The sequence below is a fragment of the Macaca nemestrina genome, chromosome X, assembly GCF_043159975.1.
Source record: "Macaca nemestrina isolate mMacNem1 chromosome X, mMacNem.hap1, whole genome shotgun sequence".
Lineage (NCBI taxonomy): Eukaryota > Metazoa > Chordata > Mammalia > Primates > Cercopithecidae > Macaca > Macaca nemestrina.
The window spans coordinates 2108650-2223117 of record NC_092145.1 but is presented as its reverse complement, the minus strand read 5'-3'; the positions used below and the strand labels follow the sequence as shown (position 1 = coordinate 2223117).

The following is a 114468-nucleotide window of genomic DNA, read 5'->3' as shown; positions in this document are numbered from 1 at the left end:
GAGAACAGCTGTACGGCCATACCTTTATGCATGGATGGCCATAGCCTCCCAAAGGTGGGGCAGCCTGAGTGCTCGTCAACAGACAAATGGACAAACAGCCTGTCCATAAGGCGCAGTGCCATTCCTCCATAACATGACAGATAGACCTCGAAGAGTTCATGCTGGGTGAAAGAAGCCAGACACAAACGTCCAGAATAGGCTCATCGGGACAGAAAGCAGACAAGTGGGTGTCAAGGGCTGGGGCAGGGGAAGGAAAATGGGGTGGGGGTCCTTTTAAAAAAAAATATATATATATATATATAGTATGTATTTTTTATTTTTTAATGAGACAGGATCTCACCCTGTCACCCAGGCTGGAGTGTAGTGGTGCAGTCATAACTCACTGCAGCCTTGATCTCCCCGGCTCAAGCAATTCTCCTGCCCCAGCCTCCTGAGTAGCTGGAACTACAGGCGTGTGCCACCATACCCTGCTAATTTTGTGATTTCTTTTGTAGGCAGGATCTCACTATGTTGCCCAGGCTGGTCTCAAACTGCTGAGCTCAAGCGATCGTCCTGCCTCAGCCTCCCACAGTGCTGGATTATAGGCATGAGCCACCCCACCCAGCCTCAGATTTCTTTTTATTGTGAAGAAAATGTTCTGGCACTATAGAGCATACTAAATGCCACTGAATTGTGCACTTTAAAGGGATTGATTGTGTATTTTGTGAATATCCCCTCAAAAGCAGATAGATGGTAGATGATTGATGGATAAATTGATACATAGATATATACATGTATAGACATGATTGATATAGATGATTGATAGATGATGGATGATTGATGGGTGATAAGTGATAGATAAAAGATAATACATGATAGATACATGGATAGATAGATGAATAGAGAGAGAGAGATGATTTAAAATTTTTTTAGAGATGAGATCTCACTATGTTGCCCAGTCTGGACTCGATGTGCTAGCATCAAGCAGTCCTCCTGCCTCAGCCTCCTGAGTTGCTGGGACTACAGCCACATGCTACTGTGCCTGGTGATAGATAAATGATTGAAAGATAGACATGATAGAGGCATAAATGATAGACAGATGGAGAGACATGATAACAGGTAGATAGGAAGATACATGGGATAGATCAATGATTGATTATATAGATAAATGATATAGATTGATAGATTATTCATTATAGACTGATAGGTGGATAGTTGATTGATAGATGATCGATTGATTGGTTGATTGATTGATGGAGAGAGAGAAGAAAGCATAGCCATTGCAGCCACCCAGACAAGACATGCTGAGGCCTGAAGTTCCAGAAGTTTCGAGCAGTTGGAAGAACTTGACAGGCATGGGGGCAGCTTCTTCAGGGAGTGGAGGGGGCAGCAAGGTGCCACTGGGTTCTGGTTTGGAAGGTTAGGTGAGTGACAGCACCCTTGGTGGACAGAGGCAGCTCCAAAGGAGGGGCAGACCTGGGGAGCAGGTGCAGCCTGAGGGGATGGTGCACAGGCAGTTGGTTCAGAGCTTGGTGCTCCTCAGTGGGACGTGGGTCAGCAGGGAGGCCAGTGGTCGTTGAAGTTTGGATGGAGACAGCCTGGCTGAGGGGAGGGGCATGCTTGGCATCTCATTTAGGGGACAGGAGGTAGACTGTTTACCTGCATTTTGAGATTAGGATTTATTCCTGATCCCAGGAAGTGGCCGATTCAGAGGGCTGGAAGTTGTTCCTCTATTTCTTCTGACGATTGTGTAAGTCGCCCATGCTTGATCATAAACCCCTTTTGTTTATTTTGACACATAGCTGGAATGGCTCTAATTGCTACAGATAGAAGGAGACACATCTGGCAAAGACCATGCAAAAGGAAGCTAGTGGAGAGAAGCTCATATCGTACAAACTAGGCTCCAGGGCAAAAGCATTATTAGGATTAAAAGAGGTTGCAGCATACTGATGAGTATTCATTCCAAAGCATTCACTGGCGGGGGAGGGGTGGGGGAAAATAATAAATACATAAATAAGTAAATTATTTTAAAAGAAGTATTAGCGGCTAGGCGTGGTTGCTCACACCTGTAATCCCAGCATTTTGGGAGGCCAAGGCGGGCAGATCACCTGAGGTCAGGAGATCGAGACCAGCCTGACCAACATGGTGACACCCCATCTCTACTGCAGTACAAAATTAGCCAGGCGTGGTGGCTCATACCTGTTGTCCCAGCTACTTGGGAGGCTGAGGCAGAACTGCTTGAACCTGGGAGGAGAAGGTTGCCATGAGCCAAGATCACGCCATTGCACTCCAGCCTGCGTGACAGGAAAAAAAATAAGCATTAGCCATTCTGATCTTGTGTGCCTGCATAATGATAGAGCCTCAAATGACTACAAAACAAGAAAAGGAAAAATTAATTTTAAAAAAGCACATTCTCCATGCAGGAAATTATACCACCTCTCACTGGAACTGCTGGTCTAAGCAGACTCAATTAGTAAGAATGTAGAAAAATTGGGCCAGGCATAGCGTCTCATGCTTGTAATCCCAACACTTTGGGAGGCGAAGGCAGGCAGATTACTTGAGGTCAGGAGTTCGAGACCAGCTTGGCCAACATGCTGAAACTAAAATAAAAAATATAAAAATGAGCCAGATGTGGTGGCTCGTGCCTGTAATCCCAGCTACTCAGGTGGCTAAGGCAGGAGAATCACTTGAACTTGAGGTTTCAGTGAGCTGAGATCGTGCCCCTGCACTCCAGCCTGGGCAACAGAGTGAGACTCTGTCAAAAAAAAAAAAAAAAGAATATGGAAAAGTTGAACAAGCTTAATTTAGTGGACACCCAAAAACTACAGACCACACATTGTTTTTAAGTTCACCTTGGACATTTACTAACACTCACCATATCCTAGGCTGCAAAACAAGACTCAGCAAATAGCAAAAGAACTCACATCACACCAGCCATGTTCTTGATGCAATAGAATAAAGGCATAAATTGGCAACCAAACTAAAACTAAGGGCTCCCCTATGTTTGGAAATTTAAAGATACATTACTGGCCAGACATGGTGCCTCAGACCTATAATCCCAGAATTTCGGGAGGCCAAGGCGGGAGGATCGCTTGAGCCCAGGAGTTCAAGACCAGCCTAGGCAACATAGTGAGAACCCCCCATCTCTATAAAAATAAATTAAATTATTTTTTAAATTAAAAAAATTAAAACTAATGCACTGGTCTGAGAAGAATTATAATGAAAATCTAAAAGCATTTAGAACTGAACAATGAAAACTATGTACAAAAGCTTAAGCCATGTAACCCAAGCAGTACTATGAGGAAATTTTAAAAAAAATAAAAGAAAGAAAAGAAAAAACGTGTGACCAGGCGCGGTGGCTCACGCCTCTAATCCCAGCACCTTGGGAGGCCAAGGTGAGTGGATCACCTGAGGTCAGGAATTCGAGACCATCCTGGTCAACATGATGAAACCCCGTCTCTACTAAAAATACAAAAATTAGCTGGGCGTAGTGGCGGGCACCTGTAATCCCAGCTACCTGGGAGGCTGAGGCAGGAGAATCACTTGAAACTGGAAGGCAGAGGTTGCACTGAGCCAAGATCCTACTGCTGCACTCCAGCCTGGGCGACAAGAGCAAAACTCCATCTCAAAAAAAAAAAAAAGTAAAAAATAGAAATAATATTATGAACTACAGAGTGATCTCCCTCCAGGCACCACTGGGAGCTGAAACACCAGGGGCACCTGGGGGCGAAAGACATGAGTGGGAACAACTTCAGCCCTTCCTTCTTCTCCAAACGCCACTAAAAGGAATGCAAAGGGATTGCAGATGTAAAAGGGAAGAGTTCACAGCAGAGAGTGAGAGGAGTGCCTGCCAGGAACATCACAGAAGCTGGAAAACAAGTTGGGGAGTGATAACTGATTCAAGGGATCAGAGTGAACTTGGAAAAAAGTGATGGGAAGCACCAAGGGCACGTGCCCACAGAGGAAAGGCCACGTGAGGCCACCACCCAGAAGAGAGGCCTTGGAAGAAACCCACCCTGCTGGCACCATGATCCTGGGCTTCCAGCCTGCAGGACTGTCAGACCATTACAGTGTTGGACCGACACTGTAAAGAAAGAAGTAGTGATAGCAGGCATGGTTGTCTCGCTCCAGTTCTAAAAGGGGGAAGGATGCCAGGTGCGATGATCTCCACAAGGCCCTTCCATGTTTCTCTGTGGCACCTGCAGTGCCTGGATGTCAGCACTGGGAGAAACCACCTCCAGATTCATCTGTAAAATCCAAGCATCAGTGAGCTCAACTCTCCCGCTTTCTCAGCTCTCTGTTTCCATTGGATTTGGTTGAACTGGGCCAGGGCCAGCATCAGAGGCAAACCCAAAGCTGCTCTCTGCGGACTGACTTCTCCCTTCTCTTACGTGTTTGCCATGTCCGCTAGCCTGTGAGCTTCAGGAGACAAAGGAGCATGTTTCTCCTTCCTGACACCCCCAAAACTTGCACAGCACATGCTATAAAACGCATGAGGGCTCTTTGCATTACAATTTTGAAAAAGAATCATGAACTATGATTTAGCATCTCTTCCCATCAAACCCCAGGCCCATACAGCAATTGCCTCTACCTGTGACGCACACCTCCTACCTGTCCTCCCCCGAACCTGGCATCCCTGTCCTGCAGACCAGACACAAAACTCACTGCCATCCCTCTTCAACCTGGCTTCCTTTCTGACTTCCCTTCAGGTGCCCCAGGCAGAACCGTGGGGATCATCTGACCCTCTGTCTCTGTCATCCTTCCCTATTCCACTAGCCTGTGTCCTATTGACTCAGTCCCCAAAGTCCCTCTCGCTCCCTACCGGATCCTCAGTGTCTGGTAGCACAGTGCCTGGCGTAGAGCTACATAGCAACCACTAGGTGAATACAAGAATGATGTGATTGAGGGTGTCTGCAGTCTCATATGCTGCCCATGCTCGGTGACGCAGTGAATCATCATCTGTTTGGAACAGTCTAAGTCTCCAGCCAGAAAGGAGGGAGAAAGCACCATGTGACCCTGCATGTCTCTTGCCAGTGCTCTGATTTGACGTTATAGAAGAGTAGTCTTTATACCGGGGCACATGCTCCCCTGAGGATTATGAAGCCTGTCCAGGAGGGGCTCGGCATGGATGGTCTCAAGGAGCCAATGTCCCACCTCAGCTTGCACAGGGGCTCTAACCTGACGGTGCCCAGTGCCTTTCCCAGGAACCTGACCCCAGTTGACAAGAGCAGGGTGTTGCACCATGATATGCCGTGGGGTCAAAGGCTACCAGGCACCAGGAAAAGAAGTCATTTGAAATACTGCCTCCTGGCCCGGCACGGTGGCTCAAGCCTGTAATCCCAGCACTTTGGGAGGCTGAGACGGGGGGATCACGAGGTCAGGAGATCGAGACCATCCTGGCTAACACGATGAAACCCCGTCTCTACTAAAAAATACAAAAAACAGCCGGGCAAGGTGGCGGGCGCCTGTAGTCCCAGCTACTCGGGAGGCTGAGGCAGGAGAATGGCGGGAACCCGGGAGGCGGAGCTTGCAGTGAGCTGAGATCCGGCCACAGCACTCCAGCCTGGGCGACAGAGCGAGACTCCGTCTCAATTAAAAAAAAAAAAAAAAAAAAAAAAAAGAAATACTGCCTCCTTTCACCAACCTGACATCTCCACCTCTGCATTTCAGGAAGAGAAACCCTGTCTCTACTAAAAATACAAAAATTAGCCAGGTGTGGTGGCGTGCACCTGTAATCCCAGCTACTCGGAAAGCTGAGGCAGGAGAATCGCTTGAACCCGGGAGGCAGAGGTTGCAGTGAGCTGAGATTGTGCCATTGCACTCCAGCCTGGGTGATAGAGTGAGACTCCATATCAAAAAAAAAAAAAGGTGGCCGGGCACGGTGGCTCACGCCTGTAATCCCAGCACTTTGGGAGGCCGAGGCGGGTGGATCACGAGGTCAGGAGATCAAGACCATCCTGGCTAACACGGTGAAACCCCGTCTCTACTAAAAATAAAAAAAATTAGCCGGGCATGGTGGTGGGCACCTGTAGTCCCAGCTACTTGGGAGGCTGAGGCAGGAGAATGGCGTGAACCCGGGAGGCGGAGCTTGCAGTGAGCCGAGATCGCGCCACTGCACTCTAGCCTGGGCAACTGAGTGAGACTCTGCCTCAAAAAAAAAAAAAAAAAAAAAAAAAAGATATTTTACTGTGGCTTTAATTTGCATCTCCACAGAAAAAAGTAGTGGGAGGCAGCCAGTGGCAGAGGTGGTTTGCACAAGAATCAGAGGCACCAAATAACTCAGAAACAATGTGTGTGTGTGTATGTGTTGGGGAGTGCAGAACAAGAAGATTGATTGAAAGTCTCTATAAGAAGCTACTGTCCTTGCACTGGCTATGCAGATTAAAAAAGAAAAAAGAAAACAAAGAAGCTGTTGGGTGCCCACATCTCTGCCCCACTTTGTACAGAAGACTGGAGTCTCACTCTATCTTTTCGAGCAGCTGGGATTACAGGTGCATGCCACCACACCTGGCTAATTTTTGTATTTTTAGTAGAGACAGGGTTTCATCATGTTGGTCAGGTCTCAAACTCCTGACCTCAGGTGATCCAAAGTGCTGGGATTACAGGCATGAGCCACCACGTCTGGCCCACAGTGAAGTATCTTTTTGCATCCACTGATTGGCAGAAATGTAAAGTCTGACAATACCAAGTGTTGGCAGTACTACAGAGCAGCAGGAACTCACACTTCCCTGGGGCAGGCAAACTGGGACAACCGCTTTGGAAAACAATGAGCATTATTTAGTATAGTTGAAGATGTGTGCATTTAGAACCTAACAATTTCACTCCTACACACCAGATTGCATGTACAAAATCGCTCACAGCAGCATTGTTTATAATGCTTAAAATAATGTTTAAATGTTTTTTAATAGGCAAAAGCCAGAAGCAACCCAAGTGTCCATTAGCAGAAGAACAGATGAAAGATCTATGTTAGAGTCATACAATGAAACAGTCCCAGTGTCCCAATAGAAATGTCCCGGAGTCAGACCATAGAGGTCTAAAAAAATAAAAAATTAAAAAATGAATAAACTACAGTTGTGTGCATCAACTTGGATGTCTATCACAAATGTCATGTGGAGTAAAAACAGCAGGTTATAGAAAAATATATCCAGTACGATTCCATTTATAAGGAAGTTAAAAAAATAATAATGCTGCAGGACTTGAACAACACTCTAGACCAGGGGTCCCCAACCTCAGGCCACTGACCAGTACTGGTCTGTGGCCCATTAGGAACTGGGCTGCAGAGCAGGAGGTGACTGGTGGGCAAGTGAGCATTCCCACCTAAGCTCCATCTCCTGGCAGATCAGCAGCGGCATGAGATTCTCATAGTAGCATGAGCCGTATCATGAACTGAGAATGTGAGGGATCAAAGTTGTGCCTGATGATCTGAGGTGGAACAGTTTCATCCTGAAACCATACCCCCCAACCCTTCATCCATGGAAAAATTGTCTTCCATGAAACTGGTCCTTGGTGCCAAAAAGATTGGGGACCACTGCTCTAGAGCAAATGGACCTAGCAGACATACACAGAACATTCCATCCAGAAGCAGCAGAATTCACTTTCTTCTCAGCTGCGCATGGGGCAGTCTCCAGGATAGACCATATGTTAGGCCACAAAACAAGTCTTAACAAATTCAAGAAGATCAAATCACATTAAGCATCTTTCCCAACCACAAAAGAGAAATCACTAACAGAAAGCAAACTGGAAAACTCACAGATATGTGGAAATACACAACACCCTCCTGAACAACCGATGGGTCAAAGAAGAAATCAAAAGGGAAACCAAAAAAAAAATCTCTTGAGACAAATGAACGTGGAAACACAACATACAAAATGCAGTGTGCAGCAAAGCAATTCGAAGAGGGAAGTTTAGAGTCTTAAATGCCTCCATTAAGAAATAAGAAAGAAGCTGGGCATAGTGGCTCACACCTATAATCCCAGCACTTTGGAAGGCCAAGGTTGGTGGGTCACTTGAGGCCAGAAGTTCAAGACCAGCCTGAGCAACATGGTGAAAACCCGTCTCTACTAAAAATACAAAAATTAGTGGGCATGGTGGCACATGCCTGTAGTCCCAGCTACTTGGGAGGCTGAGGCACAAGAGTCACTGGAAAAAAAAAAAGAAAAGAAAAGAAAATAGAAGTAAGAAAGATTTCAAACAACCTAACTTTACACATCAAGGAACTAGAAAAGGAAGAACAAAATAAGCCCAAAGTCAGCAGAAAGAAGGAAATAACAAAGATCAAAGCAGAAATACATGAAATAGAGACTAGAAAAATAACAGAGGCCGGGCACGGTGGCTCAAGCCTGTAATCCCAGCACTTTGGGAGGCCGAGACGGGGGGATCACAAGGTCAGGAGATCGAGACCATCCTGGCTAACACAGTGAAACCCCGTCTCTACTAAAAAAAAATACAAAAAACTAGCCGGGCGAGGTGGCGGGCGCCTGTAGTCCCAGCTACTCCGGAGGCTGAGGCAGGAGAATGGCGTAAACCCGGGAGGCGGAGCTTGCAGTGAGCTGAGATCCGGCCACTGCACTCCAGCCTGGGCGACAGAGCGAGACTCCGTCTCAAAAAAAAAAAAAATAAAAATAACAGAAAAGATCAATGAAACTAAGAGTTGGGATTTTTTTTTAAAGATAAAATCAATAAACCTCTAGCTAGACCAAGTAAGAAGAGATAAGACTCGAATAAATCAATCAGAAATGAGACATTATAACTGATACCACAGAAATGCAAAGGATCATAAGAAACTATTATGAATAGGCTGGGCGCAGTGGTTCACGCCTGTAATCCCAGCACTTTGGGAGGCCAAGGCAGGTGGATCATGACGTCAGGAGATCAAGACCAGCCTGGCTAACACGGTGAAACCCTGTCTCCACTAAAAATACAAAAAATTAGGTGGGCATGGTGGCACATGCCTGTAATCCCAGCTACTCGGGAGGCTGAGGCAGGAGAATGGCGTGAACCCAGGAGGCGGAACTTGCAGTGAGCCGAGATTATGCCACTGCACTCCAGCCTGGGCAACAGAGTGAGACTCCATCTCCAAAAAAAAAAAAAAAAAAGGAGAGAGAGAGAAAAGAAACTACTATGAATAATTATACTCCAACAAATTGGGTATCCTAGAAGAAATGGATACACTCCTAGACACATCCAACCTACCAAGACTGACTTAAGAAGAGATAGAAAATCTGAACAGACCAATAATGAGTAAGGAGATTGGACAAGTAATAAAGAGTCTCTCATCAAAGAAAAGCCCAGGACCTGATGGCTTCATTGATAAATTCTACCAAACATCTAAAGAACTAATACCAATCCTTCTCAAACTTCCAAAACACTAGAGGAGGGAACACTTCCAAACTCATTTTATGAGGTCAGAAAATTCCCTGATATCAAAGCCAGACAAGAACACTAAAAGAAAAAAAGCTACATGCCAATATCCCTGATTAACACAGGTGCAAAAATCTTCAACAAAATACTAGCAAACCGAATTCAATAGCACATTAAAAGGATCATTCACCGTGAGCAAGTAGAATTTATCCCTGGGATGCAAGGGTGGTTCAATATATGCAAACCAATAAATGTAATGCACCACATTAACAGAATGGAGAATAAAATCATTTCTTGATTGATGCAGAAAAAGCATTTGACAAAATCCAACGTTCTTTCGTGATTTAAAAAAAAAAAAAAAAATTAGCTCTTGGCCTGGTGCAGTGGCTTACACTTGTAATCTCAGCACTTTGGGATGCCGAGGCAGGAGGATCTCTTGAGCCCAGTTCAGACCAGCCTGGGCAACATAGCAAGACACGTCTACAAAAAAAAAAAAATTAAAAATTAACCAGGCATGGTGATATGTGCCTGTAGTCCCAGCTACTCTGGAGGCTTGAGCCCTGGAGTTCGAGGCTGCTGTGAGCCAGGATTATATCAGTGCACTCCAGTTTGGGTGACAGAGCAAGACCCTGTCTCAAAAAACAAACAAACACAAATTAGCCAGGTACAATGGTGCATGCCTGTAGTTCTAGCACTCTGGGAGGCCAAGGCAGGAGGATCACTTGGGCCCAGGAGTTCAAGACCAGCCTGGGCAACATAGAGAGGCCCTGTCTCTACAAAAAGAAAAAACAAAATTAAAAAGAAACTCTCAACAAATTAGGTATAGAAGGAATATACCTCAACATCATAAAGGCCATATATGACAAAGCCACAGCTAACATCATACTCAATGGTGAAAAGCTAAAAACTTTTCCTTTAAGATCAGGAGTAAGACAAGGATGCCCACTCTCACCACTTCTACTCAGCATAGTCCTGGAAGGCCTAGCCAGAGGAATGAGGCAAGAAAAAAAAAAAATTCAAATTAGGCCAGGCTCAGAGGCTCACACTTGTAATCCCAGCACTTTGGGAGGCCGAGGTGGGCAGATCACCTGAGGTCAGGAGTTCGAGACCAGCCTGGCTAACATAGTGAAACCCTATCTCTACTAAAAATACAATAATTAGCCGGGTGTGGTGGCGCATGCCTGTAATCCCAGCTACTCAAGAGGTTGAGGCAGGAGAATCACTTGAACTTGAGAGGCAGAGGTTGCAGTGAGCCGAGATCACGCTACTGCACTCCAGCCCGGACGACAGAGTGACGCTTCATCTAAAAAAAGAAAAAGAGAGAGAGAGAGAGAGATTAAGTTGTCTCTGTTTGCAGATCACATAATCCTGTATGTAGAAAACCCTAAAGACTCCACCAAAAACTATTATAATTCAGTCAAGGGGCAGGATACAAAATCAGCATACAAAAATTAATAGCATTTCTTTCTTTCTTTTCTTTTTCTCTTTTTTTTTTTTTTTTTTTTTTTTGAGACAGAATCTTGCTCTGTCACTCCACCTGGAGTACAGTGGCTAGATCACAGTTCACTGCAGGCTTGACCTCCTGGGCTCCTCCCACCTCAGCTTCCTGAGTAGCTGGGACTACAAATGTGCACCATCACGCCTGGCTAATTACTATTCTCTTTTTTATTATTATTATTACTATTATTGAGACAGGGTCTGGTTTGGTTGCCCAGGCTGGTCTTGAATTTCTGGGCTCAAGTGATCCTCCTGCCTTGGCCTCCCAAAGTGCTGGGATTACAGATGTGAGCCATCATGCCCTACCTAGTAGCATTTCTATATGCTAACAATGCACTTTCTAAAAAAGAAATCATCAAAGAAGATTTATTTTGTTATCCAAAAAGGAAATCAACACAACAATCTCATTTACAATAGCTATAAAAAATAAAATACTTAGGAATAAGCTTAACCAAGGAGGTGAAAGACCTATACACTGAAAACTGTAAACCACTGATGAAAGAAACTGAAGAAAACACAAATAAATGGAAAGATATCCTGTGTTCATGGATTGGGATAATTAACATTGTTAAAATGTCTATACTACCCAAAGTGATCTACACATTCAATGTAATCCCTATCAACATTCCCATGAGATTTTTCACAGAAATAGAAAAAGCAATTCTAAAATGTATATGAAACCACAAGTGACCCCAAACAGCCAAAGCAATCTTGAACAAAAAGAACAAAACTGGAAGACTCATGCTATCTGATCTCAAAATATACTACAAAGCTATAATAACCAAAACAGCATGGTGCTGGCATGAAAACAGACACATATACCAATGTAACAGAATAGAGAACCCAGAAATAAATCTATGCATTTACAATTGATTGATCTTTGACAAAGGTGCCAATAACACATGATAGACAAAAGACAGTCTTGTCAACAAATGGTGTTGGGAAAACTGGATATTCACTTGCAGAATAATGAAATTGGACCCTTATCTCACACAATGCACAAAGATCAACTCAAAATGGACTAAAGATTCAAATGGGAGACCCGAAACTAGAAAACTACTAGAAGAAACTTAGGGGAAAAATTTCTTGGCACTGGTCTGGGCAATACGTTTTTCAATGACACCAAAAGCACAGGCAACAAAACAAAAACAGACAAATGAGTTTGCATCAAACTAAAAAGCTTCTGCACAGCAGAGGAAGCAATCAACAGAGTGAAGAGACAACCTACGGAATGGAAAAACATAGTTGTAAACCATCCATCTGATACAAGGTTAATACACAGAACACATAAGGAACTCAAACAACTCAATAGCAAGCAAATGTATTTTCTAACCAAGTTAAAATAACCCAATTACACCTACTATGTACTCCTAAAAATTAAAAATTGAAAATTGAAAAAATAAACACCAGAAATAAATAACCCAAATAAAAATGGGCAAAGGACCTGAACAGGCATTTCTCAAAAGAAGACATACAAATGGCGAATAGGTCTATTTAAAAAAATGCTCAACATCAGCTAGGTGCAGTGGCTCACGCCTGTAATCCTAGCCCTTTGGGAGGCCAAGGTGGGTAGATCACCTGAGGTCAAGAGTTCGGGACCAGCCTGGCCAATATGGTGAAACCCTGTCTCTACTAAAAATACAAAAATTAGCCAGGTGTGGTGGCATGTGCCTGTAATCCCAGATATTCCAGAGGCTGAGGCAGGAGAATTGCTTGAATCCGGGGGGCAGAGGTTGAGGTGAGCCGAGATCGCACCACTGCACTCCAGCCTGGGTGAAAGAGCAAAACTCCATCTCAAAAAAAAAAAAAAAAAAAAAGAAAGAAAGAAAAAAAATGCTCAACATCACCAATCATCAGGGAAATGCAACTCAAAACCACAATGAGACACCACCTCGCTCAAATTAGAATGACCATTTTAAAAAACACAAAAGAAGACAAACTTTGGCGAGGGTGTGGAGAAAAGGGAACATTTCCACACTGTTGGTGGGATTGGAAACTAGTACAGCCAGTATGGAAAATGGTATGCATGGTAGTTCCTCAAAATATTTAAAATGAGAATGACCATACAATCCAGCAATCCCATTTCTGGGTATGTATCCAAAGGAAATAAAATCGGTATGTTGAAGCAATATCTACACTTGCGTGTCCATTGCAGCACTACTCACAATCGCCAAGATATGGAATCAAATGAAGTGCCCACCAACAGATGAATGGATAAAGAAAATGTGGTACAGATACACAATGGATCACTATTCAGCCCTTAAAAAGAAGGCAATCCTGGCTGGGCGTGGTGGCTCACGCCTGTAATCCCAGCAGTTTGGGAGGCCGAGGTGGGCAGATCACCTGAGGTCAGGAATTCAAGACCATCCTGGCTAACACGGTGAAACCCCATCTCTACTAAAAATACAAAACATTAGTCGGGCGTGGTAGCAGGCACCAGGGCGTGAACTCGGGAGGCGGAGCTTACAGTGAGCCACTGCACTCCAGCCTGAGCAACAGAGCAAGACTCTGTCTCAAAAATAAATAAATAAATAATAAAAAGAAGGCAATCCTGTCATTTGCAACATGGAGGAACCCGGAGGACATTACATTAAGTGAAATAAGCCAGGCATAGAAAGACAAATACTGTATGACCTCGCTCATGCAGAATGTAAAAATGTCAGCCTCATGGAAACAGAGCGGAACAGTGGCCACCAGGACTGGGGTAGGGGAAATGGGGAAATGCTGGCCAAAGGGTACCAAGTTTCAGTTATGCAGGATGGAGACGTTCCAGAGATCTGATGTACAGCATGGTGATTCTAGTTAACACTTTTAAAAAAATAAAACAAAAAAAAAATTGCTGCAAAAGTAAATACTTTATTGTTTAAAGCTAATTCATATTTGGGACAAGTATAAAGAAAACCAAGGAAAGGCTAGGACTAACTGTGAAGGGAAAAAGAAGGGTCCATGATGGCTGTCAGTGGGGACAGATGTGCAATAGTTGATCATCATTCTTTATGATTCATCTAAGCAGCATATTCTCTTTCGTGTGTATTAGGTTGAACAAGATGAAGCTGCAATTTTTGTAGGTTAAAAATAAATGAACATTAAGCAACGTCATCTGGTTTTGACCCAAGAAGTTTCTTTTTTCTTTTGAGACGGAGTCTCACTCTGTCGCCCAGGCTGGAGTGCAGTGGCATGATCTCAGCTCACTGCAAACTCTGCCTCCCGGGTTCACGCCATTCTCCTGCCTCAGCCTCCCAAGTAGCTGGGACTACAGGCGCCCACCACCACGCCCGGTTAATTTTTTGTATTTTTAGTAGAGACGGGGTTTCACCATGTTAGCCAGGATGGTCTCGATCTCCTGACCTTGTGATCCGCCCTCCTCGGTCTCCCAAAGTGCTGGGATTACAGGCGTGAGCCACCGCGCCCGGCCAACCCAAGAAGTTTCTTAATAATAAATTAACGAAAAAATAAAACCAAAACACTTTATGCTAATCAACTTGAAAACTTCAACAAAATGGGCATGTTCCAGCCAGGCGCGGTGGCTCACGCTTGTAATCCCAGCACTTTGGAAGGCCGAGGTGGGTGAATCACCTGAGGTCAGGAGTTCGAGACCAGCCTGGCCAACACAGTGAAACTCTGTCTCTACTAAAAGTACAAAAATTAGCTGGGCGTGGTAGCGGGTGCCTGTAATCCCAGCTACTCGAGAGGCTGAGGCAGGAGAATTGCTTGAACCCAGAAGGCAGAGGTTGCAGTGAGCCAAGATCATGCCACTGCACTCCAGCCTGGGCAACAGAGCTAGACTCTGTTTAAAAAAAAAAAAAGGCATGTTCCTAGAAAACTATTGTTTATCAAAACTTGACTCAAAATAGAATGATTCATCCTAAATTCAGGTAGAATCTCAAGGGACTCCAAATAACCAAAACAATTCTGAAAAAGAAGAACAAAGTTCAAGGACTCACACTTCCTGATTTCCAAAATATATTACAAAATAAAACATATTTCAGTGTGGTCCTGGCAAAAAGGGACAGAATATAATCCAGAGCCCAGAAAGAAACTCTCAAGTATATGGTCAGATGATTTTTGGCAAGGGTATCAAGGCTACAAATTGGGAAAAGGGCAGTCTTTTTAACAAATGGTATAGGGGAAACTTGATATCCACATACAAAAGAATAAAGCTGGAGGCTGGGCATGGTGGCTCACACCTGTGATCCCAGCGCTTTGGGAAGCCAAGGGAGGAGGACTGATTGAGGCTGGGAATTGGAGACCAGCCTGGGCAAAGTAACAAGATCCCATCTCTACCAAAAACATTAAAAATTTGAGACTGAGGCACAAAAATTGCTTGAACCCAGGAGGCAGAGGTTGCAGTGAGCTGAGATCACACCACTGTACTCCAGCTTGGGTGACAAAGTGAGATTTGTCTTTAAAAAAAAAAAATTAAAAATTAGCTGGGCATGGTGGTGAATACCTGTAGTCCCAGCTACCCAGGAGGCTGAGGCAGGAGAATTCCTTGAGACCAGGAGTTTGAGGTTACAATGATCATGCCACTGCACCCCAGCCTGGGCAATAGCGCAAGACCCTGTCTCACCCTGTCTCAAAAAAAAAAAAAAAAAGGCAAATTTTGTGTTATGTATTTTTTCCCCACAATAAAAAAATTACTCAAGAAGAAACAGAAAACCTAAATGGTCCCATAACTATTACAGAAGTTGGATCCATTGTTTAAAATCTATAGAGGGACAGGCAGGAAGCTACAAAAACAAGGAAGGCCAGGCCAGATGCTACAGGTGTGGCTCACACCTGTAATCCCAGCACTTTGTGGGGCCAAGGCAGGCACATCACCTGAGGTCAAGAGTTCAAGACCAGCCTGGCCAACATGGCGAAACACCGTCTCTACTAAAAATACAAAAATTAGCTGGACGTGGTGGTGCACGCTTGCAGTCCCAGCTACTCAGGAGGTTGAGGCAGGAGAATCGCTTGCACCCGGGAGGCAGAGGTTGCAGTGAGCCAAGACTGCACCACTGCACTTCAGCCTGGGCAACAGAGTGAGTCTCTGTCTCAAAACAACAACAACAACAACAACAAAACAAAACAAAAAACAGAAAACAAAAACCAAAAATCAAAAACCAAAAAAACAAGGAAGGCCTAGCTGGTTTTACAGATGATCTCCAGCAAACATGGAAGTAACGGATCATCTCCATCTTAGACTAAACTGTTCCAGTGAACAGCTGAAAAAGGAAATACTGCCTCAACTCACCTTACGATGTCTTGATACCAAAACCAGACGAGGATAATACGAGGCTAAAAACAAAACAAAACAAAACAAAAAACCCCCCAATCCAGAATTGTATATGAAAATAATACATCATGCAAAGTTGAGTTTAGATCAGAAAATACAAGAGTGGTTTAACATTTTAAAATGAATTAATGTAATTTGCCACATTAACAGATTAGAGGAGGAAAACCCTCTGATCATATTAATGCACTCAGAAAATGCATTTTATAAAAATTCAACATATGGCACACTAGGAATGGAAGGGAGCTTTCTAAATCTGATAAACATATCTACCAAACGCTCCCGGCAAACATACTTAGTAATGGAACATTGAGAATGCCTCCTATGCTTTCATTTAAAGGAAGTAAAAGCAAGATAAAGCAAGTCCAGGGAAGTAAAGCAGGAAAAAGAAATCAGCCGGGCACAGTGGCTCATGCCTGTAATCCTAACACTTTGGGAGGCCAAAGCAGGTGGATCAGGAGTTCCAGATCAGCCTGGCCAACATGGTGAAACCCTGTGTCTGGTGAAGATACGAAAATCAGGCCGGGCGTGGTGGCTCATGCCTGTAATCCCAGCACTTTGGGAGGCCAAGGTGGGCGGATCACGAGATCAGGAGATCGAGACCATCCCGGCTAACACGGTGAAACCCCGTCTCTACTAAAAATGCAAAAAATTAGCCGGGCGTGGCGGCGGGCGCCTGTAGTCCCAGCTACTTGGGAGGCTGAGGCAGGAGAATGGCGTGAACCCGGGAGGCGGAGCTTGCAGTGAGCTGAGATCGTGCCACTGCACTCCAGCCTGGGCAACTGAGGGAGACTCCGTCTCAAAAAACAAACAAACAAACAAACAAACAAAAAAAAAACACACACAAAAAAACACAAAACAAACAACAAAAAAAAAGATACAAAAATTAGCCAGGTGTGGTGGTGGGCGCCTGTAGTCCCAGCTTCTTGGGAGGCTGAGGCAGGACAATTGCTTGAACCAGGGAGGCGGAGGTTGCAGTGAGCCAAGATTGTGCCACTGCACTCCAGCCTGGGGGACAGAGCCACACTCCACCTCAAAAAAAGAAATCAAAGCTAAAAGGACTGGAATAGAAGAAACAAAACAATCATTACTTGCAGATGATAGGATTGTGTACGCAGAAAATAAAAAAGAATCCACAAAGAGAACCCAAAGATAGTTATTAGACTTAATATGAGAGTTTACAAGGTTATTTGATACAAAAATCAGTACATAGAAATTCATTGTTTTTCTATATACCAGCAACACACAGTCTGAATAGGAATTCGAAAGAAGGTAGCCAGGCGCGGTGGCTCACAGGCTCATGGGCCAGTACTTTGGGAGGCTGAGGCGGGAGGACCACTTGAGTCCAGGAGTTTGAGACCAGCCTGGGCAACATAGCGAAACCCTGTCTCTACAAAAAATTACAAAATTAGCCGGGCACTGCAGCGCCTGCCTTTAGTCCCGGGTGTTTGGGAGGCTAAGGTGGGAGGATCGCTTGAACCCAGGAGGCTTCAGTGAGCTGTGATTGTGCCACTGCACTCCAACCTGCACAACAGAGTCAGACCCCGTCTCAAAAAAAAAAAAAAAAATCAGATTGGTAAATGCTATGATATTAAAATTAAGACTTTCTGTTTATCACATGACATACAGCAAACTGAGAAGACAAGTAACAGGTAGGCCGAAGACATACACCCCAAGGATTGGTATGGAAAATACACAACGCCTGCAAAATGTAAGGCCAAGACATGCAAGGGCATTTCACAGAAGAAATGAAAAGCGCTGCAATATGGCTGGTGGCCAGGGAATGCCGACTCAAAGCCCAGCAGGGCACCATTTCACACCCACGGTATGCGCAGAAACTATCAAATCTGCTCACTGGTGTACATGAAGACGTGGAGCAGCAGTGGCAGTGGGAGTGTCCGCTGGGATGCTAGCATGGAGAGCTATGTCTTCAGCCCAGCAAACGCGAAGCCCACGTCCCACTGACCCAACGAGTCCCCTTCCAGCATTGAGAAGCCTGGCACACGGAAAGGAGACGATGCTCCTTCCCATCCCTCGGTGAGGGGACCCAGCCATTGCAGGATACATCCAGCACAACTCCCCTGACATAAGATGTTCCAGTTCCCCAAACCAGCCTCGATCCTTTCTGGTTACACCAGCTTCAGACCAGGGGCTGCCATAGCCACGCCTCTTATCTGCTCAGAAAGCTTAGAAGGTGCATTTGCCATCTACACACATATTTATGAAAATGGTGCTGCCTGTGGATGGATTTATTTTCTCTTTCTTTCTCTTTCTTTCCCTTTCCCTTTCTTTCTTTCTCTTTCTTTTTCTTTCTTTCCCTTTCTTTCTTTTCCTTTCTTTCCCTCTCTCTCTCTCTTTCTCTCTTTCTTTCTTTCTTGACAGAGTCTTGCACTGTCACCCAGGCTGGAGTGCAATGGCACCATCACAGCTCACTGCAGCCTGCACCTCCCAGGCTCAGGCAATCCTCCCAACTCAGCCTCCCAAGTAGCTGGGACTACAGGCTCACACCACCATGCCTGGCTAATTTTTAAATTTGTATGTAGAGGTGGGGGTCTCACTATGTTGCCCATGCTGGTCTAGAACTTCTGGGCCCAAGCGATCCTCCTGCCTTGGGCTCCCAAAGTGCTGGGATTACAGGCAGGAGCCACGGTGCCCAGCCTGATTTATTTTCTCCTGTGGAAAGGAAGGAAAATCCCATCCCTCATGCCAGATTGCAGGCATCGCTGCTGTGCAGGGCCAGCAAGGACATGTGTGTGTGTCGGGGTAGGCATGGGCGGAAGGACAGGGAGAGGGAGAGAGGGCAGGTGGCTCCCCCGAGCCTGCCCTCCTGGAGGTTGTAGATCCCTCCGTGGCCCTGTCAAGGCCGCCCGGCCTTCCTGTTGGGGAGAGACCCCTCGCCAGCTGCTCACTCGATTTTTGGTGGTCCCTTCCCACGGGCCTGCCTGGTTTGCCTCCACGTCCTCAGCGGCCACAGGTGAGAGGCTGTGGATCTTGGGCCCAGTGGTCCAGAGTGTGGCCCATGCCAGAATGCCTGGTTCAAATCCCATCTCCGTGGAGTGCACTCTGAAGAAATGACGTCAGGCCATGGCAAGCCACCCGCCTCTGCGCCCCATTTCTCTCCATGCAGGTTGGAAAGAATGACACAGCTGCTCAGGGAAGCACCCATACGCCGAGCCTGCTGGGCCTTTGAGCTCCAGGGCGAACACCTGGCCCCATACCCCAGCTGCCCCCAGGGCTCCAGTCACCTGAGCCAAGCTTCTCACCCCGCAGCCTCCCCAGCCCTACTGCCATTTCCTCCTCCCTCATGGGCCCCTCAATCTTACCATCCTCCCACTTCTGCCAGCACCTCCATGGACGGCCCTGACACAGGGGGAACAGTGCCCCAGCAGAAAAGCCCCAGGGTCGCCTGGATTCTCCTGCCTTCACCTCCTGCCCTGGGTCCAACACACAGTCTTCAGAATGCTGCCTCCTCAGAGTGCCTCTGGAATGCACCCGCCTCTCCCCATGCCCACAACCACCACTGGACCAGGCCTCCCCACATTCTCTGCCCCAGCACCACCAACTTGCAGTTGCGCATGGCGAGGCAAGTCCAAGTTCTCAAGCCTGACTACAGAGACCCTGCCTGATTTGCTGGCCTCTGCCACACCCTGGAAGCCAGCCGTCGACCAACCTTGTGTTCCAGCTGGTGGGAAACACTGGTTTTTTCTCAACTCCACGTGGGCATGTCACGTGCAGGCCTGGCCTGGGGTAGGCCTCAGCTCCATCTCCTGCCAATGCCGGCCAATCTTCATGGTTCAAGGTCATGTAGCCTGATGGTGAAGTGAAGGGGCCCTGTTGTTGACTCAGTCTTGCCACATACTGTGTGACTTTATTCAAGTTTCCTAACCTCCTGTGCCTCAGTTTCCCAGCCTGTGTTTCTGAATGGTGCCAGTGCCAAGCCCAAGCCTGGCATCCAGTAGGTGCTTCGTGCCAGGTTATGGAATGCCCGCCCGATAGGAGGGCGCTGCCTTCTCTCACCTGCTCCAGCCAAGTGCCCACAGTCAGTCCTCCATCATGCCAGCTGCGGCCAGCAGAGGGCAGCAGCGCCCTGCCCTGCGCCACTGGGCAAAGGGGCGGGCAGAGAGAGGTTGGGCTGCCTGGCCAGGCTTGTTGGGATGAGTCGGGCTGGGCACGATTGCATTGCGGGGAGGGAGGCTGGGGCTCCGTGAGACGTGCTCCTGGCACTGCCAGCTACTACTTGGCCCTTGCTGGTGGCCCGCCAGGTAGGCAAGAGCTGGGGCAGGCTTGGGCTTGGGGTGCCGGGGCTACCAGGCTTCAGGCCAAGGCAACAGGGTGTGCTTAGGCCAGGGGGAAGCAAGGGTCTCAGGGCCAACTGGCTGGGGTCAGGCAAGAGCTCTCGGGCGCTGGCCCAGCCTGACGACGGCATTAGGTGCCTGAGAGCACAATGTCCCCCAAGGGGTAGCCCTGGGGTTAGGAGGTGGGGAACCGTGTTTCTTCCCCGAAATGGGAAAGCCAGCACCAACCCTGGGCAGAGTACAGGGTAGAGAGGCTGCCCGCCTGGCTCCCCACCCCCACAGCCACCCAACTGGCCCAGCCAGGTGGCAGCAGCCCGCTGCCACCTTGCCCTGGAGCCTACTGCTGCCGTGCTGTGAGGGAGGAAGAGACCCCATCCCCAGTGCACCTGCTCCTGTGCCACTGGCCAGGGTGGCCTGTGAGGGTGACAGGGGGGCTAGCTGCTAGGTGCCCCTCCCTTCCCCACCCCCTGCACGGATGGCGTCTAGGCCAGCAGGATGGTGCTTCAGGGGGTGGGGTGGACAGCCCTGGCCTGTGGACCCTCTGCCTCAGCCCATCTCAACCAGCCTCCTCCCGTGGTCCTGCTTGCTGCCACCATGCTGTACCTGGCACCACTTCACCAGTCCCCAGGGGCAGGGCTGGGCCGGGGGTGTGGGGGAAGATCTTTTGGACAAAGGCAGGCATTGAGGGCCAGGACTGGCACTTCACCCAGGCCCCAAGGCTATCAGCCTTGGCTCTGAAGCCCGCCCCGTGCCCTTCACAGGGACCCAGGGGAGTCAGGGAGGGGCATGCTTAGTGACACAGGGGTTGCAGGGCCAGAGGGGGAGGGCTGGCTGGAGGAAACCCCGGCCCTTTGTCCCCAGATCCCGGGGGTGGCTCCCTGAGGGTGGGAAGTGGCAAGGAGCCCCCTGTCCAGAACAGCCCAGTGGGGGTGGCAGCACCAGCGAGTGGGGCCCCGGCCTGGCCTCTGGACAGAGGGAACATTGTTGTGGTGGAGGCAGGGCTGCCTTGGCCTGGCCACTATTGACAAAGCTGCCAGCTGTGAGGGAGCCCCGTCGCCAGGCCCTGGGCGCCACCCCCACCACCGCCCCTCCTTCCCCAGGCCAGCTCGAATGGGGCTGAGCCTCAACTATCTCCCTCCCACTCAGGACAATGCCCCCCACAGCCATCTCATGCCCATCACCACTGCCCTGGGGCAGCTGAACTGAGCGGATGTGCCACGCCACCCACGAGACCCCTCTGCTGCACCACTTCATGGTAAGTGCCCAGGCCCGGTGTCCCCAAAAATGTTCCTGGGAGGGGCAGGGTAGGGCAGGATGGCTCTGGCCAGGGCCCAGGACATACAGGCTGCAGTCTCCCTCAAGGCAGACACTGCCACAGATAGCCCGGGGTCTGCAGGAAATGTCCGTGCTCTTCCTGCCTGTGTTCCTGAGATAAGGGGCCTCTGGGCCTTCCTCCAGGCGCTGCTCTGCCCTGAGTCCCAGCGGCCCCACTCTTGGTTGGCATGTGACCACACACCCAGGGCAACATCTCTCTGTGGGGGACAGCAGGGGCCACAGCAGGGTCTGCTCTCACCTCTCACCCTCAGCGGCTCAGCCCCGGGTTCCCACCAGGCACACCCAGGAGCCATCTCCAGTCTGGCACCCCTCCCTGCCCCTTCCCTGACCCCTCCCCCGGCCAGATCTCCTGGTCTGCTCTTCTCCCGGGACACTGCCACACTGAGGCCCCCTGTGCCAGGCCCTGAGAGACCCAAACTGCTGGGGACCATGGGGCAGGAGCAGGCCTCCCTGCACCTCTGCAGCCTGTGTTGTCTCTTGGCACCCCTGGCTTCTCCCAGCACCCCTACTGGCTTGCCCCAGTGCTTCCTCACCCCGGAGCTGGGCGCCAGCATGGAGCAGGCCAGCATGGAACTGACCCCTGCTCCTCGCTGACTTGCTCCTTGCTCAGCCCGCGGCTGCCTGGCTCTTTCCCCCAGCTGGGGAGGGTTCCTCCTTGCAGCCGGCCCTGGCTGTCCAGGGCAGGTTTTCTCTCCCTGTCCAGTCCCTTGGTGGCCTCACTCCTCTCACTCCACTCCCATCTCTCTTGTCTGGGTGGTGGGCGCAGGGGCGCGTTGTGACACAGCTTCCGCCAGCCTTCCAGCTCCCATGGCCTCCCTCCCTCCCCTGCCCGCTCTGTGACTCAGAGTCCCTCTGTTAGCGCTCTTGCGGCTTTCCAGGACCTGCCCCCCTTCAAAAATCTACATGCATATAAAGTAGGAGATAAAAGAATTCTCTCCTTGTGTGCTTGTGCGTGCGTGCATGCACCCCTCCCTGCCTCTAGCTCCAGCTCTTGGACTCTTTGTCCCTCCTTCTGTCCTCCTCTCTCTGTGCCCCCTCTGTCTCTTTGTCTCTGCTCACTCTCCCTCGCCCTCCATCTCTCTGCCTCCCCTGCTCCCTGGCCCTGAGCACCCTGGCCTCTCTCCACCCCGCCTTCCACCTTCCTCTGGTCTTCTATCTGCCTTGCACTCCCACTGCCCTGACCTGTGCCCTCTCACAGGCCCCCGTGATGGCTCGCTGGCCTCCCTTCGGCCTCTGCCTCCTCCTGCTGCTGCTGTCCCCACCGCCACTGCCCTTGACAGGGGCCCATCGCTTCTCCGCACCTAACACCACTCTCAACCACTTGGCACTGGCGCCTGGCCGAGGCACACTCTATGTCGGCGCCGTGAACCGCCTCTTCCAGCTCAGCCCTGAGCTGCAGCTCGAGGCCATGGCTGTCACTGGACCTGTCATCGACAGCCCCGACTGTGTGCCCTTCCGTGACCCGGCTGAGTGCCCACAGGCTCAGCTCACTGACAATGCCAACCAGCTGCTGCTGGTGAGCAGCCGTGCCCAGGAACTGGTGGCCTGTGGGCAGGTGCGGCAGGGTGTGTGTGAGACACGGCGCCTCGGGGATGTGGCCGAGGTGCTGTACCAGGCCGAGGACCCTGGTGACGGGCAGTTTGTGGCTGCCAATACCCCGGGAGTGGCCACAGTGGGGCTGGTGGTGCCCTTGCCCGGCCAGGACCTCCTGCTTGTGGCCAGAGGCCTGGCGGGCAAGCTGTCGGCAGGGGTGCCACCCCTGGCCATCCGCCAGCTGGCAGGGCCTCAGCCCTTCTCCAGCGAGGGCCTGGGCCGCCTGGTGGTAGGCGACTTCTCCGACTACAACAACAGCTACGTGGGGGCCTTTGCCGACACCCGCTCCGCCTACTTTGTGTTCCGCCGCCGTGGGGCCCGGGCCCAGGCTGAGTACCGCTCCTACGTGGCCCGCGTCTGCCTGGGGGACACCAACCTGTACTCCTATGTGGAGGTCCCCCTCGACTGCCAGGGCCAGGGCCTCATCCAGGCCGCCTTCCTTGCCCCGGGCACCTTGCTAGGGGCGTTTGCCGCGGGCCCAGGGGGCACCCAGGCAGCACTCTGCGCCTTCCCCATGGCGGAGCTGGGGGCCAGCATGGAGCAGGCCCGGCGACTTTGCTACACGGCAGGCGGCCGGGGCCCCAGCGGCGCAGAAGAAGCCACCGTGGAGTACGGCGTCACGTCGCGCTGTGTCACCCTGCCCCTTGTGAGTGGCATGCCCTTCCACCCCCACTCCCTCTGTGGATGGCTAGCATCTTTCAGCACTGGGCAGGGGTGCCTGCCCATGGGAAGTGCCAGCCAACCTCTCAGCCAGGGGTCGGCTGAGTCTCCAGGTCTCCTGCCTGCTCTCCACCCGTTTCTTTCCACCTTTCTTCCTCTGGATGCTATGAGCTTGCCAGGTGCCCTGGCCCTTCAGCCCTGATTGCTGGGCCTTGGGATCCTCCCAAGCCAGGGTGCCTGGCTCTCCTCCCGCTGGCACCCTGGGCATGCCCCCTGACTGCCTCTTTGCCCTCTTCCGGGGGCTGATTCTCTGCTCCCTGTCATGTAGGACTCCCCCGAGTCGTACCCCTGCGGCGACGAACACACCCCCAGCCCCATTGCCGGCCGCCAGCCCCTGGAGGCCCAGCCTCTGCTGAAGCTCGGGCAGCCGGTCAGCGCCGTGGCAGCCCTCCAGGCAGACGGGCACATGATAGCCTTCCTAGGGGACACCCAGGGCCAGCTGCACAAGGTGAGGGCCTGGCCTTGCTGTCTGGCTGGGTGTGCCCCTGGCCACAGAGGCTCAGGGAAGCCCCCAGAAACCTCCACCTCTTAGCCCACATCCCACAGTTGGGTTGGGGGGGCTTTGCCACACAGTGACGGCTGGTGGTGGCTCACAGTGAAGGTAGCTGGGGTGGCTGGGTGAGGTGGGCAGGGTGTGGTGCCTCCTGGTGACCTTCCTGTCTCCCCATAGGTGCCCTCCCACCTGGCAGAACTGTCCCTGGTACGCAGGGCCTCACCCAGGGTGCCGCTGCTGCCCTGGTATCATGGTTCCCTGGAGAGTGTCCCAGACCTGAGGGTGCTGAGTGGGGGAAGCGATGTGTCCTCCCTCGATGGCCCAGCAGGAAGGGGAGCTGGCTCTAAAAAGGAGCCCCCACTGGGAGGAGGGCGTGTCCCTTGAACAGGCAACCTTTGGCCATCTGGCCCAGCCTTGTCCTTGTCCCCCCACTCAGGTCTTTCTCCACGGCTCCCAGGGCCAGGTTTACCACTCCCAGCAAGTGGGGCCTCCAGGCTCAGCCATCAGCCCAGACCTGCTGCTGGACAGCAGTGACAGTCACCTCTATGTCCTGACTGCTCACCAGGTGAGGGCCGTCCTGGGGCTGAAGGGGCCAGCACACGCAGCCCGAGTCTTGTGTCCATTGCCTCTCTGCTCTGCTGCCCCTCCAGGTGGACCGGATACCTGTGGCGGCCTGTCCCCAGTTCCCTGACTGTGCCAGCTGCCTCCAGGCCCAGGACCCGCTGTGTGGCTGGTGTGTCCTCCAGGGCAGGTGAGCACGGGGCCTGTGCCTAGGCTTGGGCCAATGGGTGGTGTGTGCCAGGAGGCTGCCCCTGGAAGCAGCCCTAGGTGCCTGTTGGAGAGACTTGGGACCACCACGGAGATCACCCATCCTGCCCCATTTCACTGAGCCGTGAATCTGGTTGGCACCCCCCTTTTCCAACACCACCCAGCCTGTGGGCTCCTCATCCCAGCAGCCCCAGCCAGGGTCCAGGACCCCCACATAGCTGCCCTCCAGCCTGTGCTACACCCGGCATTCCCAGGAATCCTTTAAGGCAGCCCTGAGTCACTTTGCGTCCCTCAGCCCAGTCACAGCTCCTTTTTGGCTGGAGCCCATGCCTCGGCCATGAGGCCTGGCCTGCTTGGCCCCTTTCTCTCTGGGCACAATCCCCTTCACACCTCCTGCTCATTGCACCCCACCGCACTCCAGCTGGGCCGGCCTCCCCAGCCCCGTTGTCGGTCATGCTTGGAGTCTAGGACCCCCACGGTGACCTGATAGGCCCCTGCCTGGCAGGTGTACCCGGAAGGGCCAGTGCAGGCGGGCAGGCCAGCCGAACCAGTGGCTGTGGAGCTATGAGGAGGACAGCCACTGCCTGCACATCCAGAGCCTGCTGCCGAGCCACCACCCCCGCCAGGAGCAGGGCCAGGTAAGCTGCCCACCACCACTGGGCCCTCTGGGCAGCCTGACCACTGCCTGGAGCATGAACCTGCCTCCCTTCGTCTCTCTCCCATGGCCTCTGCTGCCGCCCCCAGCAGTGGCCACCCCCTCTGCTCTGGCTCCATCTCCCTGTTTCTCCCTGCTGCGTCCCAGGTCACTTTGTCTGTCCCCCGGCTGCCCATCCTGGATGCAGATGAATACTTCCATTGTGCGTTCGGGGACTATGACAGCTTGGCTCATGTGGAAGGGCCCTACGTAGCCTGTGTCACCCCTCCCCAAGACCAGGTGCCACTTAACCCTCCAGGCACAGGTGAGTGGCTCATGGGGTAGGGGGCTGGGGTGGAAGCTGGAGGGGGAATGAACCACCTGACCTGTCCTGCCCCCACTGTCCCCTCCCAGAACATGTCACTGTGCCCCTGGCCCTGATGTTCGAAGATGTGGCTGTGGCTGCCACCAACTTCTCCTTTTATGACTGCAGTGCCATCCAGGCCTTGGAGGCAGCTGCCCCGTGAGTCCCTGGGCCTGCCTCTTGGGGTAGAGGTGGCGACCGCAGAGGGCACTCAGCTGAGCAGCTGCCCTTCCCCTCCAGGTGTCGTGCTTGCGTGGGCAGCATCTGGCGGTGTCACTGGTGCCCCCAGAGTAGCCACTGTGTATATGGAGAGCACTGCCCAGAGGGCGAGAGGACCGTCTACAGCACCCAGGAGGTGGGTGGGCCCGACCTTCGGGCAGAGACAGGGCTGTCCCTTCTCCACCTTTCCCAGGCCCGCCCGGCAGTAGGCCCTTTGAGTTCTAAAGGGCTGAAGGCTCTCGTTTTCCCAGGTGGACGTCCAGGTGCGTGGCCCAGGGGCTTGCCCGCAGGTTGAAGGCCTGGCAGGTCCCCACCTGGTGCCTGTGGGCTGGGAGAGCCATTTGGCCCTACGCGTGCGGAATCTTCAGCATTTCCGAGTGAGCCGTCAGGAGGGAAGTGGGCAGGGCAGTGGGGTCTGCCAACAGCATGTCCACATTCCTGACAGCATCCTTCCCCAGGGCTTGCCTGCCTCCTTCCACTGCTGGCTGGAGCTGCCTGGAGAACTTCGGGGGCTGCCGGCCACCCTGGAGGAGACAGCAGGGGACTCGGGCCTCATCCACTGCCAGGCCCACCAGGTGAGAGGCTGCCCTCCAAACCCTCTTGTCCCCAAGCTTCCATAGACTCTCAGGAGTCTGCCATCTTTGTGGAGAGCCTGTTTGGGGCCCACTGCCTCTGTCCCTGGGCCCCAGTGTTGGGGGAGAGGCAGGGAACAATCACATTAATTCTAGGGGGTGGCCCAGAGGAGACAAGAGTCAGAGGTGCCCTGAGTGGGCATCCAGCCTGACCCCACACTCTGCCCACAGTTCTACCCCTCCATGTCCCAGCGGGAGCTCCCAGTGCCCATCTACGTCACCCAGGGCGAGGCCCAGAGGCTGGACAACGCCCATGCTCTTTATGGTGAGCCTGAGGGCAGCCAGGCAGGCGGGGCAGTGTGGGTGGCAGATAGGAGGCACTCAGCACACTGCCTGACCTTCCCTAGTGATCCTGTACGACTGTGCCATGGGCCACCCGGACTGCAGCCACTGCCAAGCGGCCAACAGGAGCCTGGGCTGCCTGTGGTGTGCTGATGGCCAGCCTGCCTGTCGCTATGGGCCCTTGTGCCCGCCGGGGGCTGTGGAGCTGCTGTGTCCTGCACCCAGCATTGATGCGGTGAGCCCCCGCCTCTAGGGTTGAGTGCAGGTCTCCTGCTGGGGCCCCTACAGCCCAGTGGCCCACTTCTCCTGCCCTGCACTGTCCTATCCTCCGTGGTCAGACCAGCCCTACCCCAGGCCCCCAAACCCCAGCAGCTCGGTCTGGCTGGGTTGGTTGGCCGGCTGGGCACCCGGCACTGTAGAGTGGGGTGTGGGTGCGGGGGATCCCATCTGCCATAATTTGCCTGCTGCAGGTAGAGCCCCTGACTGGTCCCCCTGAGGGAGGCTTGGCCCTCACCATCCTGGGCTCCAACCTGGGCCGGGCCTTCGCTGATGTGCAATACGCCGTGAGCGTGGCCAGCCGGCCCTGCAGCCCTGAGCCCTCTCTCTACCGCACCTCAGCCCGGTGAGGCACTTGGAGGGTGAGGATGGGTGGGGAGGCCCTCAGAGATGGCCACCCAGAGATAAGGCAGGCCTGTGGCCAAGAAACCTGGGGCACTGGGTCACGGGAGGGGTGGAGAAGGTGTGCTCAGTAGCAGCTGGTGGGCTGTCCCCTGTGTCCCTGGGCCCTGAGCAGCTCCCAGGCCTCGGCTTTCCAGGATTGTGTGTGTGACATCTCCTGCCCCCAATGGCACCACTGGACCCGTCCAGGTGGCCATTAAGAGCCAGCCACCAGGCATCTCAAGCCAGCACTTCACCTACCAGGTCAGTGGCCTCCCAGGTGTGCAGGGGAGGGTGGGAGGGAGGGCCAGGAAAGGCAGGCGCCTAATGAGGATGTCAAGCTGGGTCTGCGGGGAGCAGGAAGCGCCGCTGCATGTCTAGGAGGGAAGCCACAGCATGTGAGTGGAGGCGGGCAACCAGGCCAGTCTGGGGCACGAAGCTCTCGGGAAGTGTTGCCCTGGGCATTTGGTGGCACCATTTCCCAGGCGGGAAGGCTGGGACAGGAGCAGTGGGGGCAGGGGCAGGTTCTGCTTGACCCATGCAGTGCCCCAAGGAGGCAACTGGATTTCAGAGTTCAGAGCTCCAGGTCTGGGGCTGCAAGCTGTGGTGTGGAGGAGGCTGTCCCAAGGGGGAGAGACTGGCCGTGAGGATAAAAGAGCCCCACTCCTACTCCCCATGTGGCAGGGGTGGGTGGGAGGAAGCTGCCCAGCGTGCAGTGGCCTCTGGAAGGAGGGTGTGGTCCACTTTGGCCCCAGGAGGTGAAGCCCAGAGATGACATGCGCTTCAGAACCGGAGGACCTTGGGCATGGCCCAAGGGGGTGAAAGGGCCAAGCTGGGCTGCCTTGCCTACCCAGCCCACGCTGTTCCCCAGGACCCTGTCCTGCTGAGCCTGAGTCCTCGCTGGGGTCCCCAGGCAGGGGGCACCCAGCTCACCATCCGAGGTCAGCACCTCCAGACAGGTGGCAACACCAGTGCCTTCGTGGGTGGCCAACCCTGTCCCATGTGAGTGCCAGCCTGCTGCCTGCCGTCGAGTGGTGGGCACTCCCATAGGCCTCAGTGTCCTTTCTACATGGCGGGGGTGGGGGGTGGTTCATTCAGAGAAGTGCTTGCTGTGGCCACTCCCAGTGGTCCCTGCCCTTGTCAAGACAGGCTAAGTAGGGCTTCTCCTATGGGGGCTGGGCCAGGGCTGGGCCAGGGCTAGGGTAGAGGGGCGGTAGTTAGAGCCAAGATGAGATATCCCGCTACCCATCCTGCAGCCTGGAGCCAGTGTGTCCGGAGGCCATTGTGTGCCGCACCAGGCCCCAGGCTGTCCCAGGAGAAGCAGCGGTCCTTGTGGTCTTTGGCCATGCCCAGCGCACACTGCTCACCAGCCCCTTCCGCTACACCGCCAACCCCCGGCTTGTAGCAGCGGAACCCAGTGCCAGCTTCCGGGGGTGAGGGTCAGCCCACAGGCCAGCCTGTGCACCAGGCAGGAGGGAAGGTGGGATGGGGGCTGGGCTGTGCTGCCCACCACCCGCCCACACCCGACTGCCATCCTGGCACAGGGGTGGGCGGCTGATCCGTGTCAGGGGCACCGGCCTGGATGTGGCGCAGCGGCCCCTACTGTCTGTGTGGCTGGAGGCTGACACAGAGGCACAGGCTTCCAGGGCCCAGCCCCGGGACCCAGAGCCAAGGAGGAGCTGTGGAGCCCCTGCTGCGGATCCCCAGGCTTGTATCCAGCTTGGTGGGGGACTGCTGCAGGTGAGCCCCTCACCAGCAGGCAACAGGGCTGTCCCTGACCATGCCCATGCCCGGTGGGGAGGGGGAGGGCAAGCTGCCATGCCCCTGGCAGTGCATAGCGGAGCCCAGCTCACTCCACCTGCGGCCGGCCCCACAGTGCTCCACCGTCTGCTCTGTCAACTCGTCCAGCCTCCTCCTGTGCTGGAGCCCTGCTGTGCCAGACAGGGCCCGCCTGCAGCGGGTCTTCTTCACCCTAGACAACGTGCAAGTGGACTTTGCCAGCGCCAGTGGGGGCCAGGGCTTCCTGTACCAGCCCAACCCCCGCCTGGCACCCCTCAGCCACGAGGGGCCTGCCCGCCCCTACCGCCTCAAGCCAGGCCACATCCTGGATGTGGAGGTGAGGGCCATCTCCAACCCTGCCCGCCAGGCTGCTCAGGCCGCCTCTGTGGGGACCAGTGGCTTAGGCTCCCATGTGTGTCCCAGGGTGAGGGCCTCAACCTGGGCATCAGCAAGGAAGAGGTGCGCGTGCACATCGGCCGCAGCGAGTGCCTGGTGAAGACGCTCACGCGCACCCACCTGTACTGCGAGCCGCCTGCGCACGCCCCGCAGCCTGCCAATGGCTCTGGCCTGCCACAGTTCGTGGTGAGTCCGCACCCTGGGTGGGCAGGTGGGCCAGGTGCCGCCGGCATGCACTCAGGAGTCTTGCCCACCCAGGTGCAGATGGGCAATGTGCGGCTGGCCCTGGGCCCTGTGCAGTACGAGGCTGAGCCCCCGCTGTCTGCCTTTCCCATGGAGGCCCAGGCAGGCCTGGGCATGGGTGCTGCCGTGCTGATTGCCGCCGTGCTCCTCCTCACCCTCATGTACAGGTGAGACCCACCCACCCCCAGCACACTTCCCTCCTCGCCATTGGCAAGGGTACCCCAGCAGGCGGCCAGCCTGGCCCTGGCCCTGGCTGATGCTGGCCCTGGGCTGCAGGCACAAGAGCAAGCAGGCCCTGCGGGACTACCAGAAGGTGCTACTGCAGCTGGAGAGCCTGGAGACCGGCGTGGGGGACCAGTGCCGAAAGGAGTTCACAGGTGGGTGCGGAGGCAGGGGGGACAGGGTGCCCACAGGGCCTGAACTCACACCTCAGCTGCTCCTGGCCTGCAGACCTCATGACGGAGATGACCGACCTCAGCAGCGACCTGGAGGCCAGCGGGATCCCCTTCCTGGACTACCGCACCTACGCCGAGCGCGCCTTCTTCCCTGGCCATGGCGGTTGCCCACTGCAGCCCAAGCCTGAGGGGCCAGGGGAGGACGGCCGCTGCACCACTGTGCACCAGGGCCTCACGCAGCTCTCCAACCTGCTCAACAGCAAGCTCTTCCTCCTCACGGTGAGGGCCTCGTGGCAGGAGTTCCCGGTGGGCAAGGAGGTGGGGCTGGGGAACTGCTGGCCTGAGACAAATGTGGGGGAAGAGTGAGGCTTCCCGGGATGAGCCTCCAACCCTTGCCCAGCTCATCCACACCCTGGAGGAGCAGCCCAGCTTTTCCCAGAGGGATCGCTGCCATGTGGCTTCGCTGCTGTCGCTAGCACTACACGGCAAGCTGGAGTACCTGACTGACATCATGAGGACCCTGCTGGGTGACCTGGCAGCCCATTACGTGCACAGGAACCCCAAGCTCATGCTACGCAGGTTGGCCTTGACCTGGACCCAGTGGCGGGGGTGAGGGCTCGCCACAGACCTGCCCTCATCGCACCCTGGGCGGGCTCTGTCCAGGGGTGCGGGGGGCCAGGAAGCCCCAGAAGGTTGCGGGAAAGAAAGTGAGATGTCCTCAGCAGGGACACAGGCACAAACGCCTGACCCTGTGGCCGGCTCTCCACAGGACAGAGACCATGGTGGAAAAACTGCTCACCAACTGGCTGTCCATCTGCCTGTACGCCTTCCTGAGGGTGAGGGGCACTGTCCCGGCTGCCCCCAGCCCCGAGTGGCAGACTCCTCCCCTCCCGCCATGTGGGGGCTGCTGCCTGCGCCCTACCTGACCAAGGCCCAGCAAGGGGGGGCTTTGGAAAGGGAAGGACTTTGAACCCTCTCCTGGGCTGGAGGCGAGGCAGAGGCGAGAAGGGCTGCCATCCATCCCCTCACTTGGCTGATGCTGGCTCATCTTGGCAGTGCAGGAGGTGGCCGGTGAGCCACTGTACATGCTCTTCCGGGCCATCCAGTACCAAGTGGACAAAGGCCCCGTGGACGCCGTGACAGGCAAGGCCAAACGGACCCTGAATGATAGCCGCCTGCTGCGGGAGGACGTGGAGTTCCAGCCCCTGACACTGATGGTGCTGGTGGGGCCTGGGGCTGGCGGGGCCGCATGCAGCAGTGAGGTGCAGCGCGTGCCGGCCCGGGTGCTCGACACAGACACCATCACCCAGGTCAAGGAGAAGGTGTTGGACCAAGTCTACAAGGGCACCCCCTTCTCCCAGAGGCCCTCAGTGCATGCCCTAGACCTTGGTGAGAGAGCCAGCCCTGCCCACCTACCCCAGGGACCCTTCCCTACCCCTCCGGCACCTGGAGACCCTCATCTGTGCCTTACTATGAGCGTGGGGCATGGAGAGCAGGCTGTAGACTATCTGCATCCCTGACCCCCTCCAGAGTGGCGCTCGGGCCTGGCTGGTCACCTCACCCTGTCGGATGAAGACTTGACCTCCGTGACCCAAAACCACTGGAAGAGACTCAACACTTTGCAGCACTACAAGGTGTGAGCAGTGGCAGGGCAAGGCAGGGCAGGGCGGGGCTGGGGCGGGGAGGTCGAGGCAGGGCAGGGCGGGGCTGGGGGCAGGGCAGGATGAGGCAGGGCAGGGTGGGAGCAGTGTAGGCGCCTCACCAGGGGTCAGCACAGCCTCTGCTCCCCATCTCTGCCAGGTCCCAGATGGAGCAACAGTGGGGCTCGTCCCTCAGCTGCACAGCGGCAGCAGCATCTCCCAGAGCCTGGCCCAGAGGTGCCCCTTGGGAGAGAGTGAGTCCCTCCGGGTCGGCCCCGACCTGGGGCCACTGGAGTCCAGGCTGGACAGGCAGAACTCCTGGCCACGCATCTGCCTCAGCTTCATCCCCCACCCCACTGAGATCTTCTGCCCATCTCTCCTTCCTTTCTTCCAGTCCCCACCCTGCCCCACCTTGTCAGGGAAGTGGACTGGGCATCCCAGGCCAGCGGCAGAGGGCATAATCCTGAAGCCAGGCTCCTGTGCCCTCAGACATCCCCACGCTGGAGGATGGCGAGGAGGGTGGGGTGTGCCTCTGGCACCTGGTGAAAGCCACCGAGGAGCCAGAAGGGGCCAAGGTGCGGTGCGGCAGCCTGCGGGAGCGGGAGCCAGCGAGGGCCAAGGCCATTCCGGAAATCTACCTCACCCGTCTGCTGTCCATGAAGGTTGGTGCGGCCCGGGCGGCTGGGCCTGAGAGGAGGCTCAGCCACGGGCCCCCGACCGAGCCAGGAAGTGGGAGGGGCAGAGGCAGCCTGGGCCGTGGATGGCCCCCACACCCTGCCCTCCACATGGCCCTTATCCCCTGCCTCGCAGGGCACGCTGCAGAAGTTTGTGGACGACACCTTCCAGGCCATTCTCAGTGTGAACCGGCCCATCCCCATCGCTGTCAAGTACCTGTTTGACCTTCTGGATGAACTCGCAGAGAAGCACGGCATCGAGGACCCAGGGACCCTGCACATCTGGAAGACTAACAGGTGCCTTTCCTGCTGCCCCACCCCTGCTGTGCACATGGTCCACTGAGTCCCAGAGGGACCAGGACATTCCCAGGGTGGATGCACCCACCTGCGGTCTCTGGAACTTACAGGAAGATCTAGGGCCCAGGTCACCTGGGCCACCAGGCCAGCTTCCAGTGGCCCCTGGCCCCAAGTGTGTTGCCAGTAGGCTGGAGCGCATGGGGTGGAGATCACGATGGCGGGCCAGGGCCTCAAGCCCACGCCCGCCCTGCACCCCCAGTCTGCTGCTGCGGTTCTGGGTGAATGCCTTGAAGAACCCACAGCTCATCTTTGATGTGCGGGTGTCGGACAACGTGGACGCCATCCTTGCTGTCATCGCCCAGACCTTTATTGACTCCTGTACCACCTCGGAGCATAAAGTGGGCCGGGTAAGAGCAGTGCCAGCAGCAGCTGGCAGGGGCTTGAGGAGGAAAGTATTATGGGGGAAGCCTGGAGGGCTCTGCGCAGAGCTCTGGGTGGGCGGTGGCAGCGTAATGGTGGCACCTTCACCTCCTAGCTCATGCCTAGCGCCTTCCCTCCCTCTGGAGCAGGATTCCCCAGTGAACAAACTGCTCTACGCCCGGGAGATCCCACGCTACAAGCAAATGGTGGAAAGGTGGGTATCAGAGGCATCGGGGCTGCGGAGAAGGGGGGCTGCCCCACCCCTAACTAAGTCTGTTCCTCCAGATACTATGCAGACATTCGCCAGAGCTCTCCGGCGAGCTACCAGGAGATGAACTCTGCCCTGGCTGAGCTCTCCGGGGTGAGGCATGGCCCAGGGGGTGCGCCTGTCCACATGTGGGTGGAAAGACTAGCAGAGGGGGGACTGGGCTTGAGGACCAGGCTGGGACCTCACTGCCCCCCTCCACATGGTGCCCCCAGAGCTACACTTCTGCTCCCCACTGTCTGGAGGCTCTGCAAGAACTCTACAACCACATCCACAGGTACTACGATCAGGTGAGGCCCAGGGCACTCCAGAGGAGAGGCGCAGCGGAGCGGGAGGCCCATGGACCCTCCCGGCGGAGCAACGGTGCCAGCCCATGCTGGCGGGGCCCAGGCTGGGGAAGGGACTCGGCTTTCATTCAGATTTCCCAGGAAGACCCCAGGCAGCCCCCACTGGATCCCCAGGCTCCTGCAGAGATGGAAGCAGGGTGGGTGGCCCTGGGCCAGCAGGCAGAGGGGCAGGCTCAGACAGGCACCTTCCTCTGCCTGGGCAGATTATCAGTGCCCTGGAGGAGGACCCTGTGGGCCAGAAGCTGCAGCTGGCCTGCCGCCTGCAGCAGGTTGCCGCCCTGGTGGAGAACAAAGTGACTGACCTGTGAGCTCTGGCTCAGACAGCAGCAAGCCGGATCCACCACCACCGCAGTGCCTTATGACCCCGGAACCGAGCCAGCCACTGAGGGGAGCTGGCAGAGCCTGGGGGCGCAGGGTGCACAGCCAGGCGCTGTGCCCAGCAGTGGGCTCCCTGCCTGCCACCTCCCCTGCCAGCCCACCCACCTTCCCCCTACCTGGGATTATTTCTAATTTATAAGGACCCCCCCTTCTTCCCCCTCTCCCCACTATATTTATTTGCCTGCTGGAAAATCACATCTGGAAATAAAATAGAAATATGTCTTTATTTTGAGATGGAGTCTTGCTCTCTCAGGCTGGAGTGCAGTGGCGCGATCTTGGCTTACTGCAACCTCTGTTTCCCGGGTTCAAGCAATTCTCCTGCCTCAGGCCCCCGAGTAGCTGGGATTACAGGCGTGTGCCACCACACCTGACTAATTTTGGTATTTTTAGTAGAGACGGGATTTCCCCATGTTGGTCAGGCTGGTCTCAAAACTCCTGACCTCAGGTGACCTGCCCGCCTCAGCCTCCCAAAATGCTGGGATCACAGGCATTAGCCACCACACCTGGACAGAAATGTCTTTTTACAAAGGGCGCAATCCCCAGCCCCTGCTTTTCCCTGCAGGAGCTGACTCAATGCTCTCCTGACTGAGAGCCCCTCAGCCCCATGGCTATGACCTGCTACCCACAGACAAAGAGAGGCCATCAGGTACCCGGGCTTCACTTTCCCTCCCACTCCCTGACCTCGCTGGCCCCTCCACCAATGCGTGGCCCACCCCTACCACTTCACGGACACTGGTACAGGAACACTGCACCAATATCTTACGACAAGCACCCTCTCTGCCAAGCCCCCTCCCCTTCACTGGGACTCCTCTGTCGGGCCCCAGCTGGCCTCTCAGCTCCACTCTCACCCCTCCATTCCCTTGTCCTTCAAGTGGCCAGAGTAACCTTTTGCTGAGCAGAAACTCAGTGACCACTCCCCAACCCCATATCACCCAAGCTCCACATTGAGCCAACAGACCCCAGGCCTCCAGTCCTTGCCCCCAAACCATGCAGCAGTCATGGCCAGCACGTGACAGGCTGGAACGCGTCTTGGCTGCAGGCCTTGCCCCACTGTGCCCTGGGTTACCGTGGATGCTTCTGGGGACCCAATTTCTCCTGGTCTCTCAGTCACCACCACACTCATGGAGAAGTGGCTATGGGCTTGCTTGTCCCCAGCAGCGAGCAGCTTCCTGCTGCCTCCCCCATGTCTGGCTATGGAGCAGCCCATAGCAGGCACCTTGCAAATGGTGGAGAGGAAGAGCAGGTGCTGGGAGCCAGAGTGCCAGGCAGGGTCGCAGGAGCAGGTTCTGGGCTCGCAAGCTCCCAGGCCTTCCCTCAGCAGGCCTGGTGCCTCTGGTAGGGGAAATGAGGGGTCCCCAGCGACGCCACATTCAGAGGGCACTGGGATCCCACTTGTCCTAGGGGCTGATGAAACATAGAAGCAGGAAGTGGCTGGGAGCAGCCAGGGATGGGGGTTCCCACGGGAGAGGAGCACCTCAAGGAGGATGCCCACGGGGGCACAGGTGGTCAGGGCTTGGCCTAAGGACCAGGTTGCCAAGCAGAGCACATCCCCACAGTCGGCACTGGAGAACGGGAACCCAACCTAGGGTACGGGTTGCTTCACCCCCTCGTGGACCTCCCCATCAGCTGGGGTGCGGAGGCTAAGCCTGGGGGCCCAGTTGTCCCTGGTCCCCAAGCAGTAGCCCCCTCTGCCTCCAGGGTGGGCCTGGAGCAGGAGGGGGGCTCTGCCTGGGGGCCGGGCTCTCTGGGGCCGCCGTCGCGCCGCCCCCTCCTCGCGCCGCATACCTTGCCCACAGCCGAGCAGCTGGGAGGCTATTTATAAAGGCGGGTGAGATCAGCGGCCGGCCGAGGCTATAAATTCACAGGCCGCAGCCAGGCCCCACAGGAGCAGCCGCCCGGGGCACCGGAGCTGCGGGCTGCGCAGCCGGGATGAGCGCGAGCACGGGCGGTGTTGGGGACAGCGGCAGCGGCGGCGGCGGCGGCGGCGGTGGCAGCAGCAGCGGCGGCAGCAGCAGCAGGTAGGGCTCGGCTCAGGCACCCAGGGCCCCTGGCGTCTCTCACGCTCACCGCCCACCCACCCCACCCACAGCTCACAGGCCTCCTGCGGGCCCGAGTCCTCAGGCTCCGAACTAGCCCTGGCCATGCCGGCGCCTCAGATGCTGCAGGGGCTTCTGGGCTCTGACGATGAGGAACAGGAAGACCCCAAGGATTACTGCAAGGGTGAGGCTTGGCCTTGGGCACATGCGGCCTGACGGCCACTACAAGGGACCCAGGGCAGCCCTGGGCCCACATGGGCCAGATGGCCAATGGGGTCGAGGTGTTTGGGGGCCCAGGGGAGAGAGAACCCCCACCACCCCAATCTATCATCTCCCCTTGGCAGGCGGCTACTACCCTGTGAAGATTGGCGACCTGTTCAATGGGCGGTACCACGTGGTGCGCAAACTGGGCTGGGGCCACTTCTCCACTGTCTGGCTCTGCTGGGACATCCAGTGAGTGCCTCCTTCGCCTTCTGGGCCCAGCACTGGCTGGGATCCTGTCCCTGGGTTTGGTTGGGGCCACCCTGATCCCTGCCGTGGGTCCTGCCAGGGCCACAGCCTACAAGGGTCTTGGTATTACAGGCGCAAGCGCTTTGTGGCCCTGAAAGTGGTGAAGAGTGCAGGGCATTACACGGAGACAGCTGTGGATGAGATCAAGCTCCTGAAATGTGTGAGGCACCTCCCTACCCACTCCCAGCTCCCCTGGAGCTGCCTGGGGCCTGGCAATGTGGGTGCAGGGCCTGCTGGGGCTCTGTGGGGCAGGGCGGGGCTCCCCGAGGGGCAGCCTGCAGCTGGCTGTGCCAGAGGGGGAGGATCTGGAGGAACGGGTGAGGGACAGGGGGGGTTGGCGACCTTTCTTCCAGCAGGGCCCAGCTGGAGCAGAAGAGGGATACACTGAAGGGAGCTGTGGGCTTCAGGGCAGGGTGGAACCGTCTGTGGCCCCTTGGCTTTTACTCCAGGTCCGAGACAGCGACCCCAGTGACCCCAAAAGAGAGACCATTGTCCAGCTCATTGATGACTTCAGGATCTCAGGAGTCAATGGAGTCCGTATCCTTTGCAGGAAGAGCAAAGCAGTATGGCAGCCAAGGGCCGGCAAACGGGGGCCCTCACTGCTAGAGCCTGTCTGCAGATCCACACGATGGGCTTGCATCCCTCCCAGTAAAGCAAGCCTCTGGCATGACCCCACCCCCAGGTAATTGTGTTTACGTGGAGGCAGTAATAAGTTAGCGTTGATGGTCCATGGACGTTGCTGTCACCCCCAAACGGCAGGTGCTGCCTCTGTGGTGCTGCCTTCCCTTTGAGGGACTGCCAAGAGGCCCTATGGCATAACTGGCGTGGGAGTGGGCTGGCCCGAGAGGCCTCTGTGCCTGCTTCTCCAGCGCCACCTCTAGGATAACCACAAAATGCACCATCTCAACTGGTATACCTGTTGAGAGCGACAGGGACACTATCGATGACACCAGCATATTGGTGACCAGGACTGCCCCGGGGAGGCCCTGCCTCCCCACCTCCGCATGGCCCAAGCCTGGCTGCTCCCCCAGCTGAGGGTGGGTGGGGCCTGAGCCGCAGCTGGTGTCTACTGTCCGCCCTTCACTCCCGGCCTAGATGTGTGTATGGTGCTGGAGGTGCTGGGCCACCAGCTCCTCAAATGGATCATCAAGTCCAACTACCAGGGCCTGCCCGTGCCCTGCGTGAAGAGCATCGTGAGGCAGGTGAGTGCCACCCACTAGGCTGCCCAGCCTGGCCTGAGGGGGAGTTCGTGGAGGTCAGGTGCAACCCTCCGCAGGTGCTGCATGGCCTGGACTACCTCCATACCAAGTGCAAGATCATCCACACGGACATTAAGCCCGAGAACATCCTGCTATGTGTGGGGGATGCCTACATCAGGCGCCTGGCTGCCGAGGCCACGGAGTGGCAACAGGCAGGGGCGCTGCCCCCTTCCCGCTCCATAGGTACCAAGGGTCCACATGGGGCTGGGTCAGGACCTCTGGGCCTGAACCCTTGCCTGAGTCTCTCTTCCTCCCTGTCTCCTGCTCCCCACCTACACTCCCAGTCAGTACTGCCCCCCAGGAGGTCTTGGTAAGTTGGGGGGCCCCTCTCTCCCATGCCTCCTCTCCCATCCGAGACAACTGGAGGCCATCTCTGGAGCCACACTGGCTTCACTCCCCCCTTCATGCACTCCCACGGTGGTCATCCCGAAAGGCCGGGTGGCTGGGCAGAGGGTGACTCCCGGGATGGCTCAAATGCCCCAAACTGCTCTTGGTGAAAGGATGCTGTCTTCCCCGAGTGGCCACTTCCGGCTGCCTTAGCTTGGGCTGAGAGGGAACAGAGAGCACCCTGAGGCGGGCCAGTCAGGTCCTCCCACTCCTAATGGAGCTGTGGGGAGTGGGGCCACAGGTGGGGAGGCAGGGACAGTGGTGAGGAGCTGGTGCCAAGGGGCGCTGGCACCACATTCTGGTGTCCATGGGAGCCCTGGGGCCCGGAGAGGCCTCTTCCCTGGTGGCCATGCAGGGAAACCTCCACTTCATGCTGACTGGGGCGGGCGACAGGAACCCTGGGGTGACCCTGGCTCTGACAGCAGACCGGTAAGCTGTCCAAAAACAAGAGGAAGAAGATGAGGCGCAAACGGAAACAGCAGAAGCGGCTGCTGGAGGAGCGGCTGCGGGACCTGCAGAGACTGGAGGCCATGGAGGCCACGACCCAGGCTGAGGGTGAGGGGCCACAGGGGGTGCTGGGTCGTGGAGCGCAGCAAAGGCTGCAGGGCATCTGCTCAGCAGCTGCCTCCACCCTGTCTCCCTAGACTCTGGCTTGAGACTAGACGGGGGCAGCGGCTCCACCTCCTCTTCAGGTTGCCACCCCGAGGGCGCCAGAGCAGGTCCCTCCCCAGACTCTTCCTCCCCCGCCCCGGGGGATGGTCGTAGCCTCAGCCCCGGCTCACAGACCTCAGGTTTCTCTGGCTCCCTCTTCTCTCCTGCCTCCTGCTCCATCCTCTCCGGCTCATCCAATCAGCGAGAGACCGGGGGCCTCTTGTCACCTAGCAGTAAGTTGGGTGGCGGGCGGCGGGCAGGCAGGGCTGGCAGGAATCGAACCACTTCAGTCTCCCCGCTCTGCCTTCTCCAGCACCATTCGGTGCCTCGAACCTCCTGGTGAACCCCCTGGAGCCCCAAAATGCAGATAAGATCAAGATCAAGATCGCAGACCTGGGCAACGCCTGCTGGGTGGTACGCGCAAGCCTGGGAGAGCAGAGTGGGGGGCCCTGGTCCAAGGGTGGAGGCACAGGGCCACTCTTGGGGAACCCTGCCCCAGCCTGCAGTGCACATGAACCATTGGCTGGGTGGGCATCGGTCCTGCCCAGTCAACAGCACCGGGGCTGTGGCCAAGGGCAGGGGCCATTAGGAAAGGGTCGGCCTCAGCCTCAGATCACTGGGCCTGTCCCTCTTGGAAGATCTGGGGACCCGGAGGCTCAGAGCAAGCCCCACTGAGCTCCTCGGGTAGGTGGATCGGGGTGGGGTAGGAGTCCGTGGGGGCGGGCCAGCCTTGGCCCTGGCCCCTGTCCCCAGGGCTCCCCTTGCCTCCAGCACAAGCACTTCACAGAGGACATCCAGACTCGGCAGTACCGGGCCGTCGAGGTGCTGATTGGCGCCGAATATGGCCCCCCAGCAGACATCTGGAGCACAGCCTGCATGGTACGCCCACCCGGGCTGCCCTGTGCCCAGGGCCACCAGCCCACTGGCCAGCAGCCTCACTTCCTCCCCCTTCCAGGCCTTCGAGCTGGCCACTGGTGACTACCTGTTCGAGCCACATTCTGGAGAAGACTACAGTCGTGATGAGGGTAAGGGATGAGGGCCCTGGGCTCAGCCGCTCAGCCTCCCGGCCTCCCGGCCTGCCCGCCCCCAACCTCCTCTTTCTGCCCACAGACCACATAGCTCACATCGTGGAGCTTCTGGGGGACATCCCCCCAGCCTTCGCCCTCTCAGGCCGCTATTCCCGGGAGTTCTTCAACCGGAGAGGTGAGGGCCCGGGCAGGCTCAGGCCATGTGGCTGCAGGGAGGGTGGGACAGGGACCTTGGACTCTGCAACAGAGGGAACACTGGGGTCCCAGTAGCCAGGGCCAAAGCAGAAGGCAGGCCTGGAGACAGGGACAGAGCCTGACGCCCACTGGCCTGCCCACAGGAGAGCTGCGGCACATTCACAATCTCAAGCACTGGGGCCTGTACGAGGTGCTCATGGAAAAGTACGAGTGGCCCCTAGAGCAGGCCACGCAGTTCAGTGCCTTCCTGCTGCCCATGATGGAGTACATCCCCGAAAAGCGGGCCAGTGCCGCTGACTGCCTCCAGCACCCCTGGCTCAACCCCTAGGCCCGGCCACGGCTCCACCTCCAGCTCTCCAAGCCTTGAGGGAAAAGCGGCACAGCTCTCACCACCCTTCTGGGCGCCGGCTCCCCACGACCGCACGGCAGAAGAGACGTGGAGCCAGGCCCGGCTCTCAGAGCGTGTTCTGCCTGAGACCCCCAGGTGGGCCCTTGGAGAAAGTGTGTGTGTCCCTTTCTTAATAAAGCGTGGACTGAACATCGGTGCCTGGAGTGAGGGAGGCCCACGTCAAGTCTAGGCAGAAGCTGCTTTATTCTGGGCTCTGCCTACCAGGCTGGCTGGGGTGCTGGGGTGGGAAGGGGAATCCAAGGAGGTCCCAGGGCCAGCCTAGGCCTCCACGGCCCGGCCGTTGATGACGCGGATGTGGCGGATAATGTCCTGGATGGCTTCAGATGTTGTGCCCTGGCCCCCGATGTCTGGAGTGTGCATCTGTAGGACACAGGCAGGCTCGGCACACGCCAGGCCCCGCCACTCCCCGCTGTACAGGTGGCCTGGGGCTACCCACTGTCTCCCGTGGCGTGCAGGGCTGGGACTGCCACAGGAGGGAAGTGGCACCAGCTAAGGGCCAGAAGGTGGTGCCGGATCCATTATCACCCTCCCCTGGGGACCGCGGTCAGTGCATGAGGTGGGCTACAGGAGGCTGCAGGGGGAGACTGCGTGGGGCAGCAGGGTAGGGTGCAAGGGGAACCTCACATTCTCATTGTCCATGGACGCCAGGACAGCCTTACGGATGGAAGTGGCATAGGAGTGCAGCCTAGAGGACGGGAGAGCCAGGCTTCAGTCCCTGGGGCCCGGAGGGCTGGCTAGGGGCTCGCGGGGCACCGGGAGCCACTCACTTGAGGTGGTCCAGCATCATGCAGCTGGCCAGCAAGGTGGCCGTGGGGTTGGCGATGTTCTTATTGGCGATACTCTTGCCGGTGTTCCTCGTAGCCTGGGGAGGCAAGATGAAGGAGAGTGGGTGGAGGGCAGAAGGATGGTGACTCTGCTCCTGTGACGTGTCCAGAAGAGACCACTCCACAGGGACAAAAGCCCATCAGCGGGTGCCAGGGGCTGGGGGAGGGTGTGGGAACAGACAGCTTATGGGGACAGGCTTTCCTCGTGGGGTGGTGAAAACGTTCTGGAATGACATGGTGGTGATGGCAGTACAACCCTGGATATCCAAAAAACTACTAAATCATGCACTTTGAACGGGCGAACCCGATGGGATGAGTGTGCCTCAGTAAGTCTGTGAACTGGAAAAAGGCGGCAGGCTACGGCCCTGCCCCTAGTACTCACCGTTTCAAACACTGCATACACATGGCCATAGTTGGCCCCAGCCACAAGGCCTGGGCCCCCAACCAGTCCTGCGCAGACGTTGTTGACAATGTTGCCATAGAGATTGGGCATTACCATGACATCAAACTGCTGGGGTCGGGACACCAGCTGTGGGACAAAGAGGGGGCTGGCTGAGGGGCAGATTCGGGAGCATGGGTGACAGAAGCCCAGGGCACCCAGGGCAGGGGGGATAGCACTGGGCAGGCTAATACCTGCATGGTGGTGTTGTCCACAATCATGTTCTCGAAGGTGATCTGGGGGTAGCGGGCTGCCACCTCCCTGCAGCACTGGAGGAAAAGCCCATCGCCCAGTTTCCTGGTGAGGGGTTAGGAACAGGACACCAGCTTGGCCATCGCAAGTCAGCCGGAGGGATGGGGCATGCAGAGGCCCCAGGAGGCTGGGGTCTGAATTCTAACCTGTCCCTCACCAGCAAAATGGACAGAATCCCACCCCACCTCCCCTAAGTGTGGGCTCTGGCAATGCCTCGAGGGCAACAGGGCACTCGCCTGGGGTGGCCCCTCGGTGCGTAGCTGGGCTTTTGGACCACAAATCCCTGAGAACAGGCCCAAGCAGGCCACTGCAGCTGCTTCTGGACTACTCTCAGAGGGGTCAGGGGACAGGGGGCATACATGATGTTGGCCTTGTGTACAGCCGTCACTTTCTTGCGCCCGCTCTCCTGCGCCAGCTTGAAGGCATACTCGGCAATGCGCAGGGACTTGGCCTTGGTGATGATCTTCAGGCTCTCCACCACTCCCGCCACGCTCTGAGGAGGGGATGGGGAGAAGAGATCCATGTGCTACTGAAGAGCGGCACTGGCCAAACAAGCTGGTGTGACGGGGCCACAGTGGGAAGCACCCCATCTGCGTATTTCTGACTTCTCCCTCGGGCACAGCCCCTGCCCTCTGAGGGTACGCCTGTCCCTGGTTCCTTAAGCTCTCCCCTTAATCTTGACCCCAAGGGAGCTCATCCCGGGCCGCCCATGCACACCTCATGCTCCAGGCTGCTATACTCGCCCTCTGTGTTCTCCCGGACAATGAGGATGTCTATGTCCTTGTGCCGGGTCACCACACCTGGCAGGCTCTTACAGTGAATGACATTGGCATAGAGGTCCAGGCTGGTGCTGGGAGGGGACAGAGAAAGAGGCTGCTAGGCCTGACAGGTTGCTGACTGGAGCCAGACTCCGCTGGCTCACCCCACATTAGCCCCACCGAGCCCCCAGCCCGCACACCCGGATCTCACCGAAGGATGTTGTTTCGAGATTTGTGTGACGGTGGCAGGTTATGGTTGGTTTCAATGTTGCCTGCAAAACACAACACAGGTTTAGCGGCACTGCCCATCCCCACCCCACCTCAGCAGGGCAGCTGAAGTCTGCCAGGGTCAGGAGAAGACTTGGGGAGCAAAAATGCTTCATGGAACACTAGAATGCAACTTCCAGCCTAAGCCCCACAAGGCTACGTGCTCAGGGATCTCGAAGGGTGCCTGGTGGAGCAGGTGCTCCATGAATAACCACTGAGTGGTGGAATGAACAAGTCAATAAATGAATAAAGGCTGGCAACTGGCCAGGCGGCCATGCCATTCCCTGCCCAGGCTCTGGAGCCACAGAAAGTGACGACTCTTTATTAAACAGGGTGGCCGGCCAGGCTGGAGCTAGCAAGGTGGCCTTGGCGGTGTTACTGCCAGGACCCCGCATCAAGGCACCACACTCAGGGGCAGGCAGGGGCTGCCTGGAGAAGGCCACAGATTGGCCGGGCCCTGCCCTACGACCCAGGGCACCTGGAGTAAGGGAAGCAGAGGCTGGTGGCCACTGGAGACAGCAGTCAGAGGGTGCCAAACAGAGGCCACCTGCTGGTGAGCGCCACCCCGCCCAGATCGCTCCACTCTGAGTGCAGGGGTCCCCTGTGGCTGGCACAAAGGCCCCTCCACTTGACTGCCAGAGCCTGGGGCTCCTCCTGGGTTCATTTTTGCTCACACGCTCCTCACACAGTGCAGGTAATGGGCTGAGTGTGCAAAATGAGCGATGGAAGCAGTTTAGGAACCTCAAGCGAAGCCCCGAGAATCCCTGCCTGGGCTGTGCCATCCACCCCCAGGCTGGCTGCACCCGAAGCGCCAGGCAGAGGGTCAGAACTACATCTCTGTGATACCTGGTTTGTGAAGAAAGATGCTGAGGGTCAAAGCTGACCCCAGCAGAGATGACTGTCTCAAGAGGGAAGGAGGAGTGGGAGGGAGCCTGTCACTGGACAGGCGCACACACAGCTGCTCCCACTAGAATCCCAGCATCATAGCGCAAACAGGCCCGAGGAGGCGTCCACCCAGTCTCCAAGCACAAGGGTCCTCTCTAGTCAGACAAGCCCTGAAATCAGAGCCATGGGACCTCACAAGAGTCAGCTCAGAGGGAGGTAAAAGAAATCATGCGGGCCGGGCATGGTGGCTCACGCCTGTAACCCCAGCACTTTGGGAGGCTGAGGCGGGCGGATCACGAGGTCAGGAGTTCGAGACCAGCCTGGCCAATGTGGTGAAACCCTGTCTCTACTGAAAATACAAAAATCAGCTGGGCGTGGTGGCACACGCCTGTAATCTCAGCTACTCGGGAGGCTGAGGCAGAAGAATTGCTTGAAACTGGAAGGCACAGGCTGCACTGAGCCGAGATCGCACCACTGCACTACATCCTGGGCGACAGAGCGAGACTCCATCTCAGAAAGAAAGCAAGAAAGAAAACAAGTAAGCGGCCGGGCGCAGTGGCTCATGCCTGTAATCCTAGCACTTTGGGAGGCTGAGGCAGGTGGATCACAAGGTCAGGAGATCGAGACCATCCTGGCTAACACGGCGAACCCCTGTCTCTACTGAAAACACACAAAAAATTAGCCGGGTGTGGTGGCGGGCGCCTGTAGTCCCAGCCACTCGGGAGGCTGAGGCAGGAGAATGGTGCCAACCCAGGAGGTGGAGCTTACAGTGAGCCGAGATCGCGCCACTGCACTCCAGCCTGGGAGACAGAGCAAGACTCCGTCTCAAAAAAAAAAAAAAAAAAAAAAAAAGAAAAGAAAACGAAGGAAGGGAGGGAGGGAGGGAGGGAGGAAGGAAGGAAGGAATCACACCTAGGGCCCCATCCTGGCCCCTGGCCCTGGAGCTCACCCTTCAGGGCCACACGGTTCCGGCGGATGGCCATGATGGCATTGCGAATGTCCTCTTCATCAGCGTTGGAACTCACGTGCACCTCTTCAAAGTCCACTGGTACACATGCGTGCCTGAGGCAGAGCAGGGTCAGGGAGGCTGGCCCAGGCCCTCCCCGCACCTCCTCCAGGAAGCCTGCCCAGGCTACCACTCTCCTGTTGCTACCTGCCCTGACCTGGCTCTAACTGAGAAGGGACTGGGCCCACTTTCACCAACTGATGGGGACATGCTTGAACTCCACACTGCACACTGTGGCAGGACTGGTGCCACCTTCCCTAAGCCCAGGCCAGCCTGGCGGCATCACAGGCCATGCAACGCAAGGCCTGGGCTTACAGGTAGTCCTGCCATGGCCTCACCGAGTGCTTCTGGGCGCAATGCCCCTCTTGGCACAAAGTCCTCAGGGCCCCCTGCCTGAGGACAAGGCGGGGACCCAGGAGCTCCATACCTGAAGACGGACTTGACATGCAGCATGAGCTCCGGCCCAATGCCATCCCCTGGGATCATGGTCACTGTGTGCCGCCCGCCATACTTAGCCGACGGAGGCTGTGGGAGGCAGAGGGTGAAGGTGGGCCTTCCGGGATCCCACATGCCTCCAGCTCGGCCCCCATGGGCTCCAGCCAGTTCCCTTCTTCCTACTGGCGCTGACCCCACAGGCCACCCCGTCACAAGGTGCCAACTTGGGGCAGCCCCGTCCCAGACAGGGCTGCTCATCCAGGGCTCCTGGGTCAGCAGCAGCCCACCCCCACCTGGAATTTAGTCAACCCCAAAGCAACTAAGAGCCCCCTAAACCTAACAGGCAAAGAAGAATACTCACAATTGTTTGTTGCTAGAAAGGAGGAGAAAGGAAGAAGACATAATCAGCCAAGGTTCCAAGAGCAAAGCTGTGACCAGGAAAGTGGGGCCTTTTCCCGGGGGGATGCTGGCCAGTACAACTCCCAGAAGAGGGGTGGGTAACCCGCGGAGACCGCATCTCAGAGGAAAGGACGCAGGCCGTGCGCACACGCGTACAACTGCGGCCACATGGAGACAGACACATGCATGGGCACGGGCAGGTACTTACTGAAGAGATGCTCCTTGAGGGGACCTCGTGGGCGCCTAGAACCTGGCAGAGAGACCAAACGCCAGAGGTTGGTTTGATGTCCAGCCCAGAAAGCCAAGTTAGAAGGAAAAACGGACCGTCCCCACTGTGCCCTGGCAGGTCCCCTGTCTGTGCGGCATGGCCCACTGCCAGGGGCACAACAGACAATTAGCTCCGAAGCCTCTGTCCCCAGGGCCGACCCACTGGAGCACCCGGAAAGCAGAAGGCACTCCAGCCTCCTGCCTCCTTCGGCTCTTCAGCAAATTTCTTTTTTTTTCTTTTTTTTTTTTTTTTTTTGAAACGGAGTCTCGCTGTGTCGCCCAGGCTGGAGTGCAGTGGTGCAATCTCGGCTCACTGCAAGCTCCGCCTCCCGGCTTCATGCCATTCTCCTGCCTCAGCCTCCCGAGTAGCTGGGACTACAGGCGCCCGCCACCGCACCCGGCTAATTTTTTCTATTTTTAGTAGAGACAGGGTTTCACCATGGTCTCGATCACCTGACCTTGTGATCCGCCCGCCTCGGCCTCCCAAAGTGCTGGGATTACAGGCGTGAGCCACCGCGCCTGGCAGGAAAATTTCTTAAAAGGCGTGTCCCTGCCCTCCCTCCTCTTTTTTGCTTCTGATTATTTTCTTGGCCAGTTATTCCTGCTCAGCGATGTTTGTAACATGCGAAAAAGGCAAACTAACCCTGGTACAGCAGAGAAATCATTACAAAAAAGCACAGATCCATGACAACAGTCATGTTATCACTTCGCTGAGCACTTTTCCTTATTACAAAAGCAGCATGTGGTTGCTACAGAAAACGCAGAATAGGGAGATAAGAAGGTAGTACCCAGCCTCCAGCCTCCCTGAGACAAGTACTGTTGGCCCCCTGGGAAATGGCCCTTCGGCGTTAGAAATTGAAAACAAATGTGTAGGGACATCCAGCCATTTCCGGAAGGTTGATAACAGAAACCCAACTCTAGGAAGGCCTTCGGAAAAGACGGCTGGATGCCAAATGTCCCCAACGCCCTGCCTGGAAATGCCGAACAGCTTCAGAGCCAAAGCTGCCTAAGCCAAATGTGCCAGGTGCCAAGTGACCTGCTGTCCTGGAAGAAGCCCCACCTGGGAACACACCTGAGATGGTGGCAGAGCCAAGGTCTTCCCTGCCACTTGGGGATGTCCTGCCACTTGACCACCAGACAGGAGCAAACTGTTCCAGCCAATGGCAGAAGCATCACAGCCATTGGCCAAAGAGCCATGCCTTCCTGCTAGAAGTCCAGAAGGCTCGGGTGGAGTCTGACCTCTCCCTGTCTGTGTGTATCTGGCCGGCATTCGCAAGGGGCCCACTTGCCCAAGCGCTGGCAGTGCAGATGTACCACTCATCAGTCCAAGCCAGGGGCTAGGAGAGTGTGACCACAAGGACCAGAGCCCTGAGTGGAGCTCAGCTGATCTGTGTGGCACCTGGATCTGCAACCACAGGCACAGTCGGGACTTTTCTGTCTTCTCTCTAGCGCTTGTCAGCATCTGATATCATCTTATTTGGGGGCTCTTGTAAGCACGCAGAAGGTGGCTTCGATGGATCTTCCTCCAGGGAGCTCTCCCTGATGCCCTAAGGCTACTGAGCTGGGATCCTAAGGCCCTACTTACCCCCCTCCCTAGGTTGTCACTGCATTGCTCCCTCCTCAACCCCTGAGCCCGAGAGGAGGGGCCAAGTCAGTCTGGTCCAATACTGTCACCCTAGGACCCAGCACAGTACCTGGCCCAGAGCTAGGACATAAGGAACATTTCCTGAGTGAACAAGCACATCAGAAAATGAGGAAAGAACTGGAGACTAGGGAGGCCTCGGTCCAAATCCACCATCCACTCCTCTCGAGATGGCTTCACGGCCTCATTTGAAATTCACAGAATGGAGGTACCTACTTTCCGTGACTGCGGGAAAGATTAGGCGAGAGGAGGTGTGTGAGTTGCTCACAGTAGCTAGTGCTACATAGCACACCTGCCCCTTTACCCCACTGGCACCTCAGGTCAGAGTTCAAGGCTGGTGTCCCTGGGGGGTCACAGGTGGACCCCTGCAGCTCCCAGCAGTAGTTCCTCCTGGGCTTCAGCTGTGGCAGCGAGCCAATCTCCTGAGGGCATGGACCTCCCTCACAGATGGCAACATCACCACCAGGGCTGAACCTCTCCGCCACCCGGTCCCTGTGCCAGGTGTTCCTTTGGACTTTGGCAAAAGACCCAGAGAGCACTCCAGATGGACTTCCCTGACCGTGCTGTACAGATGCAGGCACCTTCCTTCAGGAGGTCGCAAAGGCTCTGCCTTGTGCCCCAACTTCCCTGTGAAGCCACCAATCAAAGGAGCCAGGTGTGAGGCAGGATGCAATATGCACACGCCTCCCGCTCTCCCATCACCCTTTCATAGTTCCACAGAAAGAAAGAACATCCACACCCCACATCTTATGCCTGCTGAGGCTTCTCTCTTTGACACATTTCTGTCGGACCATGTGCCAATGGTGGCTGTATGTTCTCCCATGGCGTCCAAATCAGTGGGATCCAAGACCTGGGATTCCTCTGTAAGGGTTCCCATACCCAGGACAATCAGTCTCAGGGCAAGGCACTGCCCAGCTACCCACCGTTCACTGTCCCCTACTCCCACCCCAACGCACACATAAGCACACACACAGGGGAGGTCAAGGAGGAGGCACATGTCTTCACCGAGAGCCTACAGGAGCCCAGTTGCTAGAGCCATCAGAGCCTCTGGAAAGCCACTATATGCTGCCGTCCTTTCAGCAGCAAGGTAGGAGAAGTCGGCATTGTCAAGAGAATTTCATTAGGCACAAGCATCTCCCCCAGAGGCCAGAAAGAGAAAACAGCAAGTAGAGGTGTCCCTGGTGAGTGGCAACAAAATCACGGAGTTCTGGAAGGTCAGAGTTGACAGGATCCTTTGAAAACATGAAGTCTCCCCTCTGGGTTCCAAAGGGGAAACTGTAACCCAGAGAGAGGAGAAACTGGCCTAAGGCCACGCACTGGGTCAGTGGGGGAGCATGGCCTAGAGGCCAAACCTCTTACCCATCAGGGCCAGGTGCTGGCTCACAGCTGCTCAGATGGTTTCCAGCCCACCTAGGACCCAAATTAACCTCTTCTTAAATAAGCGTAAGGAAAAAGGACTCAGACCTGAATACGCAAGACCGCAGACCAAGAAGAGCAGAAGCAAAACCCCCGCAGCCTGAGAAACCCTAGCTCCTTCCCATTCCAGGCGCCTCGGGGGGAAGGCATCTGGGGCTCTAAGACTGTGGGAGGATGGGGTATGACTGGCAAAGTCCGGTTCTTTGCCACCGGGACAAGTGGCAAAGCGGTCAACGAGACGGGAACCCATGGAGAAATTTGAGTCCCGGAACCGGATTCCCGAAGCGGTTTGAGAAAGGCGGGCCGGGATACGTGAGTGACTGCGTCAAAGGGCTCTTTCAAGGACAGTAAGGAGGTGACAGCCGCCGTGGCCCACTCTCCCGGCCCGTCCGGAACCCCCCCCCGCCACCCGATGCAGACGCCCTGGGGGAGCCGGCCCAGGGCCAACTTCGGCCAATCCCCTCAGTGACAGCGGAGGCGGCCAATCAACCCCGGCGCGCAGCCCTCTCCTAGCCAATCGGACTCCAGACTGCTTCGGGAGCGGCTACCCCACCGCTCCCCTGCGAGCGCTGCCGCGGCCCCGTGGCCCTTTCCCTGCTCACCTCCCAGGGACGGCAGAGAAGGGCTGGCCTGAGCACTGCCTTCGCAGCGCCGCCGGCGACCGTCGCTACCTTCAGCGCCATGACGGAAAGTGAGAGCCTCCGCACGTCCCGTCACGCAGACACCGCTCTCGCGAGAGTTCGACGGGGTGCGAAGTTTCGGGGACCGGCGCGGGCCCGGTACTGCGCACGCGCGCGGTCTCACCGATTCCCACGCCCCCTTCCGGCGCCTAGAGCGCCGCTGCCGCCATGTTGATGGGGGATCGCGACCAGCTGGGCCCCTGTCTCGGGGAGGGGCCACGTCAGTGCTGCCAGAGACGTCACAATGCCGGCCCGGCCCTTCGGTGCACGATTGGCTGCCGCTGTCACTTACGCGTCGCTCTTCCTCGTTTGCCCCTCGTGTTCATGGGAGCTCGTTTTCTTTTCCTCTAGGCAGAGAAGAGGCGATGGCGGCGATGGCATATCTCGGCGCCCTGGCGCTGCTCCTGCTGTCCAGCCTCTCCCGCTGCTCAGGTAGCGGCCCAGTCGGGGCTTCTTTCTGGCGAGCCTCTGACCCACCCCACGTGGTGTTGAGGGGAGGAGGGATGCGGGGGTCTGGCCTTTCGGGGTCCGTCGCTGAGAGCCGGGCCTTCCTCCGAGAGGCAGGCGGCCTTGGGACGCGGGGACCAAAGCACCTCGGGCACGTTTACCGGCAGCCAGGCTTTTCCTTGTCTGCCCATACGAAGAGGAGTCCCGGAGCCTCCACCGTGCGCCCGGCCCCCAGCTCCAGCACGGAACGTGACACATGTCCCCGCTCCCGCTCCCTGCGGGGTCGGACCAGAACGAAGCTCTGTAGTGCTGAGCGATCGCGGTCAAAAACGGGGCTGGAGGAGCCACATAAGCTAGGAAGGGACCTCAGTGAGGAGAGGGAGCAAGAACGGGGCGAGTTAGATGGGGAGCCAGAGGTGCGCAGGACCTTGAGTGCCAGGCCGAAGACTGGCCTTTCCGGAGGGCCCTGCCTTACCCTTACCAGAGTTTTCGGCAGAGCCTACCAGGGGTCCCGTCGATTTGCGTTCATGAGGGTCTGAGGCTCCAGAGTGTGTTTAGGAGGTGGCTGCAGCAGCCAGTCCCGGGCCCGGGGGCCAGGACTGGACAGGGGTGGCTTTCTGCACATTCCCTTTTCTGCCGTCCTTCAGGCCAGTAGCCTTGCTGCCTGCAACGTTTTGCCAGCTTAACTGGCCTCCCTGCCCGCACCCTCTTGTCTGCCCCTCAGGAATTCCCTGAGTTATAGCCAGGGACTTATCCAGAGGACAAGCCTGGCCATAAAACCCTTTCGGGGGCTCCCCTGCGCCACAGGAAGCAGGCCCAACTTAGGCAGGACACAGAAAGGCTGGTAGGATCTGGCCCCTGAGAGCGGCCTCCATGCTGTTCCTACGGATCTGCCTCCTCTGGTCCGGACCCAGAGCCTTCTCTGACGTCCTCTGCTGAAGCCGTCATTCTGCCGGAGCATCACATTTGGACAGCTGGTGACTGAGAACGTTCCCATTTTGGGGAGCCTTTGTTTCACACCCTCTGATGTAGGCGGCAGCCTGTCTTTCCTGTGGGCCTCTGTGGTTATGGAGAAGGCTAAGGCAGAGTCCTTTCTCTCACAGCTAACAAGTTGTGCTTCTGCAACCAGAGCCTCTCCTGATTACTTCCTCAGGAAACGCTGGGGCCAGTCTTGGCCTCTTCTGTCAACTGGCCGGGGGCAGAGACCCTTTCTCATCTTAAAAGCCCCAGTGCATTGCCTGCCTGCAGCCCCTACCCCTGATGTCTCTGCTGAGGATGCCTTCAGTAACTCGTCCAGGCCGTTTGTGGTTCTGAATTGAGGCTGGCCTGGCCCCCTGGCCTCCGTGTCATAGGTCCAAGCGTTGGCATGTATTGTCCAGTGACTCCAGCGCCCACCTGTCCCCAGCACACGCGTTCGCTCTTCCTGCACACCTCCAGAAAGCCGGCCTTGCCCCTCTCCAGTCTGCTTTCACAGCCATCCCACCTACCTTGCCACTGCATTTGTGACCGAGCACTTGGATCTGTCTGGATCCCACCTGGAAGGGACAGGAGGATCCCGTGCGTCCTCAGCTGATCCGTGCTGTGAGGCAGGGCCCGGCCATCCTGCCCTCAGACTGGGATACTCGAGCTGGCCTTACCCAAGCATCTCTCCCTCTTCCCTGCAGCTGAGGCCTGCCTGGAGCCCCAGATCACCCCTTCCTACTACACCACTTCTGACGCTGTCATTTCCACCGAGACTGTCTTTATTGTGGAGATCTCCCTGACATGCAAGAACAGGGTCCAGGTGAGACAGTGGGGTTTCAGACAGGAGGGCGGGTGGGGGTGCTCCTCACTGCCAGTTGATGGGGGACCCGTGTCAACAGAGATTCCAACTCTTGGGGTGCTGGAGAGATCAGGGCACAGCGATGCCAGATCCTAGCCAGTGTTGACAGGTCACCTTCCTCACCTGCTTTGTGTGCTGTGCCTACACGAGGTAACACTGGGCTCACAACCTGTGTCCCGAATGAGTATCTGAACCGGGAGAAAGGGCAGCCCACCCTCGTTGCCATTGGCCAGTTTGTCTGTGTGGGTGTTTTGTCTTTGTTTTTGTTTTTTGTTTGTTTTGAGACAGGGTCTCACTCTGTTGCCCCGGCTGGAGTGCATTGGCACGATCTTGGCTCATTGCAGCCTCCGCCTCCCGGGTTCAAGAGATTCTCCCCTCAGTCTCCCGAGTAGCTGGGATGACAGGCGCTTACCACCATGCCCAGCTAAGTTTTGTATTTTTTGGTAGAGACAGGATTTCGGGTGTTTTAACTTCAAGATTGAGGAGCCTTGGCCTTGGCCCCTGACCTACGTTCCCAAAAGTCCAAAGAAGGAAATGGGGCCTTTTTTTTGGGTATGGCTCTCTTAGGGTAAAGCACCCCTTGGGCAGCCCACTGGGCATCCCGGACCCCAGCACCTCCCTTGTAGACTCAGGAAAATCACTCGGCCCTTTTGATCATCCCTCCCCTGCTCACAGTCAACAGGGTTCCTATGCATCCAGTTAGGTCCGACCATGGGGATCTAGCCCTGTGCCTCCGTAGGGAAGACCGATGCAGAGGGCCAGTCACAGGATTGGTGAGTGTTACCTGGAACCTCCTGCCAGGGACACTGCAGCCCCCAACTGGGCCTAGCCTACCCATCTGCAGGCCGTGTGAGCAGCACACAGGGTTCCTCTGCCCACACCCAGAGAAGGCAGAAGGTGACCCTGCCTTTGTCTCCTCACCCAGAACATGGCTCTCTATGCTGACGTCGGTGGAAAACAATTCCCTGTCACCCGAGGCCAGGACGTGGGGCGTTATCAGGTGAGGGGCCAAGGGTTCCCTTGCTAGGGGGCTTCCTGCTCCCGGGTATGACCTGAAGCCCCAGGGGTGGCCAGTCAACCAGGGCCAGGGGCTGTGGGCTCTGGCTGCTGGAGTGCTGCGGTGTGGGCACTGGTGGGCAGGGTGGCCCTTCCATGTCCACTCTGCCCACACCCTGCTCAACACACCCAACCCAGGTGTCCTGGAGCCTGGACCACAAGAGCGCCCACGCAGGCACCTATGAAGTCAGATTTTTCGACGAGGAGTCCTACAGCCTCCTCAGGAAGGTGAGGGCTCCCGCAGCCCACTGGGCTCCCCTGTCCCTGGAGAGCAGGATGGGCCGGGTTGGGAGGCGCTGGCAGTGAGTCCTGAGCTGGGTGGCCTTTCTGTAATCCTGTCCCCTTCTACTGAGAAGGGTCTCTCGTCCATTTCTCTCCTTTCCTTTTCTGGGGCTCTGGCCAGCATTCCTATCTCTTTCCCCTCCTCTTCCCACCCCCGCACGCTGGGCACCCCTGACCCTGACACCTCCCTTGCAGGCTCAGAGGAATAACGAGGACATTTCCATCATCCCGCCGCTGTTCACAGTCAGCGTGGACCATCGGGTGAGCGGCCTGGTCCGTCCTCCTTTTTGGGGTGGTTGGGCTGAGTGAAGGTTCTCATCCTCTCCACAGCCCCAGCTCCGCTGCTGGGCCGTGATTGGCCAGCGTGTCTTGGTTCCCCTGGTGGAGGGTGACCAGCGCTGGCTGGTCTGCTTGCCTATACCCACCTGAGCTGGCTTGTGATCTCCTTTCTTTCAGGGCACTTGGAACGGGCCCTGGGTGTCCACTGAGGTGCTGGCTGCGGCGATTGGTCTTGTGATCTACTACCTGGCCTTCAGCGCAAAGAGCCACATCCAGGCCTGAGGGTGGCACCCCAGCCCTGCCCTTGCTTCCTTCAATAAACATCACAGGACCTGAGGCTGTTGGCTTGCGTTATTGTGCCTTCCCCTGACCGGGAGAGCTGGGGGCCCAGCGTCCCCTTGTCTGCCTGGCCAGCAGAGGCACCAGGCGGGAAAGGGGCAGGCTTTGGTCCAGAACTCCCTTTCCTCCTCCCAGTGAAGCCCTCTGTCTGGTCCCCACAGAACCCTGTGTCCACCTTCCCATGTCTCTCTCCTGGTTCTGGTGAGGGCAGTGGGCTTGGCCACCTCATCCCCAGGTGGCCCCACAGGCTCCATGGGGAGACAGCCAGCCTGGTCTCCATCACGGCTCCTGTGTTGGAAGCCCCGGGCCCAATCTGCACGCAGAGGGGTTTCCCTGCACTGCTCTCAGGCACAGCAAGTTCCCCCACCCTGCCCATGCGGTGTGCAACTGTCTGGGCTCAGCCCCTCCACACTCCACACCCTGACCACACCACCTTGCTTCCAGTGTGCTGTGCCTTCATGGGATATTGGGAAAATACACACCCATGGCCAGGTGTGGTGGCACATACCTTGTAATCCCCACACTTTGTGAGGCCGAGGTGGGAGGATCACCTGATGTCAGGAGTCTGAGACCAACCTGGGCAACATGGCGAGACCCTGTCTCTACAGAAAAATTAGCTGCGTGTGGTGGCATGTGCCTGTAGTGCCAGCTACTCGACCTGGAGAGGTCAAGGATGCAGTGAGCCATGATCACACCACTGTGCTCCAGCCCAGATGACAGAATGAGACCTTGTCTCAACAAAACAACAAAAAACCCCACCTGTGAGGGGCACATCAACTTCCTCCTAGAGACCCCTCTCCCAAGAGCACCCGTGCCCTCAGGATACCAGGCAGGCGTCCCGGCCTGACGCCACACCTGCAGTTCACCCTGCACCTCTCCCATCAGCCTGTTTTTCAGCTTGGCACATGCTGGCTCCTGACTAGCTAAAGGCATTCCTTAGTGGCACTGAGGGCCCGTGAGGCAGTGAGGGTCTTGGGGACCAAAGGGACTGGGTGCAAATCCCAGGTGAGCCCTTCCCAGCTATGGGACCCAAGTCAGTTTGCTCAGCTGCGAGGCAGTGACAGTGCCTACTCCAAGGTGTCAGGGAGTCCACTGGTATCAGCCACCAAACTCCTGATGTCTGGGTCACCCATTGGCTGTTACTGGAGAGAAATGGAAATCTCCAGAGAGGCTGTTTTTGTTGTTTGTTTGGTTGGTTTTTTGAGACAGAGTTTCGCTCTTGTTGCCCAGGCTGGAGTGCAGTGGCGCAATCTCAGCTCACTGCAACCTCCACCTCCCGGGTTCAAGTGATTCTCCTGCCCCAGCCTCCCGAGTAGCTGGGAGTACAGGCGCTGCCACCAAGCCCAGCTAATGTTTTGTATTGTTGGTAGAGATGGGGTTTCACCATGTTGGCCAGGCTGGTCTTGAACTCCTGGCCTCAGGTGATCCATCCATCTCGGCCTCCCAAAGTTCTGGGGTTACAGTCATGAGCCACCGTGCCCAGCCAAGGCTGCTCTGGAAAAGGAGGGAAGGCCCAAAACCTGCCTGGGAGGTAGGGGCTCCTCAGAACTTCAGCTCAGTTGCCAGAGAGAGCGGCACTGTGAGGGGCCGGGGGTGTCAGGAGCAGGTGTAGGCTGCCTGTGACCTGGGTCTGTCTGCTAAGCAGAGTCTCGGGTAGGGGGGTCATCTGTACAAGCAGGGAACCCTCTTCCCACCCCCAGGCCTTGGGAAGGGGGTTGGGTGGGGCCAGCTGCCAAGAATGGGCAGGCTCCTAGAAAGAGCTGGGCGCTCACCCCAGGACAATGCAGCAGGAGCGTTGGGGCTGAGGGGCCACACCAACTTTGCCAGCAGATGCAGTTTCCAGATTCCAGAGGAGACCCAGCAGCCTGTGCAGGGCAGGTGGCTGGGGCAGGCCGGGTGCGGCAGGCACCGGTGTGGCTGTTGGGCACCCAGTTGCTCTTTTTAGTTTTGGCTCTGCCACAAAGCCTGATGGCAGTGGGACCCGGACGTGAAGTTGCTATTCCAGGGCATCGGTAGCCAAGTGCTGCCAGCCTTTCTGGCGCCACCTCTCCCTGAACCAGCCAAGGGACTCCAGCCTCCAGGCCCATCTGGGCCCACATCCCATGAACACTGGAGGGCACCCCACCAGAGGAAGAAGGAAGATGCCTTTAGGACCATCCAAGTGAGGCCCCCAGCAGCTAGAGGGAGGCCAAGGGAACAGTTTGACCTCCATCTCCAATCAACTCCGGCCAATGCTCTGTGGCAGGGGCTGGGCCCTTGGAGCCTTATTCCCCCGAGGGGCAGGGTTAGGGAGTTGGTCAAGGGTTGGATGTGCCAAGCCCTCATGGGGGTGAGGCCCTGAGGGGTGGGGGAAGCCATTATCTCTAGCCCCTGCCCTCTGCTCCCCTTCCTGCCACCTAGCCAGCAAGCCTCTTCCCCTCTTCCCTGCTGGTGGGGTGTGATATGCCAGGCCTCCCCTCCCGGCGCTGCTATGCAGCAGAGAGGCAGCTGGCACCCTTGTGATCCAGCCTTCCCTGCAGCGGGACTCCAGGCTTCTGGGAACAGGCACTGGGACTTTTCCTTCACAACCTTCTTAGCATCTAATCTGTCACTGACTTGCTGCCCAGATCTCAGTACTTAGAAAAGTTTAAACGAAAAAAAATTTTTTTTGAGACAGGGGTCTCACTCTGTCGCCCAGGCTGGAGTGCAGTGGCACGATCTCGGCTCACTGCAGCCTGCACCTCTCGGGTTCAAGCGATTCTCCTGCCTCGGCCTCCTGAGTAGCTGGGATTACAGGCACCTGCCACCATGCCCAGCTAATTTTTGTATTTTTAGTAGAGACAGGGTTTCTCCATGTTGGCCAGGCTGGTCTTGAACGCCTGACCTCATGTAATCCACCCACCTTGGCCTCCCAAAGTGCTGGGATTACAGGCGTGAGCCACCGCAACTGGCCTATATTGTCTTCTTTCTGGAGAATCTGAATGCCTCCTTGACCACTTCCGCTCCTTCACAGCAGCACTGCCCACTCCAGGGGGTACCACTCTCATGGCAGGCTGTGCCCATGTTGTCTGCGGAGTTGTCTTTGAGGCCCTGACCCTGCCCAGCATTGAGCTCCTGGCACTTGACAGAGCCCGAAGGTTTGCTGAGAGCTCCCAGGATGCAAGGGCCCTGGCAACAACGTGGATATTCATCTGTCTGGCCGAGACATCCACTGAGTGCCTTCTGCAAACTGAGCACCTTGCTAGGCACTGTGGAATCACCAAATGGGAGGGCAGCTTCCGCCTTCCAGAGTGGATGGCACCAGGCCCTGCTGGGCAGCATAGGACTGGAACCCACTTCTCTGTGGCATGTGCCAGCAGTGGGCCCCACCTACGGTTTGGTCCATGGAGATGACCATAGCCCTTGCCTGGAGGCTAGTCTGAAGTCAGGCTTCTGCCAGCCTTCTGCATCTGGTCACCACCCTGTGACTGTGACACCTCTGAAATGACTCAGGTGACTCTGGTATATCTCCTCCTGGGGTGCCACACAATTGCCCATGGGAGGTCACAGTCACTGCTCCTGACATCCGAGACAAACCGAGGGCTGCAGCATGGCTTTCAGTTGACTCTAACCCTGCCCCCTCTTCCTTCTCCCACCCCAAACTGACAACTCTTTCCCCAGCCCGATAAGAATGAACACAGGGAGGCCACGATTCAACCAAGTACAAAGGCAGCTTGCTTTATTCTCAAGATGCAGGGGGAAGGGGTGGTGCAGCCTGTCTGCCTCCAATCTGGGGCTCTCCAAGCCTGAGGGGCACCCCCAGGCAGCCTAGTTCACACGTGCAAATCCTGAGGAGGCTGGGGGCCTCTCCTTCCCAGTCAGCCCACCACCTTACTGGGGTCCAGGTTGCGGATCGCCACCAAGTCCTCTCCAGGCCGCATGGCCCAAGGTCTTCCACTGCTGCTCACGGGGCTTGGCTTCTAGACCCCTTCTAAGCACCTTCTTCAGTTCATTCAGAAGAGAAGCCCCTGCTCCAGATGGTGTGGGGCGCAGAACGGGCTCTGTGACTTCTTGGTGGACACCCTGCAAGACCCCTCCGTTCCTGCAGTCTTGCTCTCTCTCTCAGTCACTGGGGAAACAGGTGCCCCCCAAAAGCTCCCCGTTCCCACACCTCAGAGTGGAAGCCACCAGAACAGCTGCTTCCCATTCCTCCCACCTTTCCCTCCCCTTCCCTCCCGTCCATCCCCAGCCCTCCCTCCCGGTCTTCCTCCCCAACTCCCTTCCCAGCCATCAGTGGAGGGGGGAGTTCCACCTCTGCCAGGCTGCCTGAAGGAGCTGCCAGCCCCCAGGTCAGGTCCACAAAACAAAACAACTATTGGCAAGCACAGAAAGGGAGAAAAACCACAAAAATCGGGGTGCCTTTGTCTACAAATAACTGCAGCGGGGAGAGGCCGAGCTCAGCAGCGAAGCCGGACACTCTCTTGTGCTCCTTTCAGCTCAACTTCCCTGTCTGCAAGTACACGGGTCGGGTGGAGAGATCACTGGGTGTGTGTGTGCGTGCACGTGCAAGCACACGCAAGAGCATGGGGAATGGGAAATGCACACGCACAGCCGAAGGGGTGCCCATTACAGGTGTGCCCCCAATACTGGCCACTAGCGTGGTCACTTGACTTGGGCAGAAAGAAGAAAAGTGTCCCTTCTCCTCAGGGGCTTCTCTCTGCTAACAAAGCCCTGTGCGCACACCTAGACGGGGAGGTGTGTGCATGCGCACGGCGAGCACGCGCGCACACACACACAATCTCTATAGGAGAGTGAAGGCCGGGGCCCCAGGGGGCTCCTTGGGCCTGGGCCGTGCACCCGCCCGGGCAGCTCACACAGTAGTGACCGAGAGGAGAGGGTTGTAGACCCGCTTGCCATCAGCCGAGCGTGCGCCATGGGCCAGCATCTCCTGGATGGTGATCCAGTTGTCCAGGATCTTCTTGTTCCGCTTCTTCATGGTTTTGCGGTGGCTCAGGGCAATGATGTTGAGCTCGGGCTTGCTGTCGCCATTCTGCTGCTCCCGCAGGCACTCCAGCCGGCTCTGCATCATGAACTCGCGCCGCTTCCGCTGTTCGCGGGCTCGGATCAGGTGCTGCTTCCGCTCCTCCTTGCTCCAGTAGCGGCCCATCTTCATCTCGCTCACTGCGTCGTCGTCGGTAGTCATACCGCTGCGCTCCTCCCGGATCTTCAGGGCACGGGCTTTCAGCAGCCGATCTCGCACGGGCCGCTTGGCCACATAGCGGGTTCCATCGCTGCGCACCTTCACCTTCCACTCCATGCGCGGTGCTTCAGTGGCCGCGGTCGCCACCCCACCCACCCGAGGGCCACCGGCCAAGCTCAGGGGACCGTGGCCCAGCTCCTCCAGGCCTCGCGTCGGGGCCAGCTGCACGCAGCTGTGGTAGTGCTCGCCCTCCTGGCCCTGGCCGCGGTGGCGCCGCGAGAGGTAAGGGCTGCCTTCGGGGCCCACGCGCTCCAGGGTCAACCCGGTCTTGGGATTGCGGCGGCCGCGCTCCTCCGCATGCTGCCTCCGGCCGGCCTCAGGATCCCGGGAGAGGGACCGGAACTTGGTGGGGCTCCCCGGTGGAGGAGCTGCCTTGGCGGGGGTGGCAACAGGGGGGCCGGGAGGGGTCCGGTTCAAGTTGGAGTTGCCGGCCGCCGCCCGCCGCAGGGGACTCTCAGGCAGGGGTTCCACGAGCAGCGGGGTGCTGCGGCAGCTCTCCCCAGTGTTGTAGGCGCTGGTGCTGTCCTTGTCCGACTTCTCAGGCAGCTCGGAGATGTCAGACAGCTCGTGCTTCTTGGGCTCGCTGGCCGCCAGGTCGTAGAGGCTCTCCTCCTCCAGCAGCCAGGCCTTCATGCAGCGCTCACGCAGCTGCTGCATCTTTTGCGCCCGCAGGATGTTGCGGCACTTGAATTCCAGGTGCCGTAGCTCCTCCTCCAGCATGGCCATCTCGTGGCCCAGGCTCTCGTTGCGGTTGACGTCCAGGGCACTGTTGCCTCCGGAGGCCCGGGGAAAGAGGAGGCCCAGCTGGTTGCCGTTCTCTAGGTGGCACTTGATCTCCAGGAGCTCGCGGTAGCGCTCATACTCCTCATCCGTGAGGCCCGGGACGTCGCCAGCTCCCAGCCCCGCCCCCTCGGCCAGCAGAGAGTCCATGCTGAAATGGAAGTCCCGGCTCTGCAAGGCGTCCCCTTGCAGGCCAAACTTGCGCAGGCTTCCCGGGGTGTTGGTGGAGCTCGGGGGTTCGTCCCCCAGCAGGTCGTGCTCAGAGCTCTCTTCGTTCCGGGTACTCTCGTCAGTCCGGCCCACCCCGCTGTCCAGCTCCTGGCTGTTGCTCAGGCCTGGGCCTGCGTCGGGAGCCCCTTTCTCCTCTTCGTTTCGGAGCTACAGCAGAAAGGTAAGTACCGCTCAGTTAGGTCCCATGGACAGGGATGTCACGGGATGTCACAGGAGGATTGAAAGGGCTTCAGACCTGGTTCATTTTCCTGCCAAGCATTGGGAGACCCTGCACAGCCTCAGCGCCTTCCACCCAGTTCTTTCCTTCTTGCCCTCCCCACCAGCGCCCTTCTCCTTCCTCACCTGCTGGGCAGGGGGTGATTTCAGTTTATGAGCACGCAGCTCCCCCTCATTCTCAGAGCCAAAGTCATCCAGGAAGTCATCCCGGTCGCTGTCCTTCCACCGTTTCGCCAGCTGTGGAGACAGGCCCTGGTGTCCCCACAGCTTCAAGGACCTCCCCATATACCCTTCTTGTCTGCTCTGGGCCCCACACTTGGTTTGTTTCAGTGAAGTTCAACAACCTGGGGGGCAGGGTCCCAGCCCACTCAGCCTTCAGAGGCCAGAAGGGGAAACGGGCCCTGAGAGACCCCTGCCCACCCGCCCTCCATCAACTCCAGGTTGTTGGCACATCTGTGCCCTAGTCACGGCCAGCAGCTTCCAAGACAGAAAGCCTGATGTCGTGGCCCTGGGTCGCCCTGCCAGGCACACACACCTGGCTCTCAGGTCGGGCCACCAGCAGGGAGATGTTGGTGTTCTCTTCCTGGCTCAGGATGGCCACCGCCTCTTCCCGGTTCTGGACGTCCACACCGTTAATCTGAGGCAGGCCAGGGTACAATCAACAAGGATGCTAGGGCTGGCCCTAGGGCAGACCCTGGGCGAGTGCAGGGAGCCCAAGCACTCTGGGCTCCGCTGGGCTAGGCTGGGGCTTGAGCTCCGGGAGGATGTAACTAAGTGGAGGGTACCAGGGAGAGGGTGGCCTGGCTCTTGCAAGAACCAATGTGTGCTCAGGACAGCATGGAGTGGAGCAGAGGGAGAGGGGTCTGGAGGTTTCAGAGCAGCAGGAGCCCTGGATGCCAGCAAATCCCATAGGCACACGGGAGCCACTGGGGTGAGTGGGCAGGAGAGAGATGAGACTCAGCCTGGGTTTGGGACATGGCAGGCTGCTGGGCCTCAGGCTTGGCTCTTAGTGGGAGAGAGCTAGGGACTGGCTAAAGAGAGGTAGCTGGGCCGACAGGTGCAGCGGGGCCTTGGGCCAGGCCTGCAGCCTGCCAGTGCTCACCTGGATGATGCGGTCTCCCTCACGGATCCGGCCGTCTTTGGCTGCAATGCTGTTGGGATTTACCTGCAGGACACACACATCTTGGGGACTTGGTGCCTAACATGCCCTTTCAGTAGAAGGGAGCAGGCTCACCTCAGGGGCCTCCAAAGCAAGCTGAAGGCTCTCTGGCTCCCCTTCCAGCCCCGAGTCCCAGAAAGCAGGGGCAGAGGCTGTGGAGTAGTCGCCTCTCCCTGCCCCTGCCCCTGGCACTCCTAGGCTCCTCTGCATGGAAGCCTGTGCTTTTGGTCAGCCCTGGGCATTGGTGGGAAGTAGGACATTGTCCATCTGGAAGGGTGGCTTTAGTGGGATGCTGCTAGTAGGGAGGGGAGCGAGGGGCCATCCCCCTCCTGGGGATACACAGACATCTGCCCAAGATGGGTTCAGGAGAAGACTAGAAAGCAACCCTGTTGCTCGTTCTCAGGCCCATCTGCTGTCCCACCCGGACACAGGCCTCTTTCTGCAGATGACTGCCTCAGTGGACAGTGGCTGAAGCCGTCGACCATCCTCGCCTCACCACGCAGTACCCAAGCTGTGATGCCCTGTCTCTGCTAGCTGGGACCTCACGGGCAGCCTGTGAGCCATGGGCAGGCCACATGGAGGGGCCTCGGGGCTGGGGCATACCCGTCTGCATACCTCTCCGACATAAATGCCCAGGTCCTCCTCGTCGTCCGTGCGGTAGCAAACCATCAGGCCCAGCTTGTCCCGGTGGCTACTTTTATACAGCTCCACTTCCTGCCACGAGGGGTCCGGGAGGAAGCAGAGGTAGAAAGCCCCAGAAATGCGTGAGTGAGGGAGCAGGCAGCACAGCCCAGCCCCTCAACCCGCAGCCCCTCAGCTTCCTCTGGGACCCCTGAGCTCAGTTTCCAGTCCCCGCTTTGAGGGTCTCTCTTACCATCCCACGTGGCGCATGTACTCAGTGGTCTCCCTCCCAGGAAATGCGCGAGGCACACACACAGGCACAGGACACAGAAGACAGACATGCATGGGACGTGGACTCACCAACATGGACGGAACATGTAACCTCACCCGCACCCTCCCTGACTCAGCCAGACACGTGCCGGAAGGGCCACAGGGTCAGGCCTGGGCAGGAAGGCACGCAGGCGTCGGGGCGGCTGCCACAGCTGGCTGCGGGCCCTAGCCTGGCCACCCGGCTCACCTCATACTCCAGCTCGTCCAAGCGGTCTGCCTCCTGCGGGCCGCCCTCCATAAATTCCGCTGGGTCATAATACTCATGGCTGATGGGGGGGCTGCCCAGGAGAAGGTGGGGGTCAGACCGGCTGGCTGTCCTCTCACACCTCAGCCCCAGCTCCCAGGCAGGCCAATCCCAGCGTGCCTGGCACGGAGACCTGCTCTGCTTGTGCTCTCAAGGGTGGGTGGCCCAGCTGCCTCCTGCAGAGCTCCTTCCTGGGCAACATGCAGCCATGCAAAGACCGGGGACACTTCTCGCACCTGAGTGTGCGGCATCCACACGGAGGACCTGCACATGCCTAGCTCGCCCGTCCCGCAGACCAGACTCCTCCAACCACACCAGCTGGCAGGGACTGACTTCTCCAATCTCTAGGTGCCCACCCACCCGCCCAGTACTGGCCCCACTCATGCAACGCCCCCAGGAGTTATCCAGGCCCTGGAGGACTTCTGCAGAGCAGAGGGAGGCCCACCCTACCTCCAGGGGCTGCCTTCCTGGCCCCAAAACTAAGATTGGCTGTTCATGGCCCTGTGGCCTACCTCCCCACAGCCCGAGCTAAGATTAGCAGAATGAGGCAGCGCTCACGCGGTCATGAGCCACCAGGCCTGGATGAAAGGCCCTTCTTCCGGTCAGGCCAAAGAAAGAAGCCGAAGAGATGGAGGAAATTCAGAGCAGGTAGAGGAATGAGACAGACAAGGGATGCAAGAAGATTCAAGGAGTGATGCTTGTGAGGCAGCAGAGGAGAGAGGATGGAGGAGTAGGAGCTGAGGCCCTCAACCCTGGCACTTCCGGCAGCGTCGTCCCGGACAGGAGGGTCCTCCCTCGGCCCTGGGGGTAGATACAACGGGGCACCTTCTGGAGCCCGGCCCAAGGCTAGAGGCCTGGAGGTTTTGGAGCCCTCGGATACCACGGTCAGCTCTGGAGGCCGAGGGGCCTGCTTCCTGCCCAAGAGGGTGGTGTGCAGATGGCCACCCCAGGTGGCCTGCCCTCTCTGGAGGCAGGGCCCGGGGCCCTCCTGAGGGCGACTCACAGCTCAGAGAGGACGTACGGCTCCAGGATGACCATGGGCGGGGTGGGCGGACGCAGCTTGCCCAGCGCCATGATATGCTCGAAGGTGATGTCGGTCTGAGTGCCACTGTCCACCAGCTGCAGGTCATGACAGGAGCTGTCCCCCCGGAGGCGGGGGCTGCGTCTCAGCACCTGGATCACCAGGGGCTCCTTGGAGGAGCGCAGGGCCTGCAGAGTTTGCTCCTGAGACAGCTTGGAGAGCTCCTTCCCGTTCACCTACGGCAGAGACACGCCTCTGTGAGAACCCTCAAGGGCCCACTCCTCCCCTGTGAGGTCAAGGCAGAGGCCCTAGCTGGCAGGACCTGGGCTGACAACCAGCAGCCTAATCCACTCAAGCAAGGAATCTGCTCTCCGTCTGCAGCCCTGGCCACCTTTGGCGCCCCCGTTCCCAGGCAAGCCCCACTGCTCAGCCTTCATCCCACTGCAGGTCACACCAAGGGCTGGGGGACCCAGCCTCTGTGCACTGGGTCTGGAGGCTGTGACACCACCCTACAACGTCCTCCAGACTCTGCTTGAGCTCTCCTGGTCTCTCCCCATCCGGACCCGCTTCTTTCTAGGGCAGCACTAAGGCCAGAGCTAGCATGAAGAAGATCCCATTGAGTTCCTTAGCACTGACTGGACCATAACAGCCAACACTCAGTGAGCATCTGTGTTGTGCTCATTCAACATCAAGCAAGAGGATGACCTTGACTCTTCAGATGAGCTGAGTCTCTCAACAAATGTCTACTCACTAGGGAGGGCCAGGGTCAGGTTAGGGGACAAGTAGGAAGATGCCTAAAGATATGGTGTTGTATCCTCACAGCGGCAACTGACTTGCCCAAGAGAAAAGGCTTTGACATACAAGAAACCCCCGGAACTGCAAAGTAGCCTAAAATAGGTGCCAGGAAAGTGGTCCTTATAAAGCCACCACTGGGCCGGGCACGATGGCTCACGCCTGTAATCCCAGCACTTTGGGAGGCTGATCACAAGGTCAGGAGATTGAGATCATCCTGACTAAAACGGTGAAACCCCGTCTCTGCTAAAAATACAAAAAAATTAGCCGGGCGTGGTGGTGGACGCCTGTAGTCCCAGCTACTCGGGAGGCTGAGGCAGGAGAATGGCGTGAACCCAGGAGGCGGAGCTTGCAGTGAGCGGAGATTGTACCACTGCACCCCAGCTTGCGTGACAGAGCGAGACTCCGTCTCCAAAAAAAAAAAAAAAAAGCCACCACTGTTTTTTGGGCACGTGTCATGTGCTACATTCTGGGAAAGACCCCTGATGTGGGTCCCCCACAAAATCCTAATCCCCAACAACCTTGAGGGAGATGCCATTATTGCAGATGAGGAAACCGCGTCAGCAAGCTCAGCAAGGTGGTGGCGCTGAGTCAAGGTCATGAGCCAGGACAGGCTGCCCGGTGGCCAGAAGGAGGGGTCAGAAGGAGGGGTCAGGGAGGAGGCGGCCATCGAGGGCCAGGGCCCAAGGTGGAAGCGGGACCTGAGCAGCTCTGTGGGATGCTGTGGGGGTAAAGGAAGGACGATGGAGGGGAGCAGAAGGAAGCCCATTATGTACAGCGCAGCTGGTGAGGCAAGGAGTGCCCACAAGGTCGAAGGCTGCTTCCGCAGCACCCTGGGACAGTATGCTGCAACCTTCAAGTCCTCCTTGGGGAAGGGAGGCAAGTAGAGAAGGGATGAATGACTAAGGACCAAGAAGGACTGAACAGACTCCACCAGAATTCAGGGCACGTGCCACAGGGCCAGCAAGGGTCAGCAGGAAGCACTTCCAGGAGGAGGCAGCTCTCGAGGCAGGTGTGCAGGGTCTCCTCATGGGCCCAGTGGCTTGTGGAAGGGCTGTTCTGGGCCCGGGGAGGCTACACACTAGCATTGTGCCCAAATGGCTATGCCCCACAGGTGAGCGTGGGGACAGGTAAGGGAGCGCACATGGCCGGCCATGCACGCCTCGGCGGGAGGCAGAGAAGGCTTCTGGAGCAGGGGCAGCTGGCCTCCATCAGGCAAAGGGAGCAGGGCCAAGAAAAGACACGGGGAGGTTGGTTTGCAGTTGGAAGCAAAGCCCCCAGTCAGCACGGAGAGGACCCAGAGTCCACCCAGGGATGGAGCAGGCTGGGAGCTTGTGCCAGATGAGAGGGCAGAAGGGCCCTGGGCGTGGGTAGAGGTGGCTGCGGCTGCACAGAGTCCTCTGCTTTTCCGAGTTGTGCGAATATTAGCAAGTTTACAAGAACTCTCTGTCCTGCATTCTCAGGGCAGCACCTCCCTCCCCGGGTTTCTCACAGAGGTATCAATTCCGACGGCAAAATCTTGTCTTAGTGCCTGCAACACAGTAGAACCACCGCTGTAGGAGTCTTTTCAGGAAGACAGATATCACAGGAGAGCCCAGCTTGTCCTCAGAACCCCTGTGGCCTCAGCAGTGGCTCCTGCGTTACCTTTTTTCGACTTATGTCCTTGTAGATAATCATTGAAGTTTTCTATGTCTCCCTTCTCCCCCAAATTTTTCATATTCTGAAAAGAGCTTGTTGTCAAAATCAGTTTTGTCTGATTCTAAAAGAAACACATGTTCATTTTTTGTTTTTTGGGGCTTTTTTTTTTTTTTGAGATGGAGTCTTGCTGTGTTGCCCAGGCTGAGGTGCAGTGGCACGATCTTGGCTCACTGCAACCTCCACCTCCTGGGCTCAAGCAATTATCCTGTCTCAGCCTCCCAAGTAGCTGGGACTACAGGTGTGTGCCACCACGCCCAGCTATTTTTTTTTTTTAGACAGTCTTGCTCAGTCATCCAGGCTGCAGTGCAGTGGCACAATCTTGGCTCACTGCAACCTGTCTCCTGGGTTCAGGTGATTCTCCTGCCTCAGCCTCCCCAATAGCTAGGATTACAGGCACCCACCACCACACCTGGATAATTTTTGTATTTTTAGTAGAGATGGGGTTTCACTATGTTGGCCAGGATGGTCTCGAACTCCTGACCTCAAGTAATCCTCCTGCCTCAGCCTCCCAAAGTGCTGGGATTACAGGCATGAGCCACCGCACCCGGCCATGCGGCCTATTTCCTTCCAGTCTGTTTTCTATTTGTGCCATTTTGCAGCTGCAGGCCCCTTAAGGTCCATCCACACCAGTGGACCATCATGTTCATCATCACATCACTAAGGCTGGCTTTGATTTTTTATTATAAAGAATGTGGCAAAGACACATTTCGGGGTGCATTTTGCACATTTTTCATACTTAAATCTTTGTGTAACCAGTGGTTGTCAAAGTGGATAAAATTTCTTGAGGTGCAATTTCTGGATCAAAGACTATAAAGGAAACAGCTTTCAGCTAAGAAGGTATTTGTTGGAAGACCATAAGAATGTCAGTCGGGACAGGGCACGCTGTGCTTGGTGGAGAGGCTGCAGTGAGAAAGGCAGGATGGAAGAGGGTGGGCGGCAGCAGAGTGTGGGTTCAGGAAGGCTGTAGACAAAGGGACATGACGGAATGGCCTCAACACTCTCAGCAGCAGTGACTAGAGCCAACTGAAGCTGGGAAATTTGGGAGCCAGTTGTCAAACACAGCCATTATTGATATTGTAACTGTAGAAATGTACAGGTAACTGAATGATATTAACAACAAAGTCAATAAATCCTCGGAACACATCACTGTCTAATTATCTTACTACACTTTTCTGTCATCTGTGCTCTTGGGGTTATTCACATCTGGCGTGGGAGGTGGGAATACTCTGATGGTGTGTGCATTCCCCCCAACTCCAAGCTCAGTGACATCGCAGTGGTGGCTTGAAATCGGCTATAGTGGCAGCATTTACACCAAGGAAATCGGCAAATGCTCCAAATCAGGGCTTTTTGTCTGGGAACATTTACCAGCTTACCACTGCCCTTGAGGAGAAGCCAAAACACAAGCAGAAGGGCTCGGAGCTGTCCTCAGGGTTTCTTCCTGAACTCCCGGGGCAGGACAGCAAGCAGGCAGCGGGATGCTCAGGTGACAGAGATGACAGAGAACGCAGGAATGCCTTTCTCCCTGGAATCATTACCCAGCAGCAGCGTTGCTATGGAAACTGAGGAGCGCTTGCTGGGCGGGCTGGTGGAGGCTGGGATGTCAAGAGGGGGATGGGTGCATGCACAGCCTCAGCACCTCAGATCAACAGCAATCAGAGTGATCGCCTGTGACAGCCAGGCAAGTCTTTGGGGGGAAGCCACTGGCTCTTGAAGCCTTCTCTCTCTCTCTTTCTCTCTCTCTCTCTCTCTCTTCCTCATCAGGTCATGCTGGATCCCCAAGGAAGAAATGAGCTCCTCTCTGGGGAGGGGCTAAGGGCTGCCAACAAGGTGGGACAATATGGGGCCATGAGCATAGAGGTACAGGGCCAGGCACATGGTAAGGAGCCACATTGTGGCCCTTCTGATAACAGCAGCTCTTCCAGTTCTGCTCAGAGCCCTGCCCCCGCCACCCCCAACCATCCTGACGTAGCACACTGGTAAAGCCACCCCTGTAATGCCCCAACTTTCAGATTGCCTACTCGACCACTCCAGTCTCTAAAAGGCACAAACACTCAACATGGCCAACCCCAGGCTTGCTTCCCGCCAGACTCTCGCTCCTGCCCCACCTGCAAACATTTCCATACCCTGGGAGCTCGCCCCACCAAGACAGAAGACCTAGTCCAAGCCCTGGCCAAGCAATTCCAATTGGATCAAAGACCTACAGGGACAAAGCAAAACAAGAGAACAATATCTTTACGGTGTGAGATAGAGATGAAATTCTCAATATTTCAAATGGGCAAGCAATAATGGAAGAGATGTAAAACTTCTAGATGACAAAAGACACCCTAAATGCAGTATAAAGGCGGGCTCAGAGAGCCTTACAATGCACGGACCTCATAATGGGTTTTCCAGAATATGCAAATAATTCCTACAAAACAAGAAGAAAACACAGACACAAACAACTCAAGAAGAACATGGGCAAAGGATATCAACAGGTGCTCAGGGCAAAGGGGACCCACCAGCAAGCACCTGGAGCCATGAGATAGGAGGAGACGCCCTTCAGAACCGCCACCAGGAGGACCAGGAGGATGTGGGCATGAAGGCCACAGCGGCCAAACACCGGGGACAGCCCAAAGGTCTGCCAGCGGTCAAACAAACAATTCCTGGCATTCTGTATGTGCGGTTAATGGAGGCGCACATGCTTATTCATAGTATGTACTTGGTGGAAAACATGGCAGAGAGGCAAGCAGAGGAAGGGCGTCGGGGACGGGTGGGCACAGTCGGCTTCAATCTGCCTTTAATACCTTCTTCAAGGAAAAACGCTCAGGCCAACAGGGCCCACATCAAGGCTGGGTGCCAGTGCTGGTGCTAAGTAACGCTAGATGATGCCCCATACTTCTCCAGATGCTACAGCAAGTCCAGGAGGCCTCAAGGTACCCAGGCCGGAGCTCAGCCTTTTATGTGTGATTGTCTAATTACCTCCCTTTCGTTAGACTACAAACCCCAAGAGAGCTTCACCCTGAGTTCTACTTCCATCCCAACTCCTGGCAGTTTGCTAAAGACAAAAGTTTAATGTTTCTTGGCTGAATTAAAATTTTATATATTTCCATAATTTATTGAATATATATTAATGACCTGTAATTTATCTGATCTATCTTTTAAAAAACAATAATAAGAAATGGGAGGCCGGGCACGGTGGCTCAAGCCGGTAATCCCAGCACTTTGGGAGGCCGAGACGGTCAGATCACGAGGTCAGGAGATCGAGACCATCCTAGCTAACATGGTGAAACCTCGTCTCTACTAAAAAATACAAAAAACAAAAAACAAACAAAAAAAAAAAACAAAACTAGCTGGGCGAGGTGGCGGGCGCCTGTAGTCCCAGCTACTCGGGAGGCTGAGGCAGGAGAATGGCGTGAACCCAGGAGGCGGAGCTTGCAGTGAGCTGAGATCTGGCCACTGCACTCCAGCCTGGGCGACACAGCAAGACTCCGTCTCAAAAAAAAAAAAAAAAAAAAAGAAGAAACAAGGTTTCACCATGTTGCCCAGGCTAGTCTCTAACTCCTAGGCTCAAGCCATCTGCTTAGTCCTCCCAAAGTGTTGGGATTACAGGCATGACCCAGCCCCTGGGTCTGATGTACCCAGACTCTACTAAAAATACAAAAATTGCCCGGTGCGGAGTCTCACGCATGTAATCCCAGCACATTGGGAGGCCAAGGCAGGCAGATCACCTGAGGTCAGGAGTTCGAGACCAGTATGGCCAACAGAGTGAAACCCCGTCTCAACTGAAAATACAAAAATTAGCCAGGCATGGTGGTGCACGCCTGTAACCTCAGCTACTTGAGAGACTGACGCAGGAGAATCACTTGAACCTGGGAGGTGGAGGCTGCAGTGAGCTGAGATTGCACCACTGAACTCCAGCCTGGGCAACAGAGTGAGACTCCATCCACCCCCCATTCCCCCCCAAAAAAGTCTCCTTCATCAAGTGCAAGCCTCCCTCCTTTGGAACAATCCAGAAGAAATCCACTTTGCTTCTAGTATGTGGAGAGTGGGGATTGTTGACTGAGCTCATTATCACAAAACTCTCACTATTGAATGTTTCCTTCATTGAGAGCAACCTCCCTCCTTTGGAACAATCCAGAAGAAACTCACTTTATCTTGCAACGCTTCGCGTACCTGAAGCCCACTCGAATGCCCCTTGTCCCCCCTCGTCCGGGTTCCCAGTGACTCTCATCTTCTCCAGTGCTCCTGTGCCATCCTGACCACATGCTGGGCATCATGCTTCCCCTAAGCGAGGCCACCCTGTGGCAGTCAACCCTGTTGATTGGGTAGTGAGCTGGCAGCCAAGCAAACCCTCAAAGCCTGTTCACAAAGACCCCTCCTCCATCCCATGCTAGCGCGATAGATTTTGTCGCCATTTCCTTTCAAATAACACTGAGGAGGCAGAGGAGCACAAAGATGAAAATACAAGTCCCTGGTACTCCGCTGCCCCAGGGAGTGCAGCAGCCTGTGAGCACAACAAGGCTCAGCCAGGAGCTTGATGTGCCCTATGGCGACTCTTCAGCATACAGATCTATTTCCTTCCTGATTTGTTGGAGGAGCTCACCTGGGAGTGAATGTAGACAAGAACAGGAGAGTCCTGGGGCACCCTGACATTGAGCTGGCTGGGGAGAGAGACTAGGAAGTCCCGGGAGGGAAGTTGAGGAGCAGCTCAATGCACTGGGTCGGAGCCCGGGAGAGGAGGGCGGAAAGTGTGACCTCTGGATTTGCTAAAAGGTGGGAGGGGGCCGGGTGGGGAAGCTCGACCTGCATCGACACAGCCTTCTGGAGCTTTTTGCAGAGAAGGAGCAGGGGCAGCTCGGGCAGAGGAGCTCTCGTTTGGGTTTTCAGGGACATCAGAGCGGCGGCTGAGTACCAATGAAAGAGCAATTCGCAAGGCCAGGGAAAATGCTGGCACCACTTTCCCCGCATGAGGGGGACATGCGGGCAGGGGAGGGGGACACAGGGACAGGGGAGGGGGCAACACGGGGCAGGCGAGGCAGGCATCACGCGAAGTCGGCCCCACGGGCAGTCGCTGTGGGGTGACGATCTCCCGCAAGGCAAGGGACTGGCGGGCCTTAGGGGAGGCGCGAAGCGGGGCGCCCAGGGTGGAGAGGGCGGGGCCCCAGGCGCGCTCGCCCCACCCCCTGAGCCCGGAGCCGCAGACAAAGAGCGCGCCGCAACGGCGGGGTGGCTGCGGCCGCGGGAGCAGGGCGGACCACACTCGTCCCTGCGCCGCCACGCTGGTGGCTGGACTAGCAGGACTCCTGCCCGCCGGCCCCGCCACCTCCGTCGGAGGCTGAGCTCTGTTTCCGGGCCCTGCCCCAGGCACCCTCCCGCATCCAGCGGTGGCAGGCCCACAGCCGGGTGGGGCGCGACGCCCTCTTGCTGATCAGGAATCTCTGGGAAGCGGAGAAGAGAGACCGGAGAGACTAAGAAAACAGTTGTGGCCTGGGAGACTCGCAATCCCGAGTGCTTGTCACACGGCGCCTGCGACCCCTTTCACTCTCACTGATAACGCGCGGGATGGGAAGTGAAGCCACATCACTTCCAGGGGCCCCCGTGGCTGCCACGTTCGGACTCCCCTTACCCTACAGATGTAGAGTAGGAAACAGGCTGGGGAAGGACAGAGACAGGAAGTTATCCTCTGCCCCGGGCCGAGCTCTGACCTACCTGCTGGCTCTCAGCTCTGCCGTCTGGACTATCCAGGACACCTTGGAAGCAGTTGTGACTGTAGCTTCCGGGCCAAGTCAGGCATCAGGGGGATCTTCCAACGGGGAGAGCATCGGAGGAGAAAGGAGGAGCCGCAAGCTCACTACATTCACCTACTCAGTGGCCCAGCAAAGTCCCCATTCATGTTTCCCCAGCTCGGGATTTTGAAAATTGCCCGCCCACAAGCATGTGGGAACATCTGCAGATTCCCCACACCTGCTCTCCGGGTTTCTACACACACATTTGCAGAAGCATTTGAAAGCAAGATGCCACCAGTCCCATTCTCCGTGGAACCACAACACCCTTGGCACGGAATTCCGCACCCATACAATGGGCCAGCCTCACATCTCCCCAACTGTCCCACTAACACCCTTACAGCTTTTTAAAAAAATCTAAGATTTGAGGCTGGGCACAATGGCTCATGCCTGTACATCCCAGCACTTTGGGAGGCCGAGGCGGGCAGATCACAAGGTCAGGAGTTCGAGACCAGCCTGGCAAATTTGGTGAAACCCTGTCTCTACTAAAAATACAAAAATTAGCCAGGTGTGGTGGCTTGCACCTGTAGTCCCAGCTACTCAGGAGGCTGAGGCAGGAGAACCACTTGAATCATGGAGGCGGAGGAGGTTGCAGTGAGCCGAGATTGTGCCACTGCACTCCAGCCTGGGTGACAGAGCAAGACTCCGTCTCAGAGAAAAAAAAAAAAAAAGGCGGGGCATGGTGGTGCGGTGCAGCCTGTAGTCCCAGCTACTTGGGAGGCTGAGGCAGGAAAATCAATTGAACCCGGGAAGCAGAGGTAGAAGTGAGCTGAGATCACACCATCACACTCCAGCCTGAGCGACACAGAGAGACTCCATCTCAAAAACAAAACAAACAAACAAAAAATCTAGGATTCAATCAAGAAGCACACATACTACATTCGGTTGTTAGGTCTCTAGTTATTATGTCTCCTCTCTAATCTAGAATATATATATATATATATGTATATTTACTTTAATGAGAATGACTTCTTGGAAGAGACCAATCCTTATAGAATGTGCCAGAGTATGAATTTGCCTGATTCATTCCCGCGGATTCAGGATGAGCATTTTGAAAAGAGCACCTTGCAGGAGAAGCTGTATGTCTCCTCCCCAGCCCCGCATCTGGTGGCTGGCAGGGTCAGGCTGCCCCACTGTTGAGGAGGCTGTTTGATCACATGGCCCAGGTGGCGGCTGCCAGATCTCTCGCCTGTAAAGACGCAGTTTCCCTTCCTGATTCACAGGTAATTTGGGGTAATATTTGGAGACTTTGTGAATATTCTGTCCCCAACAACCTTACATCTAATGATTTTGGCATCCAGTGATGATCTTTGCCTGAATTAATTACTGCACTGGTGGCTGCAAAATGTCTCCACCGATGTGTAAGAATTCTAAAAGGGACAAAGAGGTGACAGGCCCGACAAGTAGCATGGCTGCCCACGCTCCCAACTGTGGCCGCCTGGGCAAGCCACACCACCCCCCTCCATAACTCTGTGTCCGCCCTTTCTGCCTGGGGACAGAAGAGAGAGAAACATGGGAGGGCTTCATCTCAAAGGCCTTTGAGCAGTTAGTAGGGGGAAGGGGCGTCTGGGTGTCCATGAGAGACATGTATACTGGTAGGGGTGCCGGTGACAGGGAAGGAGGGTTAGTTAGCTGCACATGGCAGGGAAGAACAAGTTATGTCCTGTAAAGACCCCACGTAGGCAACAACCCCTGGAAGTTCTGATTTAATAGGTGTGGGGTGAGGCCTCACCCTCTTATTTGTTAAAAAACAAAACAAAACAAAACAAAAACAGCTCACTTCGCCATCCATGTTAGTGTGGTTTGGGGCTACCACGGACGTACTCCCGGTCCCTACCCAAGGCCCTAGCTACCCACAGCCAGTGGGTTCCACATCACCTGGGAGCTTGTGAGAAGTGCAGAATCCCAGGCCCCATGCTGGTGGCTCAGTCAGAAAGTGCACTTTAACAAGGACTTCCGGTGGAGGGTGGCGCTGTACTGACTCAGAGCACACCCTGGAGGAACCAGGACAGACCTCAGGGAAGGCCTTCTGCACGAAGCAAGCATCTTTCCTTCCTCTCACTTCCCCTTCTCTCCCCGAATCCCAGGGTCTGTTGAAGTCTCATCAATCCACCTGGCCCCCATCTTTCTGGGAGAGTGATGGCCTCTCAGACACCTCTGTAGTCCTGGCTCAGAAGCAGAAAGGAGGCCGGGTGCAGTGGCTCACGCCTGTAATCCCAGCACTTTGGGAGGCCAAGGCAGGCGGATCACTAGAGGTCAGGAGTTTGAGACCAGCCTGGCCAACATGGCGAAACCTTGTCTCTACTAAAAACACAAAAAGTAGCCAGGCGTGGTGGCAGGTGCCTGTAATCCCAGCTACTCGGGAAGCTGAGGCGGAATTGCTTGAACCCAGGAGGCGGAGGCTGCAATGAGCCGAGATCACGACACTGCACTCTAGCCTGGGTGACAGAGCCAGACTCTGTCTCAAAAAAAAAAAAAAAAAAAAAAAGATAGGAAAGAGGAGTGTCCCACACCTTGCACAGGAAAAGCCAACCACTTCCGGAAGCCATTATCAAGATCAACCTTCAGGTACATGTTCACAGCTTTCCAGGCACGTGGCCCAGCAACTAAACTCATCCTCCCACCCACCTCAGGCTAACCTGACTGGCTAAGGGCACAGTTCACATCTAGCAACAATCAAAGCAATGTTCCCTCTGCAGCGTTTCTCATTTCCAATGCTCCAAGCAGCCATGAGGACAGGCAGAATGCACTGAAAGGGAGGACATCTTGTCCAGTCCCAGGCTGCTCAGCCTCGCCTAACTCCTGGGCAAAATGACCATATATGCCTCCGCTTTGTTCCCTGTCCATCTGTTTTCTTTCTTTCTCTCTCTCTCTCTCTCCCTCTCTTTCTTTCTTTCTTTTTTTTTTTTTTTTTTCCAGACACAGTGTGGCTCCATTGCCCAGGCTGGAGTGCAGTGATGCAATCATGGCTCACAGCAGCCTCCAACTCCTGGGTTCAAGCAGTCCTCCTGCCTCAGACTCCCCAGTAGCTGGGATTAGAGGTGCAAGCTACTACGCCTGAGCAATTTTTTATTTTTGTAGATATGAGGTCTCAATATGTTGCCCAGGCTGTCCTAACTAATATTATACTATGTCACACTTCTTCAAAACTTGGAGGTCCCTTTCCTGAGAGAAATTCTCAGAATAATACCGGACATTCTTCTGTCACTGGGCATTAACTGTGACATACCCAGATGTAAGGCCTTCTCCATGTAACTTCCTTTTTCATTATTTTTATTTTATTTATTTATTTATTTATTTATTTATTTGAGACAGGGTCTCGCTGTGTCACCCAGGCTGGAGTGAGTGGCTTGATCTTGGCTCATGCAACCTCCACCTGCTGGGTTCAAGCAATTCTCCTGCCTCAGCCTCCCGAGTAGCTGGGACTACAGGCGCATGCCACCATGCCCGGCTAATTTTTTGTGTTTTTTTTTTTTTTTTTTTTTTTTGAGATGGAGTTTCGAGCCCAGGCTGGAGTGCAATGGCATGATCTCAGCTCACTGCAACCTCTACCTCCTCCCAGGTTCAAGCAATTCTCCTGCCTCAGCCTCCCGAGTAACTGGGATCACAGGCATGCGCCATCATGCCCGGCTAATTTTGTATTTTTAGTAGAGACGGGGTTTCTCTATGTTGGTCAGGCTGGTCTCGAACTGCTGACCTGAGGTGATCCACCCGCCTCGGCCTCCCAAAGTGCTGGGATTACAGGCATGAGCCACTATGCCCGGTTAATTTTTTGTATTTTTAGTAGAGATGGGGTTTCACCATGCTGGCCAGGCTGGTCTCCAACTCCTGACCTCATGATCCACCCACCTCGGCCTCCCAAAGTGTTGGGATTACATGTGAGCCACGGCGCCCGGCCAATTTGCACTTCTTAATGACCAACTGAATGGCCTGTGGGCAGCAACTCCCCCCTCCACCCAGTGAGATCCCGTGGGACACATCATCTGTTTTCCTTGTCACAATGGCCTTCGGAGGCCTGCACTCTTTTCACTGCCATTTCACAGGTGAGGAAACCAAGTCACTGAGCCAGTGGACCATGCAGCGACTTGCCCCTGGCCACACAACTGGCAGTTGGTGACTGCCTCCATTCCTATCTCTACGCTGCACTGCCTTCTCTGGCAGGGCCCCTGAAGTAGAAGGAAGGAAGGGACGCCTTTCTCCCCGGGATGCGTGCATGTGGCCATGGAGTTCCTGTTCTAAAGCTTTGGTGAGGTTTGTCACTGGGTGGTAACCTGCACATCTTCAGTGTGCAGAGGGCAGGTGTTCATATGTCATACATGAACCTGGGGAACCGTCACCACCGTCAGGACAGTGGCCATTTCTATCTTCCCCAAAAGTGTCCTCGTGCCCCTCTGCCCATCCCTGCAACCACAAATCTTTTCTCTGGCACTATCGAATTTCATTTCAGCGGACTGGACAGTCCTCAGGAACCCCGAGGTGAGAGGGGAAAGGGCATTCTACAATCTTGGAACAACGATACAGAGCAGGATGACCTGGTCTGGAAGGTGGCAGTCAGAATTCAGTGTCCGGCCCTCTGTTCTTCCACTCCACAAGGACTTTCTCAGAGCCTGCTGCTTCCCCAGGCAGCTTCTGTGGCAGAACCAGCTGACTGAGAGACCAGCTTTCCCTGGAAGGATGGAGGCCAGCGTGGGTATGCTGGCACCATCTGGTGCTGGTGGGGTGGGTAGGCAGACTGCCCGTGTCAGATCCAAATCCCTGCTCACGGGAAGCCCCTGTGCAAGCAGGAGGGAGCCAGAGAAGCCACCTTGCTCGGTGGGTGGGAGAGCAGCTTGGAGGAAGATGTCGCTGAAGAGGGGACACTGGCTGCCACCCTTGCTCCTGCACTCAAGCAGTACTTTCTCCCCCCCACAGTTGCCTACGTGTTGGTGATGGTCTCCCTCTTATTAAAAGGGGAGCCTAGGGCCAGGTGTGGTGGCTCACTCCTATAATCCCAGCACTTTGGGAGGCCGGTACGGGTGGATCACCTGGGGTCGAGAGTTCAAGACCAGCCTGACCAACATGGAGAAACCCCGTCTCTACTAAAAATACAAAATTAGCCAGGCATGGTGGCGCATGCTTGTAATTCCAGCTACTCGGGAGGCTGAGGCAGGAGAATCGCTTGAACCCTGGAGGTGGAGGTTTCAGTGAGCCCAGAACATGCCATTGCACTCCAGCCTGGGCAACAAGAGTGAAACTCTGTCTCAAAAAAAAAAAGTGGGGGGGAGACTGGGGGAGGGGGCAAGGCCCTGTCTGCAGTGAATGCCCTGCACCCAGGATGGCTGCCAGCACCATGGGGGCTCACATGTAGGTGCTTTAGGCAAGAATGCCCAGGAGACCACCAGAAGGGCTGGCCAGGTGTCCTTTGGCCTCCCCCGATGTGGATGGAGGGAAGACAGGTGGTCCTGACCCACTCCCCTTGTAAAGCCTGAGTAGGATGGGCGGGAGGCCAGTCCCAAGCACCAGGGATTTATCCCCTGACCATCTCCGGCGTGCCCGGATGCTAGCAAGCACATCATGGTGTCAGAGAGGGAGTGCCAAGGTCGAGAGACAAGTTCAGCAGAGTGTGGACCATGATGAGATATACGACAAGGGGGCCCGGTGGCAGTGGAGGGACATGGGCTGCAGAAAAGGCTCGGGAGCTGAGGACATGTTGCTTCCTGTCTTCCATTCTGGGCAACCGGCCTGCTTCCTTTTCCTAGCTCAACACACAGTAATCCCCCATTTTCAGGGGAGGTCCCAGATTTTTCCGAACTAGGAGGACATGATTGGAATATAGGAATGGGGCTGAGGTTCCGACATGACACACGAAAGTGCCTGTGACGGCCCACATCCGTGGAATAAAGGAACCATGTGGTCATCTCACTAGCCACAGAAGCAGCACTGCACAATCCAACATCTCTCATGATAGAAACAAATTAGGAATAGAATGGGAACTTCCTTACACTGATAAAGGACAGCTATGAAAAAGCCACAGCTAACTTTATACTCCCTAGTGAAAGACTGGAGGCTTCTTTACCTCTAAGATAAGGAACAAGGAAAAGACACTTCACCGGCACTTCTATTCAACATTGTACTAGAGACTCTAGCCACAGCAAATTAACAAGAAAAAGAAATCGAAGGGTCGGGCACAGTGGCAATCCCAGCACTTTGGGAGGCCGAGGCGGGCAGCATTACTCGAGGCCAGGAATTCGAGACTGGCCTGGCCAACATGGCAAAATCTCATCTCTACTAAAAATACAAAAATTAGCTGGGCGTGGTAGTGAGTGCCTGTAATCCCAGCTACATGGGAAGCTGAGGCAGGAGAATCACTTGAACCCAGGAGACGGAGGTTGCAGTGAGCCGAGATCACACCACTGCACTCCAGTCTGGGCGACAGAGTGAAAATGTCTCAAAAAAAAAAAAAAAAAAAAGAGAAATCGAAGGCATCCAGATTGGGAAGGAAGAAGAAAAACGATTTCTATTTGCCAATGACATGATCCTAATATGCAGATAATCCTGAGGACTCTGCTAAACAAATGATACTTAATAAACAATTTTAGCAAGGTTGCAAGATATAGGATCAATGTATAAAAATCAATTTTTTTTTGAGACAGAGTCCTGCCCCTGTCACCCAGGCTGGAGTGCAGTGGTGCGATCTCAGCTCACTGCAACCTCTGCCTCTGGGGTTCACACGATTCTCTTGGCTCAGTCTCCTAAGTAGCTGGGATTATAGGCACACACCACCATGCCCCGTTAAATTTTTTTGTATTTTTAGTAGAGACGGGGTTCCACTATGTTGGCCAGGCTGGTCTTGAACTCCTGACGTCAGGTGAGCCACCCGCCTTGGTCTCCCAAAATGCTGGGATTACAGGCGTGAGCCAACACGCTCGGCCAATCAATTGTATTTCTATACAGCAGCAATGAGAAGGCTGAAAGTGAAATTAAGAAAACAATTCCATTTACGATAGCATCATAAAGAAAATACTCATGAATAAACTTAACAAAAGTGCAAAACATCATTTAAAGAAATTAAAGACCTAAATAAATGGAAAACATACCCCATGCTCATGAACAATAATCCCCAATTGATCCACAAATTTGATGCAATCTGTATCAAAATGCCAGCTGGCTTCTTTCCAGAAATTAACCTGATCCTGAAATTAATATGGAAATTTGAGGGACTTAGAGTAGACAAAACAGTCTTGAAAAAGACATACAAAGTTGGAGGACTCTCATTTCTTTATTTCAAAACTTGCTACAAAACTGCAGTAATGAAAGCAGTGTGGCGCTGGCTTAAGGACAGACATTTTTCTAAAGAAGATACACAAATGGCCAACAAGCACAAGAAAAGATGCTCAACATCATTTAGCTAACAGGAAGTGCAAATCAAAATCACAATGAGATACCACTTCACACCCAGCAGGACAGCCATAACAAAAACCCAGAAAATAACAACTGTTGGCAAGGATACAGAGAAATTGGAACCCTTATATGTTGCTGGTGGGAATGTAAACTTGTTCCAGCCACTGTGGAAAGCAGTTCAATGGCTACAGGCAAATACTCCAAAGAATTAAAAGCAAGGATTCAAACAGATACAAGTAGACCAGGGTGCCGGGCGCGGTGGCTCAAGCCTGTAATCCCAGCACTTTGGGAGGCCGAGACGGGCGGATCACGAGGTCAATAGATGGAGACCATCCTGGCTAACACGGTGAAACCCCGTCTCTACTAAAAAATACAAAAAAACTAGCCGGGCGAGGTGGTGGGCGCTTGTAGTCCCAGCTACTCCGGAGGCTGAGGCAGGAGAATGGTGTAAACCCGGGAGGCAGAGCTTGCAGTGAGCTGAGATTCCACACAGCCCAAGGGGGTTGGAAGCACCCCAAATGCCCATCAACTGACGAATGGATAAATATTATGTTGTACATCACAAAATGAAATATTATTTGGAAATAAAAAGAAATTGACTACTGATACATGGATGAACCTTGAAAACATTATGATTAATGAAAGCCAGACACAAAAGGTCAGTTTCTATGAAACGTTTAGAATAAACAAATCCATAGAGACAGGAAGTAGACTGGTGGGTGCCAGGGGCTAGGAAGTTTGTAGGAGAAATGGAGGTGTGACAGCTAATGAGTGCAGGGTTTCTTCTGGGGTGATGTAAATGTTCTGGAATTACTGGTGTGGGTTGCACAACTTTGTGAATATACTAAAAACCAGTGAGTTGTACACTTCGAAAGGGTAAGTTGTACGGTAGGAGAATTATAGCTCAATACAGCTGTAATTTTGGAAGTGCTGTGAGTCATTGGCAGAAAATGGCTTGGAACACAACGCTAGGCTAGAGACTTGGGGGTTCCTAGCCTGGGGGTCCCAGGCCTCTGTGGATTGTATATGGAAGGCGCTGCAGATGCACCTGTGCTTTTTTCTGAAAATCAGACCCATGAAGTGTCTCACCCTGATAAGGTGCAGAGGCCCAAGGGGGTGCAGATGAGGTTATTCAGGGGAGACAGGGAGAAGTGTCGCCTGAAGATGGGGGAGCACCCGTGTTTAAGCTGGCCGGGAGACAGGCACGGGGTCCCAGAAGCTGACCAGTCTTTTGGAACAAAAGCGCCTTCTCCTCTGAAGAGGCTGGGACCTGTGATGCGTCCACCTCCAGAAGCGCAGTCCCCTGGGACAGCTCATGGCCTGCACTGCTTTCCGTATCCACTTTTTTCAGTCCTCTTGTTTTCTCTTAGCTGTAAAGGATAGTTCTCCTCCTAAAATCCCGGCTCTGATTGGGCCAAGGAGGAATGTAGAAAGTGAAAGTTTGCAGCCAAACTTCCACGGGAGTTTTCAAAGGGAGCCCAGCAGGAAAGCGCACAGAGGGTGCATGCGGTAGTGGCCCTCCTCCTGGCGGGTCTCCTTGGAGAGGGCAAGTCCATTCTATGAGGGAGAGCTTAGGGCGCAGAGCAAGGAGGGCCCAGCCAGGTTCACTTCCCTGAAGGCAGGCCCAGCCCGACCTGCTGAGGCCTTCCCGGAGGGCTGTGGGGAGCCCCAAGGGCTACCGGTGTCTTTCCATGGCTCATTTCAGGCCTGGGGTGCAGCTCGGGTCGCTCTCCCCTATCCACGCGTCCCCACGAGGTTGGCCTTAAATGAAGAGCGACACCAATCCTTCTCCAGGAAAGTCAAGACGGCCCCGGAGGAATCGCTTGGAGAAATCGCTTGCCGTTTGATGGAATAACTCCCGAAAAGGAAGCAGTAGGATGGGATCCAGAGTCCGCGTCAACTAACCATCCCAGCCCCGGAATCCAACACGGATTCCACAGGACGCCCTCTCGGTCGCATTCCTATCCCGCTAGGGGGCTGGCAATGGCCACACAAGGTTTCCAAACAGCGGGAACAAGAGATGAGGAGTGGCAGCCAGGAACTGAGAAGGAAGAAGGCGGAGGACAGCGAACGGGAGAAGCCGAGGACCCCGCGCACCCCCGAAGAAGGGCCGGGGAGAGGGGACCCGGAGTTCCGCCAGGCTGAGGCAAGATTTGCGTCCCCGCCCTGCCCCTCCGCTCCCGCACAAGGTGGCCAGAAGAGCTCGGCTCACAGCGTGAAGTCAGTCCCCGGATTCCTAGGAATTCTTCCCCGCGCCCCGCCCCGCCTCCCCTCACCCCCACAGTCGTCGCCGATCCCTGCACGGGTTCCCCCACGTTCTCCCAAGCCAACACCCTTCTTTGCAAAGCACTTGATTCCTTCCCAGTCCAGACCAATAAACCCGGGAGCTGAATCCAGGCCACTAAACGCATACCTGTCTGAGCCCTGTCTGCTCCTGGGTGCCTTGACATTGACCTCCCGCCACTTAGCCCTAGGGGGTCTCAGCCCACAGCATCCGGGACATTTCTCTAGACAGTTTGCAGGGTGCACACAGAAAGTACACAAATGCGGGGCCGGGGGAGCCTCCGCGCACACAGAGACGGGGCACAGGAACGCACTCACGTAGTCACGCCACGCACAGGCAGGAAGCCCCATTTCGGGTCGCGGGGCTGGGCTCCAGGTCCGAGCTCGGGGCCCCGCGTCTCATTCCCTCCCTGCGGGGCCTTCCTGGTCCACGCCCCCCAAAGCCGGGTCAAGCACTGCCACCCGCAGAGAGCCCAACCCGCTGATCCCGGCGGTGCCCACTCACCCGAGACGCCCAAGGCCCGGGAGCCCAACGTTCGGGCAGGGCCAGGCGGGAGTGGGTGTCCGGGTGGGCACGCAGCCCCCGGCCGGACTTGGACCGCGCCCGGGGACGCCCACGCACTCCTACGCTCCAGGCCCGCCGGGATCGAGATTCGGCGCCCCCCCGCACGGCGGGAGCCTGGCTCCCTCCCCCGCCCTGGGTTCTGCGGGGAGAGCGTGTGCGGGGAACTGCGCTCGTTGCTATGCAACCTCCATCCCGCGCCCGCCGCACCGCGCCTCCCGGGACGGAAGCGCGCCCCACCCGGGCCAACCCCAACTTCCCACCCCACCCGTGGCTGGTTTCCACGGAGCGACAACACTCAACAGCCCCAGGATGGGAGGGTGCGGACGGCACACTACCTTTTCCTCCTCAAGCCCTCCCGCTCTCCCACGCCCGCCGCTCCGCCGCTCCGGGCCTCCCCACTGGCCCGCTCCTTCCCGCGGAGGGCCGCGCCCCCGCCGCAGCGCTGGCAGCCCTACCTGCAGCATCACTTTGTACTGCTCCTCCGGTTTCTGGACCACGCACATATTACATCCCATGGTGCTGGCCGGCGAGAGGAGGCGGAGGGTGGGAACGGGAAGACGCCTTTCACTGGCCCGGGCGCGGGACCTCGGGTCCCGGGCCAGGGCCGGGGGCCATACCCTGGCGCGGGGGGCGGGCCGCCTAGCGGGGGAGGGGGGCACGCCCCCGAGGTGGGGGCAGCGGCTCGCCCCTCAGGTTAACTCTTCGCTGGCCGAGGCCAGGCGCGGGCATGCTCCCTCGCACCCGGCCAGGAGAAAAAGGGCAGCGGGGGATGGGCGGGCGCGCCGGGCGTTGCCAGGCTACGGCCCCCCAGGGAGCGCGGGGTCTCGCCGGGCCGCCAGGGGCAGTCAGGGGCCGTCAGGGGCCGTGGGCCGCGCGCCTCCCCGCCCGCGGGGCCCGCCGCTGCCGCTGCCGCCTCCGGCTCCTGCCCATGGCCGCCAGCCCTGAGAGCCCGGCCCTCGCGCTCGGCGCCGCGGCCCGGCCCGCGACAGGGGGGCAGCGGCGCGGCGGCGGCGGCCCCCGCCCGCGGCCAGGCCAGCGCCCGCGCTCCCGCCTCGCCCGGCCGCGCTCTCGGCGCTCCCGGCGCCCGCTCTTCGTCCAGCAGCCGCCGGCAGTCTCCAGCTCCTGCCTGGGACGACGGGCACGCGCGCGCGCCCACGGCGGCGGGGGAGGGGCGCGGGCACGGGGCGCACGCGCGCCGGGAGGGGCGGGGAGGGGAGCGGGGCCTGCTGCGGGAGGGAGCGGCGGGGGCGCAGGAGCGGGCGCGGGAAGCCGGGGGCGGGCTCTCGACGGAAGCGGGCGGGAGTCCTAGGCACTCCACGACACCCGGCGTCCGGTCCTGAGGGGCAAGCACCCGGCGCGTTGTCTGCGCGATGCCGCTCTGGGAGAGAGGGGTCCTACCAAGAGGAGCAGTCTCCTGGGTTCCCCAGAGAGAGTCCGCGATTTCAGCCCCTCTCCCCGTCCTGGACGCAGCAGCCCTCACGCCTCTGCTTCTTTCTGGGGCTTCTTAAATGACTGCATCCCTCCTTCAACTCAGCCATTCCTTGCTGTCTTTGAAACGGACACCTTTGTTTAAAACAAGAAAGAAAGAGAGAAAGAGAGAAAGGGAGGAAAGAAAGGAAAGAAAAGAGAGAAAGAGAGAGAAAGGATGAGCGAAGCGTGGGGAGGGGGTAGGTCGTGGGGAGAGTGGCCGGAGCAGCCTCGGAGGCCTTGGGACCCGGACCTGCACACAGCACTGGCCAGCGTGGGTCCGCCGCCTACCTGTTCCTCAGCCCCAGCCCTCACCCGGCCCCCGCTTTCACAGCCCTTCCATCTCTTCCTCTTCTCTCCCACCACCTGCCCCCTCTTCTTGGACAAGCCTGGAGGGAGAAGGCCTTTGCCTGGAAAGCAGCAGCGGGTGGAAGGCTGCGTTCCCAGGGGCTGCCCCGGCTGCAGGAGATCACTTGGAGAAATTGGTACATGCTTCATTTCCAGGTTTGGGCAAGTGAGGGAACCCCCAGCCACACGGGGCTGTTTAATTAGAGCCCTTCCTTTTCTCCCTGACTCCTTAGAGGACAAATCAGGAATGGCGGGCCTTCCCAGAATGTGGAGAAGGAAGGCAAGTTTCTTATCCGGGCTTCTCCCGGAAAGCAGAACTTGAGACAAGGGTTGGTGTGCAGGTTGCAACCTGCCCCCCAATGGCTGGCTAGTCTTGAGGAATGGCGTCATATTGAGGGCTCAGCATCGATCGCTGCTGCTGGTGGGGGAACATTGACTAGCGGCAGTGTCTAGATGAGCCGTGGTAAGAGGAAGCCCTTGCCGTTGGGCTTACACAGAGCCTCCAGCCTGCCCACCATAGCCACTGGCATCGTGTGTCCATCGCATCCTGGGGAGAAGCTGGCTGACCTCCACCAGATGGTCCCTTCTGTTCGCCAGCTTCTGGCGCGCCCCCTCCACACTGCGTGCTCCCCAGCGGCATGGGCGCAAGTACGGGGCTCCACACGCTCCCCGAGCACTCCTGTAGGTACCTCTTCGCCAAACCTGTCTCTTCTTCCAATCTTTCTCCACCCGGGTCCCTGACCAGTCAGCCCAGCCATTTTCCACCGCCCAGGGGTCACAGACCCCTTCGTCTCATGCCATTTCTCCCTCTACAAAGTAGGCAACCTAGTGTCTTGCTCCCCGAGAGGATGTCCCCTCACTACTGTCCCTCAGGGCCACCCTGCATAGGGCCTCAGTGTGGCAGCAGGTGTTTTTCCTAGTGGTGACATGAGATGACCAGTCGAGAACCTGGGTCTGAGTCAGTCATGGGAACATCCCACCACCGCTACCCATGAGGCCATAGGTGTGAGCTGAGGGGGCATGCTGCCAGTGTGAAAGAGCCGGGTGACCAGGGTCTGGACTGCCTGGGCCTCAATGTGCGATCTCCACCTCAATACTCAGTTCACAGTGGGTGGCTTGGGTCACACAGGCCCTGGATGCCCCATGGTCAGGCTCTAAGTCTCTCCTAGGTCCCAGTAGCATGGTCACAGCTATGTTTTATTCAGTGGTGAGTAGCCCTGCCACTGAAGGTGTGGCCCTGCCACAGCCCCTATGGTCCCTGCTGGGATCCTTCCTTTGAGGCTTCCTGATGGCTCCGCACAGCATCTCTGGCCTACCATGGACAGATCCCTCCAGCACCTTTAGGTTGGCGGGCTCTCACTGCTGGTGGCAGAGCAGTTGCTCTGCAGCCCAGTCCTTCTGCAGGGTCCTTTCTTGCTCTGGATCCCACTCAAAACAGGTCTCAGCCGGGCGTGGTAGCACGCACCTGTAGTCCCAGCTACTCAGGAGGCTGAGGTGGGAGGATGGCTGGCCCCAGGAATTCAATGTTACAAGGAGCTGTGGTTGCACCACTGCACTCCAGCTGGGGCACAACAAAACAAAAAAAGAACTGGTTTTGCCTGTGCGTCCGAAAGCCCACTCCATTAGACATTCCACCAATTTGGTGATCTACACAGCATCATGCGAGATAAATCCCTTTTCTGGCACCACCATGCTCCCTGGGGCACTTCAGCATTCTTTAACCTGAAGATGGGTACCCAGGTGAGTCTGGCCCAGATTCGTATCTGGATGGGTCCTATCTTACTCTGTGCTGATGAAGTAAGTCCCTGCTCTCCCTCCACATCCCAGAGCTTGGACCCACTGGGGATGCCAGGACACCCCACAGAAGGGCTCCACTCTGACCCACCATAGAGAGCTGCAAAAAGGCCGTGGTGCTCTTAGAAGCAGGACACACAGAGGAGCCCACCCTTCTGACTACAGTTGTCCTTCAGTGTCCACGGGGCATGGGTTCCAGCCTTCCCCCTACTGGGGATACCAAAGTCCATGGATGCCCAAATCCCTGATCTAAAATGGCATACTATTTGCATAGAACCTTTGCTCATCCTCCCTAATGCTTTAAATCTTCTCTAGATTACTCATATTACCAGATGCAATGTCAATGTTACATAAACAGCTACAGTGTATTGATTTTTTTTTTTTTTTTTGAGATGGAGTCTCACTCTGTCGCCCAGGCTGGAGTGCAGTGGCGCGATCTCGGCTCACTGCAAGCTCCGCCTCCCAGGTTCACACCATTTGCCACCTCAGCCTCCCTAGTAGCTAGGACCACAGGTGCCTGCCACCACGCCCGGCTAACTTTTTGTATTTTTAGTAGAGACGGGGTTTCACCATGTTAGCCAGGATGGCATCGATCTCCTGACCTCATGATCCGCCTGCCTTGGCCTCCCAAAGTGCTGGGATTACAGGCATGAGCCACCACATGTGGCCTGATTTGTTTTTTAATTTGTATTATCTTTATTGTTGTATTGTTATTTTTTCTTTTTCAAGTGTTTTCCATCCGTGGCCAGTTGAATCCTCAGATGTGAAACCCACAGATATGAAGGCCAACTCTATTTTTTCCACTGGATGCGTGCAATCCCCAGTCCTCAGCTCAGCCCTGTCAGATATGTGAGTGGGGACCCCTGTTTCCCAGGAGTCTCTAAGGACCTTGCCCACTGGCTTTTCCAGAAGGGACTGTCAGGTAGGCCGAAGCCAGACCATGACCCAGAAACTCTGTCCAGCTCCCTTCTCCTGGGAGCCTTGGCCTAGAGGGACCAGGTTGCCCTTTCCTTACTTGGCCATGAGCTGAGTTTGCTGCTTTGTTTTCTCTCCATGGGTCGTGCTGTTGGCCCTGTATCTAAAGAAGTCATCACCAAACCCAGTGTCACCTAGATGTTCCCATGTTATTCTCTAGGACTCGATAGTTTTGCGTTACATTTGAGTCCATGATCTGTTTTGAGCTAACGTTTGTGAAGGATGGAAGGTCTGTCTCAAATCATTTTTCTCACAGTTTTGGAGGCTGGGAAGCCCAAGATCACAGTGCCAACTGGTTCCATGCCTGGTGAAGGTCTCTTCCATCAATGATGTCTTTTCATGATGTCCTTACATGTTAGAAAAGGGGAGAAAAGCAAGACCGCTCCGTGAAGCCTCTTTTATCAGGGCACTAATCCTGTTCATGAGAGTGGAGCCCTCATGACCGAATCACCTCTTAAAGGGCCTGCCCTGTGATACCATCATCTTGGTAATTAGGTTTCCGCATATGAATTTTGGAAGGCTACATACCTTTAAGCCACAACAGTCTGTGCCTGGGTTCATTTTTCCATGTAGATGTTCAGTTGTTCCAGCACCATTTGCTGGGAAGGCTACCCTTTCTCCATGGAATTGCCTTTGCTCTTTGGTCTATTTCTGCTTTTCTTTCTTTTTTTCTTTCTCTCTCTTTCTTTCTTTCTTTCTTTCTTTCTCTTCCTTCCTTCCTTCCTTTCTTCCTTTCCTCCTTTCCTCCTTTCTTCCTTTCTTCCTTTCTTTTTTTGAGACGGAGTCTGGCTCTGTGGCCCAGGCTGGAGTGCAATGGCACGATCTTGGCTCACTACAACCTCCACCTCCTGGGTTCATGCCATTCTCCTGCCTCAGCCTCCCTTGTTGCTGGGATTACAGGCACCTGCCACCAGACCCAGCTAATTTTTGTATTTTTAGTAGAGATGGGGTTTCACCATGTTGGCCAGGCTGGTCTCAAACTCCAGACCTCAGGTGATCCGCCCACCTCAGCCTCTCAAAGTGCTGGGATTACAGGTGTGAGCCACCTGCACCTGGCCTGCTACATCATTTTTTCAGATGGGCAGGGCCCCGCAGGGCTTCTCATGTTCTCGTATGAACGTGGTATTTTCCTTCTGTCTTTCGTTGTTGCTGTTGCTTCAGATTCACGGAGCCAGATTATCATTATCCATCAACACTTATCCACCCAAGACCCTCTTTCATTTTATTTTCTGTTTAGAAAATAAGCTAAGGCCAGGTGCGGTGGCCAGCACTTTGGGAGGCCAAGGTGGGCGGATCTCCTAAGGTCAGAAGATGGAGACCAGCCTGGTCAACATGGTGAAACCCAGTCTGTAACAAAAATACAAAAAAAAAAAAAAAAAAAAAAAGCCAGATGTGGTGGTGTGTGCCTGTGATCCCAGCCACTCGGAAGGCTGAGGCAGGAGAATCACTTGAACCTGGGAGGTGGAGGTTGCAGTGAGCCGAGATTGTGCCACTGCACTCCAGCCTGGGTGGCAGAGACTCCATTTCAAAAAAGTAAATCAATAAGGCTGGGCGCAGTGGTTCAAGCCTGTAATCCCAGCACTTTGGGAGGCCGAGGTGGGCAGATCATGAAGTCAGGAGTTCAAGACCAGCCTGGCTAACATGGTGAAACCCCTTCTCCATTAAAAATGCAAAAAATGAGCCGGGTGCAGTGGCAGGCACCTGTAATCCCAGCTACTCGGGAGGCTGAGGCAGGAGAATTACTTGAACCCAGGAGGCAGAGGTTGCAGTGAGCCGAGATTATGCCACTGCACTCCAGCCTGGGTGGCAGAAACTCCATCTCAAGAAAATAAATAAATAAGGCCAGGCGCGGTGGCTCATGCCTGTAATCCCAACACTTTGGGAGGCCGAGGCGAGTGGATCACGAGGTCAGCAGTTCAAGATCAGCCTGGCCAACATGATGAAACCCCATCTCCACTAAAAATACAAAAAAATTAGCCTAGGCACAGTGGCAGGCACCTGTAATCCCAGCTACTCGGGAGGCTGAGGCAGGAGAATTGCTTGAACCCAGGAGGCAGAGGTTGCAGTGAGCTGGGATCGCTCCACTGCACTGCAGACTGGGTGACAGAGCAAGATTCCATCTCAGAAAATAAATACAATAAAATAAATACAAATAAAAAATAAACTAATGAATGTCTGTAAGTCCACTGGCCAGCCCAGGAATGGGCCCCACACCAATGCCCTACTGAAATACACCCAGGTGCTCTACTGTCTCCCCAAATCCACCTCCCCACTCCAAGATAACCAGTATCTTGCATTTTGTATTTATTATTCTTCTGCTTTTGAAAATTTTGATAGCAGCTGGGGCAACATAGTGACACCCCGTCTCTACAAAAAATTAGAAAATCAGCCAGGCATGGTGGTGTATTACTGTGGTCCCAGCTACTCGGGAGGCTGAGATGGGAGGATCGCTTAAGCCCAGAAGGTCAAGGCTGCCGTGAGCTATGATCACACCACTGTACTCCAGCCTGGGTGACAAAGTGAGACCCTGTCTGGAAAAAATATATCAAAAAATAAAAAATAGTAAAATAGAATTGTGACCGAACATGTATATAACACAGCACTTGCCATTTTAACCATTTTTCAGTACAAGTCAGTGGTACAACTGACTAGTGTTGTATAAGTAGAGCATTCACACCGTTCAGCCATCACCACTGTTTCTCAAACACTCCCATCACCCCAAACAGAAACTTTGCACCCTTTGAGCAATAGCTCCCCAGTTCCTGCTCCCCCAGCCCCTGGTAACCTGTAGCCGCTTTCTGTCTCTATGAATTTGCCCATTCTAGATATTTTATGTAAGTGGAATCACAGTATTTGTGCTTTTGTGACTGGCTTATGTGGCTTAGCATGTTGTTTTCAGATTGATGTATCTTGTAACATACATCAGAACTACGTTCCTTTTGATGGCGCAATAGTAATCTGTTGTGGGGGTACACCACATTTTCTTTATCCATTCATTTGTCGATGGGCACTTGGATTGCTTCCCGCTTAGGTTTTTTTTCGGCAGAGGGCAGGGTTTGGCTCTGTTGCTCAGAATGGAATATAGTTGCACCATCTCAGCTCACTGCATCTTCCGCCTTCTGGGCTCAAGCGATCCTCCCTCTGATCCTCCCACCTCAGCCTCCCAAGTGGCTGGGACTACAGCACATGCCACCACACTCAGCTAATAATTTAAAATTTTTTTTGTAGAGACAGGGTCTCACTATATTGCCCAGACTGGCCTCAGACTACTGGGCTCAAACGATCCCTCCACCTCAGCCTCCCAAAGTGCTGGGATTACCAGTGTGAGCCACCACCCTGGGGCCTAGTTTTTTGCGTTTTTTTTCCTAGTTTTTTTTTTAATATAGCTGTATCATATATGCCTAAAATTATATGTTCTTTAGTTGAGCTTATTTTTTCCCCTATTCCCCCAGATTTCTTTGTCATAGTTTAGCTTATTTTTGAACTTTATGCAAAAGTGTCCTATGTATAGTTTTCTGGGACTTGCTTTTTTTCTCTTCAACATTATGTAACTAAGATTTTTTTTCCATGATGCTGTCTGTAGCCATAGTTCATTCATTTATACTGATATATAATATTCCGTAATTTATTTACCCATTTTCTTGTTGGAGGGCACTTGGGTTGGATCCAGTTTTCTTGCTACTAAACAGCATTGCAGCCGGGCGCAGTGGCTCACGCCTGTAATCCCAGCAGTTTGGGAGGCTGAAGCGGGCAGATCATCTGAGGTCAGGAGTTCGAGACCACCCTGGTCAACGTGGTGAACTCCCATCTCTACTAAAAATACAAAATTAGACGGTCATAGTGGTACGCGCCTGTAATCCCAGCTACTCAGGAGACTGAGACAGGAGAATCGCTTGAACTGGAGAGGCAGAGGTTGCAGTGAGGTGAGATTGTGCCATTGCACTCCAGCCTGGGCAACAAGAGCGAAACTCCATCTCCAAAAATAAAAATAAATAAACAGCATTGCTGTGAACATTTGTGTACCTGTCTCCTAGTGCAAGGTGGAGAAGTTGCTCTTGTTATGTATGCCCAGGAGTTACTGTAAGATAAGCATGCAACTTTGCATAAGCCCTAATTGTTTTCCAAAGTGCTCCTATCAATTTATACTTCCACTGACAATGTGTACAAGATCCTTTTTGATCTACATCTTTCTCAACTTTTTTTTTTTTTTTTTAAACAGTCTTGCTCTGTAACCCAGGCTGGAGTACAGTGGCGTGATCTCGGCTCACTGCAAGCTCCACCTCCCGGGGGCAGCGTATATCTTCTTCAACTCTTGCTATTTGGGGGAATTCCTTCGTTTTTGCCAGACTGATGGGTGCAAAACAGTATCCCACCATAATCTTGCATTTCCCTGATTACCAGCAAGGCTGCTCTTTTCTTCTGTGGTTTCGGGCCATATGTGTTTTCTCTTCTATTTTGCCTGGAGTTGTCTTTTGCACGTTTTATATTTTCTTCTTCCTTTTGCTTATTGATTTGTAGGAATTTTTTACATATTCCAGACACTAGTCCTTTGCCAGCTATGTGTATTCTCTCATTTGTGGCTTGCCTTTTGACTTTCTTTAAGGAGTCTTTCATAAAAAGAAGTTTCTAATTCTAGTGTAATTAAATCCATCTTATCTTACTTTTTTTTTTTTTTTTTTTTTTTTTGACAGGGTTTCATTGCCCAGGCTGGAGTGCAGTGGCACAAACATGGTTCACTGCAGCTTCGAACTCCTGGGCTAAAGTGATCATCCCACCTCAGCTGCCCATGTAGCTGAGACTACAGGCGCCCACCACCACACCCAGATAATTTTTTAATTTTTTGTACAGATGAAGTCACATCATGTCGTCCAGACTGGTCTCAAACTCCTGGGCTCAAGCAATCTTCCCACCTCCACTTCCCAAAGTGCTGGGATAACAGGCATGAGCCACCGTGCTGGCTACCTTATTTTTTTCTTAAGGATTAATGCTTCTTATATCTGGTTTAAGAAATCCTTTTCTAATCCAAGGTCATAAAGATACTCTTTTACATTTTCTTTAAAGAATTTTAAAGTTTCCTTTTTGACATTTAAATCCTTAATCCATGTGGAAATTATTTTTGTGTAAGATGTGGAGGGCCTAATTTCATTTTTCCCCATTATAAATCACCTCTATTTCCTTCTCCTTTTGTTAAATAATCCCTCTTTCCTCGTTGATCTGCCTTGCCACCTTGTCATATTATATATGTATTATTCTCTCTTTTTTTTTGAGACAGGTTCTCACTCTGTCACCCAGGCTAGAGCAGTGGCACGATCACAGCTCACTGCAACCTCAACCTCCCAGGTTCAAGTGATTATCCCACCTCAGCCTCCGGAGTAGCCGGGACCACAGACGCATGCCACCACGTCCGGCGTATTTATTTATTTATTTATTTATTTATTTATTTATTTATTTATTGCAGAGACATGTTGCCCAGGCTATTGTCATATATTAAAGATTCATCTTTCTGGGATCTCTTTAGGGCTCTCTATTTTGTCCCACTGGCTACTTTGTCTACCCTTGAACTAAGGTCAGGCTTTGTTAATTATGATAGTTTTATAATAAGCCTTGTTATTTGCCAGGCAAGCCCTCCTCATTCGTCTTCAGGGTTGTCTCAGCTAGTCTTGACCTTTGCTCTACCATATACATTTTAGAATGAACTTTAGTTTCTCAAAACATCCTGTGGGGATTTGGATTAGAGTGGCATTGAATCTGTTCACTCAATTTGGGGAGATTTGACACTATCTTAACAATCACCATTGAATATCGCTCCATTTATTTAGGTCTTTTAAAATGTGTTTAGAATTTCCTGTACATCTTTCTTTTTTCTTTTTATGATTATTTATTATTTCAGAGATAGGGTCTTGCTCTGTCACCCAGGCTGGAGTGCAGTGGTGTGATCCTAGCTCACTGCAGCCTCAAACTCCTGGGCTCAAGTGATCCTCCTGCATCTACCTCCCAAAATACTGGCATTACAGCCATGAGCCACCATGCCCTGCCCACATCTTTTATTTTACTTATTTCTGAGTATTTTAAATTTTTTGTTGCTATCATAAATGAGGTATTTTTACAGAATACATTTTCTCAATAGTATGGGTTGTGCATAGACATACACTTGGCTTGTGTATATTCAGCATTATGTCCAGTCAGTTTGCTAAACTCTCTTTTCTTTCTAATAATTTGTCTTTATATCCTCTTTGGATTTTTTTTTTTTTTTTTTTTTTTGGCAGAAGATCACTTCATCTGAAATAATGACAGATGTATTTCCACAGTTCTAATCTTTATGCCTTCCATTTCTTTTCTTACTATACTACCCTGGCTAGAGCCTCTGGAACAAAGCTCAATAAAGGTGGTACAAGTGGACTGGCATGCTTTGTTATTGATTGTTAAGAAAAAACTTATAGGCCAGGCATGGTGGCTCACACCTGTAATTCCAGCACTTTGGGAGGCCGAGGTGGGCGGATCACCAGAGGTCAGGGGTTTGAGACCAGCCTGGCCAACATGGTGAAACCCCGTCTCTACTAAAAATACAAAAATTAGCCGGGCATGGTGGCGGGTGCCTGTCATCCCAGGTACTTGGGAGGCTGAGGCAGGAGAATTGCTTGAACCTGGGAGGCAGAGGTTGCAGTGAGCCGAGATCACGCCACTGCACTCCAGGCTAGGCAACAGAGACTCCATCTCAAAATAAAAAAATAAAAATAAAAATAAATAAAAGAGGCCAGGCATGGTGGCTCACGCCTGTAATCCCAGCACTTTGGGAGGCCAAGGCGGGCGGATCACGAGGTCAGGAGATCCAGACCATCCTGGCTAACACGGTGAAACCCCGTCTCTACCAAAAATACAAAAAGCTGGGCGTGGTGGCGGGCGCCTGTAGTCCCAGCTACTCGGGAGGCTGAGGGAGGGGAATGGCCTGAACCCGGTACGCGGAGCTTGCAGCGAGGGGAGATAGTGCCACTGCACTCCAGCCTGGTCAACAGAGTGAGACTCCGTCTCAAAAAATAAATAAATAAATAAAATAAAATATTTCTAACATTTCCCTATTAATACAATTATATATGTATTTTATCAAGTCTAGGAAGTTCCTTTTTATTCCCAGCTTATTAAGAGTTTTTGTTATGAATAAGTGTTGAATTTTATCAAATGCTTTTTCTGCACTTAATGAGATGACCAGCGTGTTTCTCCTTTATCCTGCTCCTGTGTTAAAAGACATTTATGGGCCGGGCACAGTGGCTCACATCTGTAATCCCAGCACTTTGGGAAGCCAAGGCGGGCAGATCACAAGGTCAGGAGATCGAGACTATCCTGGCTGACACAGTGAAACCCTGTCTCTACTTAAAATACAAAAAAATTAGCCGGGCCAACGTGTTGGCGGGTGCCTGTAGTCCCAGTTGCTCGGGAGGCTGAGGCAGGAGAATGGCGTGAACCCGGGAGGCAGAGCTTGCAGTGAGCGGAGATCACGCCACTGCACTCCAGCCTGGGTGACAGAGTAAGACTCTGTTAAAAAAAAAAAGAAAAAAAGGAAAAAAAAGGCATTTATGGACATTCTAATATTAAATCACCTTGCTTTACTGACATTCACTGAACTTGGTCATTAATGGCTATTTTCCTTTATACACATTTGGATTTGGTTTGGAAAAATTTTTGTTTAGGACTTTTGTCTCTGTGTTCCAGACCAAAATGGACCTACAATCTTCCTATCTTGTTCTGTCTTTGCCTAGTTACTATTAAGGTTTTGTTGGCCTTATAGAATAAATTGGGTAATGGTCCTTCCTTTTCAATTCTCTAGCAGAGTCTGTAGGGCTGCTAGAACTTGTCTGTAAAACCATGTGGGCCGGGTGTTTTATTTGTGGGAAGATTTTAAAACTGCTGCTTCAATCTGTTTTATACTTTTAGGGTTACTAGGGCTTGCTTGCTTTTTTTTTTTTTTTTTTTTTTTTTAAGACAGAGTCTTGCTCTTTTCGCCCAGGCTGGAGTGCAATGGCACGATCTCGGCTCACTGCAACCTCCACCTCCTGGGTTCAAGCAATTCTCCCACCTCAGCCTACCAAGGATCTGGGATTACAGGCACCTGCCACCATGCCTGGCTAATTTTTGTATTTTTAGTAGAGACTGGGTTTTGCCATGTTGGCCAGGCTGGTCTCAAACTCCTGACCTCAAGTGATCCACCTGCCTCGGCCTCCCAAAGTGCTGGGATTACAGGTGTGAGCCACCGTGCCCAGCCTGCTTTCTTTTTTGTCTGTTTTAGTAAGTTTAGTATATTTCTACTTTGTTTCAGGTTTATTGTCATCCATAGTTGATGGTTTATTTTTAGTCATTAAACTGTATATATACATTTTCTGTATTTTCATATAATTCACAATTGTAAAGGCAAAATAAAAAAAAAAATAGGTTGGGCGCGGTGGCTCACGCCTGTAATCCTAGCACTTTGGGAGGCTGAGACGGGCAGATCACCTGAGGTCAGGAGTTTCAGACCAGCCTGGCCAACATGGAGAAACCCCGTCTCTACTAAAAGTACAAAAATTAGCCGGGTGTGGTGGTGCTCATCTGTGGTCCCAGCTACTCGGGTGGCTGAAGCACGAGAATCCTTTGAATCGGGAGGCGGAGGCTGCAGAGAGCCGAGATTACACCACTGCACTCCAGCCTTGGTGACAGAGAGAGACTCTGTCTCAAAAAAAAAGTAATTACATTACCTGCTTTAAAGCATACATACAACTCAGTGGTTGTTAGTATACTCACAATGTTGTGACAACATCATTAATAATTCCAGAACATTTTCATCACCCCAAAAAGAAACCCCTTACTTGTTAGCAATCTCCGTTCCCCCCTCCTCTAGCCCCTGGCAACCGTTCATCTCCTTGCAGTCTCTATGGATTTGCCTATTCTGATCTTTCATATGAATGGAATCATACGCTATGTGGCCTTTTGTGTGTAGCTTCTTTCACTCAGCACAACGTTTCCAAGGCTCATCGCGTTGTGGCATGGATCAGTATTTTATTTCTTTTTATGCCTGAATAGTATTTCAAATGATGAGACCAAATCATTGTACTGTTCTTGCAACTTTTCTGTAGGTTTTTAAATTTTCAAAGTAAGAAGTTGAAAAGAAAAAACTTACCTTAAGCAATCATTGGATGAAAGAGGAGAACATACAGAAATGACAAGCTTCGAGAGCATCGTGAAAAGAGGAACACATCTTACTCCAACCTCTACACACAACTCAAGCTTTCCATGAGGGGCAGTTAGAATAGTCAAGATATGCGTGATTAAGGAGGGTAGATCAAAAGTCAACGACAACCAGAAAAATAACGAGAGAAGCCAAAGGGGAAACAAAGGAAAGGAGAAAAGGAGAATAAAGATTAAAACTGGGATGAATAAAATAAAAAACATAAAATAGTAAAAATTGTAAATAAATACAAAAGCTGATCCTTCAACAACAGAAAAAAATTGATAATTTCCTAACAAAATACGACTTTCTGAAAACCCAACAAGAACTAGAAAATTTGAGTCTACAAATTACCATTTTAAAGTAGAGAAGGAAGCCAGGCTCAGTAGCTCACGCCTGTAATCCCAACACTTTGGGAGGCCAAGGTGGGAGGATCACTTGAGTCTAGGAGTTTGAGGCCAGCCTGAGCAACATAGTGAGACTCCCATCCCTACAAAAATAAAAATTAAAAAATTAGCTGAACGTGGTGGCACACACCTGTAGTCCTAGCTGCTCTGGAGGCTGAGGTGAGATGATTGCTTGAGCCCAGGAATTTGAGGCTGCACTGAGCTACGATCATGCCACCACACTCCAGCTTTGGCAATGGAGGGAGACCCTGTGTCAAATAAAATAAAATAGAGAGGGGATTCTCCATAAAAACGGTACCAACCCTAAGTAGTTTCAAAGCCAAATCCTATATAATCTTTCAAGAGAAAATAATTCTGATATCATTTAAACTATTCCAGTCCACACAAAAACATTTCATAAAGCCAACAATACCTAAACCTAGGTTGATACCCAAACCTCCTAAACAGGGCACAAAAAGAAACATATGAACAACTGTCACTTCTGACTACAAATGCAAAAATTCTGAATAAAAGTTAAGTACATGGATTCCAGTGATATAGCAAAATAATAAGATATTATGTCTGACCAAGACATAATATTCTATTATTATGAATAGCATAGAATTTCAAGTGTACTACAGAAATACAGAGGTGATTCAACATCAGGAAATCTTTCCACAGAATTCATTACTCAGCAAATTAAAGGAGGAAACTCACAGGATCACTAGTTGCTGACCAGGCATTTGATACATTTCGACAGGCGTTCCTTGAAAAAGAAAGAACATCTCTTCTAAAAGGAGACTTTGGGTAGAAACACTTGAAGGTGATAGTGAGAGACAGCATTTCCACTCTTCTGCATAGCAACACGAAAGCAACGGGGTGCATGGAAACCCCCTGCCAACTCCATTGTTGGCAAAAGGAGGAGTCAGACAGCCTCCTAGCAAGCAAAGCAGAAATCTTTCCCAAGCCCCAGGTTCTGAAGATATTCTCCTGTTGTCTTCTACAGACTTTACTGTTTTCCCTTTTGTTCTTAGATCTACAACACACCTGGAATTGATTTTTTTTTTTTTTTTGTATGATGTCAGGCAGTGGTCATGATTTGTTTTTTCTTTAAAGACACAAAAAGACTTCCAGACTGAAGATCCTCAAGAAGGATTCCGTAGGGTCTTATTACAAGGTCCATTTTGGGTCTTGTTTTTAAGCAATGCCAGGAAGCTGACCAAAGTACTCTTTTCCTTTAAAAGCAACAGTGCATTGAGATGCATCTCCCTTTGAGGGCAGAGGCATTTGCTTACACATATCGGAACTGGGGCGCTTTTACATTGCAAGGGAACCATTGGCAATTCTCCGGTCCCATCACAATTGCCTGCTGGAGAAAATGCACAGTGTGAACCCCTGGGGAGGGGATATTGCCAATTCTATGACTTGCACAACTCGCAAATCGAGTCCTTCCTCTCCTTTCACGCCCTCACTGTCTCAGTGCCAGCCATCTGCATCCTTAGGATGAGGCCATGACCCAAAGGGGCTGCTAGGGCGCTAGCCTTCTTCCTTTCTGTCTTTGCAATCCCTCCAATGGGTTGCCTGTGATGCACACCACATTCTGGTTTAATGCTTATTCAGTTATAAATTGTTTTCTTTCTCTTCTACTTTTGTGGAGAGGTTTTCTGGATTGGGAGAAGATTTTGTTTTTAATTACATTTCCCCAACATACTCCATAACAATGGGGAAAGGAGTTGTCCCCTTTCCCCATTGCTATGGAGTATGTTGGGGAAATGTAACTCATCCGACCAGGCACTTTCTCAGGCATCAGTCCCAATCAAGTCATGTTATTATAGCAAGTGTTGTCCTTTCCCCATTGCTATAGAGTATGTTGGGGAAATTTAATTAAAAACAAAAGACAGAAAGGGCCTCACTCTTCTATACAGCTAAGTGGGTCTGTATCCACTACAGTAGGCAAGTTTCACAATTCGGAGCCAGGTGGCAGCTGAAACTGAGAGATGAGGAGAGTTATCTTCCCGGATGATTAATTACATTTCAAAAAGCTGGCTCCCGGATCCCAGAGGAGAGGAAACATTCCTGAGTTGTGAAACTGGCCAGAGCTTCTTTAGCCATTTAAAAGATCTACATACATTTGAAAAGGACTGAGAAAGAAATTCCAAAAGATAAAGGAAAAAGGTGCAGGGAGCCTCTTGCCTTATTTTCAACAGAGAGAATGAAGCCTCTTGTTTTTAATCTGTATTTGCCCTTACAATCTTCTTCCTGTGTTACTATGAAATAATAACATTGCGATATTTAATTAACACCATTGTTGCTTTTACCTTTTTCTGGGCAGGATGCAGATGCCTAAATATCCAGCTAGTCCATAGTAAAATGCAAAACAATGACCACAATTGAAATAGCATCAGTTTTTGAATTCAGTACAATATTTGCTTTGGAGGACAACGTTCAAATATATGACAATATATTTGGTGCAGTTCAATGGTGCAGGGTTCAATCACATTCTTCGTAAGCAATGTGTAAACATTTCCCTCCATCACACATTAATTGTACTAGCTGTCATGACATCTTCATTGCTTGAGCTTTCAAATAGCTAACCATTTGAACATCGTTTCGTGGCTCCTTACAAAATATTATCCAATCCAAGCTTAAGGAGTAGTTTAACTCTGGAGTCTTATAATTAAAATTTTAATGAAGAGTTTTCCTTGTAAGACCCCCCAGAATTTCTTGAGTTTTCATCATATATATATGTGTAACTTGTTTTTTTTTTGAGAAGGAGTCTTGCTCTGTTGCCCAGGCTGGAGTGCAGTGGCGTGATCTCTGCTCACTGCAACCTCTACCTCCTGGGTTCAAGCGATTCTCCTGCCTCAGCCTCCTGAGTAGCTGGAATGACAGGTGCCTACCACCAGGCCAGGCTGGTCTCAAACTCCTGGCCTCAAGTGATCCACCCACTTCAGCCTCCCAAAGTGCTAGGATTACAAGCGTGAGCCACCACGCCCGGCCCTGTAACATCATATTGACAATAATAACGTAGGCCCTTTGGTAATTGTTCTGTCTTCCTGAAAAGTATTTCTCAATGTGAACTACAAAGATACCTATGGCCATATCTAGGATCAAAGTCTTATTATGAACTTCCAGGGTGTAATGTACACAGCCCTATTTTAATGTACACAGCCCTTTTTTTTTTGGTTGGTTGGTTGGTTTTGAGACGGAGTTTTGCTCTTGTTGCCCAGGCTGGAGTGCAATGGCATGATCTCAGCTCACAGCAACCTCCGCCTCCTGGGTTCAAGTGATTCTCCTGCCTCAGCCTCCCGAGTAGCTGGGATTACAGGCATGCACCACCACGTCCGGCTAATTTTTGTATTTTTAGTAGAGATGGGGTTTCTCCATGTTGGTCAGGCTGGTTTCGAACTCCCGACCTCAGGTGATCTGCCCACCTCGGCCTCCCAAAGTGCTGGGATTACAGGCATGAGCCACCACACCCGGCCTGCCCTATCTGTTTTCAGTTGAAGATAAACTCATCCTACCGGCACTTTCTCAGGCATCAGTCCCAATCAAGTTATGTTATTATAACAGCCTATTAAGTCTCCCTGGATAACAGACAACCTTTGTTTATCTATCCATACTGGGACTGGAGAGAACTTGCTTTGTACAATTAATGAAGTGACATTACACCTGTCTTCTCAGCCTCTGTCTGTAAATGCCAGCTTTCTATTTGTGTATTGATTAGATGCTATTCTTTTCATCGGTTCCATAGTCATAGTCTCAATACCTAATTGTTTCCTTAAATATGAATAGACCTGCTAATGATGATATTGTAGAACTGTTTTGTAGCTAATTGCTGCTGGGCTATGAGTGAGGGCCTCCTACAGCTTGATGAGATTATGCCTTCCCAGCATTAAATTATTCCAAACAGATCAATTTCAAATGTTAACAAATAACATGTTTGTTAGTAAAAATGTGAGTCTTACAGTAATTCAAATAACCACTACTGTGGATAGAGCAGCCAATACCAGTTACAGGAAAAGTCCTTTGTGGGAACGACAGTGCAATCCTCCCAAGGGTCCAGCTGCGTTTTTCTTTCCCTCTGATGGCCCTATAGGTGATCAGTAGCATTTGAAAGGGTTCCTCTCAGCACAGTGGCAGCCCAGGCCTTTCCCCTGGAAAAGCTTTGATGCAGAGGAAACCTCCCAGTCAATTGGGATGGTGGACTTCTTTGGAGGGATACCTCCAGATCCTTCTGACTTTTTAAGTCTCATGGTTTCTAAAGAAGAGAAAAGCCCTATTAAGTACTGAGTATGATTATGGGAGGATTCAGTTAAATCAGGCGTAGGAAGGACAGGCACAGTGGCTCATGCCTGTATCCCAGCACTTTGGGAGGCTGAGGCAGGCGGATCACCTGAGGCCAGGAGTTCAAGACCAGCCTAGCCAACATAGCAAAACCCCATCTCTACAAAAAATATAAAAGAAACTATCCAGGCATGGTGGCACATGCCTGTAATCGCAGCTACTTGGGAAGCTAAGGCAGGAGAATCACTTGAATCTGGGAGGCAGAGGTTGCAGTGAGTCGAGATCGTGCCACTGCACTACAGCCTGGGCAACAGAGCAAGATTCTTTCTCAAAAAACAAAAATAAATAAAAACATTTTTTAAAAGTCAGGCACAGGACTTGATCTTGGACCCAAATTAGAGCTAGGTCACGCTTGCTTAAAGGAGTCACTGTAATTTTAAACAAGGCTAGTGGTAAAGTTCCAGTCCATCTTAACATTGTAGGTTGCGGAATCTTAGCCAATGAGTCTTTCAGAGCTGGATTCATTAATTTGTTAATTCATTAATTTTTTTTATTCTACTGGATGACAGTAGGAATAAAATGACTTTTTCTGTCTTATTAAAATGCTCTGATATTCCAAAAGGGAGATTCATATTTATTAAGAGAGCCTTTCCCACTGTTTATACTCCCTGCCTAAGCATCAGCTCCTTTTTTTCTTTCTTCACAGCTGACAACAGATGCCCTAAATGTTTCACCTCAGGTTAGCCCTATTGCAATTTGTCTAGCAAGACCTTATGGCCCTGCCAGATGAGAAATTGCAGTAAAGCCAAAGCATCAGTTTTGCATTGCTCTTTAGTTTCTGAGGCTACTAGTAGCAAGTCATCTACATAGCGAATAATCATAGATCCCCCTGGTGGGAGAAATTCCTCTAAGTGTTTCTGTAAATTACTAGAGAAAATAATGGAAGCATTCAAAACCCTTGAGGAATTCTTTGCCATAAATATCAGACTTTCTCACAAGCAAAAGCAAACAAGAATTTAGATTCATCCGCTAGAGGAATGGAAAGAAAGAAAATGCAGAAAATTGATCAATTACAGAGAAAAACTTTGCAGACAATGGTACCAAAGTCAGAATAGTTGCTGGGGTAAACAGAACAACACACATATTTACTTCAAGATTTTTTTTTTTTTTTGAGACGGAGTCTCGCTCTGTCACCCAGGCTGCAGTGCAGTGGCCGGATCTCAGCTCACTGCAAGCTCCGCCTCCCGGGTTCACGCCATTCTCCTGCCTCAGCCTCCCGAGTAGCTGGGACTACAGGCGCCCGCCACCTCGCCCGGCTAGTTTTTTTTTTTTTTTTTGTATTTTTTAGTAGAGATGGCGTTTCACCGTGTTAGCCAGGATGGTCTCGATCTCCTGACGTCGTGATCCACCCGTCTCGGCCTCCCAAAGTGCTGGGATTACAGGCTTGAGCCACCGCGCCCGGCCTTTTTTTTTTTTTTTTGAGATGGAGTCTTGCTCTGCCGCCCAGATTGGAGGTCAGTGGTACGATCTCGGCTCACTGCAAACTCTGCCCCCCAGGTTTAAGCGATTCTCCTGCCTCAGTATCTCAAGTAGCTGGGATTACAGGCACGTGCCACCACACCCAGCTAATTTTTTGTATGTTTCTTAGAGACAGGGTTTCACCATGTTGGCCAGGCTGGTCTCGAACTCCTGACCTCAGGTGATCTGCCTGCCTTGGCCTCCCAAAGTGCTGGGATTACAGGTGAGCCACCACACGCGGCCTTCTTTAAGATCTTATACAAATAAATTCAGCGGTTGACCATCTTCATCACTTTTACCTCTCTTCTCTTTCAGAAGTGTGAGACTATTTCAAAGTTGGTGGCTTTTTCAATTTATCCCTTGTTTCTCTATTTTTTTTTTTTTGAGACAGAGTCTTGCTCTGTCACCCAAGCTGGAGTGTAGTGGCACGATCTCAGCTCACGGCAGCCTTGACCTCCCAGGCTCAAGAGATCCTCTGACCTCTGCCTCCTGAGTAGCTGGGGCTAGAGGCACGCACCACCATGCCTGGCTAATTTTTCTTTTTTCTTTTTTTTAAAATTTTTTATTTTTTATTTTTGTGGAGACAGGGTCTTGCTATGTTGCCCAGGCTGGTCTCAAACTCCTGGGCTCAAGTGATCCTTCTGCCTTGACCTCCCAAACTGCTAGGATTACAGGTGAGCCCCCACATCTGGCCTCTAATTCTTTTTTTTTTTTTTTTTTTTTTGAGACGGAGTCTCACTCTGTCGCCCAGACTGGAGTGCAGTGGTGCAATCTCGGCTCACTGCAAGCTCCACCTCCCGGACTCACGCCATTCTCCCGCCTCAGCCTCCTGAGTAGCTGGGACCACAGGCACCGCCACCATGCCCGGCCAATTTTTTGTATTTTTAGTAGAGACAGGGTTTCACCGTGTGAGCCAGGATGGTCTCGATCTCCTGACCTCGTAATCCACCCGCCTTGGCCTCCCAAAGTGCTAGGATTACAGGCGTGAGCCACCATGCCCGACTCTCTAATTCTTTTATAACTTATTTCATTCCTTCTAATTGAGCTCCCAACAAAGGAGATCGTTTTACACGCAGCTATGGCTTATCCCTTTGGTAAATTGATTTTATGGGTTCTATAGCTCAAATTAAACCAGCATCTTGATTCTCTAGGGCTCAAAAGATGCCTTGATTTGTGTCAGCTCAGGAAGGGGGCTTCTCCGGCACTGAATATGGTAGGCTTGAAGGTGCATGGCAGGTCTCTCGCCAATAGGTTTACAGAAGAGTCAGGAGAAAGGGGGAGTACTTGCTCCTCAAGCAAAGGCAGAGGGCCCACCTGATGGGAATTGGAGGAAAGGGAACATGTAGAAGGCTGAGCCAAGATACCAACAACCTGTACTGATGGAAAGCAAGAGCTTTCCAAGGCAAATGCAGAATAAGTAGCACCAGTCTCTAGGAGAAAAGGCAAGGACAGATCAGCCTAATAAACAGTGATCGACACACACACACTTAACCCTAATCCCTTCCCACCACTGCCATTTCCTCAATCTATCTATTTTGAGCCATTTGCAAAGCATCCCCTAGCTGAAGGTTTTGTCCTCTTACGCCCCCACCCCTGATTCTCTTGTTCCTGCCATCCTTCATGCCTCAGTCTCTTTGGACAATCCCTCTTCCAATGTCCTTGCTTCTTGCAATGATGACACGTGTCTTGCTTCCTTTCCTTTCTAGGTTGTCCAGAGCAGGAGTTACTCCCTTTTAGTAAACAGACATGAGCAACTAACACAGAAGTTTTTCAGTTTCTTTACTTCTTTGACTTTCTCTAGATTCCCAAATACTGAATAGCTGCTCCTAAGCTTACATGATAGTCAGTCCTGCCATCCTACCACCTTTTCCCTTATTTGAGTTGTTGTTGTTATTTGTTTTGTTTTTTGTTTTGAGACAGAATTTTGCTCTTGTTGCCCAGGGTGGAGTGCAATGGCACCATCTCTGCTCACTGCAACCTCCACCTCCCGGCTTCAAGCAGTTCCCCTGCCTCGGCCTCCCGAATAGCTGGGATTACAGGCCTGCGCCACCATGCCTGGTTAATTTTGTATTTTTAGTAGGGATAGACTTTCACCATGTTGTTCAAGCTGGTCTCGAACTCCTGACCTCAGGTGATCCACCCGCCTCAGCCTCCCAAAGTGCTGGGATTACAGGCGTGAGCCACTGTGCCCAGCCATATTGGCACTTTTTAAGCCTCATGTTTTTTAATGTCCCATTAACCAAAGCAAATCACATGATCAAGCACAGATCTGAGAGTGTGGAAAAATGGACTCTACCTCTTGCAGGGAGGAGCTGAAAGTTCCATCACAAAAGGGTATGCATCCAGGGATGGCAAGAATTTGAGGCCATTTTTGTGATCTCTCGCAGAGATTGTCCTTGGACATAAAATTCAAGGCTGGCAGTTATTTTTTTTGTTGGCACATTAAATATACCATTGTCTTGTTTTCTGGCTTCTGTAGTTTGTGTTGAGAAGTCGGCTGTCAGTCAAACTGCATAACTATAAAAGTAATCAACCCACCCACCAGCTGCTTTGAATATTTTCTCTTTGTCTTTGCTTTCCCTCAGTTTTACTATGATGTGCCTAGGTGTGGTTTTTTGTTTATTTGTTTTATCCCGCAATTGGTTCATGTGACTTCTAGAAACTGACTTGATATCTTTTACCAGTTTGGAAATATTTCATCCATTAACTTTTCAAATGTTATCTGTGTCCCATTCTTTCTCACCTTGTTTTTCTGAACTCCAATTAAGCGTATATTAGGTCAAGCATGGTCACTCACGCCTGTAATCCCAGCACTTTGGGAGGCTGAGGCAGGAGGATTCCTTGATCCTAGGAGCTCAAGACCAACCTGGGCAACATAGTGAGACCTCATCTCTACAAAAAAAAAAAATGATCAAAATTAGCTGGGCATGATTGCATGTGCCTGTGGTGCTAGCTACTCAGGAGGCTGAGGCAGGAGGATTGCTTGAGCCCAGGAAGTTGAGGCTGCAGTGAGCAGAGATTGTGCCACTGCCCTCCAGCCTGGGTAACACAGCAAGACCTTGTCTTACACACACACACACACACACACACACACACACACACACACACACACATATATATATATTAGACCTTCTTTCTGTATGCCCTATGTCTCTTACCTCCTTTGCCTTGTCTTTTACCATCTTTTTACCTCTCCAAGCTTTAGTCTGGTTATTTTATTCTGACTTATCTTTCAGGTCACTAATTCTGTCTTCAACTCTTGTGTATCCCACCCATTGAGCTGCTAATTTTAACTTGTATATTTTATATTTCTAAATTTTTCATTAGATTCTTTTTGTAGTTTCAAATTATCTGCTCAATTTCTCAATTCTTTTGTTTCCTTGAATTATTAAATATAATTATTTTAAATTCTGTATCTGAGAATGCCATTATTTGGAGTCCTTGTGGCTCTGTTTTTATTATATTACTTTTCCAATTTCATTTTTATTACATTTTCTTTTCTCCTTATGACATTTTTTGTTTGTTTTTAAGACAAGGTCTCACACTGTCACCTAGGCTGGAGTGCAATCATAGCTCACTATAACCTTGAACTACTGGGCTCAAGCAATCCACCTGCCTAGGCCTCCCAAGTGCTGGGATTGCAGGCATGAGCCACCATGCCGGGCCTTGTCCTGGTTATTTTTTATTGAGTGCTGGACATTGTGAATGGAAAACTATAAATCATTTGAGGCCGAGGACAATGTTATCTTCCTCCAGAGAAAATTTACATTTGTTTCTGGCAGGCAGCTGGGGCACTGGAAATCCTGGTCACCTTAATTCAATTTTCAGGGATTGAAAGAGCTCAAATCTTGACTACAGTCCCTTAGGGGATGGGGATGCAGTCCTTTAGAGGGCTATTCTATTTCCCGTTTACACTTATTCCTAGACCTTTGGGTTTCCAACCCAAAGCATGAGGGGCTTACTAGGGCCCTCCTCCTTGGTGAGCCCTGAACTCTGATTTTTGACCCCTTACCTCATAAGTCTACTAACAGTTCTGCTCAGCTTCTTGGGCCCTCAGCTGTCTGCTGGAATTAGCAGATGGCCATAGGGGATAAGCAGCCTTAAATGCTGAGCTCATCTCTCAGCTCATTTTCTTTCTCCCATATCTTGGTCCCATATGCTTCACCACCTATTATCACTTGGATATTTTCAAGCAAATATTTTCCCTATTTTATTGAGTCTGTTTAGTTGCTCCCAGTGGATGTCGTGGTTCAAATTACTTATTTTGTCACTGCCAGACACAGAAGTCATTCAGCACTAGGTTTTAGGCTCTATTTATATTGTTGGGTCTACATATAATCTTGCTTCCAAGTACTGCATAGCACTCCCTAATATTTTATCTGCTTCTTCAGTCACTGCAAATAATGCTGCCATGACCTTTGTCATGCAGGCCATTGCTCTGTCACCCAGATTGGAGTGCAGTAGCATGAACATGGCTCACTGCAGCCTCAACCTTCTGGACTCAATGGATCCTCCTGCCTAAGCCTCTCACATAGCTGGGATCACAGGCATGAGCTACCACACGCGGCAAATTTTTGTATTTTTTGTAAAGAAAGAGTCTCACCATGCTGCCCAGGCTGGTCTCAAACTCCTAGATTCAAGTAGTTCTCCCACCTCAGCCTCCCAAAGTGCCATGATTACAGGCATGAGCCACCACGCCCAGCCAAGAATTTTTGTGATGTATACCCAAGAGCAGAATTACAGAGAATTACCAGAATTACCCAACCTAGTGTACACTTTATTTGACAGGATACTGACATATTGTTCTCCAGAATGGTTGTGTTGGTCTGTATCTCCACCAGCAGTACATGAGCGCTCTCTAGCCACACATCCCTGCCAGCATTTGCTATTGCCTGCATTTCTAGGTGTGTGCATATTTGTCAATCTAATGGGTATGCAGTGATACTGTTGTTTTGATTTGCATTCCTCTGTTAATCAATGGGCTTGCACATCTTGGGTGTGGCATGTCTGCTGCTGGTGCTGCCAACACTTGGTGGGGCATGTAGAGCTGGGCCTCCGACCTCTGAGGAAGGGGTGTCATCTGGCGGGTTCTGAGAAGGCTGAAATGAGCTGGAACCTGAAACCACTGCTGCTGCTAAGGGCCGATGGAGACTGGCGCTACAGCAACAGGAATAGAAAGCAAGCAGGAAGGAGCAAGACCCTTCTCTCCTTCCCAGCCTTCCAGTCTCCCTCTAGTGTCCCAGTTGGTGGAAACTGACAGCCAGCCAGAAGACAAAGAAGGAATGTAGGTTCAGAGTCCCAGCGTCAGCCTCACAAAGCAGAGTATGGCACCTTCCCCACCCCCGTCCCTTTGGCTTCGCAACATGAGTTCGAAGCCTTACATACGTTTGAACTTCCCTCAGCAGTAATGACAACTTTATGTTTCTGCCTAACAAGATGCCAGTCTCTTTCATACAAATATGCTCCTACTCTCTTCTCAAGAGGGGAGACATAAAGTCCCAACAGTCTTTGCGATCATCTCCAAATTAGTCACGCTATTGATGATATTAATTTCTCCTTTAAATAAGTCATAGTACCACTTAACTATTCTGTGATCTAGAGGCTAAGTTGTAAAACTTACCATCAAAACAACTGTTATTGACCAGGTGCGGTGGCGCATGCTTGTAGTCCCAGCTACTCAGGAGGCTGAGGCAGGAGAACCGCTTGAGCCCAGGAGGTGGGGGTTGCAGTGAGCCAAGATTGCACCACTGCACTCCAGCCTGGGCAACAGAGCGAGATTGTCTCAAATTAAAAGAGAGAGAGAGGCTGGGCGCAGTGGCTCACGCCTATAATCCCAGCACTTTGGGAGGCCGAGGCGGGTGGATCACGAGGTCAGGAGATCGAGACCATCCTGGCTAGCATGGTGAAACCCTGTCTCTATAAAAATACAAAAAACTAGCCGGGTGAGGTGGCGGGCACCTGTAGTCCCAGCTACTCCGGAGGCTGAGGCAAGAGAATGGCGGGAACCCGGGAGGCAGAGCTTGCAGTGAGCCGAGATCGGGCCACTGCACTCCAGCCTGGGAGGCAGAGCGAGACTCCGTCTCAAAAAAAAAAAAAAAAAAAAAAAAAAAGAGAGAGAGAGAGAGAGAATCAAAATCTGTAAGTACTATTTCGTGTCAGAGAGGAGGAGAGATGGCAGAGCCTTTAGGGAAGACTGTGAAGATGTACTGTTGGCCCTGCCAGGTTAAAAGAAATGTGATCTTTGAAGTGCAAATATGTGAGCTTTTCAACCCTGAGCAATAAAAAAAGTGCTCTGGTGGTCTTTGCAAATTGCTATGGAGTAACACTATTTGACAGGGCAGTAGCAAACTAGATGCAGGGGCTATGATGCTTTGCTTCAGTAAAGTGACTGCATCTGAAACAGCAGCTGCAATCAATTCACTGCGGTCATTCTTGAAGAGCCATCCACCTTCTGCCAAGTGTCAAATAGACAAATAGCACATGAGAGACATCACGACTGCAACCTTCAAGTTCAAGGCACTAATCTCTGCAATTTCCCCCAGAATCGTGACTTTGGGTTCCTTTCTCTCCATTAGGCAAGGGTTGTTCTGACATCTCAATATCATTGAATTTAGGCCACAGTTGAGTTCCAGTTTAAGTCAACCAACCACATAGGCTGTTAAAGTCACTTTCAGCTGCATGGACCAACATTAAATATAGGCCCTCTGGTAAATGTCCCCAGCTCAAGAAATTGTGCCCAATCCAATGTTATATCCATCCCTTTTGGTAGAACTTCCTTAGAATTCACTTATACACATATTCACCCAGGTTTTTGCCAATATTTCTTAACAAAAATCATGTTATTGTTTTGGTGTATAGGTTTTCTTCTTGTGTTTTAGTGTGTACCTGTCCACCTGTGGTGGATTGCACCCTCATTATGGAACAGGCGGTGGTGGTTGTGGTGGGTCCTGAGAGGAGAATGGGTATCCTCTTGCAAGGCACCAGAGGGCTACCAGGTCAGCCCTAAAAATTGTCTTACTCCTTGTACCTGCAGGGCTAACAGTGCTAAATCAAACACAAACTTTAATTGCTTGGGTTACAGAATTGTAACATCAGTTGAATTCCCAGCCTAGTCATGTGTCTCACATGAAATGTCAGGCAGTGGTCGGGAGGAGTGAGACCCTGAAACTTACCACTGCTTTCAAGCACAAGGATGCAATCAAACCAATCTTCAAACCCCATCTTCCAGGATATGATTCTTGACACCACTCCAGCTGCCAATTTTGCTATCACCCAGGATCTGATCAGGAAGTAGAAAGGATGACAGCTCCTCCCCTGGTGCATGCAGTTGAGATTTCAAGTGATCTTCCTGCCTTGGCTTCCTGAGTATCTGGGACTACAGGCACCTGCCACCACACCAGGCTACGTTTTGTATTTTTTGTAGACGGATCTCTTGAATTCCTGGGCTCAAGTGATCCTCCCAGCTCAGCCTCCCAAAGTGCAGGGGCTGCAATGTGAGTCACAGCGCCCAGCCTCCTCTGTTTGAAGAGTTCTAACTCCCTTCATTCCCCAGCCTTAGAGGCTCTGTTAATTTCCTGGAGCTGCCATAGAAAAGCACCACAAACCCAGTGGCTTCGACAGCAGAAATGGATTCTCTCACAGTTCTGCAGGGAAGAAGCCCTAGATCAAGGCTGTGAGAGAGCAGGAGGATCACTTGAGCCTGGGAGTTTGAGGTTGCAGTGAGCCATGACTGTCCCACTGCACTCCACTCTGGGCAACAGAGGGAGATTATGTGGAAAGAAAGAAAGAGAGAGAGAGAGAGAGGAAGGAAAGAGGGAAGGAAGGAAGGAAGGAAGGAAGGAAGGAAGGAAGGAAGGAAGGAAGGAAGGAAGGAAGGACAGGACGGAGGAGAAGGAAATAAGAAAAGGAGAGAGAGAGAAAGAGAAAGGAAGAAAGGAGAGAGAGAAAGGAAGGAAGGAGAGAGAGAAAGAAAAGATAGAGAAAGAAAGAAAAGAAAGGAAGGAAAGAAGAAAGAAAGAAAGAGAAAGAAAGAAAGAATGAGAAAAGGAAGTAAGGAGAGAGAAAAGAAAGAAGAAAAGAGAAAGAAAGAAGAAAGAAAGAGAAAAGAAAGAGTACGAGAAAAGGAAGTAAGGACAGAGAGAAAGGAAGGAAGAAAAGAGAAAGAAAAAAGAAAGAAGAAGAAAGAAAAAAAGAAGAAAGAAAGGAAGAAGGAAAGGAAGGAAAGAAAAAGAAAGAAAGAAAAAGAAGGAAGGAAGGAAGGAAGGAAGGAAGGAAGGAAGGAAGGAAGGAAGGAAGGAAGGAAGGAAGGTTAGAGAGAGGCCCACAGAGCTGAAGCTGGGTCTCTGAGGTCTGAGGTGGGGGCATGGCCTAGCTAGTTGTGTAGGAGTGAGCTCAGTAGAGGGACTTGTGGGGCTGGGATCCAGACCTCTAAGGAGCAGGGGTCTGGCTGATGCTGGGGTTTCTGAGCTCCGGGGATGGCCTAGTACTCAGATTTTTGAGCATAGGGCACTGGGTGTCTGGTGGTGGTGTCTCAGAGATGGGATGCAATGAAGCTCGTCTTGCAAGTGGTGAGAGATCTGAAAATTGGCTTCAGGCGGTGCCACGGAAATGAAGCGCTTGCTGCAAGGATGAAGAAGCCTTGCTAGATGGTGCACACAGGGAGAGCAGGTCCCTTCTTCCTCCTTCAGTCTTGTGGTCTCCCTCAAACGCCCCCGGCTAGCAGAGCCTAGGAGGGAGGCTCTGGCAAAGCAGGAACATCACCAAGCAGAGGACAGCAAAGGGGGTGGCACGCCCACTCCACAAGCCAGCACTGCTCCTTCTAGGGCACAGGTCTCAGAGAAAGGACTGCATATGCCCACTTTATCCATGATGGCTACAACTGGAAACAACCCACACGTCTATCAACGGGGAAATGGGTAAGTGAGTTGCAATGCATACATACAATATGGCTACTAGTCAGCATCACAGAGGGAAGAAGTGACACAGACAGCAACCTGGATGAGTCTCATAGAAATAATGCCAGAAAGAAGCCGGCACAAAGGGCTCCAAAGCATATGGTCCCATTTCCATACCCATCAGGAGCAGGTGAGACCATCTACAGCCATAGATGACAGGACAGGGCTTAGCTCTGCAGCCAGGGATTGGCTGCCTGGAGGCACAAATGCACTCTGTGTGGTGATGCAGATGCTCTTTAGTTTGGACCAAGTTGTGGTTGCATGTGTGAATAGGCAGGTGAAAAAAGCAGGCGTGCACTTGATTTTCTGCACAGTAACCCTCAATAAGGACATGTTTCATAGATTTTTAGGGCAGTGGAGTTACTCTGTATGATACTGTAATGGTGGACCCATGTCATTATACATTTGTCCAAACCCATAAATGGACAACACCAGAGTGAACCCCTATGTCAGCTATGGGCTTTAGTTTATGGAGCTTCTCACTCGTCGCTCATCAATTGTAACAAATGTACTACACTGATGCGAAATGTTCACCATGGGGAGGTGTGGGGGAAGTGATGGGGTCCGCAGGAACTCCTTACTTTCCGCTCAATTTTTCTGCAAACCTAAAATTTCTCTAAAAAACAAAATGCCGGCTGGGCGCCGTGGCTCAAGCCTATAATCCCAGCACTTTGGGAGTCCGAGACGGGCGGATCACGAGGTCAGGAGATCGAGACCATCCTGGCTAACATGGCGAAATCCCGTCTCTACTGAAAAAATACAAAAAACTAGCCAGGCGTGATGGTGGGTGCCTGCAGTCCCAGCTACTCGGGAGGCTGAGGCAGGAGAATGGCGTAAACCCGGGAGGTGGAGCTTGCAGTGAGCTGAGATCTGGCCACTGCACTCCAACCTGGGCAACAGAGCCAGACTCCGTCTCAAAAAAAAAAAAAAAAAAAAAAAGCCTTAATTTTTTAAAAACCCAGGGAGGCCGGGCGTGGTGGCTCAAGCCTGTAATCCCAGCACTTTGGGAGGCCGAGACGGGCGGATCACGAGGTCAGGAGATCGAGACCATCCTGGCGAACACGGTGAAACCCCGTCTCTACTAAAAAAATACAAAAAACTAGCCGGGCGAGGTGGCGGGCGCCTGTAGTCCCAGCTACACAGGAGGCTGAGGCAGGAGAATGGCGTAAACCCGGGAGGCGGAGCTTGCAGTGAGCTGAGATCCGGCCACTGCGCTCCAGCCCCGGCGACAGAGCGAGACTCCGTCTCAAAAAAAAAAAAAAATTAAAAAATAAATAAATAAATAAATAAAAACCCAGGGAAGCAGCTCAGGGCCGATGTGGCAGCTCCAGGTCCTCAGGCCCTCAGGCTGCAATTCTTGCTGTTCTGCCATCCTCAACGTGCGACTTCCCTTTGGTGTGACAAGGTAGCTCTCCCCACCATCACAGATCACGTTTGTCTTTCAGCTGTAAGGAGACAGAAAGTGGCTGGCACAAGGCCAGGCACAGTGGCTCATGCCTGTAATCCCAGCAGTTTGGGATGCCGAGGCGAGTGGATTGCCTGAGGTCAGTAGTTCGAGACCAGCCTGGCCAATGTGGCAAAACCCCATCTGTACTAAAAATACAAAAATAAGCTGGGCGTGGTGGCGGGTGCCTGTGATCCCAGCTACTCTGGAGGCTGAAGCAGGAGAATCACTTGAACCCAGGAGGCAGAGGTTGCAGTGAGCGGACATCATGCCACTGCACTCCAGCCTGGGTGACACAGCAAGACTCCATCTCAAAAAAGAAAAAAAAAGAAAGAAGAAAGAAGAAAAAAGGAAGAAAGGAAGAAAGAAAGAAAGAGGCTAGCACAGGTTTGCCCTGCAGGTATAGGCACACTCATGCCCCACCATCCTACTGGGTACATAGAGGCTGGGAAATGGGTCTTCAGCTGAGCTGCCACATCCCCAAGCCACAGATCTACTGTTATGGAAGAACAGAAAAACAGATATTGGAGGGCAGTAAGCGGACGCCGTTACAGGTGGGGATCAAGGGGGCCAATGAGTGTAGAGGAGTCTTGTGGGGTTTTGCTGTAAACAGGAGCAGTGAAATGGGGCAAGAGCCAGGGGGTGTGCGCAGGCAGGAGCGGGCGCCTCTGGTGACAGAAGCTCCGAGGGCATGTTGGTATGCTGCTGGCCCTGACCCCATAGGGAGGAGAGAAAAATTACAGATGCAGAAAACAGGAGGAGAGACAGGGTCCCAGGGGTGGCAGAGACCACTGCACATGGGAGGAGGGGTTCACCTGAGGGGGCTAGGGCTGGGGAGGGGACAGATTTGATGATGGGAACTCAAGGAAAGAAATTCTCGTCAGATGCTCTC

General features: G+C 53.6%; 5 protein-coding genes across 19 annotated transcripts; 3 read left to right on the top strand and 2 right to left on the bottom strand.

Annotated features, from left to right (window-relative positions):
- Positions 1 to 20244: 20244 nt before the first annotated feature.
- Positions 20245 to 36001, top strand: LOC105467326 (plexin B3). Of its 7 annotated transcripts, none has more exons than XM_011716828.3 (36): positions 20245 to 20373; positions 21553 to 21661; positions 22940 to 23980; positions 24323 to 24502; positions 24984 to 25112; positions 25198 to 25298; positions 25821 to 25953; positions 26118 to 26274; positions 26364 to 26472; positions 26554 to 26668; positions 26784 to 26909; positions 26991 to 27107; positions 27336 to 27429; positions 27512 to 27681; positions 27917 to 28068; positions 28262 to 28367; positions 28975 to 29105; positions 29360 to 29536; positions 29648 to 29843; positions 29980 to 30219; positions 30306 to 30464; positions 30537 to 30688; positions 30798 to 30898; positions 30972 to 31195; positions 31317 to 31495; positions 31686 to 31752; positions 31978 to 32305; positions 32447 to 32550; positions 32717 to 32810; positions 33046 to 33218; positions 33367 to 33527; positions 33787 to 33934; positions 34097 to 34161; positions 34233 to 34308; positions 34490 to 34502; positions 34763 to 36001. In XM_011716828.3, the coding sequence occupies exons 2-36, from the start codon at positions 21617 to 21619 to the stop codon at positions 34858 to 34860; spliced, it is 5661 nt and encodes a 1886-aa protein (XP_011715130.2). In that variant the 5' UTR covers positions 20245 to 20373; positions 21553 to 21616; the 3' UTR covers positions 34861 to 36001. The 7 variants fall into 7 exon arrangements, with proteins under 7 accessions (XP_011715130.2, XP_011715129.2, XP_011715133.2 ...); XM_011716827.2 differs by having other exon boundaries at positions 34428 to 34502; XM_011716831.2 differs by lacking the exon at positions 22940 to 23980 and having other exon boundaries at positions 34428 to 34502.
- An 892-nt stretch (positions 36002 to 36893) lies between these two features.
- On the top strand, positions 36894 to 41541 carry LOC105467325 (SRSF protein kinase 3). Of its 2 annotated transcripts, none has more exons than XM_011716823.3 (15): positions 36894 to 36955; positions 37027 to 37157; positions 37318 to 37426; positions 37556 to 37643; positions 37933 to 38020; positions 38579 to 38685; positions 38760 to 38925; positions 39027 to 39052; positions 39555 to 39684; positions 39774 to 40013; positions 40094 to 40194; positions 40552 to 40659; positions 40736 to 40805; positions 40891 to 40983; positions 41147 to 41541. In XM_011716823.3, the coding sequence occupies exons 2-15, from the start codon at positions 37079 to 37081 to the stop codon at positions 41329 to 41331; spliced, it is 1590 nt and encodes a 529-aa protein (XP_011715125.2). In that variant the 5' UTR covers positions 36894 to 36955; positions 37027 to 37078; the 3' UTR covers positions 41332 to 41541. The 2 variants fall into 2 exon arrangements, with proteins under 2 accessions (XP_011715125.2, XP_011715124.2); XM_011716822.3 differs by having other exon boundaries at positions 39552 to 39684.
- A 35-nt stretch (positions 41542 to 41576) lies between these two features.
- Positions 41577 to 50835, bottom strand: LOC105467323 (isocitrate dehydrogenase (NAD(+)) 3 non-catalytic subunit gamma). 4 transcript variants are annotated; one of them, XM_071088916.1, is made up of 13 exons: positions 50605 to 50835; positions 46886 to 46927; positions 46640 to 46651; positions 46271 to 46368; positions 45787 to 45899; positions 43897 to 43957; positions 43645 to 43777; positions 43287 to 43420; positions 42870 to 42972; positions 42619 to 42765; positions 42180 to 42274; positions 42037 to 42097; positions 41577 to 41875 (listed from the first exon to the last, which is right to left on the bottom strand). In XM_071088916.1, the coding sequence occupies exons 1-13, from the start codon at positions 50683 to 50685 to the stop codon at positions 41732 to 41734; spliced, it is 1224 nt and encodes a 407-aa protein (XP_070945017.1). In that variant the 5' UTR covers positions 50686 to 50835; the 3' UTR covers positions 41577 to 41731. The 4 variants fall into 4 exon arrangements, with proteins under 4 accessions (XP_070945017.1, XP_011715121.1, XP_070945018.1 ...); XM_011716819.3 differs by having other exon boundaries at positions 41577 to 41772; XM_071088917.1 differs by lacking the exon at positions 46640 to 46651.
- Positions 50836 to 50892: 57 nt separating this feature from the next.
- Positions 50893 to 54904, top strand: LOC105467324 (signal sequence receptor subunit 4). Its single transcript, XM_011716820.3, has 6 exons — positions 50893 to 51114; positions 52794 to 52912; positions 53877 to 53951; positions 54146 to 54235; positions 54485 to 54550; positions 54746 to 54904. The coding sequence occupies exons 1-6, from the start codon at positions 51048 to 51050 to the stop codon at positions 54848 to 54850; spliced, it is 522 nt and encodes a 173-aa protein (XP_011715122.1). The 5' UTR covers positions 50893 to 51047; the 3' UTR covers positions 54851 to 54904.
- A 3673-nt stretch (positions 54905 to 58577) lies between these two features.
- LOC105467320 (PDZ domain containing 4) lies at positions 58578 to 84086 on the bottom strand. 5 transcript variants are annotated; one of them, XM_011716810.3, is made up of 8 exons: positions 83663 to 84086; positions 64710 to 64963; positions 63650 to 63740; positions 63127 to 63225; positions 62455 to 62517; positions 61888 to 61989; positions 61479 to 61589; positions 58578 to 61283 (listed from the first exon to the last, which is right to left on the bottom strand). In XM_011716810.3, exons 1-8 carry the CDS (start codon positions 83720 to 83722, stop codon positions 59736 to 59738), a joined length of 2328 nt encoding a protein of 775 aa, XP_011715112.2. In that variant the 5' UTR covers positions 83723 to 84086; the 3' UTR covers positions 58578 to 59735. The 5 variants fall into 5 exon arrangements, with proteins under 5 accessions (XP_011715112.2, XP_011715113.2, XP_011715117.2 ...); XM_011716811.3 differs by having other exon boundaries at positions 64728 to 64963; positions 83663 to 84085; XM_011716815.3 differs by lacking the exons at positions 64710 to 64963; positions 83663 to 84086 and adding an exon at positions 64265 to 64690.
- Positions 84087 to 114468: the final 30382 nt, after the last annotated feature.

What these genes read in the sequence shown, in the direction of transcription:
- LOC105467326 (XM_011716824.3), top strand. Translation starts at nt 21,617, where the DNA reads ATGTGCCACGCCACCCACGAGACCCCTCTGCTGCACCACTTCATG. An exon ending in ACTTAACCCTCCAGGCACAG is followed by an intron (nt 26,275 to 26,363) that starts GTGAGTGGCTCA and finishes GTCCCCTCCCAG; the next exon opens with AACATGTCACTGTGCCCCTG. An exon ending in GTGCCGAAAGGAGTTCACAG is followed by an intron (nt 30,899 to 30,971) that starts GTGGGTGCGGAG and finishes CCTGGCCTGCAG; the next exon opens with ACCTCATGACGGAGATGACC.
- LOC105467325 (XM_011716822.3), top strand. Translation starts at nt 37,079, where the DNA reads ATGCCGGCGCCTCAGATGCTGCAGGGGCTTCTGGGCTCTGACGATGAG. An exon ending in GGCCACGACCCAGGCTGAGG is followed by an intron (nt 39,685 to 39,773) that starts GTGAGGGGCCAC and finishes CTGTCTCCCTAG; the next exon opens with ACTCTGGCTTGAGACTAGAC. An exon ending in TCTGGAGCACAGCCTGCATG is followed by an intron (nt 40,660 to 40,735) that starts GTACGCCCACCC and finishes TCCCCCTTCCAG; the next exon opens with GCCTTCGAGCTGGCCACTGG.
- LOC105467323 (XM_071088916.1), bottom strand. Translation starts at nt 50,685, where the DNA reads ATGGCGCTGAAGGTAGCGACGGTCGCCGGCGGCGCTGCGAAGGCAGTG. An exon ending in TTCTCTGCCGTCCCTGGGAG is followed by an intron (nt 46,928 to 50,604) that starts GTGAGCAGGGAA and finishes TCTCTCTGCCAG; the next exon opens with GTTCTAGGCGCCCACGAGGT. An exon ending in ATGATGCTGGACCACCTCAA is followed by an intron (nt 42,098 to 42,179) that starts GTGAGTGGCTCC and finishes CCCGTCCTCTAG; the next exon opens with GCTGCACTCCTATGCCACTT.
- LOC105467324 (XM_011716820.3), top strand. Translation starts at nt 51,048, where the DNA reads ATGGCGGCGATGGCATATCTCGGCGCCCTGGCGCTGCTCCTGCTGTCC. An exon ending in AGGACGTGGGGCGTTATCAG is followed by an intron (nt 53,952 to 54,145) that starts GTGAGGGGCCAA and finishes CACCCAACCCAG; the next exon opens with GTGTCCTGGAGCCTGGACCA. An exon ending in CAGTCAGCGTGGACCATCGG is followed by an intron (nt 54,551 to 54,745) that starts GTGAGCGGCCTG and finishes CCTTTCTTTCAG; the next exon opens with GGCACTTGGAACGGGCCCTG.
- LOC105467320 (XM_011716810.3), bottom strand. Translation starts at nt 83,722, where the DNA reads ATGGGATGTAATATGTGCGTGGTCCAGAAACCGGAGGAGCAGTACAAA. An exon ending in CCGTACGTCCTCTCTGAGCT is followed by an intron (nt 63,741 to 64,709) that starts GTGAGTCGCCCT and finishes TCTCCTGGGCAG; the next exon opens with CCCCCCCATCAGCCATGAGT. An exon ending in TGGGCATTTATGTCGGAGAG is followed by an intron (nt 62,518 to 63,126) that starts GTATGCAGACGG and finishes TGTGTCCTGCAG; the next exon opens with GTAAATCCCAACAGCATTGC.